The sequence below is a fragment of the Engystomops pustulosus genome, chromosome 7, assembly GCF_040894005.1.
Source record: "Engystomops pustulosus chromosome 7, aEngPut4.maternal, whole genome shotgun sequence".
NCBI lineage: Eukaryota > Metazoa > Chordata > Amphibia > Anura > Leptodactylidae > Engystomops > Engystomops pustulosus.
This window is the reverse complement of record NC_092417.1, coordinates 154,628,706-154,749,217: the sequence shown is the minus strand read 5'-3', so window position 1 is coordinate 154,749,217 and position 120,512 is coordinate 154,628,706. Positions and strand designations below refer to the sequence as shown.

The 120,512-nt window shown below is 43.3% G+C and overlaps 3 protein-coding genes across 10 annotated transcripts in view; 1 reads left to right on the top strand and 2 right to left on the bottom strand.

Moving 5' to 3' along the window:
* Positions 1 to 23,568: 23,568 nt before the first annotated feature.
* Positions 23,569 to 106,313, bottom strand: LOC140071104 (sodium/calcium exchanger 1-like). 5 transcript variants are annotated; one of them, XM_072118402.1, is made up of 7 exons: positions 106,278 to 106,313; positions 74,553 to 76,297; positions 33,929 to 34,023; positions 31,993 to 32,111; positions 28,042 to 28,141; positions 27,309 to 27,581; positions 23,569 to 25,470 (listed from the first exon to the last, which is right to left on the bottom strand). In XM_072118402.1, the coding sequence occupies exons 2-7, from the start codon at positions 76,250 to 76,252 to the stop codon at positions 25,094 to 25,096; spliced, it is 2,664 nt and encodes an 887-aa protein (XP_071974503.1). In that variant the 5' UTR covers positions 76,253 to 76,297; positions 106,278 to 106,313; the 3' UTR covers positions 23,569 to 25,093. The 5 variants fall into 5 exon arrangements, with proteins under 5 accessions (XP_071974503.1, XP_071974502.1, XP_071974505.1 ...); XM_072118401.1 differs by lacking the exon at positions 106,278 to 106,313 and adding an exon at positions 94,748 to 95,016; XM_072118404.1 differs by lacking the exon at positions 106,278 to 106,313 and adding an exon at positions 94,570 to 94,668.
* Positions 106,314 to 106,327: 14 nt separating this feature from the next.
* LOC140071105 (uncharacterized oxidoreductase YtbE-like) lies at positions 106,328 to 110,858 on the top strand. 3 transcript variants are annotated; one of them, XM_072118407.1, is made up of 2 exons: positions 106,328 to 106,484; positions 108,329 to 110,857. In XM_072118407.1, the coding sequence occupies exons 1-2, from the start codon at positions 106,469 to 106,471 to the stop codon at positions 109,186 to 109,188; spliced, it is 876 nt and encodes a 291-aa protein (XP_071974508.1). In that variant the 5' UTR covers positions 106,328 to 106,468; the 3' UTR covers positions 109,189 to 110,857. The 3 variants fall into 3 exon arrangements, with proteins under 3 accessions (XP_071974508.1, XP_071974509.1, XP_071974510.1); XM_072118408.1 differs by having other exon boundaries at positions 106,483 to 106,563; positions 108,329 to 110,858; XM_072118409.1 differs by lacking the exon at positions 106,328 to 106,484 and adding an exon at positions 106,492 to 106,631 and having other exon boundaries at positions 108,329 to 110,858.
* Positions 110,859 to 118,366: 7,508 nt separating this feature from the next.
* The window catches only part of BAD (BCL2 associated agonist of cell death), a 6,959-nt gene continuing 4,813 nt past the window's right edge, over positions 118,367 to 120,512 (bottom strand). The window contains exons 4-5 of one of the 2 annotated variants that reach the window (XM_072118400.1): positions 120,166 to 120,322; positions 118,367 to 118,533 (exon numbers count right to left, since the gene is read on the bottom strand). In XM_072118400.1, the coding sequence (XP_071974501.1) occupies positions 120,191 to 120,322 (132 nt within the window). In that variant the 3' untranslated portion in view covers positions 118,367 to 118,533; positions 120,166 to 120,190. The remainder of the gene's footprint in view (positions 118,534 to 120,165; positions 120,323 to 120,512) is intronic. The other variant, XM_072118399.1, reaches the window with a different exon arrangement.

The window sequence follows — 120,512 nt, the reverse complement described above, 5'->3', positions numbered from 1 at the left end:
TTGTGTCATACACCCTACCAAGTAATTCCTCCGATTCATATCATAATTAGTCCAAGGCCCAACAGGTCCAGAGCATGCGCCAGTCATCAGCCCCCTCCTCTTAAAAGCAGGGGCAAACTGCATCCCCCATTTTCAGTATCAGTGGCGTCCTATATATGTAACAAAGACATTTGCAATCATCTCTGTGCCACATTCAACGATAAAATACTTGGAAACCCCAACATCTCTGCCTACTCCTCATCTGACATGTCCTCAGCTTCCTCCTCCCACTGCCTCTTAGATTCCAGCATAGGATCCACAAAACCTTTGACCATATACAGAAAGGGGAAGAGCCCTTTAGACCCCTGTGCCTTGACCAATTCCTCCAACAATCCAATAGAACTTCTCACCAACTGACAGCACCAACTGGCCTCTGACCTAGTCGCCCTCTTCAAAGATGAAGATGCCCAATTGTTCAACCTTGAAGACTAATGGTTCATTTGCCAAATATACTGTATATCCCCCATTGCATGTCATAGTTTTCAGTATTATATTTATCCTCCATGGCCTTGTGTGCATTTATGTCTTGCTACTCTGGCACAGCTGCTTTTATAGAAGTGGTCACACTTACTGATGATCACAAAAAAAATTGTAATTCAATTACCGGCACCTGACTGTTACCTACCCTGTTAACTCCTATAGAAAACAATACTTAAGAGTTTCGCAGTAATTTTGGGAATCCTTGTGGTGACTGGGAAACTGTTCTGACTCCGGGTTCTCATGTCACTTTTCAGGTCTTTTGTGTAAGCGCCGGATCTTAAGTTGTGGTGGTGTATGGGACGACATTCGGCTGCAGAGTGGTCTCCTTGGACACCTTGGTCTGAGGAGGCGTCTCATTGGATGAAGCAGGTCCTGTAGTATACAATAAGAATACAAAGAAGTTTTTCATGACTAGTCTGCAGATCTCTCGCCATCACACAGCTCCCTGTAATCTGCTGTCAGTGCAGATGAAGTTCCCTTCTAGACAATACACCATTTTTCTATTACTAAGCAAATTTACGGAAATCTTTCCTCCCGCGTCGTCTCATTCTGCTGGTCGCATCACTGACAGCCCAAGGCCATGGACATGGCTGCAGCAGTGATAACGCAGGGTTGTCTCCCTCCCACTTCTCAGTTTGCCCAGACCTCACTGGTGCTCCTCAGGATCTGCAAATGGTTTTGGAAATGTATCTGTGCCCCTGGTGTCAGCGAGTAGTGACAGCTCATTTGTCACAGAGATAAATGATCTCCAGGATTTGATAAGGTCACGCTGCATTCACACATCTATGCAGATCGTCTCTCCGCTCCCATGATGTGTTTATTATGTCGGAATACGAGGAAAGTATCAGGATTTCGAGGGCAGAATTTAGAGGTCAATATAGAGGATTGATGCACTGAACCTCAGAACATTGCGGAGGATTTGCAATGCAGAAAGAACATAGATAACAGATCCAGATTGTTGAGACACGTCTCCCCTTCCGGAGTCACAAATTAAGTCGGATCAATAAATTGTAGATGGTCTGTGAAAGCTGGGTATTCAGATTAGTGCTGACCCCCATCAATCTGATGTTGAGGACACATTCTATGGATTTTTTAACCTTAGACCTGTCACCTCTACTGACGTTTTCGTTGCATCTCCAGCAATTCCGAAGCATCTTTTTTCTGCTATTCCTCCTGGAATAAATCGACAACTGGGTGTTACCATTTATCTTGTGTTAATGTTTCTATACAAATTGTGGCATGTCATTACATGGAGGCCACACCCCCGGTAACGCCCAGTTGTCAACATGGAAGAACAGGAAGAAGTAGAGAAGATGCACATGTGCTCCAGAGTTTTATAATGTCTTCCATAGAGTCAGAAAGGTTTTTTGACCATATTTGGGACAATTAGTGCATCAATACAGTAGGATATAAATGGGTTGTCCAGTTTCATCAATTGATATTGTTTGGATAATGAAGTTATACAATTCTACAATATACATTCCATATGAATTCTAAACTGTTCCCTGACCATGTGTAACACACTGATGTCACCTGTATTGGAACCGGAGGGCTGACCTACAGCCTGGCAGGTCCCCAGCAAGAAATATGGTGGGAGAGGCTGATGTACTGGTTTTCCCTGGTTTTCCCTGGGGTAACCCCTGAGTGATGGATGGGGAAGCCCGGGGTGGTGACAGCTGTATCCAGGGATCAGACAGAGCCAAAATTGTGCAAATCAACTTTTAGTTCTTTATTGAACAACAGCAGGCAATGGCCAAATGATTAACAGTAACTTTAGCAGCTGATGCGGCAATCTGGAAGAGTCATAGAGAGTTGGTCCACAGGAAGGTTACTGAGGGGAGCTGAGTCCTGGTGATGTATCTCGGCTCTGGGCATAAGTACTTGCCCTGGGTGCTAGGCAATGGCCTGAGGCACCTGTGGTTCCTGGTATTAGGACACTGGCTGTAGCAGCACTGGCACATGATGTCTCTCCTCTGCTCAGACAGACCATGAGGTCTTGTTCTCTCTGAAGACTCTAGAAAAAGACCTAAGACCATGTGCTCCTGCCCACCAGGGGTTTATATATTCCCTGGGTCAGGTGGCAGCACTCTCCAATCAGCTTCCAGCTTGCTTTACAAGAACATAATTGGACAGTAGCATCTCCCAGTGTTAACTCTTGCCTTACCAGGCAGTGGCTACAGCTGCAATTACTAAGTTATCCAGTACTTAGAGACCTCCTAGAGAGGTGATCAGTCTCCCTAACAGCTCCTGACAAGGAGAGGGCGCTATTCGCAACTACCACCTTGCCTATACGTTGGCAGGGGTGTTGCACATGTGATGTCACACAGGTGCACAGCTTGTTTATATTCCTGGTCATGTGATGTCACACAGGTGGCCGGCTTGTTATATATCCCAGGTCATGTGATTTCACACAGGTGGGCGGCTCGTTATATATCCCTGGTCATGTGATGTCATACAGGTGCACGGCTCGTTATAGATCCCTGGTCATGTGATGTCATACAGGTGCACGGCTCGTTATAGATCCCTGATCATGTGATGTCACACAGGTGCACGGCTCGTTATAGATCCCTGGTCATGTGATGTCACACAGGTGCATGGCTTGTTACATCCCTAGTCTTTTAATGCGACACAAGTGCAGGTATTCGTTTTTATTTCCAGAAACTAGACAACCCCTTTAAGATTGGACTGAGATCCACTTCTTTATCCAACCTAACCACTATAATAAAAAACATAGTTATAGTATTTGAAATCTATAATTTTTTTTCTCTTTTAAAACATGTTTAGTTGCATTCTTTGGAAATTGAGGCTGTAATTTCAGCAACTTCACAATTTAAGTAACTGATATAGTAAAGTGAAAAATCTAGCATCTGTCACCACGTCCCCATAAAAACTGAAAAAAACACTGCAGCTTTTTGTGGCTTTTTTCGTTCTTGATGGATTTTAACAACCAGCCATATGTATGGGTGCAAACCACCAAACAGTTGTTCAGCTATACCTCTAGACTCCTTGATACACATGCATGCTCATTTAGCCAAGTAAGCATGTCCTCTAAGAGGATAGAGGGGTCATTGGGGTTAAATATCCCTGAGAAAGTCTTGTGAAGATTGAATGAGCCTGATCTCCCTCAATATCATCATGTGTTGGGAAAGAGAACCCATCCCATTTCTGGGGTCGAGAGCTGGCTTGGACATGTTAAAGGAACGTTCTCCTAATGTTGAGGTCGGTGGCGTAACTAGAAGCTGATGGGCCCTAGTGCAAAGACAGTGCCAAGCCCCCAAATATAATGTATGGTTTATAGTAATAGTCTTCTCATATGGGAAAGTGACACTATAAAGGCCCCCTAAACCTATTGGGCCCGGGTGCGACCACAACCTCTGCACCCCCTCAAGTTACGCCCCTTGCTGAGGTGTAGGTGTAGACGGGGCAGGTGGGAGAAGACTGGGGATTCACTAGAAGAAATGGAGAAAAGAGAAACCCAAGAGGAAACAGATGAGACCACGCACCAGGTCACAGATCAGAGCAAAATCATTGCTGGTCAATGACCTGAGATCCAGATGATGACCAGTGCAGACGACTGAAGAATAATTTGGTGCCACGTTGTAAAATATGTCTTGTATTGAGTTCCCTTTTATGTTAGGTTGAAAGTGCAGAAGTTTACATGTGTATGTGGGGATCTTCACCATTGACACTTCTGTAACATTGGTCTTTGCTTTGTTTGTGAGCTTTGACACCAAATACACCAAATACTACATATTTTTTGGCCTCCAATAATATCATCTTGGACCGTCCATCTTCACAAAACGTCTGGACTAACAGCAACCTGTTCATTTATTTGCCTCTGCCACATCTTGGCGCTGAGTGTTCCCGGGTTGATTGATGATCTGGGTCTCGCCTCATGTCATCTGTGATGCCACTTATTGTATTTGGCCGTCTTGTCTTGTCTTTGTTGCCAATGAGAAAAAAAAAATTAAAAGACTAAAAGTGACAGGAAGTTTTGCCAGGACGTGAGCGTCTGACAGTGAGAAAATAGGTTATGAGATTGTCAAAGTAGATCAGGTCTGTTTTTTTAGTCAGACAAAATAATAAGCATTTGTATTCCCGCCGCCGCTTTGGTTGTGGCTTTGAAGAGGCAATAATCGAGGATGAGGTAAAGTGGGAGATTCATTCCTCACATCAGTGAAATGCTAATGTCTTGTTATTAAGAGGGAGCTGAAATATGAGGCAAATAAAGACGTGGCCTCATTTGGGAGGAAAACTATTGCGCAAATGAGATTGTTATAAGTTGTTTATAGATGTGAGAACTAGGCCCAGGTCTGGATGTAGATTATCATCACCTCATACAGGGCCCAGGAGGGCAGGACAGGCAGAGAGGATGGAGATGAAGCGTCAGTTTAGGCACCTATATTTTGGGTTCTATAGTATCTAGAACAAAGGTTCTGATGTCAAATTCAAAATGAGAATCTCATCTTTCAAATCGCATTAGGCCTACGACGCTGGGAGCTACACAACCGGAGATACGTGTAGTTAAAGAAAAAGGCGGGAATTGGATCTTTATCAGCAATTCGCATGCCCAACTATGAATTTACCTGCCCATATGTCTGGTTAACGGAACCCCAAGCTTTTTTTGAGAGATGAAATTCTCTTTTTTAAGAAAATGCTGATAACATCAACCCACAACCCCCTCGGGTTACTAATGATCTGTGACTGACACTACACATACTAGGGGTCATTTACTAATAGTCCGCAGACCGCACTATCGTCGGAATATTCAACGATTTCCCATGCGCGCCGCATTTAGAAGGGCTTTTTGTCGCACACGATCGGATGTTGGCGCATCGGCATCGGCTTTCACGTGACACGAATCGGGGGTGGGTCGTCAGACGATCTGATGGATTCGGACAACGCACGGGATTTAACATTCAAAATTGTGTCGCAAGCCATGCACTTACATGCATCAGGAAGAAGAAGGTGAACTCCGGCAGTCCTTAGCGGGGAAGGGACACATACAGGAAATTGGACGCACGATCTTAGTGTATCGCGGCAGCTCCGAATCCTCGTCGGACAACGCACCTCGGGGATCACGACAGGACGGGTAAGTAAATGTGCCCCACTGTCTCAGTGACACAGATATTGGTAGTGTCTAGTAACTTACAATCTGCTCCATCAGGAAGAGAATTTCTTTACTACTTCTCCCAGCCATGGTTTCTGCATTCCTCATCAGTTGTCTCAGTGCAGCACATTTCCACACTGTACCCCTAAAAGTACCCCAGTAACTTACAGTATAATGTCACTGGCATAACAACACTGTGCTCTTAAGTAATATATACCCCTCACCAGGGGCGTTGCTAGGGTAGCAAAAGATCCGGGGCACGGGCCCCAATGCATATGTACAAATTTTCTGAAGTGTCCACTGCCGTACATAACCCCCTTACATGTTCCTGCACCAACAATAACTGTACCTATACAGTTACAGGAAACACAGGAAAAATTCCTACCTATTCCATTGACTGAATGCCGGTGACATGTCCTCGCATTGTACCTGTTCTCTATCTTCTCCATCAGGCCTGGCATATCCATATCTCCACTTTCAGAAACACGCCGTCCCTGTGTGGTTTACAACAAACACATCTTATGTTATTCAGTTTCCTCTTGTCCCTACATGTCGGTCCCCCACAGTGTCATCCTGCTGCTGCCCCTAAAACTATGTAACACTATTTATAAGTACCAGTATACAAATAATGCTTCCTAGTATAACACGCTGTAAAATTACCCCCATTCCAGGCCCTACACCATAAAAAGCCCTCTTTACGATTCTTGAGCTGTATGGCCCCCACAATTTATAATGCGGGACATTGTGGCAGTATACTGTCCTGATATTGGCTCCCAAACTTAGTAATGACCAACAAGCATTAAACTCCACATTCACGTTTAGACACTGTACATTAGCCACATTTTATAATGAACCGTCTAATATCCTAGTATATGGTCCCATACATTGCATTATCCCTCTCTGAGGTGTCACTTGTACTTAAAGGGCACCTACCACCACAAATTTGCCTATAAAGGTAGATCGGGTGGTAGGTGGATCAATGGGACGTGAGGATAGCCCTTTTAAGGGCTAATCCTCGCGTCCCCGCACTTTTTTGGAAACTTTTATTACCCTAATATGTAAATTTTGTTATGTGGCTACTGGGGCGTGGAGTAGCCGCATCTGAGGTTACACGAGGCGGCTACTCCACGCCCCGGTAGCCACTTTACCCCTCCTACTCACCATCTTTGGCGCGCAGCTGCTTGTAGCTGCGCGCCCTCATCCGTCGATCCTGCCGTCTGCGCATGCGCAGAACAGCAGGCCCGCGCCTGTGCAGCCCCGGCTTCGGAGCAGTGACCGCGCAGTCGCGGGCCTGCTGTTCTGCGCATGCGCAGATGGTGAGTAGGAGGGGTAAAGTGGCTACCGGGGCGTGGAGTAGCCGCCTCGTGTAACCTCAGATGCGGCTACTCCACCCCCCAGTAGCCGCATAGCAAAATTTACATATTAGGGTAATAAAAGTTTCCAAAAAAGTGCGGGGACGCGAGGATTAGCCCTTAAAAGGGCTATCCTCATGTCCCATTGATTCACCTACCACCCGATCTACCTTTATAGGTAGATTTGTGGTGGTAGGTTTCCTTTAATAATGACACCCATTGTGCCACCCACCCAATAAATGTTACATAAATGTGGCCTATGTGCTATAATGCCACTCACTAAATCTCTGTATACCCAACTAATTCCCTCTTACTGTGACTCCTAACACTAAAGAATGCCCCCTCAAAGACCCTATACTTTACGCCCCATAATTGTGGCCCCCTGCCCAATTCTCCTTCCTAATAATTCCTCTTCCCCGACTGTGGCTCCTGTCCTAACATTGCCCACTGAAAGGAACCCCTACCTAAAAGTGCCTTCCCTCTAAAGAAGTCCACATTCCTTAGTGATGCCCCCAAACTCCCCAGTAATGCCCGGATTATTGCCCACAGTCAACATATAATGCCCACAGTAATTCCCTGTATTACCCACGCTCTACATTAATGCCCCCCAGTCCAATTATGCCCCCTCTATAAAGAAATGTCCCCCTAATAAAGTAAAGTCCACAGTAATTCCCCCTTTACATAGAAATTCCCCCGTCCACAGTAATACCCCCTTTATATAGAAATGCTCCCTTTATAAAGTAATGTTCCTAGTCCATAGTAATTCCCCCAGTCCATCATAATGTCCCCAGTCCATAATAATGCCCGCTTATAAAGTAATGTCCCCAGTCTACATTGATGCTCCCATATAAAGTAATACCCCCAGTCCAAATAATGCCCCCTATTCACAGTAATGTCACCATATAAAGTAATGCCCTCAGTCCACATAATGCCCCCTATTCACAGTAATGCCCTTTATAAAGTAATGCCCACACGGTTTACTAATTAACAAAAAAAGTCACTAATACTCACCTCTGTCTTCCCTTCGTATCCTTTCAGTCTTCTGTGCAGGACGATCGGCGGTGACGTCATCATATCGCGTCTCCTGCTCCCGGCTGCTGTATTGAGCTGCATGAAGCAGGAGACGCGATGTAGTCACAATTATCGCGTCTCCTGCTCTGTGTAGTGCTGCAGGGACCTGACGGCTCCGTGCACCATTACACTACTCATCTCTATCTGTGTCCTGATGACAGTGAAAAAATCTCCCCAGACAGCGGGACCAGGGACCAGCTGATCTGGGGAGATCCGGGGCTCCGGTCAAAAGATCCGGGGCACGAGCCCCGGATCTTTTGACCTAGCAACGCCCCTGCCCCTCACTACACAACTGACATACTGCCCCCACATATCAAACATAGTATGTATGTATATATGTACAGTATATATATATATTCCCCTGAATAAATGTTAGTACATACAGAATCCCCCTAAACTGATTACATATAGCAGTTCCTACTTAATTATAATTAATATAGAGCCCCCAAAGGTTGGGTTCACATGATGCTTTCATATTATGAAACCCAGTGCAAACACATCTGGTGAAATGCATAACCAAACAAATATATACAAATCTGCGTCTTAAAGACCCAGATGGAATAGATTTTTCTGACAGTACGGACGTCCCAGTGTTCCGTCCTCGTCTCTGGCAAAAGATGACAACTTTTCTCATTTTCAGGCTTGTGACTCTGGAATGGCTTTTTTTACAGTATTTTTGAATTTCTTGCAAAGTGTTTTAAAAAAATGTTTGACTTTTATGAAAAGTACCAAAGAAAGTTTGATGCCGTCTATGATAACCCAACGCAAGGACTACATCAGCTACATTTATACCAGTGAGTGAATATCTGGTGTCAGCATTCGGCTCCTCCTTGGGGTTCTCCTTGTATAATTCTATGTCTAGAGGAGGATAATGGAGAGGGGAAGGTGTTACTTTTACAGTCATCCGCTATGGCAGCTTCGCCTTCAGGCAAAAATATTTCTCTAAACCAGACAGAAATCTAGTAATATTATAAGGAGGAGATGGCTGAACGTTCCTTCATCTCTATTCTTAAACTCTGCTTAACTTGCACTTTCCTGTTGGGGTTAAATGATGTTCCCTGAGAGCTTGAAGATGTGACAGGACACATGATTAAGGATCAGATCTCTGATCAAAGCTTCCATGTAGAGTTCTGTAACGTTTCTGACTGGTTGTCCTGGGGGACAGTTATAATTGGCCATCCCCAGACTCCATGTTTCACTTATTCTATCGTAACTTTATTTTATGAACATGTCAGACTGTCCTCATGATCTCGCTACACGGAGGATTTGGTGTGTCTACTACATACAATGGAGGGCTTCTAGCACCAAACCTCTTCTTTGACACTACCATGTTCACAACCTGAAATCACCACTAGGGGATTCCCTACGACAACATAGTTTCTAGATTAGTAATATGCTCCCTCTAGTGGTGGCAGATATTGCCAGAGTTATAATATTTAGATCTCCCACAAAATATTGCCTACGTCCCTCCCACCCTAAACTGAGCAGGATAGCCCCACATTTTCTGGTCCAACCCAAGTGGCTCAAAAGGATATATGAGGGTGGCACGGTGGCTGAGTGGGTAGCACCTCTGCCTTGCAGTGCTGGGGCCTAGGTTCGAATCACACCCAGGTCAACATCTGCAAGAGTTTCTATGTTCTCTCGGTGTTTGCATGGGTTTCCTCCGGGTCCTCCAGTTTCCTCCCACACTCCAAAAACATATTGTTAGGTTGATTCGATTGTGAGCCCCATTGGGGACAGGCACTGATTTGGGAAGCTTTGTGCAGCACTGCGTAATCTGTGTGCGCTATATAAATAAAGAATATATTATTATTCACTCTTGGATGCAATCCCCTGGACAATAGCTTGTGATTTATGTTTGACATATGTCTCGTCGTCCTTCTAGTGACATTGTTACATGTTATTTCCTTGCACACGGTCTAGTTTTTTTTTAGTATGACATGGAAAAAAATCTTACATGACCAGTCATCCCACTTCTCCTCATAATCATTTCTGTGGAGAAATAAATCAGTCCGCAATTTCATCAGTCTCCTGCCGCCATCCGTCTAAGTGGCCTGAATTGATTGTGTATGTTGTTCCACCAACCATGAAAGATGATTGGAATCAGGATTATAATTGCTTCTGGGTGAAACTGGCCAATGTCCAGTAATGTGATTGTTTTATGCCACCTTTTATTATCCCTCTGCTGACTACACTAAAACATGAGATGCATCTCAACTAAGAGCTAATGAATCGTATATAGGGATGTTCATGGCTTCCTATAGGATCACGAGGGATCGCCAGATCAGATGATTCTATACTATGTGATGTGATGCCTCCTGGTGGTTAGTATTGGAAAATCTGTACACAATTTTTTGTGTATACAGATTATTCACAGACCTCGGAGTCAGACCTCATGAACTTAAAGGCTTTTTCGCAGGATATAATGCTGCAAAATGGGGCTCATTTACTAAGGGCCCGAATCGCGCGATTTTGCAGGGTATCCCGTCGATTTCCGTTTTGCGCTGAATTCCGCCGGGATTTTGGCGCACGCGATCGGATTTCGGGGTTGCATGCAATGGAAATCGGGGGCGTGGCTGTCAGAGAACCCGACGGATTCGGAAAAAACGCAGAATTTTAAAAAAAAAGGGACGCTTGACACGCACTTACCTGCACCAAGTAATAGAGGGTGAATTTCGGCGAACTCCAGCGGACCTCGGCGCAGCAGCGACACCTGGTGGATATCGGCGCACAGACCTTAGTGAATTCCCGGCAGAACCCAAATAATTGCGAATGGACTGGATAAGTAAATCTGCCCCAATGACTCTACATAGATGCAACATTTTATTAATTGCACTACTGCATATGAGCTGCGGCTCTCAGTCACTTCAATGGGAGCTGTGGCTGCAGTTATGGCTTCCGGCCACTAAGCAGCAAGTGGCGCTAGCATGTTTATTCTATGTTCAACTGCTGTCAGTCTAATAGAAATAGGGTAGTGTAGCATGAACCATCCTTGTCCTTTCAAATGGGTCATACAAGATCACTGTATTTGTGCTCAATAGTGGTCTACAAAGATCAGATAGTGAGTGTTTTATTAGAGAAAACTTTTAGATCAGATGGTCTACCTGCTATAGGACCCACTGCGGAAGAGAGCCCTGTATGGATCTCAGTCAGCTTCCTGACGTGAATAGCTGCATTTTTAGATTGCCACCACTAGGGTGAGTTCAATGCAAACATATTTGTATAACTTCCATTGGCATCACTGAAAGCTGTATTCATTTCTACACACTTAGCTCCCCCTAGTGGTGGCTGCAGACAACCGGTTTGATCACTGTATCGGTTTTCTGCTATAAACACAATGAACAAATGGTGGTGTTTAGAATTAAAAAATAAAGGGAGGCAACACTACATTTTTACTATGGGGACCCATGACATCCATGAAACCCCCAACAATTAAAAGAATAGGGGTCACATATAAATAAAGCCGTGGCTGGACAAGCAAACTGCTGCAACTCCATTGATTTATGGAAATTTGTTTATCACGGGACATAGATTTTTACACTAATTTACAGTCACTTCAACAATACACAGGTGCAAGGAGCGAATTCTCTTATTTGTGATGCAAATCTAGTGTTGTACATGGTGCGGAGACACTAAAAACTGGCAGAAGATGATTGATTGACTATTCACATTCCCACAAAGGCTCTCCAATGGACGTCTTCCCGTTGGCAGTGCTGCAGCTGTGCAGATGTCAGCATTCAGAGTGTAGAAATTGTGCGGAGAATATGTGATGTGTACAGTCTCTACCCCCATAGAGAATGAACCTGAATAATTACCTCCGAATGCAAAGAGTGCAAATTGCTTCATAACCATTTTCACTACATTCCTGATCCTAGAATCCCACCCGAGGCCTCAGGACACAATTATAATGTATTATTCATAGAACTGGTCTATTTGTATGGGGAAGAGTTACTCCTCTGGTTCCCTCATGAGCTGGTGGCTCCATATTTTGGTGAATTGATGAGGTGACAAAGTAGTGTTCACATATTTCTTGAGTAGATTCTACAATCGCCTATTTCCATCCTCTTATCATGTCAGTTTCTTTTCACGAATCGCTTGGAGAAGGCCGTAGTGTTGGTTCGGAGCAAAGACCCATAGTAGCGTTCACTACGTGGGACCCATGATAGCAAAATTGACCAGGTTCTGAACATCTCACGGAGCAGAGTTGACTCCATCATCTGTAAATGGAAGGAGTATGACACAACTGCTAACCTAAACTAAACTGACAGCCCAGAAAATGAAGATTTTTCTGTATTAAAGGGACAAGCAGCGTCTGAAATATCTTATGCAGAATTCCCTCTTTTATGTGAAATCTCATCCATTTAGCTAAATAAAAAAATCTCCTCTAAAAGCATGTAAAAATGAGCAGAGATGAGTCAAGTTTAGAGAGTGGAGGGGGAGAGTCACTTCAGAATCCCCTATCTTCTATGGTGCCTAGACACATGTTACATCTGTGATTAGATCACGTCACAGTTTTGTGATCTACAGAACCAGAGATACAGGCAGTTTAAAAAAAGCCAGAAACAATCTCTTTATCTACAACTCACATTCCCAACTATGTTTTTAAAGCGAACCTGTCAGCAATATAATTCTAACCTGGTGACAGGTTCCAATAGCCTGTGCTTTGCTGATTTAAAAAAATGCCATTGTCAGCGTTCTGAATCATTTCAGTAGTTTATAATAGTTTTATTTACATTACCAGGTTCCTTACCAGCAGCGTGTGGTGAGTCCCAGGGGGAAGTAGCTGCAGTCTGTGTCTCAGTCTCCTCATGGATTCTTCTTCTACTCCACACCATCCCCCTGCATGAGTCTGGAGGAGAGGAGGCTGACAGAGACACACACAGGCTGAAGCTGCCAGGGACTCAGTACACGCTGCTGGCAGGGAGCCAGGTATTATGAATTAAACATATATAAACTGCTGAAATGATTCAGAATGCTGACAAAGGCATTTTTAAATTTAGCATAGCACAGGCTATTGGGACCTGTCACCAGCTAAAAATAACATTTCTGGTGACAGGTTCACTTTGATTGCCTGTATCTCTGGTTCTAGAGCTCAAAGACCCACAAGCCCAATCTATATTAAGAGTTAAGATTCTTAATATAATATGATGCCAAAAGCAAATGTTTCTAGGCACTGTAGAACCAGAGATACTCTCCCCAGTTTTTAAACTTGATTTTTCTCAAGCAAATCTAACTCTTTTCTGCTCATTTTCACATTACTTTGGGTGAAATTTATTTATCAGTAAATGGGTGAGATTTCACATAAAATAGGGAACATTTCATACCCTACCTGAGGGGGTTAGTAGTTTAATGGGGTAATATGTGATGACAGGTTCCCCTTAAAGGCCTCAGGGAATGCTGGTAACATGGGCTTTACTAGGAAAGGCAGGGCCCCATAGCAGACTTCTGAAAAGGGTCCCCCAACTGCATTAAACGTACATATTTGCACATATATGTGGTTGCATCTCTGCAGTACAGTGTAGGGAACTGGTATGGCTTAGGCTACATTCACACTGCCGTTGCCCGCCCGTACCGTAGCGGGCAACGGCAGTGCACGGGGAGAGGAGGAGGAGGTGAGCGCAGCTCACCCCCGCCCCTCTCCATAGGAAGTAATGGGGCACGGCACTGTATTATGGCAAAAGATAGGACAGGTCCCATCTTTTTCTGGGTACGGAGCCGCACGTGTGCTGCACCGTACCGCTCCTGTAGGGCGCCGTGTGCCCATTGACGTGTATGGAGGACGTATATCGGCTGTTCCATGCTTGATGTTAAGGGAGCTGCCTTACAATGGAAGGTAAAAAAGGCAATGGGGCTCATTTACTAAGGGTCCTCGGACTGAACTATCATCGGAATATCCAACGTTTTCTCATGTGCGCCGCATTTAGAAGGGCTTTCTGGCGCATGCGATCGGATTTTGGCGCATCAGCGCCAGCTTTCTCGTGACACAAATCGGGGGCTTGGCCGTTGGACGATCCAACGGATTCAGACAAAGCGCAGGATTTAACATTCAGAATTGTGTCGCCGGCGGACCTCAGCGGGGAAGCTACACATGCAGGAAATTGGACGCACGATCTTAGCGAATCGCGGCAGCTCCGAATCCTCGTCGGACAACGCACCTCGGGCATCGCGATGGGACGGGTAAGTAAATGTGCCCCAATGTTTTCCTTATCCCACTTATTTGCATATTTTCCCAAAATCCCTTAGTGGAGCGTCAATTGCAACAAGTCTCTACACGCCTACATGGAGACCTTCATTGGCAATGTCTCTTACTTCCCGACCTCCAAGGATATGTATACGTTGGGCGCTCACCTGGCGTATACGTTGATTGTATAAGAAAAAAAGCAATGTGAATGTGGCCTTAGTGTAACAAGTAACATTCGCCTAAACATAAAAATGACTACAACATCAGACAAGACAGTGACTACTCAGGTTTCCTGTTTTATTGGCTAGACAAGGTCAAACCTCTCCAGTGATACAACGAGAATGTGACGTCACATCCAGGTCGAGCACACTTTACAAAAACGCCATAACAGAGACTGTGACATTGACCCATTAACAGGTAGACTCTCAACAATATAAGAAGACACACATTTCTTAGGACTCAAGTACAGAATTGGGGGCCACACACTGGGTGCCATACACAAGTTACCAAAACATTGTCCAACATTTGAGACACATAACTTATACATCATGGTGAGCCAGAACATACATAGTGCACAATGTGGTACTTGGTCTGTAGAACTACACCAATCCCCAAGAGCAGCCAAACCAGACATACCAACCTCAACCATCAGGGCGTGGACTTAGGTAAGTCCAAAGGGATTTTATTTTCTATGATTTTTTTTGTATGTATAGTTGGTCCATGTATGTAACCCCTGTGTAGAGTAATAAGTACATAGATATATGGGATCAAATATGGCGACTGACACTTGATGGTTACAGAACACAGTAAACGTTTTTAACAGTCCTGGTAACATCTTATCACTTTAGGTAAAAACACTTAACCCTAGAATGCATACCTGGGGCCTCGCAGGCCCGCTCTGTTAGTTGTTTTCTTTTTAGTGCAAGATTACTTTAGGTAGAATTCTGAAACTCTAGGTATTCCTCAGTTATATAGTTGTTAGTCATTTCCAGTTGTTCATAAATTTTTATGTTACAGGCATTTCGGTATAATAACTCTTTTTTGTGAATACCCCATATTTACATACCTGGGGCCTTTTAGGCCCGTACTAGGTTTACATGTAATCCTAAGTCTTTTTGTCTTTTCTGTTGCTGGGGAAAACTTTGACTTAGGCTGCATTCACACTGCCGTAGCGGGCAACGGCAGCGCGCGGGGAGAGGAGGAGGGGAGAGCGCAGCTCACCCCCGCCCCTCTCCATAGGGATACATGGCGCACGGCGCCGTATTACGGGAAAAGATAGGACATGTCCTATCTTTTTCCCGGGTACGTAGCGGTACTGTGCCGCGCGTGTGTACCGCTCCCGTAGGGTGCTGTGCGCCCATTGCCATCTATGGGGGACGTATATCGGCCGTATATACGCCCCCCATACGGTCGTGTGAATGTAGCCTTAGTCTTTATGACTCTGCTGTTGCTGCGCAGAGTGTGGATTGTGCCTAACTACATGTTCATGTGATCTTGGGAAGGAGGCTACCTCATGATGTCATGCGTCTCTGACATCATCATAGTTCCCGAACAGGAAGGAGGAAGGAGTCAGCTTTCTTGTTTCTTGAAAAAAAAACTCTGAGCTCCAAAAATCCAAAGATTTCCACGTCACCTAAAAGAAAGTGGTGACCTGCTGAAGGTGAGCGGAGGGGGCTGCACAGACACTAACAAAGAGTCTACAACCCTTATTGTAATCATTTTTTTTCATTAGTTTACTGACGTCTAAGGTTACAATGGCACAGTCTACATCCAGGGGTTTGACTGACCAAGAAATCAAAGCAATTATTTTTGATAGTGATGAAGATAGTGAACTTTCTTTGTCTGATGAAGAGTACATGCTACCAGCTAATGTCTCTACTTCATCATTGAGTGATTCTTCAGATGATGAAGAAGAAATGGATCCAGCAGAACGTACAACCAGAACATCCAAAACAAATGTTTTTTGGGACAGTACTCCTAGGGTTCTTGGGTGCACCCCATCACATAATATTGTAATAGTTGCTCAAGGAACTGTAGGAATTACACAATTCTTGTCCAAAAGAGAGATTTTCTGTAAGCTGTGATCAGATGTGGTATACGTTTTCAGGAACATCCAGAGCCGAGAGATAAAATAAGAAAACAATGTTACATTTGTCCAGCAAAGAAGGACAGGAAATCGGAGCGTGTCTGTACCACTTGTGGACAAAATGTCTGCAAGGATCATTCTTGCAAACAGATAACATGTGACAGATTTTGCGGTCATTAGTAAATTCGAAAAGGAAACTTTAAAAAGGGATATTCCTGCAGCATGTTTACTGCAACTTTTATTTAAAAAAAAAACTTTTATACAAAAAAACATTATTATAAAGAGTTATATCGAATGAGTATATTGGCCGTTTTAAGCCCATTCAGTTACTTTGTTTTTTTTTTGCACAAAATGTTTTGAATTATTCACATCTTAGGATGCATTCTCACTAGTGCTGGTGTTTGCCAGGAGGTGATCCGTAATGGATATGATCTCTTGGTAACTCCAGTTAAGGCTGCCAGCATACCCAGATTCTACCAGCCTTAGCTGGGTACACCAGGAGGTCAGATCCATTACAGATCCCCTCCTGGCAGACACCAGCGCTAGTAGGAATGCATCCTTACCTTGCATTTTTCAAATAAACTTTGAAAAGTAATTTTATTTGAGTTATTCCATGTTATTTGCACACGGGCCTAAAAGGCCCCAGGTATGTAAAAGTGTAGATTTTCATGGTCATGCATTCTAGGGTTAAAGGGATGACTCTAGACAGGGTCAGCTCCAGGTTTCAGTAGGCCCCTGGGCGACAGAGCCTCAGTAGGTCCCTTTGCAGTGACCTCACGTGGGGTCATTACAAATTCCTGTTCCCTAAAATATTCCTGTGTTTATCATTCCAAATGCTCCCTCATGGTTATTTTATGTAAATCCCCCCTCACCTCCTATGGATTAATCATATACAGCCCCCCTCACCCCTATGGATTCCTTATGTACAGCCTTATGTGCAACCCTCCCATGCTCTGGGCCCCGGCACTTGCCCGGGTATGCCCAGTGCTAATCTAATATTAGTATCTAATTAATGGGGTTTGGCCCATATCCTTATCCATATTGTAAGGCCTGATAAAGGGTCAGGCATAGACACTCAATAAACACCTGAATGTTTAATGGGTTTTGTTAAGTTTCCATTACAGTATCTGTCATTTATCATGGTTTTCCACCATCAAAATTGATATTATTTGTGAAATGAAAAGTTCTACAGTTTTCCAATATAGTTTCTGTATCGATTTCTTGCTGTTTTCTGGATCTCTGCTTGCTGCCATTCTATAGGAAGCTTGATTGTTTACTTCCTGTGGATATAAATCAGTCCCTGGTCATGTGATGTCACACAGGCGCACCCTTGTTATATAGAACAGAGAGTAATCAAAACTGTGTGATATAACGAGCCATAAAGGGCTGTGCACCTGTGTGGCATCACATGACCAGGGATATAACGAGCCGTGCACCTGTGTGGCATCACATGACCAGGGATATAACAAGCCCTGCACCTGAGTGACATCACATGACCAGCGATATAAAGGACGTGCACCTGTGTGACATCACATGACCAGGGATAAAAAGAGCTGGGCACCTGTGTGGCATCACATGACCAGGGATATAACAAGCCCTGCACCTGTGTGACATCACATGACCAGCGATATAAAGGACGTGCACCTGTGTGACATCACATGACCAGGGATAAAAAGAGCTGGGCACCTGTGTGACATCAGATGACCAGGGATATAATGAGCTGTGCACCTGTGTAACATCACATTACCAGGGACATGAAGAGCTGGGCATTGGTGACATCACATGACCAGGGATATAAAGAGCCAGGCAACTTTGTAACATCACATGACCAGGAATATAACAAGCCGGGCACCTGTGTGATATCACATGACCAGGGATATAATGAGCCGTGCACCTGTGTAACATCACAGGACCAGGGTTATAACGAGCCGTGCACCTGTGTGACATCACATGACCAGGGTTATAACGAGTCGGGCACCTGTGTGACATCACATGACCAGGTATATAAAGATCTGTGCCCTTGTGTGATATAACATGACCAGAGATATAATGATCTGTGCATCTGATTTTTTCCTCTTTTAATGATATTTGTGATTAGCCAGTCACATAAATGTCAGTGGTCCATATATATAACATCTGTACTGACAGATTTCACCCCTGTACTCGCTGCTTGCTGCAATATTAACACATTACTCTCTGATCAGTTCCTGTTATTTAGCTTAATCTGTGGAGTTTGTTAGGCCTAGAATATAAATGTATATAAAGCTTCTAGGATCTTGTTCTGGGATCGGATTAATAGCAGTGACTATTACAGGCCATTGTGTTCTCACTGACATTATATAATGTATGGGGTCATTATAATCAGATCAATATGTAGAGAATAATAGCATGGAGGAGGCCATGATGGTGAACTGACTGTGTAGTTGGCTCATATTTGCCGTTTCTTATACCTCACATGTCACACAGGTTTTCCCACAAGTCTCTAATTGGAAAGCTGGAATCAGAACTAGCTGACCGCCCCATCGGCAGCCATATTGGGACCATAGTATCACACAATACTAGTGACTAAAAACCAGCTTGAAGCTGCAAGCCAACTAAATTCTGTCATTGTCCCCTCAGCTCTTTACATGTCGCCTCAGGAGATGCAGGCCTCAGCCTATAGTGGGTGCGCAGCGTTACCACGGCGCCACTGTTTACATACAGAGGTCAGAGGAGATGTGAGGCGTCCGCTCTGAGGTAAATATTAATTCTTTATTCATTTTACACAACATGGGGCCATGGAAATAAAAAATGTCCAATTGTGGTTCAATTGTCATTCAAATTTCTTCATCTCCATCAACTTGAAGCATCTCCTGACAGTCACAGCTCTACCTATTCTGTTGAAATTGGATTGGCAACGCAAACGCTCCCATTTTACCATCCAATATGCAAACTGGACTCTCTCCTGTCTCTCCAGAACTACCTTCCTGACGGTACAGAGTCTAATTAGCATATTGGGTGCTCAGGAAGGGTGGGGACTAGAAAAAAAGATTTGAATTGTGGTGGAATCAGAGTCGTGGCCATTTTTATAGGGTGCATAGAGTTGGTTGAGGTGGTGATATGACCTCTTTGACCATGGATGCACGTGTTCAGGTTAATCTGTCTCTTCATTTCTTAATATTTCAGTATCTGCCATGTGATTTGCTTACGGTATAAGGAAACGATAATGTGATAATGGCTGAAGCTGCGTTCGCCATGGCTTTTATAGATTACAATGTGTAAGTGCTGGAAGTGGTGAGATACAGTGACGGAAGACTCCGAGGAATTTATCTGGCGCTAAATTCTGTCAGTCAGTCCAAGTCTTAATCAAAGGGCTCGTATCTGTCGCCCCGGAGCTTTCTAGCTGAGCCAAACAACACTGGAGATACCGAGCAAGTAGGTTACACAGCGAGATTAATACTTGCCATTTTCTACCGCTGTTAATGTCCTCCAGACACTTTACTCCATATATTTTTATATCCAACTAAGGTTTTAGAATTCACAAAGCACCAAAGACTCTAACAAAGGCGCAGCAAAACGTGATGAGGATTACGGCTGGCCGGGGATTTATCATTTCCAATATAATACAATTTACAGAGCATTAGTGAGGGCGCCAAGCTCCTCCGGAGAATAGAAGCCACAGAATTTACCATCACCCACAAATACCTTTCCACAATTTCTTCTGCAGTATTGGCGGCAAGGCTTACTGAATATAGAAATAACGTGGCATCCGGCACTATCTCTGCGGCATATTGGGATAATCCCTAAATCTGCATATATATAGTTAAACAGTGTATAACTCTTAATAAGAAGTGAGTAAAGGCAAATATTTTTGAGTTAAAAGCACGACTCCTAGAGAAGGCAGTGAGAGTCCTGATTACTCCGCCCATATACAGTGATTGGCAGTAGAGTCCTCATTAGGCTACATTAAGATGACCGTTAGGGGATTTATTTACGGCCACCGTATATATACGTCCCCCATAGGCCTGCAATTGGTATACGGCGTGGTACAATGCCGCACACGTGCAGCACCGTACTGTTATGTATCCGGGAAAAGGATAGGACATGTCCTATCTTTTCCTGTATTACGGCGCTGTGCACCATATATCTCTATGGAGAGGGGCAGGGACGAGCAACACTCACCCCCTTCTCCTTTCCCATGTGCTGAAGTGTGCCTACCATGCTACAGCACGGGGGGCACACATTCGTCTGAATGTAGCCTTACCCTGCTCACAACAGTGAACGACAAGGAAACTCCACATAAAACAGTGAATGGGAGTTAGGCCCGTTCCACACTTGCGAGTGTGATGTGATGAACTCGCATCACACTCGCAACGCAAGCTGCCGGGAACGCACGGCCCGAACGCTGCACCGCGGGAGTGAACTGACATGCTGAGTTCACTCCCGCGGTGCAGCGTTCGGGCCGTGCGTTCCCGGCAGCATGCGTTGCGAGTGTGATGCGAGTTCATCGCATCACACTCGCAAGTGTGGAACGGGCCTAGGAGTCCTGATTGCTCTTTGCACACATTGGCCCACATTTATCAAAAGCAGTGCAAACTGCAACTATGTGCCTTTGTAGTTTGCAGGGGGCACCAAATTCATGAATTGTGGAGTATGTTCTTTATGAATCTTGCGGCCCCTACAATGCCCCGACAGAGTGCACCAACTTTAACATTGGGCATGTGACACCCTTCTGTCGGACACTGCAAGATAAATGTGGCGCACATTCAGACTGCACTGGAACACTCCTTTATGTGCAGAATTTTGATACAAATGTGCACGCAGTGTGCACTAAAAACTGGTGCAGGGGAGAGAAAACTGGTGCAGGGGCTTTGATAAATCTGGGCCATTGTGTTAAGGGATAAGAGTCCTGATTACTCTGCCCACACATTGTGATTGGCAGTAGAGTCCTCGTTACCAAACCCACACACAGTGATTGGCAGTGAGAGTCCTAATTGCTCCGCCTAAAGGGGATGAGAGTCCTTATTACCACTCCCACTAACAGTGATTGGCAGTGAGAGTCCTGATTGCTCTGCCTAAACAGCATGTTTGGGGATAAGAGTCCTGATTACTCTGCCCCCACACAGTGATTGGCAGTAGAGTCCTCATTATCACGCTCACGCATATGATTGGAATTGACAACTCTGACTGCTCCGCCCACACACCATGTTTGGGCATGAAAGTCCTGATTACTCCGCCCAAGCATAGTGATCGGCAGTAGAGTTTTCATTACGCCACCCACAGAGTAATTGACAAGGAAAGTATAGTAATTACCAATCCTATGGATAGATCATTAGCAGTGTCTAGAAAACCCCTTTAATACCTTCTATTATAGAAAGTTAATTAAAAATATTATCACACAGAAGCAAATATCCATTGATTAAAATGTAGCTGGTCTCAAACAATCCTTTCGATTGTCGAAGCTTATTTTTAACATAATTTTAGTTCTCTAGATATCCCCTTGTCTTATTTTAGCTTGTATATAATAGACTCTCTGGTTTGGGTATTCTATAGATTTTATAGATTTTCTCAGCCAGTCCTCTCTTTGTATACTCTGCTCCAGCCAGCAGTTATCCGCCAAGTAGTGAATAAAGCCCAATAGCTATAAATATGACCTCAAATTAACACACAGCAGGTAGAAAATGTGTGGGAAAATATGTACAGTACGTTCTAATCTTTTTTTGGACAATATTTAATACAGGAATCAGTATTCCAATGTGTGCACATGAGCAGTAACACTGGCTGTTATGTGACTTGTAGTCTTCATCTTCTAGCAGCTTCTGTCTCTGCCATCTACGTCTGTGTATTTGCAGTCCTCACTATGCTGGTGGGAGGCGACCTAGCAGATGTGACTCCTCCCCTCTCCATAGACTTCTATGTAATGTAACACTTCGGTGAACTTCTGTCTGACTTGCTAGTGTGGTGGAATTCAGTAGAGATTCCAGAATGACAAGCAGATTAGGGTAGAAGACGGGAGGATAACAAAATATATTACAAAGTTTCTTGCATTCACTTATATTATTTAGTTTGTTAACATAATTTCCACTCATAGTCCTATTAAATCAGATTGTGAGGTCTTGAACCCTAGGCCACCCAATGCCTAGCTCTTTGAAGAGATGGTGGTATTCGGGGAGGTCTACGAAATATTCATTACCAGGCACAGCACTGCATATCGGGTAGTGTCTGCTTGTGGTATTACATGTAGCACTGTTCCATTTATATGAATGAGATTGCACTACTGTAAGATGCAGTATCATGCACAGCAACTACAAAATGTATAGCAGTAGCCTTGTAAAAAAAAAATCTAGATTCTGTCAGTAGAGATCATTGGACCCTATGTTACCGTCTGACTTGAGGGTTCGAGTTCGGCCATGCAACCCGGAAATATTGCCTTATTGGTGGCCGAAAAACCAATAGCCATGGCTATTATTGGCCAGCGGGAGACCTTCAACTCATCAGTGACCCCTCAAATAGATAACCAATAGGGTACAGTGTTGTACTGGCCCATCAGAGTACCAGAGGATTGTTCTTTGGGCCGAGGCTCTAACCCAATATTAAACCCTAGAGGTCTAGCAGAAGACAACCCAATTTGGAGCAGGCTAGAGTGTATTTCCTTGGGTTTGTTCAAGGTTGGGCCCCTAGAATAACTTTTGCTGGTGGGCCCAGGGAACCCCAGTCCAAGATTGATAGGATTCGGATCTCCAGTAATATGATATGAGACACACAGAACCCTTAAAGCATTGCCCCCAGACATTAATAGAATGTAGTACAAACGTTGAAAGTCATAAAATAAGGCTCGGGGTCACACTTAAGAAGATTTGCACATTTCCCAAACTATAATATATCTACAAATTCGAAACTTACCATAAAGGAGATTTGTAATTTGGACCAACATTCCAATAGTCACTCAATATAACTATTCCGGTGGAACCCATACTTCAAAACCGGGGTTCATGATCCGATGGTGATGGTTACGTAACAGTTCAGAAAGACATTTAGTGAATATACATTCAGTTGTTAGCGCTTACCACAGATCTGTATTGCACAGGCAATCGGTGTAGTTCCTACTTCACGCATTGGTATCAGGTCTTCACATAAAACACATATACTGTAATGTAGCACCAAGCTTTGCGACACTTTTACCGCACTCTCCACTGATTCTACAGACATGTCTAAGAGTGTATTTTTATTCTACACTCACATCCTAGAAATCAAACAATGGCTCACCCTACACAGCACCGTTAAACATGTTACATACGTGTTGTATGTACATAATAACATACCAAACACACATACACATTGTCTATAAAGGTTATACAGTGAGTTTACGTGCAAAGAACTCACAGAGAACAATCATATTGACACAGTGTCAAACAATCCCGCAACGATTTCTTTGTCCTCCTCCTCCCTCCCACCACTAATCCGGGTCCATCGAGACCCAATGTGCAAATCTAAAGGTTCCCATATTGCGATAGAAACTGGAATTTTATTATTTCGGTCAAAGTTTTCACTTAGATTCCCGAATTTCTACTGCACATATGAAGATTCTTCCACAGGATATCAAACGTGTTTTATTACTTGTACTTTAGCCTGAGATTTTGTCGACATTCCGCACTAAATTTTCTTCTCGTTTTCGTTTCTTATTGAGTTGCCCATTAGTAAGAACTTTAGGGGGTATTTATAAAATGGTCTATGTGCCCATAACTACCAATCAAAGCACACCTTTAATTTTACCACAGAAAAGCAGTGCTCTCATTGGTTGCTTAATGTTCATGGTTGATGTTCTAGGGACCCCTTGTTATCCCAAATCGTATCATGTCCAGTAGTGAGCGATATCCCTTACCAGGCACAGGTTGCCCCAACAGTAGGTCCACCCCTTGCCCTTTGCTCCCCTTATCAACTTTACAGCTTAAATTTCTGGAAAAAAAAATAAAGCTGTTCTGTGATTGGTTGAACAAAAAAGGCAGTTAAAATTCAAACTGACTTTTCCCCTAAGAACCAATCAGATCTGTTGCCTAAAGCAGCTAATCAAATTTCAGCTTTCATTTGAAATGTTTTAAAAAATAAAAGCAAATCTCTGATTTGTTCCTACGGGCAAACATTGTTTTTTGTTTAGTTGTCACCAATCTCCCCTCCCATTGGCCCTGCAGAAGACTTTCTCTGTTATTTAGTCCAACAATACCCTGATTCCATGGCAGTTCCTTACAAAGGAAGACCCCATTTTGTCCAGCAAGGACAATGGAAGCCCTGGATGTGGTCTTTTTTTTTTGTTAATTTTGTGTCACATCGAAAGCCCAAGAAACAGAAAAACAGGGAAACTTCATTGTCTTTGAGAGTGATCTCCTCATGGACTGCTCCTGGCAGTGGAATAACATGTCTAGATGTGGCAGTCGTATTCCGATGATGTAGTTCTTAGTTATCGTCTCGCACAGTCAGAACAATCCAGAAGAGTAATAGTCGTCCAAACTGTCCAGAAAATAACAGTGCTCTCCAAAAATCGTGTGGTTGTGAAAACGGCAGAACAATTACGTCTTGTTTTACCCTCAAAGGTTCAATTGCCATAATTGTCCTAGAATGAGATGAGAACCTGGGAAGACAACATAGTGAAGAGCAATGATACGCTGCCAAAGGCCAACATAGTCGTCATAGGTGGTCTTAGTTGTGCAATTTCTTTTTGAGAAGTGTTAAAAAGCTTTATAGAAACTGACCAAAAAAAAAAAAAATCCTGGGAAGACAAAAACTCAACGCAACAGTTTTTAAAAACCAGGTATGTGGCAATAGGCTTCCAGTGATGCCAGTAAGATGTACACCAGCCACAACCCAACAAATACAAGGGAAGTCAGGATTTTGGGGACCCGTGGACCCCCTAGTTCTCCTCCTATTGGTGGTCGTCTACGGTAAACGAGAACACAGAGGCAGACAATGGAGAGTCCGGTGAACAAGGTGACAGAAAACGCCAGGCTACCAGGGTCCACATGGAAAGTTTTGCCCTTTCCAGCCCAGAAGATCGAAGCGATGCTCCACGCAACACCTAAGCCTAAGAAAACATTGACCGCATTGCTACCTGTCACATTACCAATGGAAGCATCGGCATGAGGGTCCTGGACCGCGGCCACTTTACTCGCAAATGTGTCTAAAGGGAATAATAAAAGAATACGAAGAATTAAGTGAATGCTCTGTGCAGGTTTAGGATACAGATCACTTGCACACCATGCATCTTCTATATTTCTCTATCTCTACACAAATAACATTTTTAAATATTTTGAATATAAATTATAACTTTTAAGTATTAGAATGAATTCACACATACCATTAAAAAATACATGGATCCATCTTTCTAATTATTATTTAGTAGAAACACCATTCCAGTTGGTGACTGTAGATGGGTGGGGGGGGGGGGGGTAGCCCTGGTGCCTAAGGTGTTGTATAGAGCCCCTTATCACACCAGTATTATAAATGGTATGTTGTACTGGGAGATGCCACTTTAGTGCTTAGGTGCTGCAGGTAAAGACATTGATGGTTTTTGGGCCTTTAAAGGATTATAAACTAAGCACACTTACATACTGATGTGTGTCCCCGGGATCTGCTCTTCTTTTGCCTGCTTATGTCCTGTTTTTTTACAAAAAAAAAAGGCTTTTAAAATTAGGCAAATGAGCCTGAGGGACTCGAGGCTCCATTAACCTCTATGGAGACCCTCAAGCTCATTTGCATAAATTTTAAAACTTCCTTTTCTTAAAAACAAGAGCATAAGAAGCTTAAAGAGGAGTGGATCCTGCAAGAGGGAGCATACACCAGTTTGTCAGTGTGCTTGGTTTGCAATCCTTTATCCTGGTAGTAGATTTCCTTTAAAGGGTTCTTGAAAAGCCCATAGGAGAAAGGGGTAGGGATGGGGGAAAAAATAGACCATACTTACCATGCTCTGGGTTCTGGTTCCTACGTTGCTCTAGAACTTCTGTTTTTTGACACTGAAAGATTTGGCAGGTCAAGGGACCTTATTCAACCAACAAGTGGCCTACTTTGACTACTGGACTTCACTTGTGTTAACCAGTGGACATCATTTCCTTTGTTGTCCTCAGGTCTGAGAAGGCCACTCATTGGCTGAAGCAAGTTCTACAAAACTGTCAGACAGGCACATAGCCGAAATCCAGAAGTGCTAGAGTGACGCATGAACCAACACATGGAGCATGATTAGTATCAACTTTTAATAAAAATCCTTGCCCAGGCCCCCAATCTACAAAACCCAAATAATTTAGGTTGCTGATGAAATTTCCACAACTGAAAAACAGTTCAATTCTTTTGAATGAGGTTTTGAAACGGCCCCATACAAAGCAGAGAAACTTATCTGTAGACAGCTGGTTGGGGTTCCTGTCCTTCATCAGTACAGAGTAGGGTTATAAGAAGGGTCCATAAAAATACAGCTTAGATGTGAGATGTTTGTAGAGCAATGTTTCATTTAGCCATCCGGTAATCCTGATCTGTCTCAAAGAGGGGCGAGCTACCCAAAACAGCTGTCTACTGATGGGGTTTCTTTGGTTCAGTTGATTCCCATCGATCACCGCCTGATAAATAAGGCTTTGTTTAACACTTTGTCTCCTCAATGTGGAACAGTACCCTCCATAGGGACTCAGAGGAATCCCATTGGAACAGTGTTCCACTCACATAAGTTCCTACAACATGGCTTTCTGGGTATGAGAAAGGGGGGGTTTTGGCAAAAATTGGAGGAAACTACGACCATGTTTCCAAGATCAAGCACTGAAATTCAGCTGGCTTTATGTCACGTGTCAAAATATGATATGACCATGTAGGTGACATAACTAAGGAGATGAGATCCACTCATGTTACAACAATATAACCACCAACACAGCCTCATTCTTCATTCACGTCATGCCCACGCCCACCACCACCCAGCAAGATCATCTCCCTCCCCAAAAGAGAGAAACATTACAACCTACTTTACAGAGCAGTCCATACCTGGTACAGATGTACCCAATGCAACAAAGACCACAGCAGTGACGGAGTCTTTGAGGCCAACCGTGCAGCCAAAGTGTGCAGCCAGGTCACCAGTGACAGCAGTGAGGATTCCAATGATGCAGATGGAGACCAGGAAGCAGGCCCAGCCGCCCCAGTATTCAGTGGGGGGCACAAAGGCAAACAGCACCTTCCAGAAGACGGTCAGGAAATGCATGATGTAGTCACAGCAACTGGGCAGCCCTTCCTCACTGCTCTCCTCATCATCATCATCTCCTGCCCAAGATGGGACATGCAGAACAGGATTGGGGGGAGGTGGTGGGGTTGGAAGAAGAGGGCATCGCCAAAGCAAGGAACAGAAATGAGCAAAAAAATAAAGATTTGTGGACAGATTGGATAAAGGGGAAGTGATAAGAGGGAGAATATTAGGTAGGGAAATATAAAACAAATATAGGATATTATGGGATAGGGTAGCATGCGAGGTGGAGAGAGGGGGAAGCAGTGTTAGTGGTGTGGAGAAATGTGCAAAAGCAAGTGTGCATGTCATTTATATGTGCAAAGTATTTGGTGTATTAGGGTTAGTGTGTGCAGTATATCTACGTGGGGCCAAGCCTTCTTGTGTGCGGGCGTAAGCATGAGTGTCAATGTCACAGTGTTATTGGGAAACTACAGACATTGAGCGCCATTAAAAATGACTGTGAGGAGGGCGGCCATGTGCTGAGTGTGAGGATCTCACCTGCGCTGACCGTCACGGCGCTCACAAACTGCTCCCGCCAGCTGCTGCTCCCCACCACCAGAGCCAAGTTAGCTTTTTTTATCAGCTTATCCACGGTACTCTATCAGAAATGAAAGGAGGAGAGGTTAACTTCACAAGCCACAGGCTGCACCATGAGGCCGAATCCACAGGAAAATAAAATCACAAGAAAAAGACCTGCTGAGAAAACCGTGCCAGCTTGTACAACACGGGGAGAAGGGAGAATTAGGCCGACGGTATTGGGAAATGTAAGACAATGCAGCAAACAGAGACTGGGGTCATGCCTACAGCATAGAAGGTCAAAGAAACGGAGGGATGATTGATGGCTACAACTAGACGCCACATTTACAAAGCAGAGAATACTTGTTACACACTGAACACATATTGACTTTTTCTACTCTATTTCCAGGAAAGGTTTGTATTGGCTCATCCCGATGAATGGTTCATCAATGTTATATGATGAGGATTGAACTCCTACGGAAGGTTCTGCCAATATTGTAGCCAGACGGAGGTGTACCCGCTCAGTGGCCTTGTGCTTTTCTAGATTAGAACGAGTCTTACCGGATAAATTGCACGGCCTTTAGGCTCCATGGGGCTATGGCCATGTATGGGTGTAGTAGTAACTAGCCATAGCTCAACCAGTGGATCATTGTTGATCACTCTGTTGCTCCATATTATTGATCAGCAACTACACTGGTTACAAGTATACATGATCCATGCTTGTCAAAGTAAATTGACTATATACATAAGGTGGAAGCACCCAAGGACCTAAAGGAAGACGTGGTCGACTTCTGGACATTTTAAAACCAATCTCGTGCTCTCACTGTCTGCAGTATACATAAGGCCTACATAAAAATTCCCGACTTTTCACACTAATTTAGTCAAAATATGTTCATACAATTTTAATAAATCTCATAAAATAGAAGTAGAAAACAGATATCGGGATAAAACCAATGCACCATATTGGAGGGTCACACAGAAACACATCAGGGTGACACGGGTAGGAATAGACACAGATGGTACAAGTACAGTCAATTCGTATTTGCACGCAAAATAATTATCTTGTAGGTTATTTAATATGGAGGAATTTAACTTTTAATACAATGTATGGATCAAATTATTTATATGTTTTCCTCTTGGATGGACTGATTCCAAATTTGTTTAGGGGTGCATTCACATGGACGTATGATGGGCAGGCATACAGTACGTCAGAATTGGAGAGGAGGAGAGGTGGGCCCTCCTCTCTCCATGGAAAACAATGCCCCACGGCCGTTCTTACTGCCAAAGGTAGACCATACTCTCTCTTCTTTGCAGCCATGGCTCGGAACAGCCATAGGCCATCGTGTGAATACACTCTAAATATGTGGATACATGCAGTCTACGACCAACGGGGGTACATAATTTTTTACGTCACTGGCCAAGAAGACCATGAAGGATGTTATCACTTATCACTGACTATTCACAGAGGTAGATGGCATACAAGAAATCCACAAAGGATGTTGCCCTTACCCCCTTTATTATCCTAGACTCTCAGTGATGATAATTTTTACAGATGTTCTTCTTAGTGAAATTTATAAACAATGGATACAGTCAATATCACATTGGCAGGAATCCAAGACCTCTACTCATCATCTGATTCCAGTTGCTTCTGGTGCCACATCCAAAACAGTGGATGGGGTTCATGTAGTGGCTGACCAGGAAACCACAACTCCGCACCCACTCAAATAAATGGGAGATGAGCTGCAGTAACACAGTATAGCCACAATACTTCATTTTTAGGGGCATTTACTATGGGGGACATTTTCTGGTTAAGGAGGCATTTATTTAGCCCCATCCCCACAATTAAGGTTTTCCAACCCTGCAAGCCACTTTGGGTGAGATGGGTGGAAGTGGGGTGGGCAGGAGGGGGATGGAGGCATGAAAGCCCACAGTAAAACCAGTGGCGATTATAGGGGTTATTTATCATTGATTTTACAGGGCTTTTTTGGCATAAAAAAAGTCTAAAAAAAAGTCGCATTGAGGTGTTTTGAGACAGCTAAAAATTCTCACAGGACTATTTACACCTCTTCATTAATCTGGAGTCAACATAGAACTACTGCTAGTGAAACCCCATGCAATGCCAGATCCATGTCTTGAGACTTTTGCAAAAAGTCCCACAGTTACAGTACTCTAATCCCCTGCTGGTGTATGTGCTGGGATTTTTTATGAATTTTGAAACATTTTTGGGTCTTTATGAAAAAGAATTCCAGACAAAAAATAGACCATAAAAACATTTATTAAAGGCCCAAAGCACTTTAATGAATCTGATGGGCAGCAGAGCTCCAAAAATAGACATAGAACTGTCCCATGGAGCTGCTCTAATGATAAATAATCCCCTATAGTTAAAATCTCCACCAGGTCAGACCTGGTCTAAACAAGTCCAACCTGGTATAGTTGGCTTCTGGATCTACTAAGAGGCCAGAGCCACTTAGTAGAACGGGCACGTCATGCGCCGGTCAGGGGGAATTTTAAGACTGGCACACCAGTTTTAGTATATTCTCCCCAAAGTGCTCTAAAATCACCTGATCCAGTTAAGGGATATTGATGACCTATCAATAGATTGGGTTATCAATATCATATCAGTTAAAAGGGTCCAACACTTTTGACCCCACCCCAACAATATCATTAATCAGGGAAAAAGTTATTATTGTATTTTTTTGTTTCAATTTTATTTCTCCTTATAATTACACCCCGACACAATGGGGGTCATTTACTAAGGGCCCGAATCGCGTTTTTACGTCGGGTTACCCGAATTTTACAGTTTTGCAACGATTTTCCCTGAATTGGCACAGGATTGCCGCGATCGGATTGTGGCGCATCGGCGCCGGCATGCATGCAACGGACATGGGGGGGGGGCAGTGGCCGCCGGAAAACCGGTCGGATTCGGAGAAACCGCTGTATTTAAAAAAAAAATAATGTGTCGCTTGACACGCACTTACCTGCACCCGGCCTGGCTTGGTGAACTTCAATGAACTCCGACGGACTTTAGCGCAGCAGTGACACCTGGTGGACATCGGGGGAACTACCTTAGTGAATTGCCGGAAGACCCGAATCCTCAACGGAGAACCTGCCGCTGGATCGCGACAGGAATACTGTAAACGCTGGGTTTCTGTGACACAGAAGTCATCGGCTATTGTTGTAGATGACATGAATCAATCAGGTTTTCGAAGACAGCCCCCACATCACAGGATAATAGTTACATCCATAGCTGATCAATCGGAACCCGATGATCACAAAGTTCTATCATTATATGGGTATTCACTAACAACATGAACAGTCTCTAGTCCAGGCATTGAGATCGGAACCGATTAGGTCCCATAATGGCACCCAGATCAGAAGCTGTAACAACCATATGGACTCCCATCCCAACCCCCACCCAGTGTAGCCACCCTGTTATGCTGCTTTTACTGGTGGATGGAGGACACTACTGGCCCCTTACAAGCCGCTGTATCAGTATATGTACTCACATGAAGCAGCTGGGAAGGAGTTAATTGTTAAAATAATTATATCCCTCCTTTACAAAGTCCTTGGAAAGAAAAAAATCATGTGCCAAGTCCTTTGTATTGACCACACATATATTTATACATGTAAATGAGATCACCGCTATGCTGTCTTCTTGGCAAGCTGAAGAAGCCTTTTATTATAGGAGACCCCCTAAATAATATAGTCGCAATCCCTTCATTCTATTTTGCTTTTGCAACAGCTGCTTGACACTGAGTACTGCTATATACCTACTGGTATCTACAACAGCCAGGAGCCTCTCCCATTCTGTTGTCTCCGGTTTTACCCAATTTTATGTGTGCACAGTAATCTACACAATATACTGCAGCCATGTCCTTACCCACACCCATGTTAGTCTTTTAACAATAACGTTAAAATATATTTTCCTCTCACCTTGAACTCATAGGATTCCTCAATGATGATTTCCATCTTGCGATGTTCCCCCAGACTGGGGCTTCCTGCAATCTCCTCACCACTTTTGGTACACACCACCCATTTTTTACCAGTATCACCTTAGTAAATAGAAAAGCAGCACCTGTTAAATCAATGTTAGCTATATCACAAGAAAATGTACAAATTCTGGTGAAGGAGGCGACTTCATGAGGATAAGGGCCAGTAGACTGAACAGTGTTTGTCACTGGAAATTGTTAAAAATTAAAGTGCAACACTGATATTTTTTTCACAATTCAATAGCTTTTGTCCTGTAGAAGAAGTTTGACCATTATCTAAATTACCTTTTTGCAGCATATTCTTTGCTATCCTCCTTGGTTTAGATCCTCCCTGCAGTAGCTGTTACCCCTGCTTGTGCTGATTATCCCAGTGAGTCTGTAGAGTTGTATACAGTTTCTGCTGCTCCCTGCTCTGGAGGGTGTACTTGAGTGTGTGCTGCTTTGTGGATGCACAAGTCTGCTACACAGAATAGTGAGGTACAAGATCTCCCCTGTTCCATATCAGTCCCTCCATCCCAGTCAGTGATTCTGCAGAGCTTTCTCCATCTCTATCTGCTCCTCAAGCTATGACATACACTCCTCTACAGCAATGCTCCCCCAGCATCTGCTCTCTAGACACTTTCCACACAGCAGAAAAGCTGTGAACCCCTAGTGATCACAAAGCAGAGACTCTGCATTCACGTAATAATTTCACTGCTGGTTTCTACTACTTAATGCATGTTCCATGTTCCTTCATGTGATGACAACTGCCAGGATAGTCACAATATAGATCCTGTATTTACAATATGCAGTGTTAGTTGTATTTACTTATAGTAATATCTCTGGATTTACTGCTAAATTACTTAATGAGAAAATACACAGCATCATGGGAACTGTGGGCATCCTAAATTTGACTCTAGCTTTAGGGCAAAGACAGGAAGAGGCTATTCTCCACCCATTTCACTGCTGTTGAGGAGGATATCTGACGAGTAGCCAAAGGACATAAAATGCCACATCTCTGGAAAGAAAAAGTGCATTTTCCATGCCAAATTGTCACCCACCAATGTCTATAGGAAGTGGCTTCCCCCCACTGCAAAGACCAGGACAAGTATAGTACCTGCTCTATCTTTTGCAGTCCGGGCAATCTGCACGTTCCCAGTGCGGTGAGGCGCGGTTTAAGTATTGAACTATGAACGTTCCCAATAGAAGTCTAAGGAGTTAGCGCCCATTTGTGCGACTAGCTTAGCCTCAAAAAAGACAGACGTGTGCATGAAGCCTAAGAAAGACAGTGGAAGCTCAGATTACATAGGAGTTCTATAGAGAGGGTGCTATAATAAGTAGGCCTCCATCCATCAGAGAGAGGACTCTGCAACACATACTGCCTAGAGGAAAGATACTAAAAATTAAGATAATGACCAGAAACTCCTAATTTAAAATGTTTTTTTAAGGATTCCTAGGACAGGAGTGTAAAAAAAACTGACAGCTTACTTACCCAGCCCCAGCACCTGGTTCAAGTGTAATGTTGGTCTTCCAGTCATTGGAACTGGTGGACATCAGTTGTTAAGAAAAAGGAAATGATGCCCTGTGCTCTGAGATGTCAGTGACGAAGACCCAAAGACTGACACAATGTTAGAACCGGTAGCTGGAGAAGGACGAGTACACTTTCCTTTTTTTCGACAACCCTTCCCCAGGTCCCCAGAGATTTTTACGGAAGTACTGACTTTTGTAGCATTTGTTAATATTCGGAATATTGTAAAATTTGCACAAAAGGTCTAAATTGGAGGAGTAGGGTTACATAACATTCTATGGATGTCCCAATATGGCTCCCTAGAACTTATGGGTGGTACAGAAACCATCCTTATTCTCCTCGATCCCTTTAATTCAACTGCATCTTCATTTACCTTCTCTCTGCATTTCCGGCTCTCCGAGTTCAATGAAAAAGTTCTTGTTCTTTTCATATTCTTCATCATCAATGATCTGTATCTCAATATACCTCCTGGAAGAAGATTGCATTTATTGTGTTAACCACATGGACCATAAATCATGTACATTCGCTTCATGCATGAAGACTTATATAAACATATAGAAAGCTTTTATACATGGGGCCTTCAGTGTAGGCTTTAATGCCGTTTCAGCCCCACCACGTCTCTCCTTTATCCTGCCCCATTGTCTCTTAACACCCAATGTGAGTATTAGTGTTAAACATGGCCGGGAGAATGCACTTAACCTGATTACTAGTGGATCAGGCTGTTGGGGCAATGTTCTATAGTTTGCCTCAGGCAGCAGAGTTTTGGCTCACCCCTGCTTGGGCATCTTCTCCAGATTAGCAGCTACATTTTTATATATTTCGTAGGTAATGGAGGACAGTCCGCTGAACCCCCTCCATCTACTTCAACTCAAGCTTGAGAGGCTACTCTCATACTACTATGTCCTGGTCAAAAATGAAAAAGGGTGGGGATGGGTGTAGGTATTTCATTTATAAAACCCATACTCCACCTGCCATACCGTAGTATGGCAGTATATGTTAGGATCAATCAGACACCTAGGTTTAAAGTAGCTTAGGGAGTCTGAAAAATAGTAAACAAAAATTTAAAAAAAACTATAATAAAAAACCTAAATATTCAAATCACCCCCCTTTCCCTAGAACTGATATAAATATAAATAAACAGTAAAAATCATAAACACATTAGGTATCGCTGCATCCAAAAAAAAGCCCAATCTATCAAAATATAACTACAGTTTTTCACTGTGTTTAACCCCGTAAAGGAAAATAGCGCCCAAAGTCGAAAAATGGCACTTTTTTGCCATTTTAAAAAATATAAAAAATTCTATAAAAAGTGATCGAAAAGTCATACAGTCCTCAAAATGGCCGCATTGAAAACGTCATCAAAGTCGCAAAAAATGACACCTCCTACAGCTCTGTACACCGAAGTATAAAAAAAGTTATTAGCGTCAGAATATGGCAAAATTAAAAAAAAATTTGTACAGGAGGTTCTAATTTATGTAAATGTTTGAAAACATTATAAAACCTATACAAATTTGTTATCCCCATAATCGCTCCCAAAGAATAAATCAGACATGTCATTTGGGGCGCACAGTGAAAGCCGTAAAATCCAAGCCCACATGAAAACAGCGCAAATGTGTTTTTTCACCATTTTCACTGCATTTGGAATTTTTTCCTGCTTCCCAGTACATGACATGGAAAATATGTTCACTATGAAGTGCAATATATTACACAGAAAACAAGCCATCGCAGAGCTCTTTACGTGGAAAAATAAAAAAGTTATAGATTTTTGAAGGTGGGGAGTGAAAAAACTAAAAAGGGCCAGGTCCTTAAGGGGTTAAGCTTTAGCCTCCTCTTCTGCAGGTGAAGAAAGGAGCAAAAAAAAAAGGGATAGTGGAGCTTATTTCATTCATAAAGTAAATTGCAAAGTTTATTATTATCACCTGCACTATTCATTTCTGAAATAATAAAAAAAAAATTGCTTAGTTCCACTTTAAATGGCAGAGACCGGTGTCCTGGGTAGATAAATACCATGTATAACAGGGCACGGGGCCATCTACTACCATTACACAACACTTACACTTGGCATACATCAGCAGACAATGAATGTTAGTGTTCAGCATGGCTTTTTATATAATTATTCGTGGACTTGTGAGTGTTACTGTATACTAAGAGGGCGCATACAGATCCCTAATGTCAGCCGAACCAGACGTGATAACAGATACAGATTAATGGCTAATATCACTTAGCTCGCTGTTCCTTCATGGGTAAAGCTATCTCACAAGAATGATGAGGTTAGATGAATTAAGCGCTCCCCGCTGTGACAGTATGAAGAATAGAATATGCAAATATAATTGAGAGTTGGGGCAGCAGTGTGTGACAAGAGGAATGGAAACAAATTATGGCTTAAAAGATAGCACATCAATGCCAGACGTGTACAATGCATGGAAACTCACAATTACTACACAGAACGTGCTATGTATCCTTATAAAATGACCTTTTAAACTCATGCTAATGAGCCTGAAGGGCTCTGGTGGGTGTTACCATAGCCCCTGAGTGCTTCAGCTTCACAGGCTGTTACACTGTTTTACCCTCCCTCCTACTACCTTAGCATGAGGTGCTGCACAGTATAACAGCCAGCGAAGCTGCAGCACAGGGGCTCTGGTAAAATTCCCCAGAAGCCTTCTGCTTATTAGCATAAATGTAAAAGTTGATTTAAGAAGGAAGAAGGCAATAACACGGTCACAGTGCCTGGATCTATGAGTAAGTGTCCCTGGTTTATCATGATGGACTTTTGGTAGTAGATTGCCTTTAAGATTACTCCATGAACACAACAGGCAATCATGGAGGACAAAGACCTACAGAAAACTTGACCCACTGCAAACCTGCTAGAAACACAAATCCTTAAAAAATATATGAGATATACCGGAGCAGGTTAAGACTGTTATGGTCCCTGGGCTGTATGATATTATAGCCCCTACAAGTCTGGAATCACTTCCTACATATGGTGCTAGACTCAAGCTTTTTGGGGAATGGAGGACGTGTCCCTTTTGCTGCTTCCAATATGCGGATTCAGGACCTTTTGGAGGACCTTCAAAAGTCCTGAAATGGCTCTTGTGTACATGTGTGTTGAGAGCAGGAAGAGATGTACAAGGATTTCATGAGTTAAGGTCCTTCTCAGTAGAAAATTTGGTGTGTGGTTTGGGTGGCCATTGGTCCCCTAGAAGGCTTGGACCTCAGGCTACCGCCCAAGTATAGTAGCCAGAGCTGAGGCTACACGGCGCGGCTTATCCACGCCCAAGTAGCCTCTTTGATCCTCCTACAAGGAGCTGCGCGCCCTCGTCCGTGAATCCGGAGTTCTGCACATGCGCAGAACACAGGCCAGCAGCTGCAGAACTCTGGCTTTGGGCAGCTACAAGATGTCTGAAGATGTCTGGGTAGGAGGAACAAAGAGGCTACTGGGGCGATGAGTAGCCACGTCGTGTAGCCTCAGCTCGGGCTACTCCACGCCCCAGTAGCCTCGTTAGAAAATTTGCATATTACCCCGATTAAAGATTAGAAAAGATAGAGGGGAGTGAAGGTTTAGCACTAATTAGGGGTATCCTTTTTTTTTAAATTTTCTTTATTCAAATTTTCCATAAATATTACAAAAATCATTAACCAAAAGTGAGGGATAGTTTTAACAATCACAAGATATCAACACCGTTTTAATTATCAATAACATTTTAGTACATTTAAAATATGCCATACGTCTCCAATAATTCACTATATATTATTAATATCTGAGCATCTCAAGAATCTGAAATAACCGTAACACTTTCACTTATACAGCGCACTTATAATCACCTTAACTACAACAATAAATATTTGATATCATAGTACAGGCGGTCCCCTACTTAAGAACACTCGACTTACATACGACCCCTAGTTACAAACGGACCACTGGATATTGGTAATTTATTGTACTTTAGTCCTAGGCTACAATAATCAGCTATAACAGTGATCACAGGTGTCTGTAATGAAGCTTTAGTGTTGATATTGATTCTTATGACAACCCAACATTTTTAAAATCCAATTGTCACAGAGACCAAAAAAGTTCTGGCTGGGGTTACAATGATAAAATATACAGTTCTGACTTACATACAAACTCAACTTAAGAACAAACCTACAGACCCTATCTTGTATGTAACCCGGGGAGTGCCTGTATTATTCTTTATCCTCAGATTCCCTCTTACTTTTTCTTTCTTCCTAATCTATTCCTTTAAAAAGGGCTGTCCTTACATACGTAAGATGCACCTACCACTGGGTCTACCTTAATAGGTAGATCCGTAGTGGTAGTGAGTAGTTCAGTTGCTTTATCCATTAAATAGAGGCACACACAGCCTGGTTACAGACACATCTGCTCTTCTCCAGGAGGACAAGTTACTCTGAACATTTCGGCCAACTTTCAGAAGACTTCACATAAAAGTTAAGCTACAATAATGGGAATTCTAAGATGAGGCTGAAGGTGTGAGTATCTCAGACGCTTTATCCATCAATCTATGGCACCCACAGCCTGGTTACAGACACATCTGCCCTTCTTCGTGTGAACCATCAAATCTGCTGTTAGGAGACTTCACGTAAAATGTTGCAGAGGTGTAAGAAGCTAGAAGAAGGTTACATAAGGATTGATAGGCTCCACATTGTACATCAATCCATGGTTAGACATACAGACAGTCCCGGTGTTACGTACAAGATAGGGTCTGTAGGTTTGTTCTTACAGTAGGTTGAATTTGTATGTAAGTCGAAATTGTATATTTTATAATTGTAGATTCAGACAAACCTTTTTTTGGCCCCAGTGACTATTGGAGTTTCAAATTTTTTTGCTGTAATGGGACCAAGGATTATGAATAAAGCTTCATTACAGACACCTTACAGCTGATCATTGCAGTCTGGGACTATAGTAATGTATCCAGAGACTTCACCAAAGGTTACAGGGGGCAGAGGGGTCCGTCTGTAACTAGAGGTCATCTGTAACTTGGGTGTCCTTAAGTAGGGGACCGACTGTACTAAGGAAAATTCTGATTTCCACTGTTCCCTAGGTGCTGATGTCCTTCTAAGATATCTCAATGAGGACAACAGACAATCATGAAGGAGTTGACAAAGACAATAGAGACTGTACAAACTACTCAAATCTCTGTTCATGTGTCCACTACAAAACACATCAAGAACAACTCAATGCACAGAGCTAAGAGCACAGCAGTGTGAGGACAACTCACATTAAACTTGTAATAGTTTTAGTCCGTGAATAGAAAAAATCTATTTTATTACAATTCCTCCTGCTAACAGTGTTCATAAAGGTATGATTACACTGCTCTCCAGGGCCAATACTTGCTGTGACTGGCCCTTTCAGATTATTTTACATGCCGCACCATTATTTTCCATTATGTAGGTTAAGAAAAGCCCCCCCCCCCCCCTTGTGTCTTCTTTGTATTCCCTCCATTGACTAATTAAAGTTTATACGCTGTGTTTGCTGATATGTTACAATGGATGTAAGATTTTCTATTTTTTTGATGTCAAGGCTTTGTATGCCGATTGTTTTTATGTCAAGGTCTGTGAAAATCTCATTATTTCAGTCAAATGATGCTTGAACTTCATATTTCAATGTTCGGATTTTGTTCTCTTTAGTTTATCTCAAAGCGAGTGTCTGGTTTCTGACATTCAAAATCTAGTTTTTTAGGTTTTGGGTCCCTTGGATTGAGACTTAAAGGGGTATTCCCACAAAGACAAATACATTTTTAGGATAACAAAATAACACATTATGTAATTCACTGTTATTAACAAAAATCCAGCATTTCACAGATATAATTTCAACCTGTCTCTATCAGCCCTGGTGTATACAATTTTTGTTGCCCCTGGACCCGACCCTGAATCTTCTGAGTTTAGGGTCGGGAGGACATATTGCTCTCTGTCTGATGCTGCACTGAGCTCCTCTCTACCTCCAGCCCCCACCCTTGCATTCCAGGATGAGTTCACACACACAGACACTTCTTGCCAGCAAACAACACATTGGGGCAGATTTACTTAACCGGTCCAGTCACGATCCAGCGGCACGTTCTCCGACGCTGATTCGGGTTCTGCCGGGATTCACTAAGGTCGTGCGCCCGATGTCCACTTGGTGTCGCTGCTGGGCTGAAGTCTGCTGGAATTCACCTCCTCTGTCACGGCGTATGTGAGTGCTATTTTTGCAACACAATTTTTTTTTAAATTCCGCGGCTTCTCCGAATCCGTCAGGTTTTCCGACGGCCACGCCCTTCCATTTCTGTCGCGTGTAACGCAATCCGATTGTGTGCGCCAAAATCCCAGGGCAATTCAGCGCAAATCAGAAAAATTCGGGAAACCCGGCAGAAAAACGTGATTAGCTTTTTTCAGATTAACGTGATTTAAACTTAGTAAATGTGCCCTACTGTGAGCAAAGTAAAGTTACAGGCAGATAAGGTCTTTATCCAGGGGAGGGGGAGGAAGCTAACAATGTCATGTGTAATATGGATCTCATCATCTCAGATCTGTCTCATCTCTCTTTCTATGTGTCAGACACTAGTAGAATGTTCACAAGCTAAATGAAAGTGTAGATAAACCTTGAACCCTGATAATCTAAGCACATTGTCAGCACACAGCATCTCACAGCACAGAGGGATCAAGAAGTGTCTGCCTAGAGACACACTCTGGAGTCTTACACTGACTATCACTGAGTGATAGGAGCTAAAACAGCAATAAAACTGAGTATAAATTGTAAATTAAGGGGGTTAAAAATTATATTTATTGTGTAAACATCACTGGGGGGATCTAAATTTAATATTTTTTTTCATGGGCAAACCCCAATAAAGGGGGATTCTAAGATTTGCATTGTATTAGTCTATGCTTTAAGACAACTGCACAGCGCCATTCGTATCAAGAGGCTGGGCCTGGTATTGCAGCTCAGCCCCATTCACTTGTAAATTCCCTGTGGATAATAACCTTGATTTTGCTGCGGATTTACAGAGAATTTCTTCTCTCCCAATGACAAAGGAGTAACCTGTGTGTATCCACATCAGAATATTGTTATCCTACAGATTTAAAAATCCGTAACCTGTGTGCCATTTTTCAAAAGGCATTTTATAAGTAATTTTTAAGAAATTGTCCCCAACCTTTATATCAGAAAACATTGTTGTCTGGCAGAATTATGGACTGAAGTGTCAGATTGGCAGACGCACAAGTGTTTCCAGCCAAGACTGCACATATGTCTTAGAATAAAGCCATTAATCTCACACCTCTGCCCTCCACTTGGCTGATGCTAATGGCGTCCTACTGAATTCTCTAATAGTACATTTACATTTACAACATAACAATGTTACGTTGTAGGACATTTCTGCTTATAAGGATTGTGCCATGATAGACACTTATTACCAGGATCCCAGGGGTCAAACCCCCAGAGAATGGGGGAACAGGAACAGGAGAAGACATGTAAATTGCCTTGTACAGAGTGTGTCAGATTACAGGACTGTTGTCCTGGATGTTCCATAGAAGAGAGTAAAGCGCTAATCTAGCACATCCTAAATTCACTTGGAAACTATTGACCCTTCAAATAAAATGGCCTAGCTCAGTGATGGCGAACCTATGACACGCGTGTCAGCACTGACACACGTAGCCATTTTCAGTGACACGCGGCCACTGGAGAGTTGAAAAGTTACAAAATGAAATGAAACCCTTGCATATAAAGTACCAGCATGTTTTAGACTCCTTACTTGACCAGTTCAGTGATAGATTTAATAAAGGTAGAAGCCTAGAACAGACCATGAAAATAATTAAGTATCCTGATGTAGTAGTCTACAGTAGTTTGGAATTAAATGGTCAATATGGATACAAATTGATGATTTGGAGATGCAACTTGCAGAATTTCAGGACAGCATCTGGGGTCAGGCGTTTGTTGACTTGAGGTCAAATCTTGATAATCTAGAAAGGTGCCGCTTGGAGAATCAAAAGGAGTGCCACTATGAACAGGAAATTTGGAGTGCCTGGAACCGGTTACCAGACACTTTTAGCACCCTGAAAAATATAGCAATGGCTTTACTTACTATTTTTCCCTCTACGTACTTTTGTGAGACCTTATTCTCAGCATTAAATAATATGAAAAACAACAAAAGAAACAGATTGACAGATGGACTTAGTAGCGCTTGCTTGGGCGTGAAGTGTACGAAATACCAACCTTCAATTGAAATTCAGCAACAAAAAAGTCACTAGGTCATTATATGTATAGAATAGCTGCATATAGACTGGTGATGGCGAACCTGTGGCAGTCCAGCTGTTGCTGGACTGCCACAGGTTCGCCATCACTGGAAGAATTCCCCCTCCCCCTCACTTATCTTAGTTCATGGCACCCCACACAAGTTAAATAACAGCAAGACCAACAAAAGAAACCAACTGACAGATTAACAAAGAAGTCACTAAGCAGGTACGTTAAATAATTATACATATTTGTTATTTAAACTCTAAATATCACAAAATTATGTTTTTTTTTCTCAAGGTGACACACCACCCGAGTTATGCTCGTTTTTTTGGCGAACTTTGACACGCCAAGCTCAAAAGGCTGCCCATCACTGGCCTAGCTCCTCCTGAGAGCAAGAGGAGATACGCAGATTGTACATAGTGTCCTATCTGCAGGCAGCATGTTATAGAGCAGGAGGAGCTGAGCAGATTGTACATAGTGTCCTATCTGCAGGCAGCGTGTTATAGAGCAGGAGGAGCTGAGCAGATTGTACATAGTGTCCTATCTGCAGGCAGCGTGTTATAGAGCAGGAGGAGCTGAGCAGATTGTACATAGTGTCCTATCTGCAGGCAGCGTGTTATAGAGCAGGAGGAGCTGAGCAGATTGTACATAGTGTCCTATCTGCAGGCAGCGTGTTATAGAGCAGGAGGAGCTGAGCAGATTGTACATAGTGTCCTATCTGCAGGCAGCGTGTTATAGAGCAGGAGGAGCTGAGCAGATTGTACATAGTGTCCTATCTGCAGGCAGCGTGTTATAGAGCAGGAGGAGCTGAGCAGATTGTACATAGTGTCCTATCTGCAGGCAGCATGTTATAGAGCAGGAGGAGCTGAGCAGATTGTACATAGTGTCCTATCTGCAGGCAGCGTGTTATAGAGCAGGAGGAGCTGAGCAGATTGTACATAGTGTCCTATCTGCAGGCAGCGTGTTATAGAGCAGGAGGAGCTGAGCAGATTGTACATAGTGTCCTATCTGCAGGCAGAATGTTATAGAGCAGGAGGAGCTGAGCAGATTGTACATAGTGTCCTATCTGCAGGCAGAATGTTATAGAGCAGGAGGTCCTGAGCAGATTGTACACACTGTCCTATATGCAGGCAGCATGTTATAGAGCAGGAGGAGCTGGGCATATTGTACATAGTGTCCAATCTGAAGCATGATGCTATAGAGCAGGAGGAGCTGAGCAGATTGTATATAGTGTCCTATATGCAGGCAACATGTTATATTGTAGGAAGAGCTGAGCAGATTGTACATAGTGTCCTATCTGCACTCAGCATATTGTAGAGCAAGAGGATCTAAGCAGATTATATATATATAGTGTTCTATCCTTAGGCAGCATGTTATGGAGCAGGAGGAGCCAAGCAGACTGTACATAATGGGGCAGATTTACTTACCCAGTCCTGTCGCGATCCAGCGGCGCATTCTATGTCGAGGATTCGGGTCTTCCGGCGATTCACTAAGGTAGTGCGCCCGATGTCCACCAGGTGTCGCTGCTGCGTTGAAATCCACTGGAGTTCACCATCCTATGCTGGGTGCAGGTAAGCACGAGTCAAGCGACACTTTTTTTTTTTTTTTAAATGGCGTTTTTTCCGAATCCATCGGGTTTTCAGACGGCCACGCCCCCCGATTTCCGTCGCATGCATGGCGGCGCCAATGTGCCACAATCCGATCGTGTGTGCCAAAATCGTGGGGCAATTCAGCGAAAAACGGGCAAATCGGTAATATTTGGGAAACCTGACGGAAAAATGTGATTCGGACCCTTAGTAAATGACCCCCATTGTCCTATCTGCAGGCAGCATGTTATAGAGAAGGAGGAGCAGAGCAGATTGTACATGGTGTCCTATCTGCAGGTAGCATGTAATAGAGCAGGAGGAGCTGAACAGATTGTATATAGTGTCCTATCTACACAAGGCATGTTATAGAGCAGGAGGAGTTGAGCAGATTGCATATAGTGTCCTATGTGCAGGCAGCATGTAATAGAGAAGGGGAAGCTGAGTCGACTGTACATAGTGTCCTATCTGCAGGCAGCATGTTATAGAGCAGGAGGAGCTGAGCAGATTGTATATTGTGTCTCATAGGCAGGCAGCCTGTTATAGAGAAGGAGGAGCAGAGCAGAGTGTACATGGTGTCCTATCTGCAGGCAGCATGTTATAGAGCAGGAGGAGCTGAGCAGATTGTATATTGTGTCTCATAGGCAGGCAGCCTGTTATAGAGAAGGAGGAGCAGAGCAGAGTGTACATGGTGTCCTATCTGCAGGCAGCATGTAATAGAGCAGGAGGAGCTGAGCAGATTGTATATAGTGTCCTATCTACACAAGGCATGTTATAGAGCAGGAGGAGCTGAGTGTGCATATTGTCCTATCTACAAGTATTGTGTTATAGAGCAGGAGAAGCTGAGCAGCTGGTACAAATTGGGGGCCCTGTACTTGGTTACTGCCCAATGGCCAAGCTTTGGGAGAACAGTTTGCCGACCATGCTGCACACAGAAAGATCTGGGGGGCAGACTGGCAAGGCCCCTTCCTAGCACCATTGCCGTTTTTTTGGACCTCTGAGAATTAGACATTGTAATAATCTTTCTCTGCCTACAATGAGAGGAACTTTAATGGGAAGTTATTTAAGTCTATATTTTTTTAAAGTTTAATTTAGTAGAGGGATTTATTTAGGTGACAGCCAGACTAACCCTATTTTTATTCTTTAATTATATGCTTCTCCCGCTTTAGAAGTCTACCCACTCCGTAATTTAATGAAGGTGCCCCAGAAAGTTATAAATTGCAAGAAAGCATCTGACTTCATTGTTAAGAGACTTGATGGCATGAGTCAGTTCTGGAATTAAATAGAGCGAGTAGTGAAAATCGGCCAAATTTAGATCTTATTGACGTTGTTGTAAAACTGAAGTATATTATAATGCCATTGTAAGTCTAAAGTCTCATATTTATAGCGACAAAGATGCATTGTGTGCAACAATACAGAAATGGAAGTTAATTAAATACTTCACTGTATAAGGACAAGTTGTTTGCAGCTAAAAACAGATAAGAAGCACATGGTCCGCCAGCTAGATACAATAAAATGTGGAGTGATTTCCACTACAAGCTGCACAGTGTGATAATTCATTGTGTTTTTAAGCTTGAATGAACAGTCTCGACCTATGTGTCAGACCACTTTCCATTCTGCGTCAGCCCCATGCTTTCCTAGTCCTCCTATGTGTCAAGCAGCTTTTTCTCAGTTCTTGGTGGCAAACTCCTTGCCAATCCCCACATGTGCCAAATTACCCCTTCCCGAACCGCACATATACTCAACTACTCCTTCCACAGCCCCACTTGTGCCCAACTACACCTCCCTGAGCCCCACATGTGCCCAACTACTCCTTTCTCAGTCCCACATGTGCCCAACTACTCCTTTCTCAGTCCCACATGTGCCTAACTACTCCTTTCTGAGTGCCACATGTGCCTAACTACTCCTTTCTCAGTCCCACATGTGCCCAACTACTCCTTTCTCAGTCCCATGTGCCTAACTACTCCTTTCTCAGTCCCACATGTGCCTAACTACTCCTTCCTGAGCGTCACATGTGCCCAACTAGTCCTTCCTGAGCGCCACATGTGCCCAACTACTCCTTCCTGAGCGCCACATGTGCCCAACTACTCCTTTCTCAGTCCCACATGTGTCCAACTACCCCTTCCTCAGTTCCACGTGTGCCCAACTACTCCTTCCTGAGCGCTACATGTGCCTAACTACTCATTTCTGAGCGCCACATGTGCCTAACTACTCCTTCCTGAGCGCCACATGTGCCCAACTACTCCTTCACGAACTCAAGACATACTCAACTACTCCTTCCTGAGCCCCACATATACTCAACTACTCCTTCCTAAGCCCCATACGTGCCCAACTACTCCTTTTTGAGCCACACGTGTGCCCAACTTCTCCTTTCCAAACTCGAGATATACTCAACTACTCCTTCCTGAGCCCCACATGTGCCAAACTACTCCTTCCTGAGCCATACTTGTTCCAAACTACTCCTCCTGGACACCACATGTACTCAAGTAGTCCTTCCTGAGCTCCATGTGTGTGCCAAACTACTCCTTCCTGAGCTCCATGTGTGTGCCAAACTACTCTTTCCTGAGGACCACACATGCCCAGCTATTCCTTCCTGAGCCATACTTGTGCCAAACTAAACCTTCCCAAGCCCCACATATACTCAACTACTCCTTCCTGACCCCACGTGTGACACAAACATTCCTTTCTAAACCCTCATATGCGCCAAACTCCTCTCGTAATTCTTAATTAGAATGTATGCACCAGATCACACCTACCTCATCACTAATGTACCACTCCTCTCTGTGGTCCTGGGACTTTACCACCTCCTCCAAGGATTATAATCTGCTAGTAGCATTCCTCTGATTTCCCTCATACCTTTATTATTTCTTTCTGTTGTGCTGATTATTATATATTCCCATTTTAATTTATATGTAAATGAGGCAGTTGGTGTGCAAAGGGCACGTTCTCTTAACCCGGTGCACTGCTATCCCCACCTAAACTACTAACCTCTAATCCGAGTGTTGCCCCATGCTTCCACTTATCTGATGCAGGGGGAGCGATTAATACAGGAATAGCAGTGTTCCTGGACACGAGGAGGTCCTAGGACACACAACTGCCTCGGAATAAAGTGGGGTTTTCTTTAATGGACTGTAATAATAAAAGTATTTTGGAAATCACAGTGCATTTCTATAAAACATGCTGCCAATAGATTAAAGCCCTCGAGGTAGGTGTTAGACTCCATTTAAATTACTGCAATATTTAACTGCAATATGGGGTGTATCAAAGGGGGCCTAGATGCACCCAACATAAACTTAGATCTACAGATCACTCATCAGACTGTACCTAACATTGTGTAAGGTTTGAGCACTAATGTGCTGCCACCAAGACATTGCAGGGTTTCAGCAGGGTCAAAGGTGACCAACCAAAGTAATAAACTGAGAATTCATTAAAAGGTCACTGGTGCCTCTCTGTAATGTTACAATATCACTAGTTAAAGGTACTTCATTTCAGGAGACAGGTTATCGATCCAGGGATTTATTTGGATTGACAGATCAGGAGTTGGGAAGATAAGAAAAATTGACTTCTACTTTATGAGATTTTCGTTCCCCTGGATAAGTGACGTCACTACTTCTTCCCTAGCTCTCATATCGCTGGGCAGCTCCTCTCTAAATATCCTCTTCCCCAATTCTATATGGTCGAGTGACTTACAAAACCCAATTAAACTCGATTTATACAAAAATGGGTACAGTTATGCTGGATAAAAAGGAAAAAAACTTTTCCCATAAATTGAAATCACACAATCCTCTTTTTTTATCTATCTTTGTGTGTTTAAGCCATAGCATTACCTTCCACTGGGAAAAGGAGTCCTAATAAAATTCAGAAAATCCAGACACATACCCCAGTCATTATACTGGCACTATACGTTTAACTAGGCAGTGTTCTTCAGGTATCTGTTTAACTGGTTGAATGCAGAGGACGAGATAACTCGTCATGATGAGCCAGTTAATGTGGCATTTAGACAATCTACATCGTCATGCAGTTAATTCACTGTTAGGCTATATTCACACGAACGTATGGGGGACGTATATACGGCCGCCCATAAAAGTGTATGGGGGGCGTATATCGGACGTATATACGGCCGCCGTATATACGGCCGATATACGTCCCCCATACACTTCTATGGGCGCACGGCACCCTACGGGAGCGGTGCGGCACCGTTCCGTACCCGGGAAAAAGATAGGACATGTCCTATCTTTTCCCGTAATACGGCGCCGTGCGCCATAGGTTGCTATGGAGAGGGGCGGGGGTGAGCTGCGCTCACCTCCTCCTCTCCCCGTACACTGCCGTTGCCCGCTACGGTACGGTACGGACGGGCAACGGCAGTGTGAATATAGCCTTAGACTGATACACTACAAGAAAGGCAATTTTTACATGCCACAAGTCTTGGAACTTGTGCCATGTGATTTTGCATGGCCTATAGCTTCTTCAATGAGCCACACAATGGAGGGGGAATTTATCATTGGGATTTTTGTCTATGTTTTGGCGCAGTTGTTGTACAAATGCTGTTTGCTAATGGTGGCACATGAACATAGGACACTGCAAAGTCACTGTAAAACAGACCCTACTTGCGCCAAATTCAATATTTGCTTAGACTAGTTTTCACAACACTTGAACTCAATTCATGATTTGCGATTTGGTGTAAATATTCATTTTGGCACAAAATTACTCCATTCAGCACCTGGCATAGAAATAGGACAAAAACCAATACCAACTTTATCAAGACCAATTACAATTGGCACAATAGTGGCCCAGACACTTCTTAAATACCTATGTAAGTCGCTTTCACCTGAAAGAATGTGCAAAGTCCGTCGAAATGTGGCGCAAAGCCCTTAGTAAATGTGCCCAAAGACTCACTGGATGAATTCAGATAAAACAAAGTTTTAAGGGGTTCGCCATCCTTTTATATACCTTGTGGATAAGTCCTGAATGTTCACCAAATGATTTGGCATTCCTGCTGCTTACTTTTGTACTGTGTGCAGACTCTCCATGTTTCTTTGTTTACACATTTGAGCTCTGCTGAATAGGAGGAGACGTAGCAGAAGAGTTATGAATCATCCTGCTCCCTCCAGTTCCCCTCTTGTTGTCTGTCTAAGCCTTAAAGACAGCTTATAGCAGTGAGAAAGAGGACGCTGTGTATATATGCAAAGGGCAGCATGGTGAAGACAGGGAAAGGCTAAAGCTGTCAAAGACACAGGTACATATAAATGCAGAGACATGTCTAATGGAACAGATTTATTGCAAAGTGTCCAACCCCCTTTAAACAAGTTAGACTGGGTTCACACCTTGTTTTTTGCCCTACATTGTAAGGACAAATCAGGAGGATTCTGACGCATCCTTACAATGTATGACACAGATGTAAGCCTATGCAGTAGGATAAGATGCCCAGGGATCCCCCCTCCCCCGAATATGGACAGTGACATCAACGGGTCCTTCATCATGCTGAGCGCATACATCCCTGTGGGGAGAGAAGCAAAACACTTCATCCGCTCCCCATAGCCGTCCATTGCCTCCACTTGTGTTTCCACCCTGCATTTTTGGATGTACAGGATATTTAGCAACAACTATGCCTCCGTCAGCCATTATTTCTCAATGTATATGCTAAGCGTATATGTCGGGTGCCACCCCAACGTATACGCTTAGCTTGTACATAAAACGTGATGTGAACCAAGCCTTAGACTGGCTGACAACACCATTTGAGGGCTTTTAACATCCTGCCCCTAATGGCCACAGCACCATTTCTATGGCCTTGAAACATCATGGCAGCAAATCCTCCAAAATCCTTGAAAAATGCTTTGGATTTCAACATCCTTTTGTTCTTAGGGGAGATGAACCACCTTCAGAGGCCATAGTAAAGTATGGGCAGGGCCAGCGCTGGGCATACCTGGGCTAGTGTCAGGGCCCAGAACTGCTGGTGGGGCCCACATAAGGCTGATATACGTCCCCCATATTCCGGTGCGGTGCCGCATGCGCTGTGCGCCATATATTCCTTTGGAGAGGGGCGGGGGTGATCGTCGCTCACCTCCTCCTACTCTCCGCCGCCATGTGCCCGCCCTGCTATGGTACGGCCGTGTGTGTGCGCCCTAAGGCAGTGCATAAGGAATCCATGGGGGTGAGGAGGGGGCTGTATCTAATGAATCCATTGGGTGTGAGGGGGGGCTTATATAAAATAACCATGAGGGGGCTGTTTGGTATAAGAAACTAGGGAACAGGTTCAAAATTTTTAATGACACCACATGAGTTCACTGCAAAGGGGCCCACTGAGGCTCTGTCGCCCAGGGGCCCACTGAAACCTGGAGTTGACCCCGAGTAAAGGGCATGTATGAGGTCTGGAGCCAAGTGGTAAAGCTGTCAACCCAACAAACTTAAAGTGTATGGACAGCCATCCATTATACACAGAAGCCATGTGAACCACTCACTGACCAATATAAAATCTCCCAAATTGCTCATAAATATAATAATTTAAGACTATCTTTAGAATATCTCAAAATCGCCTAAATATCGAAAGGAAAACGCTCTCCATGAAAACGGACCCTTACACGGAGAATTATGTGTCATTGACCTCGGTCAGAGCATTGATTCTTAACTTTATTTCCTTCATTTATCCTACGCCAGTCTTTGTCTGTGTCACAGCGTCTCCGTTCCTCATCCAATCTCACCTCGTACTCACCCCTCCCTTCTTCTTGTGCACAGCTCCTGAATACTGAGCACCATCTCTAGGCAAACAATATACGTGAGGTGCCTCTTAAAAGCCTCCCAAGCTCAATGACCACGAGTCAGTGACAACATCAATCTCCCCGTTCCTCACTGTCTCCTTTTGTGCCGTTACTTTTTTTACTTCGTCTTGCTTCCCCTCATTATGCCAACTTATGTTAAGTGTTTGCCAGTCACCTCCATTTTCCTTTAATGTCTTGTTTAGCCACTTTAGTTCACATTTTCTAAATTCTGCTCTTACCGTTTTCTTCATTTCAATGTTTTTTTGCGTTCTTTAAAAAGAAATTTGGATTTTTAGCATTTTTATTTATTATTTTATTATTTTTATTTTATCATTATCTCAGGATGTCTCCTAGACAAAATACTGAGATGTCTGGATGTAGATTTATACATTTTTGATTTCTGAATCCCTCATCATTAGTTGAGATTGTAGAGATTGCAGTGGAAATAATCATTGGAAAATATAGATCATTTCAGTTGTAATAACAAACAATAGTGGCTCTTGGTCAGCACTACGACCTTTCACCACTAGGGGGTCTACATGGCGTTTGCATTTGTCTTTGTTTCTAAAAATAAGTAGCAAGAAAAGAAGTGGGGAAAGTTATACACCATGCATGAATTTTATGGTTCTACATATCAGGACATGATAAAAAAAAAACAATTTCAGGTCCCAATAAGTTCTTCAAATTAGGTTCAATCTCAACATGCAACATCTTCAACAGTGTGTGAAAAATGAAGTAAAGCTTTCAGGAGCAGCTAATAAAATGCATTTGGTAAATTGATTGTCAGAAAGTGTGACCACCTCTATAAAAGCAGCAGTTTTAGTAGTTTTCTGGACTATCGTGCATGCTTTTTTAGACATTGTTAAGGAAAGATATCATTAATGATCTTAGAGTAGCATGTATTTCACTGCCGGTCAACCCAGGTTATAAAACTCATATACAAACTATTTGACGGCCATATTTCTGCAGTCGTAAAGATATGCTTGATGCAGCAGCCAGATGCAGCGCTACACAGATGCTGCCAGTATGTGCCAGTCACTGCACCGATTGCCTGTCTTCTTCCAAATACACTTTAAAATAATAACCCTCAACCACAAAGCTCTGCATAATGCTGCACCTACCTCTCATCTGAATCTATCGCCCAACCCATGTTCTTAGATCTGCCAGTGATGTTAGATTAATAAATAACTTAGGGACGGCTTTTTAAAAAATAATAAACGTGCACCTGCTCTGGCGCTGCTGATGTCCCGTGCCGTGGTCCGCCAGACCCGTGCCCCTGTTTGCTTACAGAAGCACAGAAGCCCAGGGAGCTTCTGGCCGGCCGAGGTGGCCAGCCACTCTCATCCGTCACTATCTCTCAGGATTGTAGGGCGGAAGCTCCCTGTGCGTGGCTTCTGTGCCCCTGTAAATGGACCGTGCCATGGGACATCAGCAGCACCAGGAGGTGCTTACACGTTTATTATTTCACCCCCAACCCAGCCCTAATTTATTTATTAATCTCGGATAACCCGTGCCACCTTATTTCGAATCTCTCACGCATGTGTTCCCAAGCTGAACCAATTCTCTTGAATGCCTTTCCCCAAACTATCAGACTAATAACAGATACCCCAAAGTTTCAAATGTGCCCTTAAAACTCATTTCTTAAGGCAGCCTATCACACTCTATAACAGCATGAAATTTCAACTCTCTCTTTACTAACCCATCCTGTGTCCTCCTCCAGTCTGTTATCCGGCAAACACCAGATATACACCAAGTTCCAGGCTTCTCTGCAGTCACATTGAATTTGGACTTTGTATATGAGATGGCGGCTGATGCATTTTTATTTATTACATTATTTTATTCTTTTCCCTTATAAAGAATGGCTGGACCATTATACAAGCTCTTAGACCTCTTGTGTCTCCCTTTCATCTTCGTAGACTGTAAGCTCTTGTGAGCTGGGCCCTGACCCCTATTGCTCCTCTTTGTATTCTGTAATGTCTTATTTTATTTAAATACGTCCCCTATAATTTCCAAAGCACTATGATGGTGCTATATCAATAAAGATTATTATTATTCACAAATGGAAAACGTTCAAGATAACTGACCAAACAGTAGACACCCCAACGAATAAACCTCCCAAAACTAACAAAGACAAAATATCTGCATATCAGACTTTACCGGCCTCAGTTAGCATGTTAAATGTTCAGGTTCATGAGACGTATGGCTTATGTGGAACAGTTCTGTAGTTGGTTCAGACCAAAAGTACATAATAGATGAAGACGTTATAGAATTCCATTGACTTCGGTAAGAGCTCTCATTATGCTTTATGAAATATATCTACATTTCGTTTCATGGAAGATGATGAGAAAGGGTCAAAAGGAACATGAAAGAGAAGGAGCATGATTTGCTTGATGATCTGGTTTGAAGAAAATTACATGTTCTGTAATTCTTTTTAAAGGGGTTGTATAACCAGCTCAATATTCATCAAAGGGAATCCGGGAATTGGCAGGTAATCAGTGAAAAATGGCTCTGCTACTTTAACAATTTTAGCAAGTTTAAAGGGAACCTGTCACTACATTTATCACTGTTGCAGATAGATAGGTTCCCTTTTAAATAAAGGGCACTTTTTTGACAAAAAATTCTGTCCTTTATATTCCCAGAAAATCAAGTTTGTAAACTTACCTGGGATACAGCCAGAACAAGCAGAGACTCAAAAGGGCGTATCTATCTCAGCCAAGTCCAATGACTCCTTCCGTCCTCCCCCCCTGCTACTCCTCCCCTCCAGCGACGTCATCCACCTTACCGCATGAATTGCCACGCCTGTGTACTGCTATGCATTTACATGTTGGGGTTGTGTACTGCTATCACTGCTTAGCAACGCTGGCAGAAAAGCCACATGTTCGCTTTGAGTGAGTAGAGGACGCAAACCCTCCGCCGCTCTCTGCACATGACATGTAAATGCAAAGTGGAGCGCAAGCATGGGAATTCATGAAGCCAGGCGGATTATGTAACTGCAGGGGAGGAGTATTAGGGGAGTAAGGACTGGAGGGGTGGCTGGACATCGGCCAAGATAGATACACCTCTGACTCGCTGTACGTTCTCGCTGTAAGCTTGGTAAGCTTACCCCTTCCCTGGGGATAAAAAGGACAGCATTTTTAGCCAAAAAAGGGTGCACTGTAGAGAAAAGGGTGCCATGGGAACCTGTCACTCACTACAATAGTGAAAAATGTGGTGACAGGTTCCTTTTGATAAATTCCTCAAGATTTTGGTACTCCTAACTAGAAATGGGCAGACACGATGGGGGTCATTTACTAAGGGCCCGATTTGCGCTTTCCCGACGTGTTACCCGAATATTTCCGATTTGCGCCGATTGTACCTGAATTGCCCCGGGATTTTGGCGCACGCGATCGGATTGTGGCGCATCGGCGCTGGCATGCACGCGACGGAAATCGGGGGCGTGGCCGAACGAAAACCCGACGGATTCAGAAAAACCGCCGCATTTAAGAAAAAAAATGTGTCGCGAAAATTACACTTACCTTCACCAGGTATAGGCCGATGAATTTCAGGGCATTCCAGCGCGCCTCCGGGGAACTTCAGCACAGCAGCGCCACCTGGTGGACGGCGGAGAAACTACCTTAGTGAATCCCGGCCGGACCCGAATCCACCGCTGAGAACGCGCCGCTGGATCGCGAATGGACCGGGTAAGTAAATCTGCCCCGATATTTCAATTCAGATATGGGGTTCACGCAACCTGGGCATATTGCCGAAATGGCGGCCAATCAAAGATATTGAAACCCCTAACGATTAGCCATGGCTATGATAGGCCAGGGAGAAATCGGATCAGTTTATCTCTACTCATAACCTTTCTTTAGGTCATGAATACTCATACTGATAACCTATTTTATGGACATTCAATAAGGATAACTCATCACTATGGAAATCCAGATACACCCTTTAAAGGAAATCTACCATGAAATCTCCTCCGGCCTGCATCTGCCCTAATCTGTAATTTAATAATCCTGGAACCCTAACCTAATTTGTTAAAAACTTTACTTTAGTGATATGTAAAGTAGCTGCAGAGGCTACTGGGGTGTGGAGTAGCCTTAGGTCCCAGTGCCTGTCCAGGCTAGTACACGCCCCAGTAGCCTCTGCAGCTAATTTACATATTACTAAAATAAAATTTGTAACAAGTTAAATTAGTTCCCGGTATTATTAAATTACAGATTAGGGCAGATGCAGGCATCAGGAATCTACCATAAGATATTCTTCTGCTGGTAGATTCCTCATGGTAGGTTTCCTTTAAGTGTAATCTCTGGCACCTGCAAAAAAAATATTTTTTTTTTTTGCCCCAAGCTACTAAATAGCTGTCATAAATGAAAAAGCTGCAAATAACTTTTTTTTCGCAATAAGCTTATTACATAAGTTGTCACAATATGAGGAAAGGTGGTTCTCCAGGCATTATCATTCCGGCTACGTGAGTGTATTTATAGCATCCACCTTGCCCTTGTGGCTCTAAACTTGAGAATATACAATTGGAAAACTGTGCAGCAAAGACTTCTATTACCCAGCCAGCTCCCTCCCCTTAATTCCCTGTGAACCTCTTTGAAGTCTTCTCTCTTGGTAGAGATATAAAGTCGTCGGAGCTTCTGCCGTCTCCGTCCTTACAGCGTCTCGTTCGCTCTTTTAAGCCCCCGTTCTCATTATTGCTGCACTTTAATACTTCCGCCACAGTTCATACACCTGAAGGGGGGTGTACATTATGAAAATTGATTCTCTGCAGGATAGTCAATTGTAGAAGTACATTTAGCTCGCTGTGCGGCATAGGAGCATATAATGCCGGGAACAGTCATTCATCTCTTAAATCCCAGCCTAAGGAAAATCTCCTGGCTTGGGAAATCACATAGGGTGTGACGGAGCTCTGCTGCATTAGTGTTATTAGTGTGGTGCCACGTGAGGGCCCTGTGAAGACACGTACTCCTTTATTGCTAGGGCCGCAATGTGTATATAAAGTAGAACGACATGACAGAGAAAAGACAGAAATGGAAGGAAACTCCTGTGTTGCCCATAACAAACACCATATACACTACTTAAAGGGGCTTTGATTGTTACCCCTTATACTAAGGATAGGGGATTACAAACTGAAAGTAATCTTAGAACCACCACCAATCACAAGAATGGACTACTAAGAAGAATGGAGGTCCCAATCTAACTTAATGAATGAAATGGTGGTGCGTTTGTTCTGCTGCTCCATCCAAAATTGTAGGAGGGTTGGAAATTGCCAATCTCCAGCAATCACATAGACTGAATGGGGGAGATTTATCAGAAGTGTCTGAGAGCAGAACTGTTCTAGTTGGCCATGGCAACCAATCAGAGCTCAGCTTTCATTTTATAATTGGCTGTGGGAAAATGAAAGCTGAGCTCTGATTGGTTTCCATGGGCAACTTGAATAGTTTTACCTCAGACACTTCTGATAAATCTCCCCCAATGTGTGTATCAGCTCCATTAGTATTGAATGGAACAGTCGGATACATGCTCCACCTACCACTTTATTCAATTAGTGTGAACAGGACCTCTGTTCTAGTGATCTGCAGAAGTCACAACAGTAGGAACCCCATCGATCAGAGTCGGAAACCCTCAAACAGATTATTAATCCATGGATAGGGAATAACAATTAAATTTAGTACTACCCCTTTAAGATTTTATAGGATAACTTTGACAGGGTTATCTCAGGAAACATAAGCACACTATTAAAATAAACTCCTACTTCTAATATATGATCACTTTCACTAAGGTTTCTTTAAACTAGTTCAAGGTTATGTGATGCAGAGAGGAGCATCACCGCGTGTACTAAGGGTCCGCGGAGCGCATTTTCATCGGGTTTCCCTACTATTTCCCATTTAACAGGGGTTTTCGGTGCACACGATCGGATTTTGCCGCAATCGCGCTGACTTTCATGCGACACAAATCGGGGGGCGTGGCCGTCAGACAACCCGACGGATTCCGACTGAGCATGGAATTTAAAATTCTAATTGTGTCGCAAGATATGCACTCACATACACCGGGAAGAAGAAGGTGAACTCCAGCGGATCTCAGCTGGGAAGCGACACATGCAGGATCTCGGGCTCACGAGCTATGTGAATTGCGACGGACTTCATCTTCGTCGGACCGTCCGGATCGGGGATCGCGACAGGATCGGGAAAGTAAATGTGCCCACATGTCTCCACGTCTTGTGACAACGAGACAGAGTGAGAACTGTTCACTTCAGTGTCAGAAAATCACAGTCACATCACCAATCAAGGGGTAGCAAAAATTACCCACATAAAGGGGTTGTCCCAAATTAACAACTTATGAACCTATAGCAGTATAGGGCTCCCTGTTAACTTTTAAATACACACTCACGACATATCATGCATGAGGCCTAGTATTTGTAATGAGCCTGTTTAGAGCTATTGGCTCCTTGAAGATATATCTAATTGCTGTGAAAACAAGGTTTTATAAAATAGGCTAAGTATGTAGTAAGGGCCCAGCGGATGGGGCTAAGCCTGGCTGGCTGTCTTTAGTAATCCCTGCTCCATGCCATCCCCTTGGTTTTGATTGGCAGTTCTACCATGCCCCTCCCTCTGTCACTCAGAGCTAATGAGGATTAACTAAAGGGTTCCTGAGGAAGCATCTGTCAAACTTGGACCACCCACTAGACACTTGTAACCTCATTTGCATTTAGGCTCAACCCTCAAAGGTGTTAGAACATCTATTTCAGCCCACTACCCAGTATTGTAACTTGTTAATGATGAACAAAAACTTCCTGAAAATCAACAAAAAAGTACAAAATGTTAGATGAAATAAATTATTTAAAGGAAATCTACCATGAAAAGTATGATAAACCAGGGGCACTTATTCATAAATCCAGGCACCGTGAAAATTATACTAATAAGCCTGAAGGGCTCTGGGTGCATTACAGGCTGTTACACTTCTTACCCTCCCCCTGCCCAGTATTCTTCTCTCTCTCTGCCTGCTGAAATATCCCACAGTAGGAGGGGGAAGTGCTCCTTGCACTGTGTAACAGCTTGTGCAGCTACCACACCCCAGGAGCTCAGCTGGCTCATTAGCATAATTTACCAAGTTGATTTTAGAAGGAAGGAAGCCATGGATAACAAATTTAAGAAGATTATATTGAGTAAGTGTCCCTGGTTTATTATGATGGATTCTTATGATGATTTCTTTTAAAGGGTCTTTGCTGGAATCGAAAAAAAACCCCTAGGGGCTGCTACTTCCGGCTTTCTGTCCTGTGCACAGTTGGACGTCCCGGCTTTGGCTAATGAGCGGTCTGCTTGGACCAAAGAGCATCAGTTCTGTTTACCCATTTTTTTCCCTTGGTCCAAAGAGCCCAGTGGATGGAAAGAGCCCTGTCATCACCTGGCTGGGCAAAGGCCCAAAGCCTGGAAGTACCAGAGCACCAGAGAGGAGGGTAAGTATAAATCCTTATTTTTTAATATCCTGGCTCTCTTGAAGTTCTTCAGATTTCCCTGATCCATTTGGTTTTTGAGTTTTACAAAATCTGTCCACCTGTTAAAAATATATGGATCCCATTATTTAGAGGTGAAGACGTCTATAATAGCTAAGTGGGTGGTACCTCTGGAAAGGTTACCACCCCCTTGACTAATATGAGATAAACACTTGTAAAAAATTTCAGGGGCCACATCTTTTTAAAAACAGTGGCTCAGTGGTTAGCATTACAGCCTTGCAGCTCTGGGGACCTAGGTTCAAGTCCCAGGATCAACATCTGCAAAGAGTTTGTATGTTCTTTCCGTGTTTGCGTCGGTTTCCTCCGGGTCCTCCAGTTTCCTCCCACACTCCAAAAAACATATTGGTAGGTTGATTAGATTCTGTCATTCTGCATTTTGTACTCGGTGACAGGTCTCCTTTAAAGGAGATGTCCACTAATGCTTCTTCTAGACAAGCCTTTGAAGTAAACATTTCTGCCTCTCAGAGATAAGTCTTATACAGGGAATAGAAGGCGCCTCTGTATTGCCATTCCATTTAATTCAATTATATAATCCCTCTAATTATGATGCTAGATTGCGGTAATGGGATGCTGCAGTGAGCATGCTCAGTAGTTGTATGTACGTGTGTTATCCATTCTATAGCACACATCCTTCTGTTCTCACACAGCAGAACTGCTAAGTGCGTCTTCATATCTGACATTTCGGAGAGCACCCTCCCCTCCCGCTTGCAGATTGTTGTGTCTCATGTTGGTACGCCTGAAGCATCGCTCTGGGTTCATGAATGCCCTCATTGCACATTCTGTTTGGGGGATCTCATTAGCGGCATTGGCTTCATGTATGAAGACTGCAGAGCCATTTATTAAGGTATACAATTATCTACAATGCGCTCAATATGGCAGCTTCTCTCTGGATCTCAATTACCTTTATATTATGCATAGAGCAGCGTATAGCCCTGCATCTGTTCAATCACTACAAGCTCCCAGGGGCGTCATGTATGTAATGTAGCCAATGCCACAACTTTACACTTCATCGCCTTCATTTCATATGTGTGTATGAGCATCAGGCGTGGAGGTGCTGGCGAGCGTTCACATGGGGCCCAGGGAGTAGAGGGATAATACATAAAGTGATGTCACAGTACAGGATAATACTCACAGTGATGGCACAGTACAGGGATAATATACACAGTGATGTCACAGTACAGGGATAATACACACAGTGATGTCACAGTACAGGGATAATACACACAGTGATGTCACAGTACAGGGATAATACCCAGTGATGTCACAGTACAGGGATAATACCCAGTGATGTCACAGTACAGGGATAATACACACAGTGATGTCACAGTACAGAGATAATACACACAGTGATGTCACAGTACAGGGATAATACACACAGTGATGTCACAGTACAGGGATAATACACACAGTGATGTCACAGTACAGGGATAATACACACAGTGATGTCACAGTACAGGGATAATACACACAGTGATGGCACAGTACAGGGATAATACACACAGTGATGTCACAGTACAGGGATAATACACACAGTGATGTCACAGTACAGAGATAATACACACAGTGATGTCACAGTACAGGGATAATACACACAGTGATGTCACAGTACAGAGATAATACACACAGTGATGTCACAGTACAGAGCTAATACACACAGTGATGTCACAGTACAGAGATAATACACACAGTGATATCACAGTACAGAGATAATACACACAGTGATGTCACAGTACAGGGATAATACACACAGTGATGTCACAGTACAGGGATAATACACACAGTGATGTCACAGTACAGGGATAATACACACAGTGATGTCACAGTACAGAGATAATACCCAGTGATGTCACAGTACAGGGATAATACACACAGTGATGTCACAGTACAGGGATAATACACACAGTGATGTCACAGTACAGAGATAATACCCAGTGATGTCACAGTACAGAGATAATACACACAGTGATGTCACAGTACAGGGATAATACACACAGTGATGTCACAGTACAGGGATAATACACATAGTGATGTCACAGTACAGAGATAATACACACAGTGATGTCACAGTACAGAGATAATACACACAGTGATATCACAGTACAGAGATAATACACACAGTGATGTCACAGTACAGAGATAATACACACAGTGATGTCACAGTACAGAGATAATACACACAGTGATATCACAGTACAGAGATAATACACTCAGTGATGTCACAGTACAGGAATAATACACACAGTGATGTCACAGTACAGGGATAATACACACAGTGACGTCACAGTACAGAGATAATACACACAGTGATATCACAGTACAGGGGATAATACACACAGTGATGTCACAGTACAGGGATAATACACACAGCGATGTCACAGTACAGGGCTAATATACACAGTGATGTCACAGTACAGGGATAATTCACACAGTGATGTCACAGTACAGGGATAATACACACAGTGATGTCACAGTACAGAGATAATATAGACAGTGATGTCACAGTACAGGGATAATATACACAGTGATGTCACAGTACAGGGATAATTCACACAGTGATGTCACAGTACAGGATAATACACACAGTGATGTCACAGTACAGGGATAATACACACAGTGATATCAAAGTACAGGGATAATACACACAGTGATGTCACAGTACAGGGGATAATACACACAGTGATATCACAGTACAGGGGATAATACACACAGTGATGTCACAGTACAGAGATAATACACACAGTGATATCACAGTACAGGGGATAGTACACACAGTGATGTCACAGTACACAGATAATGCACACAGTGATGTCACAGTACAGGGATAATACACAGTGATGTCACAGTACAGGGATAATACACAAAGTGATGTCATTGTACAGAGATAATACACACAGTGATATCACAGTACAGGGATAATACACACAGTGATGTCACAGTACAGGGATAATGCACACAGTGATGGCACAGTACAGGGATAATATACACAGCGATGTCACAGTACAGGGATAATACACAAGGTGATGTCACAGTACAGGGATAATACACAAGGTGATGTCACAGTAAAGGGATAATACACACAGTGATGTCACAGTACAGGGATAATACACACGGTGATGTCACAGTACAGGGAGGGATAATACACACAGTGATGTCACAGCACAGGGATAATACACACAGTGATGTCACAGCACAGGGATAATACACACAGTGATGTCACAATACAGGGATAATACACACAGTGATGTCACAGCACAGGGATAATACACACAGTAATGTCACAGTACAGGATAATACACACAGTGATGTCACAGTACAGGAATCTTATACACAGTGATGTCATAGTACAAAGATAATACACACAGTGATGTCACAGTACAGGGTTAATACACAGTGATGTCACAATACAGGGATAATACACACAGTGATGTCACAGCACAGGGATAATGCAGACAGTGATGTCAAAGTACAGGAATCATATACACAGTGATGTCACAGTATAGGAATCATATACACAGTGATGTCACAGTACAAATATAATACACACAGTGATGTCACAGTACAGGGATAATACACACAGTGATGTCACAATACAGGGATAATACACACAGTGATGTCACAGTACAGGGATAATGCACACAGTGATGGCACAGTACAGGGATAATATACACAGCGATGTCACAGTACAGGGATAATACACAAAGGTCATGTCACAGTACAGGGATAATACACACAGTGATGTCACAGTACAGGGATAATATACACAGCGATGTCACAGTACAGGGATAATACACACAGTGATGTCACAATACAGGGATAATACACACAGTGATGTCACAGTACAGGGATAATACACACAGTGATGTCACAGTACAGGGATAATACACACAGTGATGTCACAATACAGGGATAATACACACAGTGATGTCACAGTACAGGGATAATGCACACAGTGATGGCACAGTACAGGGATAATATACACAGCGATGTCACAGTACAGGGATAATACACAAAGGTCATGTCACAGTACAGGGATAATACACACAGTGATGTCACAGTACAGGGATAATATACACAGCGATGTCACAGTACAGGGATAATACACAAGGTGATGTCACAGTACAGGGATAATACACAAGGTGATGTCACAGTAAAGGGATAATACACACAGTGATGTCACAGTACAGGGATAATACACACGGTGATGTCACAGTACAGGGAGGGATAATACACACAGTGATGTCACAGTACAGGGATAATACACACAGTGATGTCACAGTACAGGGATAATGCACACAGTGATGGCACAGTACAGGGATAATACACACAGTGATGTCACAGTACAGGGATAATACACACAGTGATGTCACAGTACAGGGATAATACACACAGTGATGTCACAGCACAGGGATAATACACACAGTGATGTCACAATACAGGGATAATACACACAGTGATGTCACAGCACAGGGATAATACACACAGTGATGTCACAGTACAGGATAATACACACAGTGATGTCACAGTACAGGGATAATACACACAGTGATGTCACAGTACAGGGATAATACACACAGTGATGTCACAGTACAGGGATAATACACACAGTGATGTCACAGTACAGGGATAATACACACAGTGATGTCACAATACAGGGATAATACACACAGTGATGTCACAGCACAGGGATAATACACACAGTGATGTCACAGTACAGGAATCATATACACAGCGATGTCACAGTACAAAGATTATACACACAGTGATGTCACAGTACAGGGATAATACACAGTGATGTCACAGTACAAATATAATACACACAGTGATGTCACAGCACAGGGATAATGCACACAGTGATGTCACAGTACAGGAACCATATACACAGTGATGTCACAGTATAGGAATCATATACACAGTGATGTCACAGTACAAAGATCATACACACAGTGATATCACAGTACAGGGGATAATACACACAGTGATGTCACAGTACAGAGATAATACCCAGTGATGTCACAGTACAGGGATAATACACACAGTGATGTCACAGTACAGAGATAATACACACAGTGATGTCACAGTACAGAGATAATACACACAGTGATGTCACAGTACAGGGATAATACACACAGTGATGTCACAGTACAGGGATAATACACACAGTGATGTCACAGTACAGGGATAATACACACAGTGATGTCACAGTACAGAGATAATACACAGTGATGTCACAGTACAGGGATAATACACACAGTGATGTCACAGTACAGGGATAATACACACAGTGATGTCACAGTACAGGGATAATACACACAGTGATGTCACAGTACAGAGATAATACACAGTGATGTCACAGTACAGGGATAATACACACAGTGATGTCACAGTACAGGGATAATACACACAGTGATGTCACAGTACAGAGATAATACCCAGTGATGTCACAGTACAGAGATAATACACACAGTGATGTCACAGTACAGGGATAATACACACAGTGATGTCACAGTACAGAGATAATACACACAGTGATGTCACAGTACAGGGATAATACACACAGTGATGTCACAGTACAGAGATAATACACAGTGATGTCACAGTACAGGGATAATACACACAGTGATGTCACAGTACAGGGATAATACACACAGTGATGTCACAGTACAGAGATAATACCCAGTGATGTCACAGTACAGAGATAATACACACAGTGATGTCACAGTACAGGGATAATACACACAGTGATGTCACAGTACAGAGATAATACACACAGTGATGTCACAGTACAGAGATAATACACACAGTGATATCACAGTACAGAGATAATACACACAGTGATGTCACAGTACAGAGATAATACACACAGTGATGTCACAGTACAGAGATAATACACACAGTGATGTCACAGTACAGGGATAATACACACAGTGACGTCACAGTACAGAGATAATACACACAGTGATATCACAGTACAGGGGATAATACACACAGTGATGTCACAGTACAGGGATAATACACACAGCGATGTCACAGTACAGGGCTAATATACACAGTGATGTCACAGTACAGGGATAATTCACACAGTGATGTCACAGTACAGGGATAATACACACAGTGATGTCACAGTACAGAGATAATATAGACAGTGATGTCACAGTACAGGGATAATATACACAGTGATGTCACAGTACAGGGATAATTCACACAGTGATGTCACAGTACAGGATAATACACACAGTGATGTCACAGTACAGGGATAATACACACAGTGATGTCACAGTACAGGGATAATACACACAGTGATGTCACAGTACAGGGGATAATACACACAGTGATATACACACAGTGATGTCACAGTACAGAGATAATACACACAGTGATATCACAGTACAGGGGATAGTACACACAGTGATGTCACAGTACACAGATAATGCACACAGTGATGTCACAGTACAGGGATAATACACAGTGATGTCACAGTACAGGGATAATACACACAGTGATGTCATTGTACAGAGATAATGCACACAGTGATGTCACAGTACAGGGATAATACACACAGTGATGTCACAGTACAGGGATAATGCACACAGTGATGGCACAGTACAGGGATAATATACACAGCGATGTCACAGTACAGGGATAATACACAAGGTGATGTCACAGTACAGGGATAATACACAAGGTGATGTCACAGTAAAGGGATAATACACACAGTGATGTCACAGTACAGGGATAATACACACGGTGATGTCACAGTACAGGGAGGGATAATACACACAGTGATGTCACAGTACAGGGATAATACACACAGTGATGTCACAGTACAGGGTTAATACACAGTGATGTCACAATACAGGGATAATACACACAGTGATGTCACAGCACAGGGATAATGCAGACAGTGATGTCACAGTACAGGAATCATATACACAGTGATGTCACAGTATAGGAATCATATACATAGTGATGTCACAGTACAAATATAATACACACAGTGATGTCACAGTACAGGGATAATACACACAGTGATGTCACAATACAGGGATAATACACACAGTGATGTCACAGTACAGGGATAATGCACACAGTGATGGCACAGTACAGGGATAATATACACAGCGATGTCACAGTATAGGGATAATACACAAAGGTCATGTCACAGTACAGGGATAATACACACAGTGATGTCACAGTACAGGGATAATGCACACAGTGATGTCACAGTACAGGGATAATATACACAGCGATGTCACAGTACAGGGATAATACACAAGGTGATGTCACAGTACAGGGATAATACACAAGGTGATGTCACAGTAAAGGGATAATACACACAGTGATGTCACAGTACAGGGATAATACACACAGTGATGTCACAGTACAGGGATAATACAGACGGTGATGTCACAGTACAGGGATAATACACACAGTGAGGTCACAGCACAGGGATAATACACACAGTGATGTCACAGTACAGGGATAATACACACAGTGATGTCACAGTACAGGGATAATACACACAGTGATGTCACAGTACAGAGATAATACCCAGTGATGTCACAGTACAGGGATAATACACACAGTGATGTCACAGTACAGGGATAATACACACAGTGATGTCACAGTACAGGGATAATACACACAGTGATGTCACAGTACAGAGATAATACACACAGTGATGTCACAGTACAGAGATAATACACACAGTGATATCACAGTACAGAGATAATACACACAGTGATGTCACAGTACAGAGATAATACACACAGTGATGTCACAGTACAGAGATAATACACACAGTGATATCACAGTACAGAGATAATACACACAGTGATGTCACAGTACAGGAATAATACACACAGTGATGTCACAGTACAGGGATAATACACACAGTGACGTCACAGTACAGAGATAATACACACAGTGATATCACAGTACAGGGGATAATACACACAGTGATGTCACAGTACAGGAATAATACACACAGTGATGTCACAGTACAGGGATAATACACACAGTGACGTCACAGTACAGAGATAATACACACAGTGATATCACAGTACAGGGGATAATACACACAGTGATGTCACAGTACAGGGATAATACACACAGCGATGTCACAGTACAGGGCTAATATACACAGTGATGTCACAGTACAGGGATAATTCACACAGTGATGACACAGTACAGGGATAATACACACAGTGATGTCACAGTACAGAGATAATATAGACAGTTATGTCACAGTACAGGGATAATATACACAGTGATGTCACAGTACAGGGATAATACACACAGTGATATCACAGTACAGGGATAATACACACAGTGATGTCACAGCACAGGGATAATACACACAGTGATGTCACAATACAGGGATAATACACACAGTGATGTCACAGCACAGGGATAATACACACAGTGATGTCACAGTACAGGATAATACACACAGTGATGTCACAGTACAGGAATCTTATACACAGTGATGTCATAGTACACAGATAATACACACAGTGATGTCACAGTACAGGGTTAATACACAGTGATGTCACAATACAGGGATACTACACACAGTGATGTTACAGCACAGGGATAATGCAGACAGTGATGTCACAGTACAGGAATCATATACACTGTGATGTCACAGTATAGGAATCATATACACAGTGATGTCACAGTACAAATATAATACACACAGTGATGTCACAGTACATGGATAATACACACAGTGATGTCACAATACAGGGATAATACACACAGTGATGTCACAGTACAGGGATAATGCACACAGTGATGGCACAATACAGGGATAATACACACAGTGATGTCACAGTACAGGGATAATACACACAGTGATGTCACAATACAGGGATAATACACACAGTGATGTCACAGTACAGGGATAATACACACAGTGATGTCACAGTACAGGGATAATACAAACAGTGATGTCACAGTACAGGGTTAATACACAGTGATGTCACAATACAGGGATAATACACACAGTGATGTTACAGCACAGGGATAATGCAGACAGTGATGTCACAGTACAGGAATCATATACACAGTGATGTCACAGTATAGGAATCATATACACAGTGATGTCACAGTACAAATATAATACACACAGTGATGTCACAGTACAGGGATAATACACACAGTGATGTCACAATACAGGGATAATACACACAGTGATGTCACAGTACAGGGATAATATACACAGCGATGTCACAGTACAGGGATAATACACAAAGGTCATGTCACAGTACAGGGATAATACACACAGTGATGTCACAGTACAGGGATAATGCACACAGTGATGTCACAGTACAGGGATAATATACACAGCGATGTCACAGTACAGGGATAATACACAAGGTGATGTCACAGTAAAGGGATAATACACACAGTGATGTCACAGTACAGGGATAATACACACGGTGATGTCACAGTACAGGGAGGGATAATACACACAGTGATGTCACAGTACAGGGATAATACACACAGTGATGTCACAGTACAGGGATAATACACACAGTGATGTCACAGTACAGGGATAATGCACACAGTGATGGCACAGTACAGGGATAATATACACAGCGATGTCACAGTACAGGGATAATACACAAGGTGATGTCACAGTACAGGGATAATACACAAGGTGATGTCACAGTAAAGGGATAATACACACAGTGATGTCACAGTACAGGGATAATACACACGGTGATGTCACAGTACAGGGAGGGATAATACACACAGTGATGTCACAGTACAGGGATAATACACACAGTGATGTCACAGCACAGGGATAATACACACAGTGATGTCACAATACAGGGATAATACACACAGTGATGTCACAGCACAGGGATAATACACACAGTGATGTCACAGTACAGGATAATACACACAGTGATGTCACAGTACAGGGGATAATAGACACAGTGATGTCACAGTACAGGGTTAATACACAGTGATGTCACAGTACAGGGATAATACACACAGTGATGTCACAGCACAGGGATAATACACACAGTGATGTCACAGTACAGGAATCATATACACAGTGATGTCATAGTACAAAGATAATACACACAGTGATGTCACAGTACAGGGTTAATACACAGTGATGTCACAATACAGGGATAATACACACAGTGATGTCACAGCACAGGGATAATACACACAGTGATGTCACAGTACAGGAATCATATACACAGTGATGTCACAGTATAGGAATCATATACACAGTGATGTCACAGTACAAAGATTATACACACAGTGATGTCACAGTACAGGGATAATACACAGTGATGTCACAGTACAAATATAATACACACAGTGATGTCACAGCACAGGGATAATGCACACAGTGATGTCACAGTACAGGAACCATATACACAGTGATGTCACAGTATAGGAATCATATACACAGTGATGTCACAGTACAAAGATTATACACACAGTGATGTCACAGTACAGGGATAATACAGTGATGTCACAATACAGGGATAATACACACAGTGATGTCACAGCACAGGGATAATACACACAGTGATGTCACAGTACAGGAATCATATACACAGTGATGTCACAGTATAGGAATCATATACACAGTGATGTCACAGTACAAAGATTATACACACAGTGATGTCACAGTACAGGGATAATACACAGTGATGTCACAATACAGGGATAATACACACAGTGATGTCACAGCACAGGGATAATACACACAGTGATGTCACAGCACAGGGATAATACACAGAGTGATGTCACAGCACAGGGATAATACACACAGTGATGTCACAGTACAGGAATCATATACACAGTGATGTCACAGTACAAAGATAATACACACAGTGATGTCACAGTACAGGGTTAATACACAGTGATGTCACAATACAGGGATAATACACACAGTGATGTCACAGCACAGGGATAATACACACAGTGATGTCACAGTACAGGAATCATATACACAGTGATGTCACAGTATAGGAATCATATACACAGTGATGTCACAGTACAAAGATTATACACACAGTGATGTCACAGTACAGGGATAATACACAGTGATGTCACAGTACAAATATAATACACACAGTGATGTCACAGCACAGGGATAATGCACACAGTGATGTCACAGTACAGGAACCATATACACAGTGATGTCACAGTATAGGAATCATATACACAGTGATGTCACAGTACAGGGATAATACAGTGATGTCACAATACAGGGATAATACACACAGTGATGTCACAGCACAGGGATAATACACACAGTGATGTCACAGTACAGGAATCATATACACAGTGATGTCACAGTATAGGAATCATATACACAGTGATGTCACAGTACAAAGATTATACACACAGTGATGTCACAATACAGGGATAATACACACAGTGATGTCACAGCACAGGGATAATACACACAGTGATGTCACAGCACAGGGATAATACACACAGTGATGTCACAGCACAGGGATAATACACACAGTGATGTCACAGTACAGGAATCATATACACAGTGATGTCACAGTACAAAGATAATACACACAGTGATGTCACAGTACAGGGTTAATACACAGTGATGTCACAATACAGGGATAATACACACAGTGATGTCACAGCACAGGGATAATACACACAGTGATGTCACAGTACAGGAATCATATACACAGTGATGTCACAGTATAGGAATCATATACACAGTGATGTCACAGTACAAAGATTATACACACAGTGATGTCACAGTACAGGGATAATACACAGTGATGTCACAGTACAAATATAATACACACAGTGATGTCACAGCACAGGGATAATGCACACAGTGATGTCACAGTACAGGAACCATATACACAGTGATGTCACAGTATAGGAATCATATACACAGTGATGTCACAGTACAGGGATAATACAGTGATGTCACAATACAGGGATAATACACACAGTGATGTCACAGCACAGGGATAATACACACAGTGATATCACAGTACAGAGATAATACACACAGTGATGTCACAGTACAGGAATCATATACACAGTGATGTCACAGTATAGGAATCATATACACAGTGATGTCACAGTACAAAGATTATACACACAGTGATGTCACAATACAGGGATAATACACACAGTGATGTCACAGCACAGGGATAATACACACAGTGATGTCACAGCACAGGGATAATACACACAGTGATGTCACAGCACAGGGATAATACACACAGTGATGTCACAGTACAGGAATCATATACACAGTGATGTCACAGTACAGGAATCATATACACAGTGATGTCACAGTATAGGAATCATATACACAGTGATGTCACAGTACAAAGATTATACACACAGTGATGTCACAATACAGGGATAATACACACAGTGATGTCACAGCACAGGGATAATACACACAGTGATGTCACAGCACAGGGATAATACACACAGTGATGTCACAGCACAGGGATAATACACACAGTGATGTCACAGTACAGGAATCATATACACAGTGATGTCACAGTACAAAGATAATACACACTGCAATGGCCCCGCAGTGGCTGCCATGCCTGATACACTGCTAGCTACACTTATGATTAAGGGGATAAAAGTTTCATGAAGCTACATTACATGTTAGTTGATTCTTTTGTTGAGCACATTATATAGTCAGGTATAATATATGTATAGTATACAATAAGATAATACAATAGCACAATGGGGTGTAAGAAGCTATTCTCTCACATCAGAGGAAATAGCCCCTTACACAACTTTTGTATTTCTTCTGCCTCCTTGGGTTACAAAATATAGTATGGTCATAGTAAATGCACTTATGTTTGCATTAGTGATTGGGTTGTTCACAAACTAGCCGACACAAAGAGCCGGTTCATTTGTGCGCTCACTAAACCTACCCCCAAATGACTCACCACGCCCTCTTTAACCTGATAAAATTGGGTTAAAAGTGGTGCGGTGTGGGATGACTGACTGGCTTGTAGCTCCCTATTATATATTTAATGTGGAGTCATTCAGGAGCCAGAAGAGCCGGCTCTTAGTGAGCGGAGCCTAATGAGCCAGCTCACTAAGAAGAGCCGTAATTCCCATCACTAGTTTGCATTAGGGATAGCAGTAGTGCAGTCATAGTACACAACGGATAACAGGAAGTGTAGTCATATTACATACGTGATAGCAGGAAGTGTAGCCATATTACATACGTGATAACAGGAAGTGTAGTCATATTACATACGTGATAGCAGGAAGTGTAGTCATATTACATACGTGATAACAGGAAGTGTAGCCATATTACATACGTGATAACAGGAAGTGTAGTCATATTACATACGTGATAACAGGAAGTGCAGTCATATTACATACGTGATAACAGGAAGTGTAGTCATATTACATACGTGATAACAGGAAGTGTAGTCATATTACATACGTGATAACAGGAAGTGTAGTCATATTACATACGTGATAACAGGAAGTGCAGTCATATTACATACGTGATAACAGGAAGTGTAGTCATATTACATACGTGATAACAGGAAGTGCAGTCATATTACATACGTGATAACAGGAAGTGTAGTCATATTACATACGTGATAACAGGAAGTGCAGTCATATTACATACGTGATAACAGGAAGTGTAGTCATATTACATACGTGATAACAGGAAGTGCAGTCATATTACATACGTGATAACAGGAAGTGTAGTCATATTACATACGTGATAACAGGAAGTGCAGTCATATTACATACGTGATAACAAGAATGTATAAAAAAAATTAATAAAAATGATTTCATCTCTTAGAAGCTAATTCAATATTGATAATGAATATGTTTGCCACCTTGCTTACAATAACCACCACAATATTCAGACTAAGGCCAATATCAATGTCAGTAAAAGACCTACCGTATTTTTCGGACTATAAGGTGCACAAAAAATCCTTTGATTTTCTCAGAAATCAAAGGTGCGCCTTATAGTCCAGTGCGCCTTATATATGAACTGTACTTACAGACAACAGCTGCCTTGAACTGTGCACAGGTCTGCCATCTGCTGGTCGTTCATCCTTATAATCAGGTGCACCTTATAATCCGGTGCGCCTTATATATGAACCTAGATGTTTTAGCAGGCATTTATTGATGGTGCGCTTTATAATCCGGTGCACCTTATATATGAACCTAGATGTTTTAGCAGGCATTTATTGATTGTGCGCCTTATATTCTGGTGTGCCTTATAGTCCGAAAAATACGGTTTTTCTAGTTATTCACAATGCTTACAAACACATTTTTCAGTATAGCACAGGCTATCGGAACCTGTCACATGCTATAAATTACATTCCTGGTTATAGGTTCACTTTCAGACCTACTCATTTGAACAGCAGTGCTAGATATATTGGAGGGTGTTGTCTATATAAGGGGAGCGGGCTATGTTAATAGGGGGTGCTTTCTGGCTTCCAGGATTTTTCACGGATGCCTTACTGACCCATTCTTTTCAATGGGCTTTTTCACATTTCAGTTTTTTTCAATGATCAGTTGTTGTCAGTGATCAGAAAAAGAACAGGTTCTAAACTGATCACCGATCAGTGAAAAAACTGAAATGTGAAAAGGCCCTTTGATAAGAATGGGTCAGTGGGATATCAGTGACAAATCACTGAAGCCGGGAAGAGAAAACCAATCTGTATGTGTCTATAAGCCAAAATGGGTTCAGTGAAAAATCCCCGATGGGAAAAAAAACGCCAATGTGAAAGAGCCCTTAGGGATGCTGGCTATATTAGGAGGTGCTGGCTATATTAATTAGAAAGTGAGTGCTGACTATATTCATTGGTGCTGGATGTACTAGGGCAGTGATGGCGAACCTTTTAGAGACCGAGTGCCCAAACTACAACAAAGACCCTCTTATTTATCGCAAAGTGCCAACACAGAAATTCTATTTGTGATTTATACTCTCTTCTCTGTCACAGTTTTCATTGATACCAGCCCCTGAGGAGACCAATAAAGCAGAAAATAGTCCCAGGTAGAGCTGTCACTTTAAAATAGCTCTGTGCACAGCAAGTCCTGGGCTATCTGGGACTTCAGGAAGATACCTGGAGTCATCGCTGGTGATGGCCTGAGTGCCCACAGAAAGGGCTCTGAGTGCCACCTCTGGCACCAGTGCCATAGGTTCGCCATCACTGTACTAGGGGGTTGCTGGATAAATTACAGATTACTGCAGCTAAATAAGTGCATAAGTGCACTACATATATTAGTGGGCTTTATATTCATGAATTAAGGGATATTTATTCTGTATTTTACTTAATTATGGGTATGCAGTGAATGATTTAATAAGTAGGTGCCATATATTATGTAAGAGGTGTGTGGTTAGGGTATAGCCATTAGTTTCCACAATAAATGGAGTCAAGGAGCAGCCAAACCAACGTAAAAACCCCCACCTGCCCCTCCAACTAAAGACACCCGCCCAAGCATTATTGTACTGCTATTACCTGTGTTACACCTGTGTATGAATTTTTTTAGTGTACTTTAAATGCTGGAGCCATGTATATCACAATTTCCTCAGGGATCTATAAAGCTTAATTGTATTGTATATAACAATAAATTGGGGGTGTTTTTTTTTATTATTAAGGTGGCCTCCAAATTGGTCTTTTTTTTCTGGACTTCTGCGGTTCAGTATCGGGTTAAACCAGGGCCCACTGGAGGATCCTTTTGTACTCTGGTGGTCCAGTCCGACACTGGGTATAAATTCCTATTAGTAGTAAATTTTAAGTGGGCACAGTGTGGTCACTTGTGGAGTGAGGAGCATGTATTACCTAGGAGCATTTGTTGCAGAGAATGTAGATGGGAGTTAGAGGTAGAAGGCTGTATCTATGTACCATATTTTTTGGACTATAAGACGCACTTTTTAGCAAGAAAAAATCTTGCTAAAAAGCGCCCGCGTCTTATAGGCCGAAGGTCAGGAGAATCAGACCATCCTGACCGCTGTAATGGAGATCGGGTGATGCCCTGATATAGAGCTGCACCCTATCTCCCAGAGAGGAGAGGCTCCGCACTGCTCTCTCCCTCTGCCTACAGGACCTGCAGTGATGTCAGAATAATGTGACTGATCACATGCCTCTCACATCACCACATGCTGCCGAGAATGGGGACATGCTGCGCTGGGACAGGGTAAGAAGAAGAGGGGAAGGGGTTATGTGTGTGTATAGCAGAGCTGTGTGTGTCTTCATGTGTATAGTAGAGCTGTGTGTGTCTTCATGTGTATAGTAGAGATGTGTGTGTCTGCATGTGTATAGTAGAGCTGTGTGTGTAACTGTATGGATGAAGCAGAGCTGTGTGTGTAACTGTATGAATGAAGCAGAGTTGTGTGTGTAAATGTATGGATGAAGAAGATGTGTGTGTAAATGTATGGATTTAGCAGAGATGTGCGTATAAATGTATGGATGTAGCAGAGATGTGTGTGTAAATGTATGGATGTAGCAGAGCTGTGTGTGTAGATGTATGATATTTTAATTGGTGTCAAATATATTTTTCCTTTTTTGGAAGCCTAAATCTGTGGTGCGTCCTATAGTAAGAAGCATCTTATAGTCTGAAAAATACAGTTTTTAAAAACTCTAGACTGGATGGGGGCCCACAACCTCTATACAGCCCAGGGACTAAGGTAGTCTTAATCCGCCACTCTATCGTTATTGTATTTTTTGGTGTGTTTTTTTTTCAGAGTATCCAATACATTTTACAAAACAGAGATCCACACCAACAGAATATATAACAGATCTTATCTATATTTCATGAAAACTATTAGGAAAGGGCATTTACAGCCAGGACTGCCCATTCTTACAACCAAACCAACACATCTACGTCCCTCTACTAGGTGCAACCTGTATGTAGCAAATGCAGAATTTTAGCACAGATGAAGATATGAAATATAGAAATGCAATACTCACGTGGTCTCGTCATTCTGGAATTCCACTTTCCCAGCAACTTCTAGGTAGTCTTCTCCAGCTTTTGCAGAGCCCTCACTGGTCCTATATGGTATTACGACTCTCCCTCTGGCACCTGAGCCTCTTACTACTTTGGCTCTCATAGTACCTATACTTTCACTCACTCTCATACTGCCTGACTCAAAGCTAAAGATACCTGCATGGTCATCATCAAATATAGTGACTGTGGCTCTCCTCCCTGTCCCTAGTCTTACTCGGCCAGGTCCATCTCTCACACCTCGCGCCCTACGAGGGTTGCTTAGTTGGACATAGAAATGTTCATCTTCCTCGAAAACATCATCATCAATGATGCCGAGACGAAGTTCCTTTTTGCTTTCTCCAGGTTGGAAGATAAGACTTCCTTCTGCCAGCTCATAGTCTGACCCGGCATTGGCTGTTCCGTCCTCAGTCCTATAATCTACTTGGATTGCCCCTTCGCCTTCTGCTCTCTTACACAATACCCACACACTCACTGTGCCACAATTTTCAAAGCACTGGTAGTGCGTATGCTCAAATTCCACTTCCGTCCACAGCCCATCTTCCTCACTTCTAACTCCCCCCTCTTCTCTGTTCCCACCATCTGTCAAAGCCCTTCTCGCCTGATCGGCTGCATGTTTCTTTAGGACATTCCCTGCCCCGATCATCATCCTAGTAGCCTGAATCCTGTAAAATGCTCTGCTTTTTTGCTGTTGCACAAGGGCTTGGTAATTTGCTAATTCCATCAGTTGTTCCATGTCCTTTCCAGGGTAACGTTGACGCATGTCTTTAAACACTCTGGCCATATCTCTTCGTTCTTCTTCTTCTTCCTCTTCAAAGTCTATGGCACCACCAGCCATTCTCATTTCCCCTACATCCTCCTGTCCACCCGCGTCTTCTGCACCTACCAAAACTCCCCGGCTTTTACCAGCTCTATACTTTGCACGGCCTTCCCTTCGTCCCGAGTAACGGTAAAATAACAAACGCCTGTCTGCCAGCCAGGCCTGAAGAACACAAATGGGGAAAAAGAAGAATGTCAGTAATGCTTCCCAAACCTCCACTTCTCCAGGTGAGGACCATGACAAAATCAGGAAAAGCCACACGTAAGCAAAGACACTCCAAAATGCAGTCACTGCAAAGACACGTGGGTGCCGAATGCGACGACTCTCACCATCAGGGACTACCGCAACGCAAATTCCAATAATCACTAACATGTTGAAGGCAGCTGAGCCAACGATAGTGCTGGGGCCCAAGTCACCTGCTTCAAAGCCTCGTCCAACCACCTCAATGATAGAAAGCAAAATTTCTGGGGCTGATGACCCCAGTGCCATCAGTGTAAGGTTTGAAACAGTTTCATTCCAGAGACGTACACTTGTCACTGTCACCTCTCCATTGGGCCTTCGAAATGTAATTCGCCGCTCTTGTGAAGTGATGACCTCAATAGATGCCATAAAGCGGTCAGCTATGATGGACATTCCAAGGAACATGTAGACGAGTGCCACAAAGTAGACAATGGCTCTTGCTGCACGGTCCCCAGTGGACGGAGGATGTGGCAGCCATGCAGGCAGCAGGACACCGTCTGTGCACACTTCATGCTGGCTTTGACCACAAGTAGAAGCATTTGGAGAAGGAGTAGAAGCACCCAGTGATAAAGGAAAGAGCAGCAGGGAGAACAGGAATAAATACATGGTGGAGAAAGAAGGGAAAAGCGGGTCAAGGGAAAGCCGGATCACCTACAACAGAGAAACGAAAACATTGGTTATCAAGGGTTCCCAGCATATGAGGTAATCATCTAAAAATGATCTATCTGTCTATAAAGCCTCTTTTCAGCCGAATGATCATTTTTGAATCCATGTTTGAATATTTTACTCTGTTTGCAACAGTTTGTAGTCCGGATCAAACCACTAAGTCTTGAGTTACCCCGTTCCACCAGAGTAAATTTTGGCCTTAAAATCTTCTACAAATGGGGAGGAGATTAATGTATAAAATATATGAGTCTTTTCCCAGTTTCTATGGCGATTACAGAAGTCAAACACAGCAAACTGATTCAGAGGAGATCCAAGGGTTGAGGAGTATGTACTATAGCTCATGTTGTAGATGTGAGGAGAAGATTTACTATAGAAGAGTGTCACAGAATTCCACAAGCTCCTGGGCTTCCAGCAGGACCTGATACTTTTTGGTAACATAGACCTTAGACTTAGAATTGCAATTTTTTTGGATGTTGCTGCTATTTATGATAGTGGAAATTAAGGTGAACCTATTACTGCCAGTTTCCCCAAAATACCATCTGTAGAAGGCACTTCAGCTTTTTTTGTTTTGTTGGCCAGCGAAGTGCCCCCATGCATGTGGAAGTGTTATTCAGACTTCTAAAGGAACCAAAAGTAAATTTTGATTTCCAGTATGTTAAATGCACCTTACCACTAAAAGTTCTCGCCAGAGAGACTGTAACAGAGAACGCTAACCCTACTATCATTTGATCCTCTCTTCACGGCACAAGCCCCGAAGAGGTGTGGAAGGGTGGGTATAGACATTCTGCAGCCACAGTCCCAGCTGCCAAGCTCAGAGCACCCTATACTATACCCGCCTCTACAGAGCTCCAACCTACAATATGTCCCACTGGGTTGTTACATTGTGTAATGTCTAGAGAATTTTCAGTGCATTTCTTCAAAATGCAGGTTCACCGCTCTCCCCAGTCTCCTGCTTGTAAGAGGGGACAAAAAAAAAATCACAGGCAGGAGGCAGAGGAGACATGAACAAGAGCAGGTACGGTATATAAAAGCCAAATACAAGAATATATCAACTATAACTATTTTGTGTCTGTTAGCAAAGGTAAACCTGGACAACTGAAAGCGCATGTGAAAAACAGCTATGGTGACATCCCCAGTAGTCTGAGGTAAACTTAGACTACCGTAATTGAGTTATAATATATAAAATGTTTTGAAGAACACAAAGATGTAGTCGGCTCACCGCTTAACCGCCCTCCGTGTGCACTTGATCCATCCAGAGAGGATGGAAAAAAAGCAAGGAAAAGGTTCCAGCACTCATCGAATGGCTTGTACTTAAAATGTTCAATCCTTTATTAGAAAACGCTGTGGTGGACGGAATACCAATGCATTTCAACCTTTGAGGTCTTAATCTTGGTCCACATGGTCTTCCATTTTTTTTATGCGATTGAACATTACAAGTACAAGCCATTACATGAGTGTTGGATCGTTTTCCATAAAAAAAAGTTGTGGTAACATTCCAGGTGGACTTAAAAATCGAATTAAAAATAACTTTCCCGCTGGACTTGAGTTAAAGTCTGTACATGCGCAGTAGCTCCGGTTTTGCAGACAAGCGCAGCTACGTCTCTGTGCTGAAGAGGACCTGTTAGGCAGAGTCGATACAGGTTACTGGGGCGTGGAGTAGCCTGTACTCCCGCTCCACGGCGTGGCTACTCCATGTCCCAGTTACGCTCATTTACATGAACCCTAAAAATTACAATTTTAAGGGGTTACAATTTATTAAATGATTAATTAAAAATTATTAATGTTATGGCATAAACCTACTATGGGATCTATCTTATTAGGTAGATGACTTATGGTAGGTTTCCTTTAACAATAACATCCCTGGTGGTCTAGGGGAGTAAAGGGTAACAAAGCTAATTTTGTGGGTAGTGAAAGAGGGAAAGTGAAAAGTCAATGAAAGCATCCCCAATGATAATAGCATCCCTGGTGGTCTTTAGTCCCTTACAAATGCTATGTACAGTGTAAGTAGTGAGGACTAGGAGCAGGATATCTTATTAAACCACCTTTGGCCATTGGGGACAGCTATTCCTTTGTCTATTAGGGTATCTATAACCATTAACAGACTTAGTCTATTAGTTGAGCTCTACTTTCCCTTCGACTCTTGATCAAATTGGCTCTGGCACATGCTCCAAGCTGGCAGTAACAGGAAGAAGCTGTAGTCGATTAATTGTCAATGACATTTTATACCGTGCGTAATATCTGACAATGGGAAGGAAAACATTGCGCTTCTTCTATTCTCTGAATTCTGAATAATGCATGTGGGATCCTATGTACAGACAGGTTGTTCTGGAGAAGATACACATTGCCCAGGTTATAACAATGACAGCTGGAGAAAATCCCTCATCTTGGAGCAGCAATATACCTGACATCTTATTCCTGACAATTACATACTAGAGGAATCCCCTAGGAGCAGTTACCGGGTGTGTATGGACCCTAATATAGGGGATTCTGCAGCTGAATGCATTGTAACAAATAATCAGACATTATACATTTTTATGGTGTTATCTGTACATTTTATACTGTGCAGATACTGGCTGTACCAATACAATACGATTCAGAGCGCCCTGGATGAGACAAACACTACCAAGGCAGGCGTGAGAGAACATAAGGATACATAGCGCACATCCTATTATCCTAATTTAACCTCCCCTATTCTTGGCTGTTGTGCTGCAGACACCATGTCACTTTTATATACGTACGTCGTTAAACCAATATGAAGTTCATGACACAAGCAGAACTACAAGAGCTCCGTATCTTCAGTACGCGATGCCAAACAATTTCATTTTCTCACCATCAACATTTCCGATCTGAGTCTGCAAACGTTATAAGCACAGGCCGTACAGGTCATTAGTTCCCGATGCGTCTAAATAATCCACTTCATTAAACTCTATTTTGCTAGCTCTCTAACTGTAGTCCATCAAAATTTAGGCGATTGTCCACGGTGCCCAAGAGAGTCTCTCAACTCTCATGAAACATTGACACTATCCAAGGACTATAAGCAATGGGGATTCTTTAGTTTAGATGGGAAAAGGGTGTCCTATAGTCTGAAGGTGTGAAACTATTCCAAAGAGTCAAAAGTTCTGGTTCTTCTAGAGATGAGTGAACCTGATGTATGGGTTTGGTGGGGCTTTAATTTGCCGAATTGACAGCTTGGCCACCAATCCAGCAATATGTCTTTGTCAGGGAGCTGAAGCCGACCATCAGGTCTGCTCATCTCTATTCTTGACCTGTAGATACGTAGGTCATCAATATCATGAAGATAGAAAGCTGGGGTTGTAAGACCGGGTCTACTCAGGATCAGGTGCTATAAACAAATCTGTCTAAAATTTTACATAGAGCTTACATAGAGTACAAGTACAAATACAAGTACAAATGTCAGTAGGGGGATAAAACCGGGAATTTGGAGAGCCAGCGTGCCTCCCGATGAGCTTTTCGGAAGAAACTCCCTCGTCTTGGGTTTTTACGGAGTCCTAGGAGAAATCTTACTTCCCGACCCTAGTCACAAGCTTCTCACTCAAGCAAACCAGTTACCTACACTGTACTGAAGAAACCCAACCAGGTGGAAACAGTGCTGTCTAGAGTTGGGAGTCTGTTTCTACTGGAATAGATATACTGGTCTGATTTTAATCAAGCATCATGTCATAAGGCTTCCTGAAGGTCATGCTTGATGTCAAGGGAGCTGCCTAACGGTAGCTAAAAGAGGCGTGGTTTTCCTTATCCCAACCTGGAAAACTTATTTGCATGTTTTCCCCAAATCCCCTAGTGGAGCATCCATGGCTATAAGTCTCCAGATGACTACAAGGCGGCCTTAATTGGCAGTCTCCTTAAGGTGAACTCTTACTTCCCAACCTTCAATATTTTGGTGCATTTGTCTCCAACAATGTTTCTAATCTTCCCACCATTCCACCCTTTGAAATGATTATTATCCATGGTAGAAACTTACAGTATAACCTGACATTCTGCGTCATGAACTGCTGCAACGTAAAATGACTATTTCATTCATCTACCTAGAGCAGAATAACCACCGGCAAGTCGACGGAGGCCAACCTGCCATGAGGATCTTATCATTAGGCTTCTAATTCCTTCACTAGAGGAGCAGTAGTGAGTCCTCTTGTATCGATTGATTTCTAGATGTCCATATGGCAGGCCACAGAGACCGGTTATTCCAGCTTTTTAATTCCATCGCTTTCCTCAGCCTCTTCCAATGGAGCTCCATGTTTCTTAGAATAATTCACACTTAGTATTCCGACATAATCCCTCTGCACAGGGAACCTGGCCGCTCTCTCCACATAAGGACTGTTTAATATATTCTGTATGCACAGAAGCTCAGACACACTGGGCTATTGTGCGAAAATGTTCACACCATTTCCCAGAATCGAGAATCCTACAGGATTTTAACGGCTGTTCTGTCATTGAATTGTGAAGCCTTCACCCCAACCATCCTGATACTCACTGTCTACACTATTAGAATAGAAATCCAGGATACTAGAGGATTTTAGGTTTTATTTTATTAAATTGCAATAAAACGCTCATTTTGATCCTCGCAAAAATTAACACATTAAATAAAATTACAGTTTTGGCTTACAAAATCTATTACATTATTGGCCTGCATCTTATAAGAATTATCTAATATGTTGCTATGATCTGTATTTCTCCATTTTTGCAAACAGGAGGAATCTAGTAATAAAGATGCAGCGTTGCTAGGAATTGTAATTGCCCACTGCAGCTCTGTGTATCCACAGCTAGTCTGTGACCTAGTAGTCATCTGATGAGGAAGCCATAGTGTATAATGGGTGCACATCCTCCACTATTTACTGTCAGGCTGGATGACGGGGCCCCCTGACACTGTGGGCCCCATAGCGGCCACTATGGCTGCTACCACTGTAGTTACACCCCTGGGTCCAACACCAACTAGCAATAATTATGATTATTTTCCCATTCACTTTACCAAGTGGGCATGAAGGGGGCGTTGCGGCGCAGGTGCACTAGCTAGTTTTAGCAGCCGGCACAGCCATCAAACACCGGTCATTTAACCGATCATTTAACCTTTGGTTCACTGTGGAATTTATAATAGTATAAATCTAAAACATTGCCTTTAATTGGGTTGGATCTGTCTTGAGACTGCAATTTTTAAAGGCTTTTCTATGAGAAACTGATAGAGGCTCAAGGTCAAAGACTCCTCCGATATTTCAGTATTGTGTTGGATTTCCCTTTAATATATTTTTGCTACATTACAAGAATACTTAAAGGGGTATACTATTGAAGACTAGATTCCTAAATAAACGCAGGAATACAAAACAACACATTCATTAAAGGGAACCTGTCACCAGGAGACCCATTTTTAGCACTCCCCCAGTCCCCACAGAGCATAGTACATACACTGCCAACGTGTTTTTGTATTAAAAATTGTTTTTACAGAAAAAAAGATATGTTATATTGTACCTTTCATTAGAATCTGCTGTGTGACTGGGCAGTTCCCAAATGGGAGGGACTGGAAAGGAGCAGTTCCCCACCCCCACCCTTCTCCAGCTTCTCCATTCATATATTTTCAAATATATGAAAACACCCATCACTGGGCTTAGCCACGCCCCCTGCTCCTATACAGCCAATCCCGAGTGTGGGGAGTTATTCATATATTTGAAAAGGTCACATGTTTCCCAAGGGTGTGGGGGGGGGGGGGGGGGACTGCTCCTTTCCAGCCACTCCCATTTGCCAACTGCCTTGTCACACAGCACATGCTAATTAAAGGTACAATATAACATATCTTTTTTTCTGTAAAACCAATTTTTTATACAAAAACACTTTGGCAGCGTATGTACTATGCTCTGTGGGGACTGGGGGAGTGCTCAAAATGGGTCTCCTGGTGACAGGTTCCTTTTAATTCAATGTAATTAACAAAAACATAGTATTTTGCAGATATAATTCCAACCTGTCTCTATCAGTCCTGGTGCTTTCATTTTGGTTGTCCCTGGATACAACCATACACTCCTGACTATGGCCAGGCAGTTTCCTCTGGCATGAATGGCTTCTCTTATACTGCAAGGGGAGGGTCAGGACCAGAGAGCACTACAGAAACAGGCACTTCCTGTCCAGCAATGAGTAGTAGAGACAAGAGCAGCTCTACAGGTAAGATAAGCTCTGGATCTGAGAGGCATAGGGGTGCTACTGTGTGTTTTATTGATTAAGTGAGGTAGCAGAGCTGAGTGTGTCATTGGGGCACATTTACTTACCCGTCCCGTTGACGCCGCCAATCCAGAATGTCTTACGAGGATTCGGAGCTGCCGTGATTCACTAAGATCGTGCGTCCAATTTCCTGCATATGTCGCTTCCCCGCTGAGGTCCGCCGGAGATCACCTTCTTGTTCCCGGTATATGTGAGTGCTGATTTGGTTTTTAAATTCTGTGGTTTGCCCGAATCAGTTGGGTTGTCCGACGTCCATGCCCTCGATTTGTGTTGCATGAAAGCCGGCGTTGATGCGCCACAATCCGATCGTGTCCGCCAAACAAGCAGGGCAATTCAGGGCAAATCGGAAAAAATTGCGAAACCCGAGGGAAAAGCGTCCGACGGACCCTTAGTAAATGTGCCCCAATGGGGCACATTTACTTACCCGGTCCATTCGTGATCCAGCGTCCGTCGAGGATTCGGGTCCGGCTGGGATTCACTAAGGTAGTGCGACCGATGTCCACCAGGTGTCGCTGCTGTGCTGAAGTTCGTCGGAATGCATGGAAGTTCACCATCCGTTGCTGGGTGCAGGTAAGCGCATGTCAAGCGACACATTTTTTTTTAAATACGGCGATTTTTCCGACTCTGTGGGGTTTCCCGATGGCCACGCTCCCGATTTTGGTCGCGTACATGCCGGCGCCGATGCGCCACAATCCAATCGCGTGTGCCAAAAACCTGGGGCAATTTGGCGCAATTCATAATTTTTGGAAAACCCGGCGAAAAAAACGCGATTCGGGCCCTTAGTAAATGACCCCCATCTCATGACTCTGATCTTTATTTTTCTGTGACAATTACCAGTAGAATGTTTAGAAGCTAAAAGAAAGTGTAGATAAACTCTATACTTTGATAATCTAAGCACATTGTCAGCACACAGCATCTCGTAGCGCAGAGGAATCATGAAGCGTCTGCTCAGCTAGTCCCCACCCACACTGGCGAATCTTACACTAACCATCACTGAGTGATAGGAGCACAAACAGCAAGAAAACTGCGTAAAATTGTAAAGTAAGTGATTACAAAGGATCTTTAATCCGTAAACGTCAATAAGGAATTTGAGAACTTTCTTTCATGGGCAAACCCCTTTAACAGCGTTGTCCCTTGATTGTTATTCCCTATCCAGGGAATCAGTGTGGGTTCCACTCTTTCCCTACCTCGTGAACTGCAGGGACCCTTTCTCATAATCAGTGGGTGTCCCAGCACTTAGCCCCCCCACCAATCATATGTTATTCCTCTATCAAACTTGGGACAACCCCTTTATAGTATGTTCAAGTGTCAAAAATACACATCAGATAAATCTTGTCTGCAGCAGATATCCAAAGCTTAGATTTCTATCACGGCTTGACTGCCACGGTTCGGCCCCACTAAATAGGACTAATCAATGGGGGGGGCTCCCATCATAGTTTTGAAACAGCAAGATAACAAGGGGTACAGTTTGATCTGGATTACAACCAGTGCGTTGAAAATTCTGCACAGAATGTTGAAATACAACATGGATTACCACAGAAAAAAAGAAGAAAACACCTTTGATCGGCCTAGAGATGGAGTAAAGAAACTCACATAACAATTCACTTCCCTGCAGCAAATGTACGTTCCTGCTTTTTAGATGAGCTCTGGTAAAGGAAATCTATCATCAAAATCCATCATGGTGAACCAGGGACACTTACTCATACATTGGGGCACATTTACTAAGGGTCAGAATCACGTTTTCCTGACGGGTTTCCAGAATTTTTCCGATTTGCTCCGAATTGCCCCGGGATATTGGCGCACGCGATCGCTTTCATGCTACAGAAATCGGGGGCGTGGCCGTCGGAAAACCTGCCGGATTCGGAAAAACTGCAGAATTTTTTTTAAAAAAATCGTGTCGCAAAAATAGCACTCACATACACCGAGACAGAGGAGGTGAATTCCGGCACCTAGTGGACATCGGGGGCATGACCTTAGTCGGGCAGAACCCGAATCAGCGTCGGAGAACGCGCCGCTGAATCGCGACAGGACCGGGTAAGTAAATCTGCCCCATTGAGCCACCGCGACTGAGCTAATCTTCTTATATTTGTTATCCATGGCCTCCTTCCTTCTAAAATCAACTTTAAAAATGATGCTAATTAGTCAGAAAGGCTCTGGGTGGAAGCATGAGACACCTCCTGCCTCATGATTGGTTCAGACTGATACTCTCTCCCTCCCTCTTTCCTCCTCTGTAGAGCTGGATTATAGTACAGTAAGGGCAGAATGATATATACATATAATACATATATACATATATCTAAGGTACAGTATTTTTCGGACTATAAGGTGCACCGGATTATAAGGCGCACCATCAATAAATGCCTGCTAAAACGTCTAGGTTCATAAATAAGGAACATCGGATTATAAGGCTCACCTGATTATAAGGATGAATGACCAGCAGGTGGCAGACCTGTGCACAGTTCAAGGCGGCTGTTGTCTGTAAGTATGGTTCATATACAAGGCGCACTGGACCATAAGGCACACCTTTGATTTCTGAGAAAATCAAAGGATTTTTTGTGCGACTTATAGTCCGAAAAATACGGTATATATCAGGTAATTGGCACACATAATGAGGGATATGAGCCTTAGCAAGGGGCTGCTCTCTGACACTGTCAGCATTATCCCTGCTGCATTTATGACAACCGTCTTCTGTATATACTATCCACTTACAGCAGATCCCATCAGGGGAAAGGTTTTCCTGCTACGTTTGCATCCTCTCCGGTTTTGCACATAAGGAGCTAACACTGATTGAAAATACAGTCTCCCTAATGCCCCCCTCCTCGTAGTGCTCCATAAGAGATTAGTGTAAATGGTATATAGCAGAGATGAGCCGTAAATGCCGTTCGCTAACATATCACTTGAAGTGGTTTCAATTAAGAGCGTCAATGAAGTGCTGTCAGGCTGCTTTAACAGTGCACATTTGAAGGAATTTGAGTAATGGGGGCTCATTGCTTTAAAGATTTTTGGCGGGTGAGCGTATAGATCAATAGTCAAGCAGCTATTATTTCATCTGTCCAAAATCTAGGGGCAGAAATTAAATAGAAAGAACAAACGCAAGCAGTGGCGGCTCCAGGTTTCAGCAGGCCCCCGGGCGGCAGAGCCTCAGTGGGCCCCTTTGCAGTGGACTCATGTGGTGGCATTAAAAATTCAGAAACTAAAATAGTTTCCTGTTCCCTAAAATATTCTATAGTTTATCATCCCAAACCACCCCTCATGGTTATTTTATATAAAGCCTATGGATTCATCAGATACAGTCCCTTCACCCCCATGGATTCCTTATGTTCAGCCTTATATGGGCCCCCCCAGCAGCTCTGGGCCCAGGCACTTGCCCAGGTATGCCCAGTGCTGACGTCGGTCCTGAACACAAGTGCTAGGGAACAGCAGTCAGCTTCCTTCCTCTCTCCTGTCTGTGCCCATGGTTAATGTGTCCGAGACCAATCCCAATACACCGTTGGTTAAAAAAAGTCACCTTCCTTCACAGGAAGTTGACTGAGCGTCATAGGTCCCACAATGATCTTCTGTCCTGCTATTGACAGCAGACCCAATCCTGACCCCAACCTGTGCATGACTCTGTCTCTATTCCAATTTCTGCCTATTGACTCCTGAAGCTGTGTATTCGTGTCCACAGTTGCACCAGCCATGAGGCAAGTTGAGCCACTCGCCTTAGGAAGCAGCACCAGCAGTCAGGTTAGTGGGTGGCATGAGGGGTGCAGTTACCTGCTAAAAAGTAGGACTTGACACTTAATATGGGCCAGATTTATCAAGCTGTATAAAAGTAAGAATGTTCTTAGTTGCCCATGGCAACCAATTACAGCTCCACTTTAAAATATTCATGAGCACTGAAAGCTGAGCTGTAACTGGTTGCTATGGGCAACTAAGAACATTCTTACTTTTAGACAGCTTGATAAATCTGCCCCATTGTATGAAGTGTCCTTTTTAGAATTCTGTCTTTTATGTGAAATTCACCTATGAAAAAATTCCCTCCAAAGGCATGTAAAATGAGCAGAGAAGAGTGAGATTTTACCCAAAATGGGTCATGTTTAGACTTTGCAGGAGGAGCGTCCTTTCAGATGCCCCCATCTCTGGTTCTTAGTACATAGGACAAGGGCCAGATTGAGTTTGGTGGGGGCCCCTGGGCGCAAAATATGATGGGGGCCCTCATTGAATGTAGTCCAGGTAGGGAACAGCAATCGCTATATACCACTCCCCAGCAATAACCATATACAGCCTCCCCAGTATTCGCTATATATACAGCCCCGCAGTCATCACTGTATACAGCTCCCCAGCAATCACTATATACAGCCCCTAGCAATCACTATATACAGCTCCCCCAGCAACCACTATATACAGCCCTCAGTAATCACTATATACAGCTCCCCAGTAACCACTATATACAGCTCCCCCATCTACTACTATATACAGCCCCCAGTAATCACTATATACAGCTCCCCCAGGAACCACTATATACAGCTCCCACAGCAATCACTATATACCTCTCCCCCAGCTTTCACTGTATACAGCCCCCCAGGAATCACTATATACAGCTCCCCCAGCAATCACTGTATACAGCTCCCCCAGGAACCGCTATATACAGCCACCCAGCAACCACTATATACAGCTCCCCCAGCAATCACTATATACAGACTCCCCAGGAACCACTATATACAGCTCCCCCAGCAACCACTATATACAGCCACCCAGCAACCAATATATACAGCTCCCCCAGCAATCACTATATACAGCTCCCCCAGCAATCACTATATACAGCTCCCCCAGCAATCACTATATACAGCTCCCCCAGCAATCACTGTATACAGCTCCCCAGCAATCACTGTATACAGCTCCCCCAGCAACCACTATATACAGCTCCACCAGGAACCACTATATACAGCCACCCAGCAATCACTATATACAGCTCCCCCAGCAATCACTATATACAGCTCCCCCAGCAATCACTGTATACAGCCCCCAGGAATCACTATATACAGCTCCCCCAGCAACCACTATATACAGCTCCACCAGGAACCACTATATACAGCCACCCAGCAACCACTATATACAGCTCCCCCAGCAACCACTATATACAGCTCCCCCAGCAACCACTATATACAGCTCCCCCAGCAACCACTATATACAGCTCCCCCAGCAACCACTATATACAGCTCCCCCAGCAATCACCATATACAGACTCCCCAGCAACCCCTATATACAGCTCCCCTAGCAATCACTATATACAGACTCCCCAGCAACCGCTATATACAGCTCCCCCAGGAACCACTATATACAGCCACCCAGCAACCACTATATACAGCTCCCCCAGCAACCACTATATACAGACTCCCCAGCAACCACTATATACAGCTCCCCCAGCAATCACTATATACAGCTCCCCCAGCAATCACTATATACAGACTCCCCAGCAACCAATATATACAGACTCCCCAGCAACCACTATATACAGACTCCCCAGCAACCACTATATACAGCTCCCCCAGCAATCACTATATACAGCTCCCCCAGCAATCACTATATACAGACTCCCCAGCAACCACTATATACAGACTCCCCAGCAACCACTATATACAGCTCCCCCATCAACCACTATATATACCTCCCCCAGCAATTACTATATACAGTTCCCCTAACAATCACTATATACATCTCCCCCAGCAACCACTAAATACAGATCCCCCAGTAATCAATATATACAGCTCCCACAGCTATCACTATATACAGCTCCCCCAGCAATCACTATTTACAGTTCCCCCAGGAATCACTATATACAGGTCCCCCAGCAACCACTATATACAGCCCCCCAGCAACCACTATATACAGCCCCCCAGTAATCACTATGTATAGCCCCCCAGCAATAACTATATACATCCCCCAACATTACCTATATACAGTACCATTTACTATATTGAGCCCCCTATAACTATATAGATCCCCCTAAAATAACTATATGCAGCCCCCTATAATAACTATACACAGTCTTGCAACCGCCCGAATCGGCCACCTTTGGTGGGGGCCCCCTTTAAGGGCAAAGTGATGGGGGCCCTGGGGCCCGCGTCCTGTGCGCCCCCTCCCTATAATCCGGCCCTGCCTAAGACAATGCTTTTGTTTTCATATTAAAAGGAAAAAAAACGTATCTTTTACATTGCATTAGACCTCTGGAAGTTGAAAATGTGAGCTGGAAATAAAAATTCCCTTTCCACCAATACCTTATATACTCGAGTATAAGCCTAGTTTTTCAGCACAAAATTTGTGCTCAAAAACCCTAACTCGGCTTATACTCGAGTCAAGTAAAAACATAAAGACAAAACTCACCTTTCTGACGTCACCCATAGGTCCTCTTCTGTCTGAGACAGAAGAGGACCTATGGGGGACGTCGGTAAGATGAGTACAGTGTTATTTTTTTTCCTACTACAGGGGCTGGGTAGGCTGTATGCTACAGGGGCTGGGCAGGCTGTATGCTACAGGGGCTGGCAGACTATATACTGGGAGGCTGTAACCAATGCATTTCCCACCCTCGGCTTATACTCGAGTCAATAGGTTTTCCCAGTTTTTTGTGTTGAAATTAGGGGTCTCGGCTTATACTCGGGTCGGCTTATACTCGAGTATATACGGTAGTTTTAACTGCTTGTATATCAGAATTTTTTTTGGTTCCCAGAAACACAAGCCAGATGTTATCTATAATATGACACCAGAATCATGTTCACAGGTACTATAGAACTGAAGATAGGGGCATCTAAATTGACACGCCCCCTGCAGCCTCTAAACTTGACTCATGTCAGGCAAAAAGCGACTCTTCTCTGCTCGTTTTCATAAGAAATGTGAAAGAGAATTTTTTAAATAGGTAAATTTAAAAATGAGAATAATTTATTGAAAGAGTAATTTATTGGGGTAAAATTTGGTGACTGAGCACCTTTAAAAGTTGAAAACCAATCAGATCTCTTAGACAACTATGGCAGTATCTGGTTGGGTGGCACAATGGGGCTTATTTACTAAGGGTCCCGCAGGCGCATTTTCGTCTGGTTTCCCGACTTTTCGGGGATCGCGCCGGGGATTGTGTCGCAGGCAACCAGATTGTGCCGGCTTTCCCGCGACAGAAATCGGGGGGCGGTGCCGTTGGACAATCCGACTAATTCGGACTGAGTGCTGGATTTAACATTTAAATTGTGTCGCAAGCTCAAGCACATACATGCACCAGGAAGAAGAAGGTGAACTGTCGGACCTGAGCGGGGAAGCGACACATGCAGGATATCGGGCGCGTGCTGGTAGTGAATCGCGGCACAGTGCATTCTCGTCGGGGAACGCGCAGGGACTGGTAAGTTTATTTTCCCCAATGAGTCCACAACCCACTGCATGTTACAGGGATATAGCGGTAATGTGACAATGTTATGTGCTGAGACATTAGGTGTTGCTTTTTTCTTATACTACAGATGCCGATTTTTATGCACTGACAGTTCATGTGACTTCTGCTTAAAAAACACACACCCATTGAGGTCTATGTGACACGAGAAGCTGAGATAACATTGAGTCCCTTGGAGCAGAGTCCTTCTTCCCAGATGCTGCATGATTTAGAAAGCTGCTTTTTCGTTTTGCTGCATGGCTTTCCCCTCACAGCAGTTCGCCGTTCATTAGTGTGGAGAAAAAGCTTTTGTGTAGATGCATTTAAAATGCTAACGCAAAAAAAAAAATTCTGACGGGCGCTATTTTTATCAGCACTACCGACCCTGTAGCTGAAGCTTCTCACCAGGGCTAGATTCTTAAAGGGGTTGTTCACTTTAATATATGTTTTCTTTAATGTATGGTATTTGGTCATTTACCAATATACATCTAATAAAAGTCCTGCACTGTTTTCTTGAAATGTAAAAGTAAAACCCCTGGTTCAGAATATATTTTACCTCATCATGAGACAACCCTGTCCATAAAATGGCCGCAGATGGAGGGTCATGTGATCCTAACTGATCAATGACCAATCTACCTTATGATTTTATTCATAATAATAATAATAATACCCTGCTACAAAAAAACAAAAAAGATGAAGTGGCCAACCCCTTTAATATATTGGAAATGTCACTCTGATATAATCCCTGGCCAACATTGGGCACAGGGTTGGTCCACCCACCAATCAGTGCTCATTCAAATTAGGGCTTATTCAAACTTGTTGGCAGCAAAGCCCTTTAAAGGAGGGGCCAATGACTTCTTATATTGATAGTCATTACTTTTAATGAACCTGAATTAGCTCAAGTCAAAGAAAGCTTAAAGGGAACCTGTCATCACATTTTTCACAAATGCAGCTAGTGACAGGTTCCTATAGAGCCCTATTTACTAGCTGACACTCTTATTTAAGCTAAACTTTGTTTCCCTCACATCCCCATAAATCAAATTTTTCTTACTTGCCATCACAGGGGGCATGTCCTGCTTGTTCAACCCCTCCCATCTACTCCTCCCCATGTCTTCTCCATTCAGCACTTCAAGTCATGTGACCAGGATGATGTCATCTAAGGTCTATTGAAAAATTTACCCCATGTATGCATCTTATCACATGAAATCACAGCATGCCTCCATGGACTTCTACTTCTTCCCATGCTTTAATGGAGGCATGCTGTGATTTCATGTGATCAGATTTTGCAAATGTTACATGGTAAAGGACCTTAGATGACATCAGCCTGATCACATGAAGTGCTGAATGATGTAACAGAACTCTCTCTCAACTTTTAACAAGGCACTTTGTAAAACATTTCACACAGTATTATTTTCTACCCCTAATAATACCCATCGTATATACTCTAGCATAACCCCACAAGAGTATAAGCCGGGTTACCTAATTTTAACACAAAAAAACTGGAAAAAACTATTGACTCGAGTATAAGCCAAGGGTATGAAATGCAATGGTCCCAGTCTGCCCCCAGTATACAGCCAGCCACTGCATGCCCCCATTATACAGCCTGCAGCTCCTGCCTCCCAAATATATAACCTGCAGCCCTTGCCCCCCAGTATATAGCCTGCAGCCCCTACCCCCCAGTACACAGCCTGCAGCCCCTTCCCCCAGTACACAGCCTGCAGCCTCTGCCCCCAGTATACATCCTACAGCCCCTGCCCCTAGTATACAACCTGCTGCCTCTGCACCCAGTATACAGCCTGCAGCCCCTGACCCCCAGTATGCAGCCTGCAGCCCCTGACCCCCCAGTATGCAGCCTGCAGCCCCTGTCCTCAGTATACAGCCTGCATCCCCTGAGTATACAGCCAGCAGCCCCCTGTCCCTAGTATACAGCCAGCAGGCCCCTGTCCATAGTATGCAGCCAGCAGCCCCTTGTCCCTAGTATACAGCCAGCAGGCCCCTGTCCATAGTATGCAGCCAGCAGGCCCCTGTCCCTAGTATATAGCCAGCAGCTCCCTGTTCCTAGTATACAGCCCCTCACGAGGAATGCCCAGCCTATAAGAAAAAAAAAAGTGTATTCACTGGCTGACGCCCCCCCGGGAGGTCCTCTTCTGTCCATTGGTGTTCCGGCTCCCTCTCTCCGCGCGGTACCTCGCGCTGATGTCAGCGAACCGCTGATGTCACAGCTCGAGCGACAACACCACACGGAGCCGGAACATCGATGGTCAGAAAAGGACCTCCTGGGGGGGAGGCGTCGGGAGATGAGTACACTTTTTTTGTTTAAATAGTCTCGAGTAGAAGCCGAGTTAGGGTTTTTCAGCACATTTTTTGTGCTGAAAATCTCGGCTTATACTCGAGTATATACGGTAATAATAAGTAAACAGAGCTGTAGATGTCTGCTGTTGAATACTGGCAGATGGCCCCTGATTACTAGTTCAATACAGCAGCATGTTTTAGCAATGAGACCTGTCAATCAGGAACAAGTAGGCAAGGCAATGTAAATAAAATGTAATATGCAGGACCCCATTAATATCATTGGACTCACCTCAGGCTTTAAACCTCTTTTTCGAGTGATTGCCAGATGAGAATTTTCCAATAGAAAGAGTCCTGGAAAGCATTAGGTAACTTTATTATACCGACTACAAGAAATTCTTATTTGTACTGTATTGTCCAAAACTCTTAGCTCTACTTGGTCATCACCAGCTATGTCACCAGCGCCATAAAGCGGTGCCGCATGTGGAAGCCCAACTGTATGGTACCCAACCAAATCGACCAAGTACTATGTATTGGAATAAGAACTTTCGACTTCAGCTTATTATTTAAAGGCCATGTAACACAAGCTCAGTGTTGATTTAGAATGGATCTGCTCTAGCAACAATGCATGGAGTATCTGCAAAGTATATCAATGCAACATAGACATCAATGCTTCAACCCTTACTAAGAGAAGTGGCAGTCCTGAAGTAATGAGCTCCTCTCTATCCAATGACTGAACCTGCCTTCATCATACAGTCATGACAATGAGAAGCAAGAATATCCCTATCCAAATACCTGGTGGGAACATATGGACAACATCCTAGCTCAAGTCTTAAATAAATTCATCACTAATGCACCCGGTGCCAGATTGACATTTCATTACTCAGAGAAGACTTGTCACTGCTCCTGACATTTCTAACTTTGTACAGACTTCTATTTTCCATGGAATATCAATTCCGGACATATTACTTTCTAAAAATCAGTATTATTTCTCAAAAGAAATATGACTAAAATGACAGTCGAGGGTGTGTCCCTTTATACTACACCTCTATCCAATCAGCATTGACAGTATTGGTCTGTATAAGGACACACCCCCAATTGGAAACACCCAGTTTTTAGAAAATACAGTTGAGGGTTGACAGTGTGTCCCTTTATACTACAACTCTATCCAATCAGCATTGACAGCATCGGTCTGTATTAGGACACACACCCCCAATTGGAAACACACAGTTTTTAGAAAATACACTCCAAAATTATTATGCGTAAAACACATATTTACATAAGTAAAGACATGACTGTTTAAAATCTAGACCCCATCTTGATAAACCGACTCCTGTATATGATATAGTGTGGTAAAAATATCAAATCCCTAAAATGTATCTAGTAGTGGAAATAGTCACTTTAAAAGCATGAGAAAACCAATCATAAGAGCCCGGGGAATTTATAATCCGCCCCCCTTAGATCTACTGTCATCCTGTGACAAGAGTGCATTTGGCTGATGAATTCCCCAAGCAACACTGACGAATATGAATTTCCCGTAGCCCCAAAGGCTTATTATCAGGAAGCGCAATTTCCCATAAAAAAACGTTGATCGGGTAATTACTGTTTATGTAATTCCCTAATCATTTAGCAGAAGACAAGGAGGAAGCTTTGACATTCAACTCCAGGAAGCCTCTGCTCCGGTGTCACTTTGGATAGGTAAAAAGTAAGTATGTCATTTGCCTAGTTATGACACATTCACTGAGCCTGTGCCTTTAACTGATAAACTGATCCATCAAGGGAGCCCGGGATCTTTTTAGGAATTATTCATGCACCACAGTCACACTCCTAATACTCCTTGAAAGCTGTTCATTGTGACATCGGCGTCTTGATTGGCACCTGTCATCGTACCCGATATCCTAAAATAATTCCTGTCTTGTGCCGTGAAAACCTGAGCTACGGTATTTGGATTGGAGCGAGATCTTCTCCACATTAGAAAATTTCCATCTTTTAACTTTACGCAGTGTAATTGACTTTAGGCCTTTTTTTTTTTCTCCTTTTCATTTGTGGTTGTGTTCCTCCTCTGAATGATAATAATAAATCCTCTAATCCTCTCCATTCCGTTGTGTCCTATATCTGAGGTATAAGTTGTTTCCTTCCTATCCATCTTCCCTTCTCTGCCTTCTTCTCAGTTGATGATGTTCCCTGAGGCTATTATCTCGTGCTGGGTCTCATACCCCCCTGCTAATGCCCCTATTCTTCCTGACCCACACTCTCCGTAGCCCAGCTAGTTGTGTACTCCGCTCATGTCCATCAACCCTCCCTCAACCCATTCGCTTCCACCTTTCATGTGTAATAGCCAATTGCCCTCTCTCACCTTTTTCCTTTCCGATCTCGAGTCCTGTGGATGCACCTGCCTTTCTTCCACGCTGCTATTCCCATAATACCGGGGGCTTATTGATTCACTTTCCCCTCTCCACTCATTCTACTGCAGACCTCCTCCCTACCCTTTCCACTCTCCCCTCACCCCCCAAATTTGCAAAAAGAGTCGTCACCTTGCGAATCCACCGTTGTGCATCTTCCTTTCAGCTGCACGGCAAGCTGGCGTGTGTGAGAACACGCATGTGTGAAAACATAAGTCTGCTGGCATGTGAACAGGCATGAGTGTGTGCGCGGCTGCTGTGGCAATGCTTGCACGAAAAAAAAAAAATCTCTCTATGTCCCTGTATACTGCAGCTATAAGCATATACACACTGCACTGTGATGGGAGAGCGAGAGGAGGAGGGGGATGTGTGAGATAGAGGAGTGTAGAGAGGCAATGAAAGAGACAGAATATATATGTGTGCGAAACAAGAGGTGGGGGGGGGGGGGTGCGAAGGGAGACTGGATATACGAGAAAAAGAGGCGAGCGTGGGAAAAAAGAGTAACACTGGATGCATGTTGTCAGCTAAGATGCGGATACAACATGAGATAAGTCCACTATATACACACAGACCTAATACTAAACATATGCAGACTAATACACCCCTTATAGTCCATAAGCACTAAGCAAAAAAATTTTCCAATCCAGCTTATAAACGAGAGCTTTTTCCAATGATAGCGACTGTAAAAAGCGTGACGGGATTTATATCCGACGTTAATCCCATGCTGCCGGAGCATCACTTAACCTTTCACCTTCCAGAACACGACTTAACCTCTCACCTACCACCATTAGGATTGCATCTCGCACCTAACCCATTGACACGTAACCCCCCCCCCCCCCATACTGTACATAGCATTAACATACCGAGACTGGGATTATATAATACAATCGCTGAGGAGTGATCATATTAGAGGGGTGTGATGCAGTAGGTTGTGGTACTATGGGCAGCGACCGGGAAGTGCCAAGGGAGTTATAAATAATGCTGAATGAGCCACATGTCCAGCTGTGATCTGTGTGCCCAGGAGAGAAGCGGGAGAGAGATGCTGCAGATATATAAATATGCAGTAAAAAGCATGAAAAACAAGGAATAATACTTCAAGAAGCCTTTAAGTGCTAGAATTTAGACTGAAGTGCATTCCAGAGTTCAGGTGCAGCACGGGAGAAATGTTAAAATTTTCCGTAGCAAAACTATATTAAAAATATTACCAAAATTTCATTGGGGTTTGCCCAGAATTAGAATACAATGAATAGGAGGGAGCTGCTTTTAGGGATACAAATTGTGAACAGATGAGGCACAGGGCTTTTTTTTTTTTTAATTTGGAGTAAACAACCCTACTTTTTTAATCTTGGAAGGTGACTATAGACATAAACATACCAATAAATTACGGCTACTTTAACCATAAGCAATGTTCTATGGTAATTAAATGATGACAATACATCACCATCACCCCTTCGGACCTCGAGGGATATGCCCATTACAAGGGTTTTCAGGCTCCCTGTGCATTTTGACACTGATGACCTTTGCTCAGGTTAAAGGAAACCTACCACTTGAAGTGGCAGGTTTCAGATGGAAATACCGAGCACCAGATCAGGGTGAGCTGGTGCCGGTGCTTTTTTTTGTTAGTGTTTTAAACCGCAGTATCGCGGTTTAAAACACTTTTTAAACTATATAGCCAGTGCAGGGAGGTACGCGCTCGGCGCTTACCATGCCCGCGGCTCTCCTTCACTTCCTATGTAGCCGCGCGGACGGTCGCGCGCATGGTAAGCGCCGAGCGCGTATCTCCCTGCGCCGGCTAAACAGTTTAAAAAGTGTTTTAAACCGCGATACCGCGGTTTAAAACACTAGCAAAAATAAGCACCGGCACCAGCTCAGCCTGAGCTGCTGCTCGGTATTTCCATCTGAAACCTGCCACTTCAAGTGGTAGGTTTCCTTTAAGTCATCAGAATGTGATCATTAGGGTCTATGAGATAGTATGAGCGAATATACACAAAAAACAGGGGATATTGTTGGGTAATTAACCCCTTAAGGATGCAGACATTTTGTAGCTTAACGCTCAGCCCGATTTTGAATGAAATTTTACATATTTAGCATCAAAACCCCCTATATAATCAACCCCAAGTTCAGCACTTGCATAGGCTGGCACTGTGCCAGTAAGATGACGTCATAGACGCCATCTTACCGGCAGTTTTTGCAGGCAACACTGGGGTCCAGATCGGACCCCAGAGATGCCATAGCAGCGATCGGCGCACACTGAAAACGGTTCGAGGGGCCCAGATCGTGGGGGAAAGACCCCCAGAAGCATGTTAGATGCCGCGGTTGCGCTGATCGCTGAGCCCACTCCGTGGGTGTTACACTGGGGTGCCGGCTATCAGTCACAGCCGGCACCCTGTGTTTCCCGATGCCGCTTCTGCTCAGATCTTGAGCTGAACCGGCATCGGCTCAGCATCCGATATATCGGACGCTGAGCGCTAAATCACCGCGCTCAGCGTCCAATATATCGGACGCTGAGCGTTAAGCGGTTAAGGAGGTAACCAGGTTGAAGGGGGAGAAAACCCCACCAGAATCCCAAAACCTTTGTTTGTAAGAATACAATATATATGGTATACATTGATATAGATAAACCCAGTGTAAACTTCAAGGAATTTTCCATGTAATACCATGCATATTTTCCTAATTATCAGGAATTTTGGTTTTACTTTAGGATTACTTTGTATACAATGGGGCACATTTACTAAGGGCCATGTTTGGACTTTTCTGTTTGGACTTTGCAAGTTCTTTCTAGTGTAAACTGCTTGCACAGGTATTTAAGAAGTGTCTGCACCATAAATGTGCCACACGTGACCCGTGACCCCAGGTGACACAAATTTCTGCACTGAAGTGGGCATTTCGTTGCTCAGTCGGACCGTGCACCAGATTTAACATGCAAGGTCCGTCAGAAGTGTTGCACGCTCGATGTAAAAGGTGCACCAAAAAAGTAGTACACTCTGTCGGAGCAGTGCAGGGGCGCCAGATTCATGCAGAACGTGGGCCAGAAATCCTGCATCTAGCGCCCTCTGCACACTACACAGGCAAACTGCACATACTGCAAAAATTATTGTTTTTGAACTATGTTCTTAATAGTGAATCGCCGGTAATTCTGATCATTTTCTCCTTTGCACCTCCTCCACGCCAAGGGGGCGTAGAAAAGGCGTGATACAGGGGAGCGGCTGATGGTGGAATGGGCTAGAACTTGCACCCGCACCGCACCCGCAGCTGAACCATCACTGGTTAGTACAGCAATGTTATGCCAATTGTATGCCAGCACTGACTCATGATGTATAGGGCAATGTCTGAGGGGCAGAGTTTCATCATGCATGGGGACACAAATTTCCCCCACTGTGTTTTGGCTGCACATTCCAGTCTTTGGCAGTACCGTGGGACTGGAAGCCTCCAAGTGGCCACAGCTGGACGCAGTGACTTCAGGGATACATAGGACATTACGAAATGGATTCAGACAACCACAGATCACCAAAACCTAACACTTAGAGGGCAGGTCCATAACAATTGCCAGAAATCCATAACAGCATAATAGAAACTGCCCTAGTTTGTTTAAGATGCCCTTATTATTGTGAGCAGGTCTTTTGGAACTAGATCCGCTCAAATTTTTTTCCAAAAATAATCTTTTATAGCTGGTAGACATATTAAACTACATATACTTACCCACACTCCTCTTGATGTTGATCCTGGCGGTGTCCTTTTTTAAGTTTGACAAGCTGGGATCACCTAGAAAAAAACGTATAATTAGCAGCCTAGAGCACGGGGACGAGATGTCTGGCACTCCGGGCTGGTAATTATGCACGCCCCTTGTGTGACGTCACCTCTTTCTCCAACTTGGAAAAGGGAGGCATCTGTCAAGCAGGAGGCGTGAATTCACGCCTCTTGAGTGACATCACCTCCCTCTCCCAGCAGGCGTACATAATTAGTAGTCCAGAGCACCGAACATCTCGTTCCCACCCTCGGGCCTGCTTTTTACAAGTTTCTTTTCTAGGTGATTTAGACATGTCAAGCTTAGAGAAGGAAAGTGCTGAGATCAACATCAAGAGGAGCGTAGGTAAGTATTTGTACTTTAATATGTCTACCAGCTAGTGGTAGATTTCCTTAAAGGGGTGGGAGTATAATTCGCAAAGAAATTGGTTGCTAAGAAAACAGTCTTTTAGGGAGGGGTTCTCAAATGGATGGTCTTCTGGAGAGGTTTCACTGAACTTTTCCCTTGATTGATAAACCTTTCAAATATTACTTTGTTAAATTAGGGATTTTACTGAATCGGTTCTTCCTATTCTAAAGGAGCATTTTTGACTTTGTATAATTTACCGTAAGTATAAAAAGCTGAGATCAGTCCTCTAGGGCCTTGGGATTTGGAAAGACTCTGAATCAATAACCCAATCAATGGGTAAATTAAAAAGGAGGAGGGAATTTGACTGATTGGGAAACATTCCAAATATTTTTGTAGCAAATCCATGTAGAGGTGTTTTGAATAAATATGCCTTTACATATGGTCTTGTATACGGAAGTGGAGGTAGGTTTTGGTTATTCCAGAGGGACATACCTGCTATAATGTAATACAAATTTGGATATAATATTATCTTTATTTCACAGATGTGATGCACCTGAGGAGAAATCTCAAGCCCCACCTATCATGTGCCATAATAAAACTGGTGTCTTCTTATATTGAACAGGAGTATTTGGGTCCATTAAGTCTCAAAGAGTCCCCAAAAAGCTGCAAACATTTTTCCTACACCTGGCAAGAACAGGTATGGTTTTGTAACTATTTTGCAACTTTTTGCAAAAGGTCTCAACTCTGGAATCAGATGATAACTCAGAGCACACTGGAGAAAATTAGACAACTGCAAACTTTGAAGGGAGGTTGTCTTAGGTGTAAAAAAAAAAAAAAATTGCAAAAGTTAACATGTGCCATAAAATGTTGCAAAAAAAGCTGAAAAATCCTAGCCATAGGTACATGTGCCCTTCTGTGTATTAGCTTCTGAGAGCATGAAGTAAGAGTTCTCCTTATGGAGCCCTTGCAGGCGTGTGGAGACTTACAGCCATTAATGCTAGGGGATTCTGGGAAAAATGCTAATAAGTTTTCCAGGATGTGACAAGGAAAGCAATGCCTCTTTTCCAGAGATGTAACTGCTGCCTGTGGCCTTCGTGAGACACAGATGCTGCCAACATCATTGCCTAGGCGACGGTGCCTGGGTCATAGAGAGGAGAATGTGACGCCCTGGACAATCCGCCGGCATGGAAGTGAGGAGGAGTCTGCAGGGAGCGTGGGTAGGTGAGTATTTATTCTTTTTGTTTCTGTGCTGCATATATACAGGAGGACATGTGCTTGGTCTACCTATATAGAGGGAGCATGTGCTGGGGCTATCTTTATACAGTGGGCATGTTCTGGGGCTATATTTATACAGAGGGCCATCTACGGGGACTAGGGGACTACCTATATACTGGGGGCAATGTTCTGGAGCTCTCTCTCTCTCTATATATATATATATATATATATAGAGAGAGAGAGAGAGAGAGAGAGAGAGAGAGAGACAGAGACAGAGAGAAAGACCATGTACGGGGACTACCTATATACAAGGTGCCATGTTCTGGGGCTAGATATATATGTACAGGGGCCATGTTCTAGGGCTTTCTATATAGGAAGGGCCATGTTCTGGGCCATATATACATATAGCAGTTGGCCTCTTTCTTATGGTTTTTAAATTAGGGGGTATATTTTAATTTTTTTGTTTCTCGTATTCATGCACGTTTTAATGTTTCTTAAAGTTATATGAAACAATTTTAATTGGATGAATCAAGCGATTTCCATGGTGATTCTTATTGTGATTGGACACCATTACATTTCTATGTTAGTATCTACGGTATGAAATTATCTCATACATTCACATTAGAACAGAATCTTCTGCATCTCTGGTCTCACAGCTGCATAAAACGGAACTTATACCCTAATAATCTCTGTTATTTTATCCCCTGTGAGGGGATGTCCAAGACCTGAGAAAACATCTAACCAAGACAGTAAAGTCCATAAGAGACAAACCGGAAGACCAAGTACCATGGTAGAAGGTTTACAGCAAACTTTCATGTTCTCCAACTCCTGGTCCTGCTTTAAGTGGTTTCTTAGAATCCTTATTGAGACGATATTATTATTTATTGATAGAACACCATTAATTCCGTGGTGCTGTACATTACATTAAGACAAAAACAAATGCAAAAACTACAGAGATCTACAGAGATGCCTGTGAGAGCTCACAATCTATGTGGTAGGATAGATGGAGACATGAGGTGAGGGAGCGGAGCAGTGCAGTTATTGTGTGTTGTAGGTGATCCTGAACAGATGGGCTTTCAGATTATGTTTAAAGGTCTGGAAAGTGGGGGACAGTCTGACACATTTTGGTAAAGTTCAAGAGTATGGGAGATGCACGGGAGAAGTCCTGGAAATGGTTGTCGGAAGAGCCAATGGTGATAGAGTGAAACAGAAGGTCCTGTGAGGAATGGAGATTACGTGTGGGATACGTGTGAATTCAGAGATATATGGAGGGGACAGGTTGTGGACAGCTTTGTAAGCCATGGTTAATATTTTATACCTAATTAGCTTTGTTATGGGTAATCAGTGGAGAGACTGGCAGAGAGGAGAGACAGAGGAGGCCGATGGATTAGCCGGGTAGCAGAGTAGAGGATGGATTGAGGGGGTGTTAGGAAGTTTGCTGGGAGACCACAGAGAAGAATATAGTCCAAGCTGGAGAAGATGAGGGCATGGACAATCAATTTTTTTAGACTTTAGGGAACGGAAAGAGTGTGGAGCCATGAATTGTTAGGGTTAGGTCTGGTGGGAGGGATGTGTTAGATGGAGGAAAGATTATGAGTCCATGTTAACTTTTAAAAAATGAGAAGAGAAGAAAAAGGAGACGGCTGATAGACACTCTGGTATTCTAGCTAGAAGAGAGCAGATATCTGACCGACATTGTATACAGCGTTTTCTAAGCTCACTGATCACCTTTCAGGTTGGATTTGCATTTTCCATTTTCAACCTTCTCTACTATGTCAATCTTTTTGATTTTTCAAAAGCGCCTTCATAGACATTGGGGCAGATTTACTTACCTGGTCCATTCGCGATCCAGCGGCGCGTTCTCTGCAGTGGATTCGGGTCTTCACTAAGGCAGTTCCTCTGACGTCCACCAGGTGTCGCTGCTGCGCTGAAGTCCGCCGAGGTCCGCCGGAGTTCACGATCCTATTCTTGGTGAAGGTAAGTGCGTGTCCAGCGACACTTTTTTTTTTCCATGCAGCGGTTTCTTCGAATGCGTCAGATTTTCGTTCGGCCACGTCCCCCGATTTCCGCCGCGTGCATGCTGGCGCCGATGCACCACAATCTGATCGCGTGCACCAAAAACCCGGGGCAATTCAGGAAAAATCGCTGCAAATCGGAAATATTCGGGTAACACGTCAGGAAAACGCGAATTAGGCCCTTAGTAAATGACCCCCATTGTGTTCAAATGATCCCTCAAAGGATGGGTTGGCCTTGGCTGCAAAGGACACAGTTTGCCGCCTAAGGCTCAGACTATAAGTGGTGTCAGACTATAAGTGGTGCATGGAAGCAACAATCAGGACTGTAAACCAAGGATGAGATGGAGAAAAAGACTAAGAAAGTTATGCTTATGATGTAGAACAATTGGATCCTATCTTTCAAAAACAGTGCCACACGTATCCACAGGTGATGTGTAATATTGCAGCTGAGACCAAGCTTGTAACTAACACTCAGAGCCCAGGCCAAAAGTTTAGGAATGGGACCCAAAACAATTTTTCCCAATGCTCATCAGGACCTTTTAGCAGCTCATATGACTTATTGATGCAACTATTAGCCAGGCAAATTGCCAGGAAAGCTCAAAGATATGTTTCCACCCTGAAAGGCATCAATAATATATTTTTTCTAACCAGATAGCTTAGATACAGCAGCTCAGCTCTATGTAAGGTAAATACCTATATAATGGATCCTTAGATACAGGACTTCACCTCCATGTATGGTAGACATAGATTGTATGAGAGGTGATTATTCTGTCCTCTCTGAACATAGTGAGAATGGAGTAAAAGGAGAATACTGTAACCCCATCAGCTGCATATTTCTCTATCTCCTCAGTTACTTCCTTACTGACCTACCGCTTCTTCTAAGGGGGTGGGGTACATTTCTGGCTGCTTGTGTCATAAATCTCATTGTACAGAATAAGAAAAAAAGGTATTTATGATGCTTTAATTGCAAGACTTCAAAAGAGATGAAAGTGTTATCCAGTACCTAGTGCCCACTTGGCTTACAGATCTTGTCTCAACTGCGACCTCTATAGATATGTCACTGACTCAAAACTATTTACTGCACAACCGGTCACAACCCAAAGGCAGTTTTTCTAATTCCGGACAAAAGTTTTATAGATAAAGTGTTTTATTTTCTATTTTCAAGTACAGACTCCTCTATCTGCTCATCCACATTAGAACTATTGTGGCTCCTATAAAACACCCCAAACTAATACCCTGCTCCAGAGCAGCTGCGATTGATGTTTAGTGCTGAACGTGTAAATGCTGACTCTGCAGTCTTAGATACATATTTATGTGCTACAGGAGACTGATAAATAAGACCAATAATGCAGGGCCCCGGGGCCGAATACATAGCAGAGCGTTTGTAACGTGCAAGTAGAAAGCTTAGTAATTTATAGTTTGTGGGTGGGAAAATCTTCCACTTCTACATCGGCTGCCATGTCAGTTGTCTAGAACAAGCCGTAATAAAGCTCTGTGATGTTTCTTAGTAACAAGGATTCTACTTAAAACCTGTTACCTGGTTGCGGTGCCAACCATCGAATCATGTAATGTGCTACATGTGGATATATCCAGCCCTCATCTTGCAGAACATCACAGGGTCATGTATATATTCTATATATAGAAATGTTCATGTAACTGTTATACCCTTTAGAGTACAGAACTAGGTATAAAAACTCGGACCACCATGTCTATCCATGTCCATCTATGTCCACCACTGCAACCAATCACTGGCCTCTGCAACCATATGCCAAAGCCACCCAGAGGTGACCACCGAGGCCAGAGGGGGCGGCTGCAGTGGTTCTCCTGGCTCTCGGAGGGTTTTCCAGGATTCTGCTTTCAGTATTGCAGGTTCCAGCCCTTATTATATGTTTACGAGAAGCCATAGATTGGTATGGAGGGCCACCCAATCACATACGGCAAAGATAATCACAGCTAAGGGCACGTTAGGAATTGGTGATATAACAATGTACCATAGCTCTATATGCTGATGACGCACTGTTATTTCTCTCAGATGCAAGACAGGCGATACCGGTGGTAGAAAATACTTTCTCCGGGTTTGGAGACTATTCCGGACTGCGTATTAATTGGGCAAAGTCTGTGGTGTTGCCCCTATCCTCTACTGCACATTCACAGGTACAGGGAAGGGGTATTCCAGTAGTAGATAAAATCACATACCTTCGGCTACACATTACTCGGACAGTTACAGGCTTTATTGAGATTAATTTAGCACATCTATTACATGACATGCGGGTGCGTATAGGGGTCTGGAATAAGTTGCATCTATCTGCACTGGGTCGCACTAGCCTAGTTAAAAATGGTTCTGATGCCTCAACAACTATACGCTTTAGATAATGCACCTGTTTGGATCCCCATATACTGGTTCCGTAGACTTCGCCTTTAGAGCGAAGTTCTTCCAATTCTTACAAATAAGGGTTGCGGGAAGATTCGTGCTTCCCCCAGTACTAGCATCCCTATGGGAGAGAGTGAGTAGGCTGCTGTGAAGCATATGCTTAATGGTACAAATGAATGTGTTTAGAAAGAGGGGGGGCAGCCAAAAAGTTTGAAAAGCAATGGAGCAAATGGATTGAGTGTCCAGGATTGGCCTCACCACAGCTGCTGCAAAGCTGGGAGCATGCATTTTTTTAAAAAACGGATGCGTTTTTTACAATCTGAAAATGCACTAATTAAAAATGGCCCAAAAACGGACTAAGGATGTCAAGTTCTGCATTTTTGGGATGTTGCAGGACTGTGTAGCCTCCATATGTATCTTTTATGTGGATGACACCTACAGGAAAATGCATGACCCCTACAGTAAGTGGGGAGATAAGGGTGATGACAGATGTGCCGTCTTGGCTGCGTTTGTAAACGCAAACGCAGACCAAGCCGCACCCACCGGGGCGGGCCAAAACACCAACGGCTCGTTCCCGAACGCAGGCGTTTCCATAGAAACACCGACGTGATCGGGCCGTGGCCACGTCTGACATCACCCTAAGAAATGAAATCGGAACATTCCTCCTGCTTTCTGGGACAAAAGAACCGATCGTGGGTTTACATGCAGAATTCAAATTATGGTGGTACACGTGCGCTGCCACATTGAAATGAATTGTCTCCATGGTGTCACCGGGGGGCGGCAGGGTTGGGGCCAGCACTGGGCATCCCAGGGTTGGGAGGGCCCACATAAGGAATACATGGGGGTAAGGGGGCTGTATCTAATGAATACATCGGGTGTGAGGGGGATTATATAAAAATAATCATGCGTTGTTTGAAATTATAAACTAGGGAATATTTTAGGGAACAGGAGACTGTTTTAGTTTCTGAATTTTGCCAGGTGGGTTCACTGCAAAGGGGCCCACTGAGGCTCTGTAAAACCTGAAGCGGACACTGGGAGGGAGAGGGGGAGGGGGGGAACGCCAATCAGTTTTTGTGTTGAGTTCAAATCCCCCTTTCCCTAGAAAGCAAATCATAAAATTAACATGATTTCGTCACGTTCCAAAATGTCCAATCTATCAAAATATGAAACGCCATAGTGGAATGTAGCCAAATCTATACTTTTTTGCCAGCAAAAATTATACTTTACACAGCTCTGTAACAGCTCTTTATGAAAAAGTAATTGGCATGAAAACTACATTAATTTGGTATCACCTTGATAGGACCCAGAGGCGGATTAGGACTGCTATGGGTCCTGGGCTGTATGAATATTATCGCCCCTACAAGTCTGGAATCACTTCTTACATCTGGTACTAGAATCAGCTTCTTGGGGAATGGAGGATGTGACCCTTTGGAGGACCTTCTAAGGTCCTGAAATGGCTCTTGTGTACATGTGTATTGAGAGCAGGAACAGATGTGCAAGGATTTCCTGGGTAAAGGTCCTTTTCAGTATAAATATGGTGGTTTAACGCATGAGTTTTATGACGGACTGCTTAAAAACGTGCCAAAAACGCGTTCAAAACACCACGTGTGCCATCACCCTGAAAAGGGTCGTCGGCAAGAAGGGGGTTAATAGATTTTTATCTAATTTTGCTTCATATTTGTTCGGTATGAACAGAAAAACTAACAAAAATGGCGCCACAGGATCTGTCACCAAATTTGTGCCACCACTATAGACGCTAATTAGATCCACCAGGATTTTTTTTTCCGGTTTTTGACCAAATCTGCAATACAGGTGTGAACAGGATTTAATAAGTGAGAGCAGGATCCGGTTTCTTCTAGCAACTATACATCTGAGGTATATTTTTATACATATATCTATAAATATCCTATGTAGGAGTCATTATAAGCTTCTGACAATGTCTGTGAGTGAGGTGCTGGCGTCTCTCACCTCATCACGAACGGCCCTGAGTTTACCCGCCAAGATTATAACTAAGTTACGCACCACAAAGGGTTAAACAATCGGCAAAGCGCACAGCTCCGCCCAGAGGCGGCTTCTGCTGAGACGTCACGCTCAACGAGGGCGGGGCTTGGACGGCTCGGCCCCGCCCCGGCCATGTGACTGTCTTGTGTACTGCAGAGATGGAGGAGCGGGGCGGTAGGTACTGGGGGAGACAGCATGGAGCCCGGGGAATAGCTGCAGTGTGCGCAGAGCTTCGGAATGGGGCCGGCACCGGGTGTGTAAGAGAGTAGGGAGCTGGTAATAGATAGGGATTTTACAGAGCTGGATATCATCCTGAACCAGGTATTTGTATAGTGTAGGAAGTGTATATACAGGACTATGGGGTAGCTGGTTATAGATAGGGATCTGTATAGAGGTATTACATAGCTGGATATCATCCTAATCCAGGTACATGTAGAGTATAGGAAGTGTATATACAGGACTATGGGGGAGCCTGTAACAGTGGGGGGGCACAGCAGGGTGGGGGTGTTATCAGGATTAGAAAATGGCGCTGACCTCAGGACCTGTTAGACCAGAATAGGTAGAGGGAATTTGAGCTACACCTGAATACGGGTGTAGGAGGAAAAGTAAGGCGAGGGATGGGTAATAGGTAATATAATAGGGAGGGGTTTCAGTATTAAGAGTCACTATTGGCTCCCTGGTTGTTATGTCAAGTCCTTGAAAATGCCATTAGACTCCATGTACATTTCAAATTGGGAGCAGCGCTCATCCCTGACCCCATTCTCCCAATATACGCCAAAAAGAGTGCGTCTGTAAATATTATGGATCATTATAAGAGTGACAATGGTAATAATAATTCTTTATATAGCGCATACAGATTGCACAGAATTTGCCAAATCAGTCCCTGTCCCCAATGGGGCCCACAATCTAATCATCGTACCAGTATGTTTTGGAGTGTGGGAGGAAACTGGAGGACCCGGAGGAAACTCACACAAACCCCGAGATTTGCTTATTGCAGATGTCAATAATCCCCAGTTTACACTGAACTGAAATGATGTGTAAAATGTCTAAATGGAAAATATAATCCCAAATTATAAAATTGATTCTTGCTGATCCATCGTGGAGGTGGGGACTGTACATGAAACTATCTACCGTGACCTGCAGTACTTAGTGTCGTTAGAGGGGTCACCTGTTCCTATACTACTGAGCTGCTAGTTTTTTTGGATTAAAAACCTCAACATAATTCCAGTGCCTAGCGAATGCCGGGAATTACGATTATTATTCCCTTTATGGCGATTCCACACCAAGTGGGGACGAATAGCGCAAGTAGCCAGCTGCGGAGTAGGATGACACTATGCAGGGACTGCACCCATTCAAGCCTAAATATTGGGTTGAGCCCCTGCACCCATCGTATTGGTATTGTACTCCAGCGCAACCAACCACTGGATACATGCAAGGAGTACTGGCATATGATGGATTTCCCCCAGAGAATTTGCCCTTGAATAATAATCTATCCTGCTGTTAAAAACTAAACCTGATGCGATGGGGGTAGGCGAATTGGGGGAATCTTTGTACAGTTCTGTATATTCTTTGTTGATGTTTTGTTACCCATGTATTTTAGTGTATGAGAAAAAATGTTAAAAAACCACAGTAAAAATGTTTTGATTAAAAAAAAAAAACGTAAAGCCCCTAGAAGGCAAAATGCTATAAAATAATCAGGCAAAAAAAAAACATTATACAAAAAAATAAGCAAAAAGTTGCATGTAGTCCAAATATTCCCAATGAAAAATGACAGCTCCTACAACAAAAAAACAAACCCCCATACAGAAAAAAATCGTATTTTATGGATCTAAACCACTGAAATCCAAATAAATTTAAGTTTTGTTTTTTTTTTTAAATAAAACCTATAAATTGTGTTAATTTTTGGTACCCCCCTCCATTACTTTGGGGTGTCTGCAGATGTTGTAGTAATACATGGGATGCTATGGAGAAGATCTTGACTTTTTATAGATTGTGACTTCTCTTTTTGTCATCTGCAGTTCATCCTCACTCAGTGACTCTCAATAATGGGGTCACCATGCCCCTCCTTGGCCTGGGGACGTTCCGTATGAGGGGACTAGAGAACATCATCCAGGCTGTAGATGCCGCGTTGGAGTGTGGATACCGCTCATTTGATACGGCCGCAGTTTATCGTAACGAGAGGGATCTTGGCCAGGCGCTGCGCCAACTATTGCCTAAATATGGCCTCAGTCGCTCTGACGTCTTCATTACCAGCAAGCTATCCCCTGCCGATTTAGGCCCAGAAGCTCGAGATGCTTGCTTGAAGAGTCTGGCCGAGTTGGGCCTCGACTACTTGGACCTCTACCTCATTCATTGGCCGGGGAAGCAAGGCTGGCGCAGTGACGACTCCCGAAACAGAGCCGTCAGAGAAGAAAGCTGGAAGGCCTTAGAAGAGCTCTATCACACTGGCGCCATTAAGGCACTGGGGGTGTCTAACTATACAGAGGCCCACATGACACAGCTGTTCGGCTCCTGCACAGTGCCCCCTGCTGTGTTACAGGTAGAATTTCACCCGCAACTCCCACAAACCGCACTTCTCCGTTGGTGCGAAAAAAATGGCGTCCACCTACAAGCATACTCCTCCCTGGGCTGTGGGCATCTCCTGGAAAACATAGAAGTGGGCAAAGTGGCAAATGTACACGGGCGAACCCCCTCCCAGGTGTTAATCAGGTGGGCACTACAGCAAGGGGTTGGGGTTATTCCTAAAGCTTCTTCTCCTTTGAGAATAAAAGAGAATTTTAATGTCTGGGATTTCAAGCTGAGTAATGAAGAGACCGAACTGCTAAAAGGCGATGGCACCGTGAAAAAATACTGCTGGGATCCTACTGGGGTGGCCTAGCGTCGTCCAAATGCAAGGAAAGGTTTTAGGAGATTTTTTTACCTCATACTTTCAATGGGACTTGGTGCTGGGTTTTGTAAGGCCAAATTATAGCCTTGTATCTAGAGCCCATTTAACTTAATGCAAATTTTGTAATTTTTGCCTTCTGTCACGCGGCAGTAACATTCTGGAAATAATTTACTCTACAAAATTGTCACTTGAATTATCAAGATTAAAAGGGTTATTTTTTTTTTTGTTATTGAGGGTTAAAGGAGTTTTCCATAAATAAATATGTGGGTTGGATTGGGAAAAAAGTGCAGATCCTTACTTTGCTCTGGCTCCTGGTTGCCACTTCGCTGCGGTATTGAGTCTCCCCCTGACTTGAAACTGACGGGAACGCTTCATCCAACGCGTGGTCTCCTACCACATACAGTAAGAGAAGTCCTGTGGTCCAAGAAGGCCACTCCTTGGATGAAACGCGTCCCACCACCCCCCAGGAACTTCCTGGTGAGCAACAACCCGAAAACCAGAACTACTGGAACAGGTTAACTACCGTATATGTTTCTTTATTTTTTGACCATATACATGGAAATACCCTTTAAATTACAGACTTTATCTACATTCTAATGCTTTTACTCCTTAAAGGGGTTTCAATAGGATAGGTCTTCGATATGAATTATTTGGAAAACCATTGTAGACGAGGAACAAACAGGACGCAATGTCTTTGGTTTCTTGCATGGAAAATACTTCATTTTAAATTCACAGCAGTAATAGGAGGTGGACTCTAGTGATGGGATCATTATGCTCAGTCGTAAAAAGAGCCGGCTCTTCTGGCTTCTGAACAGCTCCCTAATTAAATGTATAATAGGGAGCCTCAGTCCAGTCAGTCAAACCCCTCCACGCCACTTTTAATCCGTTTTATTAGGTTAAAGGGGGTGTGGTTACCCGATTAGAGGCGGGTTAAGTGAGTTATCGGCAGGGAGCCAACTCCCATCGTTCACATAAAAGCCGGCTCGTTTCAGAACAACATATCACTATGGTGGACTCTTCGGACCACTATACCAATTAATAGCATTGAGCTGCGTAATACAAAATTTAAATTTATTGTACTATCCGTTTTAATGATTCTGTGGCAGTTCCTCTGCTCCCATCCTGTCTGTAAACCGGAAACAAGTTTCGGAGTCTATGTTGCGTTCGCTATGCTTCGGTAGTCTGTGACACCCCTTCCCTTTTATGAATGTACTAGTCCAGATTAAGGGGGGAGTGCCCTAGACTACCAAAGCATTGTGTACATGGAACGGACTGAGAAGCTGGGGCTCAGAAATGAGTAGGGGACACCATACCAGATTGAGGGGGTATATAGAAACGTTACTGAACCTTATGAAGACCTTATTATAGATTTTTGTTATGCACCAGAGGGTGGAATTAACCACAAAGTACATCACCATCTAAACAATTGTCTAAACCTGTGAGATTATATAAACTGCAATTGTATGTGGTAATGGATTTAATTAAAGATAATTTCTAGTTGTGATCTCTCTTGTTCTGGTGTCTCTCTCGTTCACACTGTGTAATTATGTCATCTTGGAAATTGTAGCAAAAAAAAAAAATTCCAGAGATCAAAAATAGTGGATGTAACGCAACCCCGTGCTGGGAACCCAAAGGTGAAGATTATCCATTTGTGAGAATTTAGAATCGGGTCCACTTACTATTATATTATAACGGATGGCAGAGGGACCTGAGCTGGACATGTATGTTATATAAGCCGCAATGGATGAAGCTGTGGTATTGGGTGTGGAGGTAAACCAAGTCATGATAACAGTGAAGCTAAATGTCAGATCACCCCTTTTTTAAAGGGAACCTGTTACCAGAATTTACCCCATTATACTACCAACCCCTCAGGCGATGAGATTTCCTTTATAGAATTCCCGTCTTTAAGTGATATCTCACCCAAAGTCATGTGAAAATGAACAGAGAAGAGTCATATTTTGCATGAGATTAGTCAAGTTTAGAAGCTGCAGGGGGAGAGTCACTTCCGAGTCACTTTAAAAGGCCTTTCACACAATGGGGAAGATTTATCGTACGCTGCCGGATACATCAGGAGGATCTGGCCTCTGGTAGTACTCAGCGGGGCGGCTACACCACTTGCACTATTAGCCAGTGACCGCTTAGCTTGTACAGTTGCAGGCTATTGTGAGTGTTAGACACGGTGCAAGAATGCCACATAGCATACATATAAGTATAGCAAACTCTAATACTGGAAAGAATCTTCCTTCTCCACTTATCAGACTCTTTTCCTCCTCACTCACTATCAAACCTCGGCATAATCTGTTTTGCAAGAGCAAATCAGACCAGAATTATAGATGAATTAGATTAGTCTATGGAGAACATAAGTGAAAGGAGAGACACAGACAGATGCTACTGCTGATAACAGTAAGTTTTTCTACATTTATATATGTTTGTGCACACAAACTTGTGCATTTTGTGGGTCACAATCATTGAGCCATGTGCCGTTGTTTGTAGGACCTGACTGGGCTGTATAGTTTGGCAAGAATAGGATGCGCGGTGCATGCACCGTATATCTATCCAATAGAATGTGGCCATGCAGGGTAGGCTCCAGGTTTCAGTAGGTCCCTGGATGACAGAGCCTCAGTAGGCCCCTTTGCACTGAACTAACATGGTGGCATTAAAATTCAGAAACTAAAACAGTCTCCTGTTCCCTAGTTTATCCTACCAAACAGCCACCTCATGGTTATTTTATATAAGCCCCCCTCACACCCTATGGTTTCATTAGATACAGCCCCCTCACACCCTATGGTTTCATTGGATGCAGCCCCCCTCACACCCATGGATTCATTATGTACAACCTTATGTGGGCCCCTGGCACTTGCCCAGGTAAGCCCAATGTTGGCGCTGGCCCTGTGACCATGAGTTAGCCGCTGTTTGTGCGACTAGCTAAAGGCCAAACTTTGTGATGGACATAGAGGCGGTAAGAAAAAAATTCTTAAAATCTATGCTCTGGAAAGATAGGAGCCTGCCAGTGCATGACATGGGAGAATAGGCTTCCAGCACCCACGTGGCAGATATGGCCGTCTGGTCAGGTTTGTTATTTCCACCCTCAGCACCATCACAAGTGCCATATCAGTGGAGTTGCCAAACTCCTGACATGATAGATCCTGAATGACCTCGTTGACTGTGAAGGGGTCCACCAAATTTCAGTCATGGGGCCCAGCATGTCGCTCTATTATGACATAATATATAACTGAGGCCTAGTTTTCTTTTTCTCTTCACTACGATATAAAATCTGATAAAATACATCAACGCCTAAAAAGCCGATGTAAAAATAGAGCGCCGTCTCCAGAGAAGGAGAAAGACTTGGCTTTTTATTTCCTCTGTCTGTTTTCACTCCCACCAGTAAATTATAATACACATATGTGTCCGCACATTGTCACTGTCTTGGTCGGCTTGTCACTTTTTGAAGGGCTGAGCAGGCAGCAGATGCCTCTGGTGTCTATGCCCAGATCTCCCAGTGCTCTGCTCCTGGGCCCGTAAGCGCTGTGGTATTCAGACTACTACTGCGTGGCATATGTGTATCCTGGCGGGTGCAGGGCGCCGGTCTTCTGTCTATAATACTAGCAATACTACTAAACTTTTTATTAAATTCATTGTTGTTAGTGTGGAGAAGTTGGTAAGGCTCTGTTCACACAGCATGAGTTGAACTTTTCAGTCCCAATACTTTTGCCTATATTATTCCTTCCCGTACTGTTCCATATATTTACTGACTACAAAAAAAAATCCTTTTCTGACAAGAATCTTTTATACTTTAGCCACATTTATTAAAGGGGTTGTCCACTTTCAGCAAATAATTGATATAATGAAAAGTTCTACAATTTTCCAATATACTTCGTGTATTCATTTCTGTTTTCTAGATCTCGGCTTCATTCGGCTGTCATTCTAGAGGAGCCTTCATTGTTTACTTAGGTTAGCATGTACCGCGTTCATTATGGTGATCAGCGCAATGAAAGAGAATGGGGGTTTGCAATGGGCCGATCACATATGCCTTTCTATGGACCCATTGGGGCTCATTTACTAAGGGTCCGCGGACCGCACAAACGTTGGATATTATGACAATTACCGATTTGCAACGTATTTAAAAGGGCATTGTGGCGCACGCGATTGGATTTTGCCGCAATCATGCCGGGTTTCATGCGACACAAATCAGGGTCGTGCCATCGGACGATCCGACGGATTCGGACTGTGCGCGGGATTTAACATTTAAATTGTGTCGCAAGACATACACTTACATGCACCAGGAAAAAGAAGGTGAACTTCGGCGGACCTGAGCGGGGAAGCAACACAGGATCTACGTGAATTGCATTCATCCTCATTGGACTTTCCGGATCGGGGATCGCACCAGGGACCGGTAAGTAACTGTGCCCCATTGTCTTCTATTGTTTAAACGCAAGACACTGGATGCTGGTTACCAATCACATGCATTTCCACAGAGACCTATATGCGATCGAGTAGTGGTACAACCCTGTACCCTTACAATGCACTTCTAAACACCATGAACGCAAAACATGTAACTGCACCCTAAATAGCGGTCCCTGGTCAGGTGATGCCACAAAGATGCATGGCTTGTTATACCCCTGGTCATGTGATGTCACACAGGTGCACAGCTCGTTATACCCCCGGTCATGTGATGACACAGGTGCACGGCTCGTTATACCCTTGGTCATGTGATGTCACACAGGTACACGGCTCATTATATCTTTGGTCATATGATGTCACACAGGTCCACAGCTCATTATATCACACAGCTCTAAATACTCTCTGTGATATAACCAGCCGTGCACCTGTGTGACATCACATGACCGGGGATATAATGAGCGCAACACACAGTCAATGATTCACAGGCCGACGGCAGCCATGGGTCGCTGGCGTTAGTGAGTGTGAAATAGAGAAGGACAGAGGTGAGTAATGGCACTGCAGAATACTCTGGTGCGGATAATGTAACATGAATAATTAAACACATCAGGACTATAGAGATCTATGGACACATCTGATGCTTCGCTTATCCCCAGTGTTTACGCTGCACAGTAGACACAACCGCATTGCAAAGAACTGACATTTCCATCTACGGAGGAACATAGAATATACATTGTGCTGCCGATCAAAGGTCCATCAGCTGACATCTCATCATGGTCTTCAATACAGATGCATGCCCGACTCTACTAAGCATGCACATGGTCTGAATAGGCAATAAAATCCCAATTACTCATATCCCTCCATACAACATACAGCCAATGGGCAACATTTATTGTAAGTCAGCGCACTGTGCGTCCGTTTATGATGTAATCCCGCCCCTTCACCACGCTGGATACAGTAACTGGCGGCCCCCTACGCTGGCGTACAATTCTACGTCAGGCCCAATTCTACATGTCCTATCTTTTCCCGATGCAGTACCGTACCGCTCAGTGCGCCCATTGCTAGTATATGGGGAACGTATACACGGCCGTCGTTTTTCCGTCCCCCAACGGTTGTGCAACAGTAGTGTGAATGCGGCCTAAGGTGAATGCACAGGTGCAAGGCAGGAACACCCCGTGTCAGGTCCACTTCACGCCCATTTGGTGTGGAGGTGGTGTAAAGGGGAAAATAATTATTATGTCTGTCGTTCACTAGGCATTGTGATTATTTCAGGGCATGTACGCCAAAAAAATGGAATACAAACCCTGATAAACTTATCCCACTTAGAGGTAAGCAGACCTGACATTTCCGATGGGGTTTGGCCATGCGGCCCTGACGTTTTGCCACCCGAACAGCCAATCCGCCAACTTGACGCTAGTAAAAACTCCCCCTGGCCAGTCATAGCCATGGCTAGTTACTAGAGGCGTCCATTTACCGCCTTTTTCGCTGTCAATGTGTCCATGTCACATGGCCGAACGGCAGCGCCAGGTCCGCTCATCTTTACTCCAAATGTGTATGTGAACGCTTAAAGGCGTTCTCTGGGATTTTTTTTTTTTTTATTGATCTGCTTGAGCAACCCCACTGATCAGCTATAAGGCTATATGCTTGATAATGCAGCTGCCTTGAAGACCATACAACAAATGGACATGACCGCACTCAAGAGAAATCAGGGCTCACATAAGGGCTGTAATCGCTTCAAAACAGCTCATCAATATTTATCTCCTATCGTAGGTATAGATAATCAATAAAAAAACAAATCCCTGGAGAACTTCTTGATCCAGCCACTAGGTGGCAGTGTGGTGGCATAATCAATACCTAATCCACCTATCACTCACAATGACCTGATTATTGTCCATTTGCAGATTATTAAAGAACACACAATTCAGGTTTTCCTGAACCTCTGTAGCCTGATCTAGTGTCAGGCTGTGGTTTTAATGAACCGTTTCCACCGCTATCCCAAGCAGCTTATTGCAGTCATTTACTCTGAACAGTTTTCAGCTCATAAATCGGAATTGTGCAGATTTTGTTTTTCTTAATAGTACAAATGAAGCCGCCAAGATGACAGTCACAACCTAATTCATATGCAAGTGTTAAGCTCGGGATCTGCCATGAATATCTGAATGCGGAATATGTCAGATCTTGTTAATGTCTGCCAATAGAGCTGTGATCTATACGTCCAATTACTGTAAAGTTACAGCACATTTTATAATGGGTTAAAGAATTGTGGCAAGACTATCATCTATCTACAGTAAAGGTTTATTAATTTGTTACTGCCTGTAGCTCACAGAACAACAAATCTGATGCAGTGTTGAGAACGCTGAGTTTCTTGTCTTTAATATGACACCAGCAGCACGTTTGTAGGTGCTACAGAACCTACAGATAGAACTTACAGCCTCTAAACAGGTAAAATATGACTCTTCTTTTCACACAACTTTTTTATAGGTAAATGGGTGAGATTTCACATAAAAAAAGAGAATTCTAGACAGGACATTTCATCCCCTACCTGAGGGGGTTAGTAGAATAATGGGGTAAAATCTGGTGACGTGTTCCCTTTAAATAAGCACGGTGTTATTGTGGAGGAAATGCAGATGTATGGGAAGAATATAAATGCAAGCGGTCAGTCTCCAGCACATCGGAGAAGGATGGAAAGTGCTCCTAATGAAATAACAGGTTATTGATATATAAATTACCATAGAATATTTCCAATTAGTTTGGTGGAAATATACATTCAGCCAGCAAGTCATAACTTGGCAACAGGACACGGATAAAACCTTTAACCGTGTTGATGTAAAGTAAGTGAACCCTTTTAGTCACATTAGATACACTAAGAGCCCCTTTACATGATGATTGGGAGCAAGTGTTCACAAATTCATTACCGTATATACTCGAGTATAAGCTGACCCGAGTATAAGCCGAGACCCCCCTAATTTTACCACCAAAAACTGGGAAAAACTATTGACTCGAGTATAAGCCGAGGGTGGGAAATGCATTGGTCACAGCCTCCCCCCAGTATATAGCCAGCAAGCCCCCTCTAGTATACAGCCAGCCAGCCCCTAGTGGTATACAGTCTGCCCCCCCAGCACTTAACTTATAAACTCACCCTCCAATGTCGGCGCGGCTCCCCGATGTCGGTGCGTCCTGTCTTCTTTCTTCCCCGCAACTCTTCTTTCTTCTGTCATGGACACGTTTTCCTCCAGCAGGCGCATACTACGACACGGCCGCTGCTGACGCCATAGTATGCGGGGCTTATTTACTAAGGGTCCATCGAACGCACTTTCTTCTGGTTTCCCGATGATTTCCGTTTTCCCCCGGGATTTTGGTGCACGTGATCGGATTTTGGCGCATTAGTGCCGGCTTGCACGCAACAGAAATTGGGGGGCGGGCCGTCGGACAAACCGCAGAATTTAAAAAAACGCGATCAAGCACTCACATGTACCGGGAAGAAGCAGGTGAACTCCGGCGGACCTCAGTGCAGCAGCGACACATGCAGGAACTCGGGCGAACAGTCTTCAAGAATCGTGCCGGACCAGAATCCTCGTCGGACAACGCGCCATGGGATCGCGACAGGACCGGGTAAGTAAATCTGCCCCACAATGTGCATTAAGGGCATTTATAAAAGTCATAACAGTGTACAACTTTAAACGGCTATACCTCCTGAACCCTGGCACCTAGAAACGCAATTCTAGTGTCATATTGAACAGAATCTACCCTACAACAGAACAGAGCTATCAACTCTTAAAGTTGTAGTAAAAAATAAATATATTTTTATATAAATCTTTCTATTTCTGAGATGTCTTTGAAGCTTCCATACACAGTCCATATATCATACGGAAGGGGGGATTCTCCTGTTTTATATGACAGAATTGTGTATCAAGGTGGCAGGGTTTGGGAGATATTGGCATTTGAAATTTGCCCCCATCCAGCCGGTCAGCTGAAGGCAGAATGTAGAAGGAGCTGCAGGAAAGACTTAGCTTATAGTTTGTAGAATTGCAGAAGTACACGCATCCTCTGCACCTGTAGCCGAACTTGGGGAAAGGGCGACAAAATGATGGTGTCCATATTCATAACATATTTTGGTAAAAGTTTAATTGGAAAAATGACACAATTTTTTTTTCACAATTTTATAAAGAAAACAATATGTAATTAATAAAACTATCCTATGAAGTTAAACTCTCACGTCATGAAAAAAAAGAAAACATAGTAAAAACTGTTTTGATCTGTAAAGCATTTCCAAAGATATCGTCATTTGAAGAAGCGCATGGCAGAACGTCAAAACTTGACTAGGACATTCAGGCCTCACGAAGAGGTTAAGCTCAATTGTGCATCAGGTTTGCCATTGATTGATTAAATGGTAAAATTCTGGCTGCTGGGATACACCACTAGGTGGCACTCATTACATATTGCTGTATTATTTCCCTGCTTTCTCCGCTGCAGCACAATATCACTCATGTTCTGCCACAATCGCTTCGACAGGTGTTATATTCCCTTTAAATAATGAAAAAAAAAAAATCTACACAATCTAAACAAACGTGATTATTTTATTTGATGCAAATTTGAGTAAAGCAGCACAATGAGCACCAGTTCATGGATTCAAGGGAAAATGTCTTCTTCTAATGTTGTAACGACCCCATCCTTACCCGAGTTATACGATGAGTTCAGAGGTCGCACGCGACACGTTAAATCTCATTGTTCTGTGCTCTCTCCCGTAAAAAATGGTATGTTCGTTAAAATATTTTTGTTTTTTTTTAAATGAAATATACATAGTGGCACATTAGGCATCTTCAGAGTCTTCATGCAGATGAGTTCATCTCAGTAGTTTCAGTCCATTGTCCGGTTATTATAATCTAGCTGCTGCTGTCCCCGATGTAGTGGAGAGGAGCGCGGTCACCAGCGTCACAGCTGCAAGAAGAGACACTGCATGAGTATATGATGGTTCTGCCAATAGTCCATTTCAGACAATGTCCCTTATAACACCAACATGTGGTGCAGCAATGTACTGAGGCTATACAGTCTAGCTTCCATTTCGCAGATCTAGATTACACTAAGGCTACATTCACACGATGTATGCCCGCCGTATTGTAGTACGGTGGGCATACATCGGCCCCGGGAAGAGGAACAGGGGATGAGCGCTGCACACAGCACTGTATTCCATTGAAAGATAGTTAAAGATAGATAAAAATTGTTTCCCTTACATCCCCATACATCAACTTTATATTATATTCCCTGCATCAGAGGGGGAGTGTCCTGTTCAGCCGTTTCCTACCATTTACTCATACCCATATTCCTCTTCTCAGCATGTCACGTAACCAGGGTGACATCATCTGAGGTCCTGTTACATTTGCAACATCTACTCCACGTGTGTATCTGATCACATGAAATCACAGCAGCCTCCATGAACTTCTTCTCCACCCTACCCTTCATGGAGGCTTCTGTGATTTCATGTGATCATGAATGAGGCGATATAGAGATAGCAAATGACTTTAAGAGCCCAATAATGTAACAGAGCTCTCTCTCAATGTTCCACACAACAGCGCGTCTTAGCAGTGAGACCTGTCATGTAGGAACAAGGTGGCAGGACAGTGCAAGTAAAGTTTAATATACAGAACTCACATAGTGTGAGTCGCATATAAGTTTACAAATTGATTTTTGTAATATTGCAGCCATGGAAAGGAACCATTTAGGGATAATGGCAATATTTTTTAATCATAGTTTTTAATAATGTCTTTATTTTTGGTTGAGTTCATTTGCATGACAGGTTGTAATCCAGCAAGATGGGGAAGAGACTGAGCAGGTCCCGGTCTCTAAGACAGCTCTAAGACTAGTAAAAGGAGAACTATCCTTTGGTCTTTGCTTGCGATTATGACACTGGTTAATGATTGCTTTTTGTCCATATCCAGGTATCCTCATTACACAACCTCACAGTTGATGCTGCATCTACAAGTTTGAAGCTCACAGGTGAGTAAAGAGCTGACTCAGCAGGAGCTGGTCAATTTCTAGGAGGCTGCGTTCACACATTCCATCTTGATTACGTTTCAAAACTCTATGCAAACGGAATATGGATGGAATCCTCCCAATCACATATGCGTTTCAATCAGTAACTAGCACCCAACGCACAAATGCGACCGGACCAAGCCCCACCTCTCCCCCCGTTCCGTCTGTATTGCATTTTGAAACACACGGAGCGTGTGAACTAAGCCTGAATATCCTCATCCACCTCACTGTTGACTCTCTATCCATAAATGAAGCTGAAAAAAGGAGCTGCAATAGTGAGATGGGAATCTTTAACATTTAATTTAGCAAGATAACTGGATGGAACAGATGGCTCTTTATGCTCTCTATATAACGTGACAATACTATGAAGCTCTGAAACTTTGCTATGCGGCACCCCTCCATCAGTCTTTAGTAGGAGATGGGTTTCTCTGGAAACGCATATGCGATAAGGCCGAGTCCCGCCCCCTGTGCGGTCGATTCGCGTTATGAACGCAATGCTAGCAGGACGTGGCCTAAGTATCAATACAGAAGTGGTGTTACCTTACCTTGCTCCTCCGCAGACAGTCTAATTCTTCTCACTCTCGGACTCGCTCTTGTCTTTGCTTTTCCATCGTATTAAACCGAGAAGCATTTCCCGTATTCCCTTGTTTCCGGTCATCTGAGCGGCTGCACTTGCACTTTTAGGGCGAGGAAGACCCTGGAAACAATTTTTTGAATGAAAGATTTAGAGACCCAATTGACTACAGATACAAGTCACAGCCATGTCCTGACAAACTGTAAGTAATAGTCGCCAGGAGATATTGTTTTATCCCGGTTACTATTCTATTCTATTCTTAAAGAGGAACTCTCCCCCTCCCCCCCCCATTAGTGAATACTAGTCCAATGCA

Excerpts from the sequence above, each read along its gene's own strand:
- LOC140071104 (XM_072118402.1), bottom strand. The coding sequence starts at position 76,252 with ATGTATTTATTCCTGTTCTCCCTGCTGCTCTTTCCTTTATCACTGGGT. Across the intron at positions 32,112-33,928 it reads GCCGGAAATGCAGAGAGAAG|GTGATACTGGTAAAAAATGG; the intron begins GTAAATGAAGAT and ends CTATTTACTAAG. Across the intron at positions 28,142-31,992 it reads AGGAATCCTATGAGTTCAAG|AGTACCGTGGATAAGCTGAT; the intron begins GTGAGAGGAAAA and ends CATTTCTGATAG.